The following is a 121,896-nucleotide window of genomic DNA, read 5'->3' on the forward strand; positions in this document are numbered from 1 at the left end:
AGACTCGTTGGTCTTCGAATACAACAACGAGTACCACGACGTCACTCAAGTCACTCTCAATGATTTCGAGCTCTGTGAACCGTCTAACTCGCTAGCCACATACCAAACCGGTTCTGACATGGTCAAACTAACCAAACCGGGAGTCCAAAACTTTATATGCGGAGTTCCTGGTCACTGCGACGTAGGTCAAAAACTTCAAATCCACGTCTTACCAGCCTCGTTGGGTCCCGTTGCAGCTCCCGTTCCTAGACCGGTCCGATCACCAAGCTCCTTCTCGCCTCCTTCACCGTCTCCGTTGGCTTATTCACCGGTTAATAATGCTCCACAGTATCAGATGGGACAATCACCAGCTCCACATAGCTCAGCTTCAAGCTCTCGTATTTGGATAGGATTATGCTCCCTATTTCTTTTGCTTTCTCTTATCGTCTTTAGTTGATAGAGTTACGCACGTTTTGTTTCCTTTTGGTTCCACTTCTTACTTTTATCCTACGTACGTGGTTTGAGACTTTGAGTTGTAGTTTTTTGTTTGCTCCTTTAGAGCTTTTGTACTTCAACATCATAAATGGAGTCAGTTTTATTTTTTTTCTTGTGCTCATTTAATTTATGTACTTTCTTGCACTTTCGCAGCCGAGAAATTAGTCAGCTGTGAGTCCATAGTATATGACTATATTTGAGACATCGGAAAAGTGATTATCATTTGTAAATTGTCAGATGTAAGGTCTTTATTAAAAAAAATTATGGGATCTTAACACCTATCTTATGCCTTATATCCATATATTTATGATTCAAGACTATACTATTAAAGAAGATAGGTGTTATTACTATTAAAGAAGATATGTTTCTATAAAATCATTGAAATAATTTATCCTCAGTTTTATCCAGACCAAAAAAAAGAAGTTTACATAGTCTTATAGATAAGGTCTACGAAGAACGACATTTATCAATGCTTTAGGATTGGTGTGATCAAATCAACGATAATATAGGTTAAAGTGATTTGAACTTTAAATAGTAGTCACACGACGACCATCATTTTTTACCCCCAAAGTGGCAAAGTTGATCATCATTTTCATACGAGTCGTTGAAAGCTAATAATCTTCGTACCAATATTTTGAGGGAGAGTGTTAAGATCTCATATTAATTAACTTAACATGGTATCACTATTCACTAATAGATTACTTAAGTCTCTTAGAAACTTTCACAATCAATGTGAGATTCTAACAACGTGCTTTCTCTAAAGACGTTATGTTATATTTATGTGGAACTAAGAAAAGACAATGTATAAAATAGGGTGGATTTTTTTAGTTATAGATTAGGCAACTTCAACAAAAATCTTCCTAAAAGATTATTCGGAAACTTTTGGTCAGTCGGGAACAAGCCTAGCCTTGATTTGGCCAGTAATGTTAGTTACACCATGACAAGTTTATGAGCTCTCTATCCTCCATCTAGTACGTTACGTAGTGTCTACATAAGACGTAAATACCATTAATGTTTTTTTTTTTTGGGTAAATACCATTGATGTTATTTCTTTTCTTTTTTTGGTCGAATCGTTGATATTATAATTTTGTTCTATTTTTCATTTTATTGACACTCCTAATTTGATGCGTGATTGAGCAGTGATTGTAATAATATGCAAGAGAAAATTAAAAGGAATATAACACGCATTAAAATATATAGAGAAATTTTAGAAATTAGGAAAGGATTGATAACAATATTTTAACTTGTTTAGATTTCAAATTTATCTTTTGATATGGTATTTGGTAAGGACCGATACCGAAATTTACATCAATAAAAGTTATGAAGGTTTATCTAGGTTATTTGATATTAATTAAGTACTAATGTATATCTATTTTATTTACAGCGTTCTAAGGGGGCAATTCTAGTAGGTTAAATAAAGTAAAAAGGAAAATCAACCAAAACACGAGGCAAATCAGGTAAGTATAACCATTAAACAAACAAAAGAAAACAAAAATCAATATGAAAATGAAATATACAAAAAGAAAAAAAAAATAAAAAAAGGAAATCAAAAGTAGACAAGGTCCCTTGTATTATTCTAATTTGTATCTATATGGAAAACGGGAACAAAGGACCTAAACAAATTAACAAAAACATCAGTCGGCTAAAAGAATAAGGAAAATCTTCAAACCCTAATAATGGGAAAAGGATTAAGCTAAAACGATACTTGGGGGTTACATCTTAGTGCCCTCTCAACATCTCACAAATCAAACCTAAAACTTCATAAATCTCTTCCAAACTCGTTTGCTTAATTTGCTGCTGCTCAATTCTCTAGTCCCAGAAACAAAAAGAAGAACAAAACATCAACCATGGCTTTGATCAAAAGCAAATCCTTCTTCACTTTTTTGATGATTCTTGTGGCACTTTTGGGAACTGCCGTGGGAGGAACAGTTCACAAAGTCGGTGACTCAAAAGGATGGACCATGATGGGCGTGGACTACGAGGCTTGGGCTTCTTCAAGAACGTTTAAAGTCGGAGACTCTTTGGTCTTCGAATACAACAACGAGTACCACGACGTCACTCAAGTCACTCCCAACGATTTCGAGCTCTGTGAACCATCTAACCCGTTAGCGACATACCAAACCGGTTCTGACATGATCAAACTAACCAAACCGGGAGTTCAAAACTTCATATGCGGAGTTCCTGGTCACTGCGACGTTGGACAAAAGCTTCAAATCCACGTCTTACCAGCCTCGTTGGGTCCCGTTGCAGCTCCCGTTCCTAGACCGGTCCGATCACCAAGCTCTCTCTCGTCTCCACCGTTGGCTGATTCACCGGTTAATAATGCTCCACAGTATCAGATGGGACCATCACCAGCTCCACATAGCTCAGCTTCAACCTCTCGTGTTTGGATCGGATTCTGCTCCCTATTTCTTTTGCTTTCTCTTATCGTCTTTGTTTGATAGATTCACACACGTTTTGTTTCCTTTTATCAGACGTACGTCGTTTGAAGACTTGGAGTTGTAGTTTTTTTTGTTTCTTTAGTGATTTTGTTTACTTCAACATCATAAATGGAGTCAAATTCTTTTTTTTCCTTTCTTAATTATGCTCATTTAAATTATGTACTTTCTTGCACTTTAGCAGCCGATAAATTAGTCAGCTGAATTGGAGTCCATAGTATACGAGACTTTATTTGTAAATTGTCAAATTCAAAGTTTTTATTAAATAGTGATTACAGCACTAACATACGTACAATCTGCAGTATGTATATGCATGTTTTCATATAAACTATTACAAAAATAAATGATAGGGGAATCAAACAAATTTTTCTTCTCCCGGATAATTTGAGTATTATAATAATAATATGTACGCGACTCAATTTTTGCTACAAACAATGCATACTAGCGTACTCAAGATATGTTTAAAGCGTGCCAAATTGCCTGGCCACTATATATCTGGATGTGGGTTTCATGTCGACCCCAAAACTTGCGTTATATTTTCTCTTTCAATATATGAATAATATGCAGAAACAAACCAAAACCATGATAGGTACCTAAAAACGTGAAACAGATTTCATGTATACTTCTTTTACAGAAAATATCCACATCACCATTGAAACAAAAACAAACGAAAAAAAAAACAAAAAAAGTATCACATCAACTTATATACTTCTTTTACACCAAATATAAAATTTTATAATGTTAGTGTTAGCTATAAAAATAAATCTATTTCTGCTTATAGTTAATTTCTTTTATTTGAGCAATTAATTTATATTCCTAATAGATATATATGTGTGAAAGAATAAAAATGTTAAAAAACAAAAATTCACTAATTATTATTGAATATCCGACATTATTATTATTATCAAACATTATTATTATCAAACATTATTATAATTAATTGAAATTACAATCCTAAAAGGAAAAGGATTATTTGAAGCCTCTATCTAGGTACGTATCTATATAAACAACACAAACAAATCTAAACAATTTCCTCACAAAACTAACCTATATCGATCTCTTTTTCTCATTGTGTTATTCTACCTGATTAAGCTCGATCAAGGGAATAATCAGCATCGATCATGAAGAACACAAACATCATGAGTTTGTTAATTGTGGTATTGTCACTAATCGGATTAGCTAGTGCTTCATCCTTTTACGAAGTTGGAGACGCCAACGGATGGACGTCAACGATGGGCGTTGACTATTACAAGACATGGTGTTCTTCAAAGACTTTCTACGTTGGTGATGCTCTCATCTTTCAGTACGACAAGGATCTCAACAATGTGATGGAAGTGAGCTTCAAAGATTATGAGTCGTGCAACCCTAGTTCCCCTCTGGCTACATATCATTCCGAGTATGAACCGGTTCTCCTTAACCGAACCGGCCACTTTTACTTCTTATGCGGTGTGCCTGGTCACTGCGAATCTGGTCAAAAGCTTCACGTCCTGGTCTTGCCTGCCTCTCTACAGAATACTCCCATAGTTCAACCAAACAACCCTTCTTCATCTTCTAACCCTAAACCTAGTCCTACTAATCCTAACCCTTCTCCTTCGCCTCCATTAGAGGATCCTCTTGAGGTTCTTCCAGTAGATGCTGCAACGATTGCAATGCTTCCTTACAATGCGGTCTCAGGCCCTTGTGTGTGGAGCAGTTTTAGCATGCTCTCCTTCATTCTTCTTCAAACCCTAGTTTTTCTTTAAGGATTTTTTAATTTTTTTTTTTTAGGATTATGTTCGTTTTTTAAGGGTTATTTGGGGGATCTAAAAGTAGATTATTTTTTGTTTATTATTGCTTATACTAGAATGCTTATTGGTGTTTGATTTTATTTTCCATTATGGATTATTTATCTCCTTATAATCTCAAATCTTTTTTTTATTGTTGGCATAATCTCAAACTCCTGATATATTGAAACTCGTGTATATCACTTATAAATTGGGAATACTATAACTCAATAGTCAAGACATGTGTGTCATTAAATAGACACACGGCCACCCACAAAACTTTCTTTATAACGATAAATCCGCTGGTACACAATGATAATATAATATCGGGATGGATCTATCTTCTTTTTGTAATGGAAGAATGCATCTTCTTGCGTATAAGTTATGAATCTATATAATATGAATGTTCCTCGTACATATTCAATAGTTTTCTTTTTGTAAGATTGTGTGACAAGAAAGAGAGCCGGAACCAAACGAGCTTTACTAATAAAAACCGGAAAATTAAGTATGGAAGGTTACTCTTTGGCTCGTTTGCTCAAGGATTTGCGCTTGTTAACGTCTAGACATCTCTTCCTCAACCGAATCGTCTTTGGAGTAACCTGAACACATTAAATCCAGTAAATACAAAAGAAGCCAGAACAAGAGTTTTGTTATGGTTCATGATTGGCCGGATTTGCGATTAGCAATGAGCATTGTACCTCAATTAGTTCATCTGAGGCAACGTATCCTATAGCTTCCTCAAGTGTCATCTGAATCGAAAAGAATTAAAGAAAATATCTCAATACAGGTCAAAACACCAACACAAAGAGCAAGAAAGTTTAGTCATCAAGAAGCGATTTTATTATCTCTATAGATGATGTGAAAAAAGATGGGGTAGAGAAAAGGGTACATACGTGGCGAGGTGGAGATAGCTTCACATTTTCATCATTGTTAGCAGAGCGAATGTTGGTAAGTTGTTTGGCCTTAACCGGGTTAACCTGTAGTATGCAATGCAAGTGAGCCCATGGGATTTAAGTCAATTATTTGTGATTTTTCAAGTATGAAAAGGGGGAGTTGAATCAACTCACATCAAGATCTGTATCTCGTGAGTGCTCACCAATAATCATGCCATCGTATGACTGTTAACAAAGACAGAAAAACAGAAGAAGATGCAGCATTAGCAAGGATCAAACGCACGAGGACCACATAAATGTTATCGTATTTAGAAAGTTCTCACGTCCAGCCCTGGAGCCACAAAAAGGATTCCACGAGCTTCCAAACCCATCAGGGAATGAGCTGTAATAGTGCCAAATCCCATCGATACCTGGTTCATCAAGAAATATGAATTTTAATTATAACTTACGAGTGGAGACACAACTTTTAGGAAAGAAAGACGTCAAGTAAAAAGGGATCTCTCTTATTCAACAACCAGCCATAAGACAACGAGCCTCATAGCTATACATCAGATGGTGATGTATTGAGATACCGAAAGGATATTGACTCCTCAAAGCCATACACTAGAGAAAGGTTAGCCATAAACGTACCAATACTCCTTTCCTAACATTGCCAAGTGGACCTCGGTACTTTTCATACTCTGTAGTAATGAAATACACAATAGTTATTGACTGGAGAAGAGAGTGACAAAAAGAAATTGGATATCGTAGACGTTTCTAATAATCAATTATTGTAGTGGGAAAAGCAGCAATACGTTTGCATATGTGATTAACCCTCTTTCGACAGGAAAACTAATGACATCTGAAGCTGAAGCCTTAAGAAATATATGCAAGAAATATTGTTTTATGTAGATCATCGCTTTATCAAAGATGACTCACCTGAACTGATGCCTAGGAAAGAAGAAGACAACAAAGAAAAGAAAGGAGAAAAAGGGTCTGGAGAGGCAGAGAAAAGAGTAGAGAAGCTGCATACTTAGGAAAGCACGATGCATGAATCCAGTTCCACGGGTGTCGCTGCTAAATACACATCTGTACCCAACCAAACCTCTGTAGAACGCAAGTATCCCTTGGTTAAATTTCTTCAAAGCATATTACTGAATGATTTTAATGAAAGTAGTTTAAGTAACTGAAGTTGCTAAACAAACCTTGAAGGACAAGTTAATGACAGCCTCGTCCTACCATCATTTCCAGGGACAGGACACATATCAATAACTTCAGCCCGCCTATGGGAGAGAGCTTCCATCACTAATCCTACGTGCTCTTCATTAATCTCAATAGTCACCTCTTCAATAGGTTCAAGCCTTTGTCCATTTTCAGTTTTGTACCTGAATCAGATAGTAGAAACGCACAGAAATCAGAAGAAGACCAACATAAAGTTTTTAGAAAGTAATCCCTAGAAGATAAATAATAGACTAGCTTACGTACAAGTGTAGTAGTATCTGCACAGAAATCAAATAACTTGGAAAAAAACAAGAGAACTCTTCTACTGCTTTATGAAACAAATGGTAAGACACTTTTCTTTAAAACCCGCAGAAGAAACATATAGCGTTAGCTTAAAGTAAGAGTAACATGACAGCAACAAGTTAAGCCTCTACAACTACCGACATAAATTATCCACTATAACTATATCCAACTCTAACTATATGGTTGATATAGTATGTGGGCAACTAATGCAACACAAATGAAAAGGATGAAACTCACATGACTTTAGGTGGTGAGACCGAGAGCTCAAAACCTTCCCGTCTCATATTCTCAATCAAGATACCTGTTAGACACGACAGAGATTAATTCACCTGGCACAGAGAAATAGATACAATCAAATGTTCTGACGTAATTATTTCAATCTTTACAGGTGAAGAAACACTGAGCACAAATTGGAAAAGCACAAACCAAGTTGAAGTTCTCCTCTCCCTTGGACTTCAAATGACTCTGACATGCCTGGAATCACGTTTATGGCAAGATTTGTTTCAGCTTCTGCCATTAACCGGTCCCCAATTCTCCCTCCAGTTAACTGCATGCATATTAGCAATAGCTTATCAACATGTGCCAGATCGAGTGATCCAGTGGTCTACAACCGAACGCAACATTTCTTCATATATTGCTTAGGAGGTTCAAATCAACTCATACTGCTAGCAACATATAGGTGAATTCAGATGAAACAATGCAGCAGCACAAAGGTATATCCGAAGCTGCTTCAAGTTTAAACCAGAGTACAGTGGCTAGAGCTACAACTTGTTGATAAAATTTAAAACATTGTTGCTAAAATTAAAACATACGTGGGTGCCATCCCGACCAGCCAGAGGAGAGTCATTGACACCAAACGTCATAGAAATTGTTGGTGGATCCAGCTCAACAGAAGGGAGTGCAGTTGTAACCTGCACGACCCCAAAAATAAGATACCCAATCAAGCTGCTTAATTTTCAAATAGGGCAATATAATTTGAGAGGTGGTGATAAATGTAAAACTCACGTATATATTTTCTAAAAATTAATTAGGGACGTAGTCTACTCGGATATTACCTCTGTACTAGCTACCGTGTGACCTATTGATGGAGCTGTCAAACCAGCCATACAGATTATATCACCAGCTCCTGCGGCGTCAATTGAAACTATGCTCGTTCCTTTCTTTTTCATTAGCTTCACAACCTATGAGAAAGATGTTTGTATCTGCTTAGATGAGGTATCGATGTTTACAAACACGGCCGACCAAGTATTAAGCAATATACAGACAAACCTTTGCTTCCTCTATTTTCTCAGAGCCAGAATCAGTATTCCGTAGTCCATTGACTTTGTCGCCAACACGGACAACTCCAGAAGTTACTCTTCCAGTTAATATTCGTCCGAGATAGGAGTCCTTCTCCATCATTGAAACCTGGAGTTCAGAAACGAAAACACTAGTAAAATTTCATTGCCAGTGGCTTAAGCAGTTCAAATATCTCTTTTCCTCAAAATAAAGGTTACAAACTTATGAATATCTTCCAATCTTGGCATATTACCTACAGAGCAATTTTACATTCATAATAGGAAAGCTGAAGGTCACAAAACACTGAATTATCCAAAAAAAAATCCAGCCGATGTCTTTGTTTTTAAGGGAAAAACTTTTAAAAATACTATCTATATGAAGCATTTAAGTTAAACAGGTGATCTATATGAAACACTACTTTGGGACGCCTAACAAAAATCATGTGAACTGTGTTAGTCTATCTCAGCAATAATTAGGAAACACAACTTAATGATCACCTACTTAACACAATTTAATGATCAGCTACTTGATATAGGACAATAGAAGAAATGAACGAAATTGCATAAACAAAATTTGCCCCCCCATGTTCAAAATTCATTATTCGGAGTTTTAAATTACCAGCATCAGGAATGGGTCATCAAGGTTTGCTTTTGGTGGTTGAACATGTCTTACTACAGCATCAAGTAACTGTGACATATTCCTCGCATCTGCAGGAGGTTCTTTGGTGAAGGTAGAGGATGTCCACCCTTCTTTTGCGGAGGCATAGAGAACAGGAAACTCTAGTTGTTCCTCTAAAAGTGGAGACCGAAATATTGATTTAGTCAACAATGATAGGATACATGTGTAAATGAATTAGAATACATATAAACACTGATATACTAATTACCTGTAGCACCAAGGTTTGCAAAGAGATCAAACACCAAACTCTCCACTTCATCACACCTCTCTTCCGAAACTGACAGCGACGTAGGAAGCATTCCAAATAAAAAAAAACATAAAAGGATAAGAAAATCTTTACAAAATATAACAGACAAACAAGTCTTGACTGATAGAGGAAGTGAATGAAACGCATACCTGAAGGTCGATCTACCTTGTTTAAGAGAAGAATAGGGCGTAGCCCATACTTCAAGGCCTTGGCAAGAACAAACTTTGTCTGTGCAAGAGGGCCTTCTCCAGCATCGACGACTAATATAGCTCCTTCAACCATACCAACAACTCGTTCGACCTACATTTCAAATACAGAATAGTCACAAATATATCGCCTATATTCTACTCCAACGAATGTACTAATGCTCGAGGACAAACTCATGCTTAATTTTTCAGATAGCAAAACTATCACCACGACTATGAGTAGGTATTGAAAATTTCTATTGCATCTATCTCATTGCCACTTAGGAAAAAGTAAGTGAATTGAGATGCCAGCCAGTAACTTACTTCAAGAGTTATAGAAAGAAAGCCTAAACTTTTTAACAACTATCAACTTCTATTGTCAAAGTAAAAACAGTGTTCCTACTGGGATCTATATCGGCTCGTGGAATATATACAGATCCGATATGCCACACTGATGAGTTAAGAGCATGAGAATCACTACTAATACGCTAAAATACGCTAAAAGTAACCATTTATAGGGATGAGCCACATACCTCACCACCAAAATCTGCGTGACCAGGTGTGTCTACCATGTTAAGTTCGTTGTCCTTCCAAAATATGGATGTAACCTGTCGGAAAGTTACACATAAACTTCCAACTGTTACGTTACAAGGTAATAATCAACAAGCAATCAATATACAATAGAAAACGACTCAAAGTCTTCACAGACAAAAGAACCGAACGAAAAAGGAAATAAAAGGAGAAATTAGTCAAATTGGGGAAAAAAAAAATAGAAATTCTTCGGCTTTGTTACAGTCTCGATGAGGATTCAAATTACCACTCTATACACAGAACCATTTTCAAAGTGTGAAGTAACACTTAGCTCTACCAAACAGACGAAATGAGATACCTTAATAAACAAGGAATCAATATACAATAGAAAATGACTCAAAGTCTTCACAGAAAAAAGAACAGAACGACAAAAGAAAGAAAATGAGAAATTGGGCAATCACTCATTTTCAAAGTGTGAAGTAACAATTAGCTCTAATTTCGATCAAAGTAGACTGAAATTCAACAAAATGAGAAACCTTTGAAGAAATAGTGATCCCTCGCTCGCGCTCGAGGTTAATGGAATCCATGGCACGCTCGTGTGGAATATCGGCTCCACACTGACGGAGAAGCCGGTCCATGAGCGTCGTCTTGCCGTGATCGACATGAGCAATCACAGCCACGTTCCGGAGACGATTTGGGTCTAGCGAGCTGCTGGGAGCTCCGGGGACAGCCGTAGAAGCTGTGGCGGAGGAGAAGGCGCGTAAGGACGAAAGAGTGTGTCCGAATTTGAGATAGGAAGATTTGTAAGTTGATGTATGAGAAGAGAGCGATCTTCGAGTGGTGTTTGACCAGAGAGATCGAATCAGAGGACCCGCCATCTCTCTCTCTCTCTCTTCACGAAATGTGTCTGATAGGGTTTTACAAGATCTAAAATCTCTGCCCGAAAGAAGGCAAAGGGTTTTTGTTTTATTGTTATTTTCAAAGTAAGCTACAAACTCTTTTAAATTTCCATTATTCGCCGCTTTATTTTAATTTAGCTCTACTACTCCCATACGATGATAAAAACCAGGCCTTGTGTCTTTGTCAAGATAAATTGGAATTTGGCTCAGCTAGATGTCTCTAATGGTTCTTTTAATGGTTATATAGATGAGAAGATTTTAATGAGTGTATACCAGTTTTTTTTTGGCAGTTCGGCTAAATCAGAATATAGAGCTTTGGCTCTTGGATTTTGTGAACTGGTTTGGACTATTTGTAATCTCGAAGAATTTTAAGCTTTTGTATTCTGATTCTTCTTGTGTGCTCTACCGCGAAAATAATGTAACTCTTTATATTGCTTGAAAACATATTTCTTTCACGGAAGAACTAAGCATAGAGAACATCAATTTTCATGTAATCGTCTTGATTATAGTTTTATGAAGACGTTTCATGTTCGGTGTGAGCATGATCAACTAGCAAATGCTTTGAATTCGACTCTATATATCCATCACAATTTCGGAAGTTACTTTTTAAGATGAGTCTTTCTAACATGTATTTGGACATCCATTTTGAAAAGTGGTTTTAGATTTTGATTCTACCCGTTTGTTCTAGCGTTTATCTATTGGTTTAGTTATTTGGTTTATATATATATATATATATATATATATATATATATGTGTATTAATTTTTGGACTAATGTTTTGGCCAGTACGTGGACGTTTACACTTTACATATTGATTTGCAAAATTATGTCATTGGAGATAAGTGGAGATTTTGAAATTGTAATGATTTTGAGATAAGTCGGCTAAGAATTGATTTAAATAAGTGGAGATTTTAAAATTGTATTGATTTTGAGATAAGTCGGCTAAGAATTGATTTAAATGTGTGGAGATTCTAAAATTGTATTGATTTTGACTCGTTAAAGCGGTTAAGTCTTTCAAATTTCTATCGTGTAGGTTTCTAATTTTTCTTCCATCACATCAAAAATATCCATCACATGCATTCACAAAATTGTAGATAGTTAGTTGTAATTCTTTTGTTGGCCTCTTCCAATAAACCAAGCACAATCCTTGAATAAAAATGCCAAAGTGGTCATTCTCATTTTAGATAAATTTTTATTATATTTAGGCCCTTATATTAATATAAATTGTATTCAAATTTTTCAAAGTACGAACATTCTTAGCTTTCAACGTCTCGTATGAAAATGATGATCAACTTTGGGGGAAAAAAGTGATGGTCGTCATGTGACTACAATTTTAAGTACAAATCACTTTAACCTATATTATCCTTTATTTCATCACACCAATCTTAAAATATCATGTACGGGTGCCAAAACAGTGATAAATGTCGTTCTCTGTAGACCCTATCTATAAGATTATTGATACTTCTTTTTGGTCTGATTAAGACTAAAAATAAATTATTTCAAATATTTTACAGAAATATATCTTCTTTTCAAATAAAAATTAAAAACTAAGTAAACCAAAGCTGAACTATCGAGATCATTTGGTACCTCTGTCACAAAGCATTGAATACTCAATAACAACTTTTGCATAAACATCCTAAATTTTGTAGTAATATTGACTTTTCTATTAAATAGTCACAACTTTTAGCAGCTAAGCTAAAGGTCATCAGAACTCAGAAGCTATGTTTTCGAAAAGAAAAGAAAAGAAAAAAGTGGTTATCTGCACAGATGGTAATGAGCTCTTCTTCTTCAACTACCCTCATTTCTACGACCCCATGTTCTGAAGCTTTCAACTTTTTTTGGAGAACATTATTTAGCAGAAGACATAAAAACCACAAACAAAAAACATAAAATTAAAACTCACTTGAAGAACAAAACTGAGATTACTATATCGCAAAATGAAGGCAGTATTAAAGCGAAAACACATAGAACCCATCTCGTTCATTGTTCAATATGGTAATCTTGATGACCAGTGCAAAATCATAGAACAATTAAGCAAAACTGAATAATAAAAATAGTAAAAGAGAAATAGCTAGTAGTCTTGAATTCATAAATATATGGATAGAAAGGTATAGTAATAAACATATATTGCGTACTTTCCTTCCATCACATTAATTCCTCCTTTTAGCTCAATGTCATGATGAATCAGAACCTCCATTGTTGTTACCCTTTGCGTCTGAAATGAAAAGATCAATGAGATATACACTTATTGGTTTATTAATAAAGATTCAAAGGGTTAAAATTAACCTAATCTAAAGTGTATAGATACATACAAGCAAACCTGTGTTTAGAGGTGTGAGTTTGGAGTAGAAGAAGGAGAGTTTGGTTGAGTAGCTTCTTCTCCATGGATGGGGAAACTAAGGCCTTGCATCATCATCATCCCATGAGAACCAAACTGTGATGGAGAAGCAAACATCACAGAAGAAGAAGCCTGATTGTGATGATGATCCGACGTCGTTTGATGATGATGATGATGATGATCCCAAGAACGAATAGAATGAGGGAATAAACTGGACTGAAGGGTACCCCTTTGTTGTTGTTGGCCACCAAGAAACACTTGTTGCTGCTGACTATTAAGCAATGTCATCATCGATGGTTGATGATGATGGTGATTCACCATGAAACCACCATTACTCCTTTCTTGTTCTTGTTCCGATGGTGATGAAGGTGACGTCATCGCTAAGTCGTGATGATTCCAGCCCGAGATCCTCCCGAATGTCTCAAAAGGAGTCGTGACGAAACTGTTGGTCTCGGGGACTACTGTGTTGTTGTTGTTGTTGTTGTTTCCTTGAAATGTGTGAAGAGAGAGTCCAAGATCTTGGCTAAGGTTCGGTGTTGTTCTTGCTGCTGTTCTTGAGACTATATTGTCGTCACCATGATGAGGGTAGTTTTGAAAATTCATGTTTGTACCACCACCGGTTGTTGTTGTCGTCGTCGTCGCCGGGAAGAACGTTTTCATTGCGTCTTCAGGATCAAGATTCGCCGCCACGAACTGCGTCTGGTTATTAACCAAGTTTGGCTCGGGAGGAGAAGATCCCGTGTTAGTATTATTCTCCGGTTCTTGAGTGACTTCGAGCTTTTCGATGGCGGATTTAGCTTTCTTGATGAGCCAATCCACGGCTTTACTTGGCCGGTCATACCCTAACCGGTCTTGAACATCGTAGAACTGAATCGCCGTGTGAGCTGAGAGTCTCACGCGCCGGTCACGTGGACCTTTAGATGTGAAGACTTTGCTATGACGATCTTTGCGTCCCGTGGCTCGGATTATGTGACCGCCTTGAACTTCAACTATCTCTCCTCCTATGTCTCCCCCGACGCTATAACCTTTAAGTCCCATTTTTTTTTTCTTTTTTTGTTTTACCTCTCACTCAAAATGACATTTTTCTCGGTGGTTTTTATTTGTTTTCAACAGCTTAGGAAGGAAACTTGCGTGCCGTTTTTGTAAAGATCTTCAGAGTGCTTGCCGTTTTTTGTGTTGTAGTTGTGTTTGGTGTGTAGTGAGTTAATAACATCTGATGCAGGCTGGAGACAGCTACCTGAAAGCTGATACAAGAAGCAGCTCCTCTATGCAGATCCCCAAAAGATCTGCCATGGCAGTCACCATATTCAATGAACCAAGATAACCAAATAACCCCAAAAAAAAAAAGAGATGAGGCCTCACAGCAAAAGAATTGATAGGAAAAAAAGAAGAAGAGAAAGACTTTTGTTGATACGTTTATTTGGTCTAAAATTGAAGGGCAAGAAGAAGAAGAAGAGAGAGAATAATAGAGAGAGAGAGAGAGTAGTGTTGGTGGAAAGGATGGCAGAAGTTAAGGGTTCAGAATCGAAAAGCAAACTAAATAAATACCCTTTTGCTTTCAACCTTTTGTTCCTTATTATAAGATTCCCATTTCACATATCACAAACATGTGTCCTTCCTTGAGTTCTTAGCCACATATATAAATATATATATTTATATATTTATTTCAGTATTATTTGTGAATTCATCAATCATTATTCTTCAATCATGCGTGATATATCAAATTCTTGGAACATACATAACAATGTGAAAAAACCTCTCACACATATTATACGGATATGTTGGTTGGCAGAAAATTACATGTTAATCAGAGTGGACAATGGAATAGTTTGACTAAATAGTATTGTTGATGTTGAGTCTCGTTTTTCTATTGTTTTTTTTTATCTTGTTAAGGTCACGATTTTTTTTTAATCTATGTATAATTATATACTATAGACGGAGAGTGACAGAGAATTGATTTTATGTGATTCATGTGGAAAACTATGATTAAAGCCTAATGTTGAATGAGATTGGAATTTCGAGGAGCAAAAGTTGTTTGGAAGTTATGATTAAGGTCATCGTCAGAGAATTTTGCCTTTCCTTTCAATTACAACACTACCATTTACTTCATAAGGAAGAACAGTTTTTTTCAACATTTTTTCTTATTATTGAAGGCGTTGATAATGATACACAACTAGCTTTTTTCTCGCTCCACTAAAAAGAGGGCCAGTGAAATAGACTTACGTACGTTTCAGACTTATTTTTCTTCTTACCACAACCATACGTTATACATTTGAATATTAGTTTGGAGTTTTGGAATAATGTCTAGATATTTTTGTACATATTCGTTGGTTTTAATTATATATAAAATTTATAGTAATATTTTTGTTCCCAAAATTACACGTTCAGTTTTAAACCGTGTTGTATATATGCTTACGTTTTATGTTACAATTACATTTGTTCAATTTATGTTGTTAATTAATATTAATTCTTTTTTTGTCAGCAACTTAAGTTTGATTGATAAGAACATGTAATGTAATAGTTTGTATTAGTCTTATGATTATATCAAATACCAAATTTAAATATGGCATTTGAAGATGAATACTTATTTTTTTCATAAAAGAAGGTGTATATTGTTGATAAATAAATATCTAAAGCTCAATTTAAAACTATGTTTGGAACATTTTTAAAGCATGATTAACTATTCATTTCAACATAGGTCAGTGTGTGTATGGAAACATCAAACAATCAACAGCTTGTATTTCACTTGATCAAAAATTGGATGTCTTTGTTTGTGTTTTTCATAGACCACAAATAAAATATAATAAGAGGAATAACAGAATTGAAAAAGTGGGAAATTTGTCGTCAACTTGAAGACTCCCGAAAGTTAAAGAAAAAAAAAACGAATTGCAGGATTTTAGTTTAGTGTCTTTATAGAAAAAGCATACGCGCATGCAATTTGCCTTCATCCCAAAAGATTCCACATTAATTACACATACTTCCTCCAAGTCGTGAAACTTAAGTTAGCCCTACACCCTTTATATCTTATCCATCATATCTACTTTTATTTTAATAAAGTCATACCCAATTTTAGTTCGGTTTTACTTAAACATTCCTATGGATGACTATTGATCTCGTTGAAAAGAATAAAATAAACAAAGATGACTAATGATCTTGGTCTATGATGATAAGTTTGGCGAATTGGTTATAAGTGTAGTGAACCTTCCAGGTCAATTCGGAGCTGAGATAAACTGAGAGAGAGAGAGAGAGAGAGAGAGAGAGAGAGAGAGAGAGAGAGAGAGACTCTCACATTCATGCAACATCTCGTCTGTGTCCGCATGTGAATTTCTGAGTCTTATATGCTCCACTTGCGGTCTATATGGATACCTACTTTCATCCGATGGTTGGTTTGCTCTTTCACAAAATTCATAAAAATTCTTCATTGACACCATTTCTTGTAACTATTCCCACATGCACCGCTATTTTATCTAGAAATCGAAATATAATACACTTTTCGTGACTCACAGAACTAAGTTGATGTTGTGAAGACCGAGATTGTTACCTCCAAAAATAAGTTCAAAATACTCCTTATATATTAGTTTGAGTTTGGTTTGTAATACACATATTTGCATTCTAATATAACTGGTTTCTTACAAATTTATTGAAATGAGAGCATTAACTGGAAAATAATAATTTGAGTCCTTGACGTTAAAAAAATAATAATAATTTGAGTCCTTTTTCCAACTGGAAAGTAGGCTATATATCTAGATAGGAAGAACTAGGAAGCGTCGAGAATAATGGAATGTGAATGTATGATAACTAAAGTGTTGGGCATCAGGGAACCTAACTGAATTATTGATACTTAGCTTTTTCATTTGTCATATCAACGACCTTTCTCGTATAATTAGCTTTTATATTAGTTGATATTTCAAAATCATCTTTCTTAGATTAATCTTGCGAGTAATACGTTGTATAGCAACTATATGAACTACATGATAACATTTCTAACTCTGAACAATAAGTATTTAAAACTATATGAACCAAAGATTCTCTAATAACATAGAATTGATACTCAGATGTATATAAGGACACTGGTCAGATATGTAGATAGTTAAATATGTTGTCATACACTCATACTATAGACATATATATATATATTAGTTCTAAGTCCGTGTTATATATTTATGTTTTGATTTAAGAAGTTTACTATATGAATAATTGAACAGAGATGCTTGTGATATATTATGAAATAACTGTAATTAATAAGTTTACTACTTTTTTTATCAATAAAAAATAGTGTTGCCATTGGAAAGAAAAATGAGACCTGTTTGTGTAGATGTTGGTGCTATTGATGACAGTCCCGGGCTCGTGGGACGATCCAAACTTGTGAGTGTGCTGCGTATTGTGTTCTGGATGGCTTTGATCAGAATTGTGGGCGGTCTAGATTGAGGTCCATGAAGATGAGCATTTCTTTCTTTCCAAGTAAAACTTAGTTACTTGTAACAATTTGAATCATCAAGTCATAGTTAGAAATTCTAAAAAAAAAATCGGTTATATGAATTTACTCTCATTTATTAAACGGATACCTCTGCAAACAACATTTGTTCTTTAGCCAGAGAGTTAAACTGTCAGTATCAGGACAGAGAGATAGTAATCAATGTGATTTTTTTTCTTCTTCTTTTTTGGCTAAAAGCTTTATGGTACAATATACATTGTGAAGTTGCAAGTTCCATGGATTAAAAAAAAAAAAAGAAGAACGAAACAGTGATTTGTAAATGGTATGCAAAAAAAAGGTGTAGGGCTAAGGCATATACTGTGTTCGCAGACCTTGAAGACGAGAGGACGGTGGCAGAAATGGACCCCTCTCCCATCTTTGCTTCCTTTTTCTTCATGTTTTTGTTAGATTTCCATTGGTTTCTTCTATCAAATTATTAACTTTAGTCAATAATTTGTACGAAGAAAAACAAAAAGTAAACACTCAAGCTAACACTATAATCTACTAAGCTCTAGCTTTCGTACACGAACATTGATGATTGATTCAAAATTCTTATTACATGTTTTTTCATGTAAAAGGAATTCATACGATATATAGTTGATAAATATCCAACAATGTTTGTTCATTAATGAAGTAATATACGATTGACACAAGATACATATCCATGTCAGTGTACGTAGTGCTTGCTAGTAATTAGTAGCCAGTTAGTACAACAACAACTTACCACTTATCAATTAAATCATATTTATATTTTGATAATTTAGCTTGTCGATATTTCTTTCTGAATACTAATTTAAATGAATTTTCCAAGTCTCTGTCACTGAATAGTGAAAATAGAATGAAAAACACTGTTTGAAAAAAGAGCAAAAAATCCTAAAACAAGGGATATTTAAAGGGAAAATAATAATCAATTACATTGATGAAAGTAAAGTAGTAAAACAACAAGGCATCACGAAGATACGGATAGACAGGGGAAGAAGTGAAAGGAACCAATGAGAGATCTCGCGATCCAAGATGATGATTTAATGTCATTTTTCCTGACATTATTAGCTTTTGTTTTTATTTTTGCATTAAATACATAACGCACCTAACAGCCTAACATTTTTGTTTTTTCCTTCACATTATATAAGACAAAATTTCATATATGGAGTAAATTACAATTTCTGAGCAACGCAGCATATCAAATGCTGTAAGCTATCTTTCCCTTTTCTTCCTGAAGATTTAATGAGGAGAGGAAGATGTTAAAAACAAAAAAATATGACGACAGGTTATACAAGGAAAATCTTCAAAAATAAAAGCTGATCAAACCAGATAAAAGAAAAAGAGACATATAATAAATATATAAAATATATGAGCTCAAAACCAACTTATTTTAATATGAATATTCATAGACGTTTACAACTTCGAGAGAATTAAAAGTGAATCCACCAAGATTTGTATTCACTGATCGAAAGAAGGAAAAGATAGAAGATCAAAAGAAGGGAAAGAAAATCTTTAAAGAAAACAAAAAACAAGAGAGCTTAAAAAGGAGTTGTTGAGTCGACAAGTCCCAATCGTGAGTTAATAGATAGATATGTGAGGCTTTTATGGCGCGTGAATATTACGTTTCCATCACCCGACTTCACTTATTTTGTCAAAACAATACGAATCCTTGAACTTTTTTTTTTCTTTACATTTCTTCAAAAAAATTATTGCAGAGTATATATATATTTTTTTTTTTTGAGAAAAAAATATTTGGATTTTGCAGATATGTAGACAATAAATGTCTGATCGGAAAGATGTTAGTCTAGACAGAGCATAACAGATCACAATTCACCATGTGTAGAAGTTTATTGGATACAAACACACCAAGCAAAAAATTGTGGCCAAGCCAGAATTTTTTTTATTAGGGGCATAAATAAACAAATAGGAGCATATATAATTTTATGAGTAGGATAACTAATATTAGGCTATAATAAATTATATCACTTTTAAAAAAAAAATTATTGGGGACTAATGACCCCAAAATAGTACATGTGGCTCTGGCTCTACTACTGAGCAAAACATCTAACCGAAGCCTACCAACTGATCTAACATAAATATATATATTCTTTAATGATATTATCAAAGTACAAACTCTATACGATGTTACGATTAGGATTACTTGTCTTTTCTTGCAAGATCTAGGTAAAAATTGTGGTTTATAAAGTTTCAAGACTAAGATATATCATAGTATTATATTAGTCTCGAAACTATATAAACCTCTTTTTTCTTGCAATTTAAAACATGTATACAAATCAATGTAAAGTTGCATGGAAGATTATTTCTATTTATAAATACCACAATAGTTAGTAATTGTAGGCTGTGTAGCAATATGAACTCTAATCCAATAAAAGAAGAGTGATGCAATTTTTCTAATAGGAAAACCAATGAAGAGTAACTTAATTGCTAAGAGGTAATTTATTAATAAAAAATAGAGAATGAAGAAAAAATAAAAAGTTGATGATGACGAAATGCTGTGAGTAAGAACAGTCGATTTTTAGTAAATTTTAAATTAGCAAATTTATGTTATGAATTATTTAGGACATTAGAAAAAATTAGTTTCAACTAATAATTAATAATAAAACAATATGGTTTGAACATATTGTATTAACAGAAACGTTTGTTTGATTCTAATTAAATTCGAATTTATTGTGATGATAGTAATACGCATCATCATAAAATGTTTCAACAAATCAGTTTTATTACTGTTACTTTACTTCAGTGAAATCAAAACATTTAAATCATAATATTCAGAATCCCATATAGAATATATTTAAATAAAAGGTAAGTATTTGCTATTTATGAAATTAATTTTCGTGCAATATGTAATATGATACTATGTATTAATTGATGTAATTGTTGTTTTTTTTATACTTCTCAGTTCCCAAGATATATATCAGTATTAGAAATTGTTATCTTACACACTAAAGAACTAAACGCTGGATGACGACCTTTATGGGACGGAAGTTTGAAAGCCCAAAATAGGAGGATCCACCAGAAAAGCCCAAATATGATATATACTTGGGTTGGGTGATATATCAGCCTGGCTTAGAATGATAAGATTGCTTGCGGGCCACTAATATTGGTTTCTTGATTTTGAGTCAAATTGTTTCCGTTAGTTTTTTTTTTTTGGCAAAATGTAAAGATTGTACTATCAGTTTTCGAATTTTGACCGAACGAAATAGAAAAGATCGAAAACAACTGAAGCAAAACAACAGACGAGACTAGAAAAAGAAATATAACAAAACAACCTTAATAAAAAACCAATAGAAGAGCTGCACCAGGAACAAAACTGCGGAAAGGTGGCCAAACCAAATAAAGTATTTCAATTTTTTTTTGAACAAAAGTATTTCGATTTTAGTCAAAACAGTTAAAATACGAACCCGTTTGTAGTTAAAATACAGTTGTAGTACTCAATTACAGTTGTCCTTATGAGACCCTAAAATTGGGAGAACAAACACAAATCCGTTTGTAGTAAAAGAACAATTGTTTGATTTCACTGATTCGATGTGTATTTGTTTCCACGTAAATAATATATATATATATATATATATATATGGTTATTTTTTTGCCAAACCCAATTAAGTTGATAAAATGACAAAGCATAATTTTTTTTGGTCGACGACAAAGCATAAATTATATTATAGAGTCGAGATTTTTTTTTGAACGACAGAGTCGAGTTAGTTCCATTAGTTTACGCGAAAAGAGATAGTTTTTTTTTTTATTATTCTTTTATTCTTATAATCGTGAGCTATATATATGTGCCAAAAAGTTCACTAACGAATAATGTAACAAAGTTGGGTCGCTTTGCAACCCATAAAGCTTTCATAGTTTTTTTGGTAGATCGTATATATATATATATATATAACGATTGCAATTTTCTTTCTTTTTATATTATTAAATAGAAAACTGCAACATGTTTATTTAAAATACAAATAGTACCATCATTTTATTGGCAGGTGCGACTCACTTTTTCTTTTTACCGTACGGACTCTTTATTTTTTTTCCTCATCCGAAAAACTTATAAGGATATTTAGAAGATTTATTAAACAACGTATAGTACTATAATGGTTGAATATGTCATATATAATGGCAATTAAAACATGCAATTGACATCAAATCTTAAGGGCCCCTTAAGAAGTGGAGTAGAGTCAATGATAAAAGAATTATAATAGTGATTAAGATGGCAATCCTCGACCATTAATAGAAAAAGGTCCCTACTTATTTTTGGATAAAATGCCGAAAGTTTTTTAAAATATTTTTATCAAATGTTGATAAAGAAATAAACTTTACTTTATACCTTGCCCTCTGCTATAAGATTCTATTCGGCTGCGCCTCATTTTGACCTTAAGTTTACATTATTATTTTCTTAATCTTCGGAAGCTATAATCGAATATTTAATAAAAAACTTATATGAAAGTGAAGTTTTATTTTAATGAAAGCCACACTATATAAAAACAAACGAGTTCTTACGGAGAATTCCGTTAGAAAACCATTAGAAAAGCCATTTTCGACGGGTTATTGTCCCACCCAAATTTTTGTGTTGTTGATTTTACTATACCAACTTACATAAAATTTGTGTAGTTTATTGATGCTATATACCCCTAAAATAAATTATAATTTAGATTTTTAAGAAGTTCAATGGATTATATATACGATCTTCGTCATATCTAACATAAATTTTATGTGATTCGTCGTTGGATTATCATGCCCGCAAATAAAGACAATTAGTAAAAGACAATTTTATGTGATACATTACTAGCTCTCTCATAAAGTAATGCACCAATGTAAGTTTATAAAACGTCACTAGCTCTCTCACTTTCAATAAAGCGGCATTAAATGCTCATGCAATTTGTTTTAAATCGTTTTATATACTTGTTTTCATAGGTCATAGCTTCTTCTTTCGTACTTCAAAATTGGAAGTGGACTTGGCAACCACTAAATCATATAAGTGATTATTATAAAGATCATATAAGGGATTTTATGTAATATAGTTCACTGCGTTATATAATCGTTTAAGGTTATTAGTTGAGCTCGAATTTAGGTTTTGCTCTACCAAATATCACGAAGAAAGCTAGGTCTGTGCTGTCATTTTATACAAGTTATACAACACCCAAAAACCCTAATCGAAGTAGAATATTTAACATTAACATCATAAGAAGTCAATCACAACACTGTAAATATGTGCACGATATTTATCCATGTATCTGCGAATATAAACTCTCTTGTCTTTATTGAAATCAGGCAATCCAATCTCTTCTCTACAACAATCTATACAAGATCACTAAGTGCCCTACGAACTTGAACTCTAAACTATAAATAGTCTGTAGGACTTAAACTATAACTTCTCCATTAAAGCTGAAAACATAATGCGTCATTCTTTAACGTAGTAGATTAAGAGAATAATTACATGGAAAGGTTTTGGTTTTATAATAAGAACTGGTACAAGGGCCTTTCATTGCAACGAACGGCCTTTCAATAGTTCGTATATGGAAAAGGGAATGACATCTTGGGGATCGACTTGTAGGCAATACATGACAAGCCAAACTAGATCTGACTAGATTTCAACTCAAGATTAGAAAAAATAACTTTAATCACTCACATCAATGTTGATAACCACTGCAATATAGTTTTTCTTAAGTTCTTTAATATACACATAAGCAATGGCTTAACTATATAAACCTATAGTTGGAAGCATCTAAGATATTACATTTGATTTGAAACTCCAAAGAGTACGTAGCTCTAAGAGGGATTACCTCAGTAAGCAGGATTAATCACAATAATTTGAATATGGCAAGTTTCAAGTTGTGGGTTTGCCTCATCTTGCTTCTACTCGAGTTTTCTGTGCATCAATGCCGACCACTGGTTGCGGAAGAGAGGTCTTCAGATTCGGGGAACATAAGAAAGATTATGAGAGAACTTCTCAAGAGATCAGAAGAGTTGAAGGTGAGATCTAAAGGCGATGAGACGGTCCTAGGCAAGACCCTTGATTCAAAGCGACTCAGCCCCGGTGGACCAGACCCTAGGCACCACTAAAAAATGTGTAGTCTTATATCCTTTGGTGAGGTTTTCAAACTTGTAACGTTGATAGTGGCTTTTCAAAAGGGTTCTTTGGTGTAACTCTAAGGTTACCATGTTATTAACATTGAGATCAAAATAATCTTGAAATCCGAAGCGTCAGTATTTGTTTGTGTTTACCAAAAAGTCCAAAATTATGAGGAATGGTACTTATCCTTCTTTTCTTCCTTGAATAAGTACGAATGGTAAGTTAAATGACCACCACAAGTCCGGGGTTACACCAGTTAAATTAATTAGTAAGTATTGATTTCTACTGAACGCATTTTAAATCAAATGCTACACTTCTATAATCCATTTTCTGCTGTTCTAATCATGACATTCCGAAGACATCTTTGAAACGAGACTTTGATCAACGTAGAGAAAGTAAAGGGAGACCATATTAAATAATTCTTGTGAGGATATGATCTCTATATAATGTATAATGTATATAGTGGATTACAAATATCAACCTAAACAAATAATCCCACCGTTGCATAAGTCTGTGCCACGACAAAAATCGTAATCAGTTGAAAGTGGATGCTAACACATATGATTACATCAGAAAGTACACATGCACGCATGTATTAGACAACGATCTCTCTCTCTCTCTCTCTCTCTCTATATATATATATATATATGTATATTCTATAGCAAAGAAATTTATCATACCAAATTGTATAACTAAGTCGTGACTTGAATAAAGATTCAAGGGAATTTTCGGAACTTAGCTTCTCTGGCTCGTTGAACTGTCGCATGATTACCTGAAAAAGTGATTAAAAACTCAACTGAAACTGATTCAACTAACCAAATCCTAAATAAATTCAATGCACATACCTAAATGTTTAGTGTAATGTCTAGTGGATTTTTTTTTTTTTTTTTGTATGTGTGTGTTAAAGGTGTATGTCTTGATGGACATATAAAAATCTACCGAGAGTCGTGTAAGTAGCTCAAAGCCTCCAAAGTACAAGTAAGGATTTCTGTAAGATTGATTTAGATATAGCTCAAATCATGAATATTCTTAAGTATAATAGTTATCTCTATTTTACTATTTAATTTCTATTAGGAGCGGAATTGCTAATGGTCTAATTAGTAGTTAATGGACGGTTGCTAACCTCTTTCTTATGTTTTTATCTTTTAGAGATCCCTTCGTCTCTCTCTCTTAACAAGGTTAGAATTATTTATATGCTATATGTGATAGTTTATTTTGAAGATTTTTTTTTATTGGACTTTTCTAAGTCCATGTCCAACTCTTCCAATTAGTATGATATTGTCCGCTTTGGGTTCAATTAGCTAGCCCGTACGGATATAATTTTGGACTCCTTCCCAAAAGACTTCGTACTAATTGGAGTTGGACATTACTTATATACTAGACCATATTGGTCCAAACTTCCGATGTGGGAATTTGGATTGATTCCCAACAATCTCCCCCTCAAGCCAAAAACCACATAACTCTTGATCTCGAACCTACAGCGATACTTAGTACCATCATGTACATCTTAATCGCGAGGTCACTTTGAGGGTTTCTCCTTCCACAACGAACATTCAGCCCAACCCACTTCTCCAGGTCCATTTTTCTTTAACTTGGGTTTTGATACTATTTATTGGGCTTTTCTAAGCCCATGTCCAACTCCCCCAATTAATATGATATTGTCCGCTTTGAATCCAATTGGCAAAGCCCGCACGGATTTAATTTTGGGCTCCTTCCCAACAAGGATACTTAGTACCATCATGTACATCTTAATCGCGAGATCACTTTGAGGGTTTCTCCTTCCACAACGAACATTCAACCCAACCCACTTTTCTAGGTCTATTTTTTTTGTTTTAACTTGGGCTCTGTTACCATTTGTTGAGTTTTTCTAAGCTCATGTCCAACTCTCCCAAGTAGTATGATATTGTTTGCTTTGGGCTCAATTGGCAAAACCCACACGGATTTAATTTTGGACTACTTCCCAAAAAACCTTATACTAATTAGAATTGGATATTACTTATATATTAGATCATATTGATCTAAACTTTCGATGTGTGAATTTGGATTTTGGATTGATTCCCAACATCTTTTTGAAAGATACAAAATCTATTCTCAAAGCTAAGAGACATGTAATGTATCTAAACATCCATAGATGAGCCACGCCACAAGTCCGATCAGTTTAACAAGACAATCACGATGTTATCTACACGTAGATTTGTCCTTGTAATTGAATATGTGTCATATGAACGACATTGTTGTTTAAGCAGCTAATTAATTGTACTTTGGATTGTTAAAAAAAGAGAGTCAAATAGTATAAGATGAATAAACTAACTTTTGTTTTTTTTAAAAAGATGAATAAACTATTATTCATTTTTTATCTCATTGCCAAAACCAAAAGCAAGGGAGCCTTTTTTTTTTGTCACCAAGGTATTTCTTTTCCTTTATCTTAATAGGTCATCTCCTAAACGGCAGAAGAACTCAGTAGGTTAAAAGAGAAATAGCACACAACCTCTGCTGGTTAGTAATCCTTACCAAACGAATGGCATTTCATTGTCGTATTCATTAATTTTTTACCTTCTATTTGGCGTTCATATTTGGTCAATATATCAATTTCTAGGTAACTAAGTTAATGTGATCTAGTAGGTAGAGAATTTGCAATGTGGGTCAGAGACTCAGAGAAGGAGTCTCAATTGTTATCCTAGATTCCATTGAGTCACTGTAGACATCTTATATGGAAAGAGTACCCAACCTTTTACAAGTTTTGGAAGATTAATCTGATGTTCCGAAAAAACAAAAAACAGAAAAACGACCACGTCTGGCTGTCTGCTAATAAACATAAAATAATAAAATGTAATAATTAGCGTTTTTAGTTAAAGGGTTACGGTATTGTAAAACGTAATTTAATAAAAGAATGTATTGTCTTATCAGAAAACTGCAATTTGAACATTAACAGAGATTTGAAATTAAAAGATAGTAGTATAATATGAGTAAAGGGTATATGAACTATTAAATAGAAGTGCATATGAAGTTATGAACATGAACTACTGCCTAAGATGTGTGTGTCTGCTGATGAAATTAGAAACTTGTTTCATATATATCATTAGTACTGGAAAAAATTGTGTGTACGCATACTATTCGAATTAAACTTGAAAGATTAACATTTTTTGTTAATATTTTAGATGCAGGAGGAAGCAGCTCGTTTCCCCAAAAAAAAAAGCAATTTACAGAGTTTTTTTTGTTGAGAATTTGGGAGAGTAAAAACTAGAAGAAAATCGAAAACTTTTGAGAAAACATGAAGTACAGGCAAATACGTGTTTAGTTTTTTTTTATTAATCATGTGAATAATTTGAAACCTTTCCTTTAAATTTAGCGAGATAAAAACATCATCTTCACTATTTCTAAAAGTCAGAAGAATCTATACAAACCTTGCAAGAATACAAAAGTTTGAACACTTTGCTTTAGATAAGTTTGGAGTAGAATATATTGCGCAACACCTCTAAAGGATGTGAAGTATATACTATACATATCTTACAGTTGTATATAAAAGCTTGTAGTTATCACAAAAACTTCCAACCTTTTTTAGATTCTCCGGTGTAATTAGGAACACCATTTTGCATCAGTTTTCTTTTAACTAGCAAACCTATCATCTTTTACTTACGTACGACGGACAAGTATTAATCTAAACGTTTATAATTCTTACTAGCGGTGCAAAAAAAAAAAGTATCGTATAGAACCAACTGAAAGATGAACAGTGTGTAAGAGTACTATGAACTCCGTTCTGGTTAATATATATATATATATATATATATATATATGAAACTTAAGTGAAATATATTATTTATAATTCTATATATAGAAAAAATTAGTATAATAAGAAGGTAAGATATAGTGCATAGTGACTAATTAAGGTACTTCCAAATTAGATAAATAATATATGCAACTCCACCAATTGTTCAGCTATTGACATGGCCACTACTTGGAGTAGAGGGTTTCAACGAAAATCCCACGGTTAAAGGAGCTAGCTATTTAATTAAATTGATTAGTGGAGGAGCTACATATATTATGCATATAATTCGTAGGTATCTTAACGAATAGTGGCCACTAAGCATTATGATGTATCTTATTTACATCCTTTTTATCTATATATAGACTCACTTAAGCTTCCTTTTTAGTCATATCTTCCACAGTTCGAGCTTGGTCTTGATTTCACTTGATCCAAAATCACTCAACATGGCTTGTAAGGCGTTACTGTTAATCTTTGTACTCACATTTCTGTTGGTGATTGGAATAGAAGGGAGGATAGTTCGGGTTTCAAAAAGTAAAGATGGTGATAGCGACGATCTTTTGCAACGCTTAGGATACAATGTTTCTGAACTAAAGCGTCTTGGAGAGATTTCAACGCGAAATGGAATAAATAGGTTTTCTCCAGGAGGGCCAGACCCTCAACATCACTCTTATCATTTGTCTTCAAAGCCTTAATTTGATGAACTTGTGTTGCATTATTTCATGTCGAGTATTATATAACTCGAAAGTCATTGTGATAATTAATATCATCTACGATGTAAGATCGAGGATCTCCTGAAGTGTTATTGTAATTAAGTTTAATGAATTCAACCAATTAACCAATATTTTTCTCTAATCATGCGAACGACCAACATAGACATGCATGCATGCTACCGTATATTTTGAAGTTCAAGATCTTATAGCCAGCTCTTGTATCGTAATTATGATTCTATTACTAAGATAATCGATATTTTTATGAAACAGAAGATTATATATATTAAAACATAAAACATTAATATGTATATATATATTTATTAACCAATATTACAACATTAAACCTGAATATATCACTATTTTATTATTAATTTATATAGTGAAGGAAATATTTTAAAAAGTATTAACATCTTTATTAACTGATATCTTACAAATACATAAAATTTGGTAACTTTACAATATTATGTTTTCTTTCAAGAATATACATAAAATTCTTTTATTTCTAGTTTCACACTTACAACTCTGTCTACAGTAAATAATAATCTATATTTCCATGTCATTGAATTTTATAATCATTGAATATAAGATCGATTTTCCACTTTAGATGAAATTATTTTTTTAGCAATTTCTTTCTTAATGTCGTAGCAAACATGTGATGTTTATATGAACAAATACATTGCTAATTAGCAAAAAAAAAAAAAAATTGATGGGTATGCTTTTTAGCGAGCTAGGCATCATATTTTCCATGGCAATATCTTACAACGGACTAATCCATCCTAAAATTGTGTGGCAAAATATGCAGATTCTTCGAATGACATAAAAACGTAATCCTGAATTACACGAAGGCACGACCATCTATTTTCGAAATATGAGAATGTAGCAGAAATGTGGTGTAGTTTTGGTGGTCCCTTGGTCAACGGTTAGCAGTTAGAGATTTTTGCACCTTATGCATACGATTTCACCATAAATATCCTCTCATAGTCCCTTTGTTAGTATGCCAACTTAGCTTTTGCTAAACTAGAGGGAAACAAATAACCTCATCATCTCAAAGCCTTTCGAACTACAGATAAAATCATTCACAATTGGCTCACCATTTTTTTTGCTTTGGCTCAAGAGTGTTTAGCACCTTTTTTTCACACAAACAATGGAACAACTAAAAGTCCCAATTCATTTATTATTTTCTACATCCTTTTGTACATATCTCATTTTCTTATTGATCAATGTATTTAATTTTTGGCTTTAAAAAGAGACTGAATCAATGCACAACACAACAAAGAAAGTTGCATCATCGAATGTTTTCTTTTCTAAAAGTAAGACCAACTCCTAAATTAGTTTACCTTTTAAGCTCCCTTTAAGCATATACATATTTTCAATTATTAAAAAGTCTCACATGAAAAAAGAATATTGGTAAAGAAATTCAAAAACTGACATTAGAGAAAGCATGTGAATGGGGACGGCGACCTTCGAAATCCTAAATACATGAACCGTGGCGAACTGTTGCGAACTAAAGTGTGATGGTTACCACTTTTTCTGGATAGCTTTTCTTTCCTTTTTTTTGGCTAAGATTAAAATAACTTAGGAAGACAACATTTCGTAAACCGATGCCATTGGTGAACGAATTCTGGATAGCTTTGTTGCTCTTTAATTTCAATTCTATATTTCATCATTATTGTTTAACGTGTACTTAAATAACTATAATAAATTGTACTTATTTCACAGAATTACTAAATCATATATAGTGATTCACCAAAATACATGTTTCTGAAAAATGTTGGCTGGCACAAATATAAAATATTTAGGTTTCTGAAAAATAGTTGTGTGAAACATGAGAAAAAAATTATATATTTAATTGTATACAGATATCCTAAGGTGACTTAAATTGGATAATATACAAGGAAACCTTTTTCGAATGAGCAGTAGAATTGGGTAGAAATGGGTACGGTACACAATAAGGGCTGGCAATGTTTTCTATTTCTTATTCGTACTTGTATCGGGTTTTGGAATTTATAAGGGTTTGTAAACATTATTCTCATAATTAATAATAAAACCCTGAACAAAAAGATATTCACCTACTTCATGCATCTCTTTTTAGTTATTTTTTTGAAGTCAATTCTAGAAAAAACAAGGGTGTTAAGTCAAGAATAATTCTATCAAGAATGTTTTACTAGAAAGTAATTACTATTGGATTTTTAAATGATGATGGAGATAAACGAACTCCATAAAAAAATATATTATTTTTTGCTTCACAAATAATTAACCGTCGGATGAAGATAAGACTTACAATTTACAAATAGATTGATCTGACTATCTGAGGATTGACGTAGTGAGTAAAAGTATTTACTTTTATTGAATATTAGGTGAATACTCGGATGTTACGTGCAGGTTTTTCTTTTCAATTTTTTTAATTTTTTAAAATATTTTTATAAAAATTAATATAATCATCATTTGTTACTTACTTATTTATTAATATTTTATTTTAAAAAATTTAAAATATTAATTTAAAATACATATTGAATATTATTTAATAATTTAAAGTTAATATTAAAATTAATAAAAATTATTTAATATTTTTAATTAGTTATAACATAAATTTTTGTTTAACATTTACACAAATATTAATTAATACTAATTAATAAAATATTAAAATTACTATAATCATCATTTCATTTATTACTTGTTGTTAGTATTTTATTATAAATAATTTTTAAAAATTAATTTAAAATACATCTTGAATATTATCTTGAATATTATTAAGTAATCTACAGTTATATAAAAATTAAATACATATCTATCAATTTTTAATTAATTATAATATAATTTTGTGTTTAACATTAATATAAATGTTAATTAAGAGTCAATTAATAAAATACATTTTTTATATTTTTAAAATATTTTAAATTTAATATTAAAATTTATTAATTAGAATTTAAGTGACAAATGTGAATCTCTCCAATGCTGATGTGTCAAGCATATAGAGAAAGTTGAGCAACTTTTATATATAAAATTATTATATACTCATATTTACAGTCTACAGCTCAAACAAACAAAAATACTTACTATCTGCAGAGAAAATGTTCGCCTTTAGTACATAGGCTTTGAATGGTGCACAGGTCATATAATGCAGATCATTATAAACAGATCAAAAAAATATTAATTAAAAAATAAATAAGCTCTGCATGCAGAACTGGGTGAACAGCTGCTATAAATGAAAAAAAATATTTTTCTTTGAGTTTTAGAGTATTAAAGATCTGCATGCAGATCAATTAATTTTATATTAATATTTTTTGTTCTGCATACAATTTGTGAATGGTAAAAAAAAGCAGATCATCTTACATACAGATTAACTGCATTTTTTTTGTATTTATTCTGTTATCCATTCAAAGCCATAGTATAACAAGAGTGTTAGATTTAAATTCGAGGATATAAATGTATGTTATTTGAAGTAGCTAGATTGCACAACAAACAACGTATTCCAAATAAATACTTGATGACTAGATACTTTTTCAAAAGTAGTTTTTCTTTGTTATGTTTTCCGTTTTAAATTCATTAGGTTTAGCTTTAACTACATGTAGGGTTTGTCGAATAATGACATATCTATAAGAATTTGAATTTAATAAAGACATACAGTAGGACCTCTATAAATTAATACTCGATAAATTAATAATTACTATAAATTAATAAATTTTGTTGGTCCTAAGTCGGGTCAATGTAAAAATCCATCAAATTTGATAAGATAATAAGATCATAACTTTTTTTGAAACCCTTATGTAAATACATGTTCCCAACAAAAACATAAATTAATAATTATATAAATTTATGTAAATATATGTAAATATAATATTATAAATATGATTAATATGTTTGTTTTTACTTAAAGTTAAAATCTCATTGCTTCCAATCTTTCTAATTATTATATTAATAGCTCTTACTGTTATTTACTATATATATATATATATATATATATATTCAAAATTTATGATGATTTTTTATGTTATAATTGATTTGTTTACCTATAAATGTTTTTAAATATATTGTAGTGTTATCTTCAATTTTATCAGCAATAATACTGATAGTAGCTATAATTTTTTTTTATAAATTTTAACTTATGAATATGTATATTTTTACATAGACAATCCAATATGGTGTTAAAAACTATTTTATTGTGATAATTATAATATTTAAGCATAATTTATATTATGAGATTTGTTAAAATTTTAAAATATAACATTATTTCAAAGAAAGTTTTAGAAAATTATATGTAGAAAGCAAATTTTCTTTATAAATTAATATCACGATAAATTAATAAAATATCATGGTCTCAACTTTATTAATGTATAGAGATTTTACTGTAATTATTTTATCGATATCCTATATAGACTCTTAATAATGCGTATATTTTATTTAATTTTATATAAATGTAAATTCTTGTTATTGACAAAGAAATAAATTATAAAAAAAAAAACTGAATCTTCAATATGGTATCAAAATGGTTGTCCCATGTTAGGCTCAAAGAGTCGATTTAGAAATATATAGAATATACACATCCATGTGATAATTAATAATAATAACGAGCTATATGAATTCTAATTGCTTCTTTTTGTCGAAGTCTTATTATTCTTTTGGAGTGTATCACACCTATGCAGATATATTCTGTTACTATTTGAATCTCGACTATATTTTGTTGATTGGATCACCAAGATCGTGAATATATAATATTCTGTAACAGAAACTTGAAATGTTATGTAAATGAATTTGTATAAATTAAACTGGCTGTTACTTAATTGGGAATTATGAACTAAGCATCATTTTAAAGGTCTGCCAGTTTGAGCCCATAAGTCTACTGTAATTTGGCCCATATATATATATATATATATATATATATATATCGCCCATACACTTGACAAATTTTCTTTTCTAAATCAAGCATACCTTTCTTACAAATATTCCTCCTTTTTTAAAAAAAAAAAATCTCTCTTCAAAGCGTCATACATTGTTTGTTAAAAAAAAACAACGTTTTGCCAATACGTACTTTATGGATTTGAATGTATTAGTTACATGTCATAAACTACCTATATAAAAAATTTATTGAAACTTTTCCAAATAATATATATATATTATTTTTTTACTTTCCTGGTAAAAAACTAAAAAAAAAAAAAAAACAATTAGTGCCATTGTCGGAAATATAAGAAAACGTTGGAAACCCGTGTCATTGTCCCAACAAGAGAAACGGCCTGGTCGCATTGGTATGTGTTGCACAATGTACTATCAAAAGTTTCAACTCGTGATGTCTATCACATAAAATCAAAACCTTCATCGAATTACATTTTATGTTAGAAAGTCTCTCTCTTTTTGTCGGCTCAAAGTCGTGACAATGAATAAGAAGAGACCAAAAGTGGCTCCATAAGTGTTTTAGATTCAATAATTTCTCCCACAACAATGAATATGCACAGTGGGTTGGCCTGGTCGCTTATGTTTGTAGGGGCCAAAAATAAAGAACGTTTCAGATATTGACACTCAATTGTGAATAAGGTTTACGATTGTTTCAGATTTTATGTCAATATATTATATTTAAGTTAATTATACCATTTTGTGAAAGAACTATATATATAATAGCTAGAATATATTTATCGTATATCTATATTGGTTCCGGGAAACATTCAACAAGTATTGTATGTAATTTGTACTTTCATGTGTGTGTATGTCAGTATGTGTCCAAATGAACTCCAAACCAGCTCACTTTGTACTGTTTTACTGGATAGTACTCTAATAACAAAACAATAGTTACGGAGATAAATCAAACTAAATAAATCCAATTATTTATTTGAAAATTGTAATTGGTGCTCTTGAAGGTAAGTGTGAATCCCTTTTCATTGTATTTGTTCTATAATGGGAAATTTTAAGGTCGCTCTTGATTACTAATTCACGACCTAAGTCTGTACTTATTTATAGATAGGTAGATTGGAAGATATACAATATTTGTACAAGCTAGCTACTACGTACATATAACTTTTTGATTATTTGACTGCATAAAATCATATATGTTGTAGTGTTTTATGTCGATCGTATGCATGCATACATTTTACAAGTTTAACATGATCTTGTTTAACTCTAAATTCCAGCGTTTTGATTAGTACGTAGCTCTATAAAATCCACCACTTTAATATTAATGACGAATCTAATCTGTTTAATTTATTCTATTTAATCTAGGATTAAATTTAAGTGTTATGTAATATAGATGAGGAATCCGAAATCGAAATCCAAACTACATGTATATACTGACAACCAAAGTTACAAAATAAAAATCCTATGTATTCTGTTTTTTGCTATATAATATAAGATATTTATACTAATGAAACATAATTGTATTGTTTAGCAAAACAATAAATAATAATAGTAATCGCAGTGGAAAAATTCAACTTTAGTCCCCAAATTCAATCTTGGGTTTCAACTATTTGTTAAAATGTTACTTGTCTACATATACTATCACGAATATGCACAAACGGTCTAATCAGTCGTGCAACCTTATCTTTTACAATTCAACTATCTTATCAAATAACGATATTTTAACAAATTTGAGACACCGAACAACTCTAGACTTAAATGTATCCGGTGGAGACACATCACCGGCCTGGGTCCCGTTTAATCGTCAGGTTTAAACTTTAAAGATAGAATTTTTAAAAACGAAAAAGAAAATGTAAAATGCGCACGTGGCCACTAGAGTTTGCCTCCTGAATCTGTCGTCTTCAAGTCTTATGATCATTACTTAAAGAGAGTTTAACTGTTACTTTTAACGCCGTATGAATTGGCTTTACGTGTGTATCCACCCAACAACAACAAGCTCCAATCTATGATCCATCAATAAACTACGTACCTTCGCTTTTCTATTTTTTTTTGTCAACTAATTCGCTTTTTTATTCTTTTTTTTTGTCATCAATTCGCTTTTTTATTCATAAAGCATTTATATTAGTTAAGAATTAGAAAAAGAAATATGTGAGTATATTTAGCGCCGTCTTTGCACGATGTAACGTATCTTCTTACTTTATTATACATTTATTTTCTTGATATTTTAAAAAATCTATTTAGGATTCAAATGGTGATAGCATATTAATATTGTGCGGAAATAGCGATTTTAAAGTTTGATACAGTTTAAATGCGGTACATACGGGAGAATTCAACTGCGGTACGTGCAGAAGAAATTCAATTGCGGTATGTGCAAAAAAAAATTCAATATACATACAAATAAGAACTATTTATACGTTTAATACAAAAATAAGTGGTGTAAAATATTATTTAATTAGTGAAAAAACAACATATATGCAGTATCATAAATGTTTCAGAAACAAATATAGTAAAAGTATTAGTAAAATTATAAATTAGAGATGGTCTAAATATATTTTTCAAAAAAAATCTGTATTGATTCATTAAATTAATTTCATAAATTTCTCCATAATTTTTATATTTTTTGTTATTTCTAAAATTTTAACATAATTTTTATAAATACAATTAGTATATTAGTCTTTATAAAAAATTTCAGTTGTAATATAGAAACCGCATATGAAAACAAAACCGCATCAAAAATCTAGCGTAATTACTATTCCATGCAAATTTCATTTTTCTTTACAAAACTAAAACCGTATTTCTACTATTCATTTTTTATTTAAAATAAAAAATATACCGCAGTTGCAATAATTTTTGATGGTTGATAACATAAAAACGGATTTACAAAAACCATAACGTGTCGCGGTTACCATTCATTGCCTTAATGATAAGATCCAAATTTTCATTTATATGATATTTGCAAGTTAGCAAAAATAGAAGTGATAATCTAGACTGCATGAAAACTCTAGATATCATGTTTTCATTCAAAATGAGATGTTTTTTACCGTATTTTCTAAAAATTTCAATTTAAAAGTTTAACGAAAACACCACAAATTTTTTTTTAAGAAAGTAGTTAAAAACATAAGATAATATTAAATGATCAAAATAATTTATTTGAGTAAGTGTATAAATATTAAATTCATTAGATGAAATTAATTTTGAAGATAATTTACTGGAAAAATTAGAGTTGGAGGCAATTTAGTACGATTTAGATGCTTAATATTAATATATTATATATGCTAGATGAATATCCGCACGTTACGTGCAGGTTTTTCTTTTCAAAATTTTCAAACTTTTTTTATATTTTTATAAAAATTAATATAATCATCACTTGTTACTTACTTACTTGTTAATATTTTATTCTAAAAAATTATAAAATATTAATACATATTAAATATTATTTAATAATTTAAAGTTATATTAAGATTAATAAATATCATTCAATATTTTTAATTAGTTATAACATAAATTTTTGTTTAACATTTACAGAAATATTAATTGATAGTCAATTAATTAAACAAATAAAATTAATATCATCATCATTTCATTTGTTACTTGTCATTATTTTATTATAAATAATTTTAAAAAATTAATTTAAAATACATCTTAAATATTATTAAGTAATCTAAATATTATTAAGTAATCTACAATTATATAAAAATTAAATACATATCTATCAATATTTTTAATTAGTTATAACATAAATTTTTGTTTAACATTAATATAAATTTTAATTAAGAGTTAATTAATAAAATAAACTTTTCATATTCTTTAAGTGTTTTAAAATTTAATATTAAAATTTATTAGTTAAAATTTAAGGACAGGTGTCAACCTATCCAATACTGATGTATCAATCATATGGAGAAAGTTGAATAACTTTTATATATAAGATTTATATTGTGTTTGTCATCAAACAAATAAATTTCCCCATACTTGTTTCCATTTCCATGCAATTTAGGCTATAATCAGTTAATCACTAAGCAAAATATAAAAAAGACAGTTAACCGCTGAAAACCAATCCAGTCAGATTGATTATTAATTTATTATCATAAAAGATAGGCCAGACGGTACATATTCAACTAGTTGGAATTGTTTTGGACCGATATGTTCTGTTTATTGCTCTCATCGACTTTTGTTAAAACAACTTGATTGGTTGTTGATCTTACGGTCTTGACAACTAGATCACAAAATAAAAATGCAGCCTGTTTTTGTTGACCTATATCTAATATATACTGCTAAGAGCTTTACTTTGAGTGAGCGGAGATATGTCAGGATTTGGGGGCGTATAATGAAAACAGAAATATTTTTACATTTTTCTATCTATTTTGGCATCAAGTTTTAGAGCTTATATCTATAATATGTGTAATTTATTATACAAAAACTCTAAACTAAAGAAATTTTGCCTCAATTCTTCTTCTTCTTCCCTCTATGCCCTACAGTTTATCCGAGTTTTCATCCAAATCCATAACAAGCTCATAATTTTGGCGCACTAAAACCAAATGATCAAAACAATCGTATAATATATATATATATATATATATATATAACTCACCAAATTTTCCTTGTTTAACGCCTATATGCATTTCAAATAATTTTATATGTAAATACGTAAAAAATAAATTAATTTTTATTGACAAAATGGCTAATTAGAATTGAATCATTGGAATATATTTAGTACTTAGGTGTCTTCTTAGGTTTTGGAAGGGATAGATAAGGTTTTTGAAGGGACATTGTCACTTTCATGCATATGCTTTCCTATTCATCAAAAATTATTCTTATGACAATAAACTATATATATTATTGTATAAAATTATAGAAAGAAACATCTTCAAGAAAATGTAGCACTTTGTTTCATCAGCAGACGTAACTCAAAAGAGAGATGGGACCTGAATTAACATTTGACTCCCACAAATATCAATTTCCTCCAACAGTAGCCTTCTTTGATAATCACTTTGATTTTAGCTCACCATTTCGTCCAATTTTGGCAATGATACAATCCGTATATAACACAAAGATATATCTTTCAGTTTCCGCTTGTAGCAAGGAGGAACCGACGACATGTCAATGTCATACATACCACAAAAGTTATATTTGTTCACCAGATCATTACATTTCTCATATTTTCTTTAATATATATATATATATACACATAGATGTTATGAATTTATTAAACGAAAGATCACACATATTTTCAGGGTAATGTTAAATGGATTTGTGATGAAGAGGTTTACTACAAATTATCTTTTGAACAAACATGAATTGTGGCAATCACTATGTGACATTAATTGTGTTGATACTGAACAAGTAAAGGTCTCATTAAAAAGTTGCAGACTGTTCCCCAGCAATGGTTCAAGCTTATCAACAGCACGGTTAACAACTCTATCTCAGCCAGAAGACATCGACGGCAGTTCACGAACCTTATGCCTCTTTGGCTAAATTGAAGGAAGTAACTCTCCTAACTTCTTGTTTCTTGTGTTTTATTCTTTTTTACCAAGATAGCAAGTGTATAGGTCTAACTTTTTGTAAAGCCTCAATATTCATTCCTTAGTGATACAAGATTTCTAGCCTGTGCGTTGCGCGGGATTTTATTCTTAAACAGATGTTATTACTATTCATCATAATAATTCATCATATATATGTTTCTTTTTTCTTTTTATATTTCTTAATTTTTTTGACTCCTTTATTATTTTCATATTCTCTTAATTTGTTATTTTTATTATTTAGTCTCATTCTTCATTTTCCGGTCTCTTTTTCTTCATCTTTATCTTCAACATTTTTATCTTTGTATTTTCTGAATATTTCTCCTCTTATTTATTTTTTATTTTTTCAATCTTCATTTTCATCATCTTCGATTTCTACTTTTTCTTCTTATTTTTTGTTCGATTTTTTTCATCTTCTTTTGCTGATTTTGTTTCGTTTCTTATTTTACTTATCTGATATATGTATTATTCTTCTTTTACTTCATCTTTTTTTTGTGTTATTTTCTTTATATTTTGATTTTTTTTTCTTCGTACTACCTTGCTCTAAACTTTTATTTTTTTCCAGTTTTACTTTTATTCTGTATAAAAAATAATAAATATAAAAGTGTGTAATGAACTAAATCATTACTTTTAGTGTTAATGTTTTTTTTCTTTTCTGTAAATAAAAAAAGAATTATTATTTCAAATATATAAATTAATTGAGTTATTAACTTTAGTATCATATTCTAAATTTTTAATCGGGATAAGTTTTAAATTTCAATAGTATAAATTTGAGAGATAGTAATAAATATAAGTATATAATAAATAAATATTTAGAATTTATATTTTTTAAATGATGCTGATGTGAACACTTTAAAAATATACAAAATATAATGTATAGAAACCACAGTTTTTTTATATTATTATAATATTCTCTATTGTTCTTTGATTTTTCCATAAATACAAATTCAGAAAAATGTTATAAAAAATCAGAAAATATTAATTTTAATAGTTTTCCGGAAATTATTTTTCGGTTTTGTTATTATTTTTTTTGCTGTGTGGTAGATAACTGAATTTCACCAATATCCTTAAGGATATTATTTGTTTGAAAAACATAAAGTGTGAAAAAATGCACTTATGTAAACAAATGTTTTTGTTATTTGTTGATGGATATCAGTTTGTAAGAACCTTTTAATCTCTACCTCTAGTAGTACCTAAGAGAATAACCGAATATAAGAGTATCAAATTTACTGACTTGTAATCTAGTCACGCAGCTACACAGGTGGCTTTTCTCCAGCCACCATCTTAAACTATGTTATGATTATTGATATAATTCTTCTCGGATTATTCTATTATGTCACATTACCCTTAAAATAATCCAGACATACTTTTGTCGCCGTTGGTTACTTTTTCTTTGTCAGTTATATAATTTTATAACCGAATAAAAGTGGCAATATATAAAAACTGTTGGGACCTAATGAGCATGTGGATATATCTAAGTCGGTCCGACATGTGGGCAATACGTAAATTTGTCGACCTTATGACCTACAATTATTATTTAGTATAACATTACTAACCAAAGAATTGCGATAATTCTTTCTATAGTTTCACCGTAAATTTTAAGTTAGGGAACGTATTAGGGAACGTATTTTCTCATACATTACATATTTCGACCAGCGATGATTATATCGGAGGTAGTGAGTTAAAAGGGGGTCACATGCCCCCTACTCTTTTTATTTTTTTCTTAATTATAATTATGTAAATAAATTCAATTAAATATTTTTAATTTAATGGTAAAATATAATTTTACTCCCAACTAATTTTTTTTCCTATTGTTTATATATTTATGCCCCCAACTAAATTTGTGTCTAAATCCGTCACGGTGAGGTTGCATCGTCCAATTTTGTTGTGTCTTTTAACAGATTAGGTTGTATCGTCCAATTTTTTATATAACAAATTACCCCTTTAATATTTTGTCACATGCTCGTTTATAGGATTAAGCCTTCATACTCGTTTGGTAGCATTTGGTTTCTTCCAGAATCCGTTATTGTAAACTTTTGAAAACTCTGTGATATCTATATAATCTTTCAGATGAAAAAAAAAAAAATATTTTGTCACATTGATGGAACATGAAAAAAAAGTTTAACTAAAAACAAAAAAAGGAAAACAATACCGCCCCCATTTTGTCACTTGTGTTCCTTTTCGACGTGGTCCGACAGAACAAATGTTTCTTCGTGTCCTATTTATATAACTTTTCTTTTCCACGTTTCTCCATTATGAGAACTTATCAGCAACTTCAAATATTCATATCAACATTTTTTTTCCGTTAAATAAAGAGTGCGTTACCGTTTCCGTTAAATTCGAATTCACACACATATATATATATATATATATAGTGAAAACTTAATTATTACGGAAGGAAATCTATATGAAATGCAACCTTATGCAATAACGTAACTAGCGCTAAACGTAACTGCTTACCCCCATTTTTTCTCACTTTCTGAAAAAATTAAAGCCATGCATAAACTAACATCTTGAATAATTTCAATATCTTAGGCAATGAAAACAAAAACAGGAAATTAAATGATTTGAAATTAACAAATACCCTAAGTACAGAAAATTTTGAAATCTCGGAAATGTCGTAATCTGCTATGTTTAAAAAAATCTGCAACTTAACCCAATGAAGATATTAGTGAAAGTATTTTTGACTTATTCGGAAATGTTTATAGTTTCTTTTTTCTGCCAGCATATATGACCCATCACATAGTTTTAAGAATATGAATTGTTTAATAATCTAATTAACAAATAACTTATTCGCCTTTGTTTTGAACATTACAGTATATAACTTGCACAGCTATAAATATGGTTCTTCTAGATTGATGGTTTGACACTATAAAACATTACTATAAATGCATGAAGAACATTACTATATACAGTATATGGCAAACTAAAACCAAATAAAATGTACCGTTTTGTTTTCTTTTTTTGGAAAATAAATGGTTTCCTTTTTATTAAACTAAAATAAAATAAAATAGGTTGCGTTTCTTATATAAATTTGAATCCTAGTAGACCTACGATAATAAATTCGATTGTTGTGAAACAGATTAAAGAAAATCCATAATAAATAAAATTAATAAACATATCCACACACTAGCCTATAACTATATGGCTACAACCTTGGAGTAGTCTCGCATGAGAATCTGGGTTAGTTGAAAATTATATATTATCCTAGTAAACCTTATGTCGAACTTTTAAAATTCTTAATCAACTATATATGCATGTAAAGTAAATTCTTGATGGTCCCTAAAATATAGATTTCCACCTGAGAATTTCGATCGTTAGATCAGTTGAATAACCAATATATATCGTAATTAACGGTTTTTTGTGTTCGTGCATGAGTTTTATAATCCAAATACATGAGTTGGTTTTGGCTTTAATCTTTGTTGTGGATCCCATCATGTTCTCTCCACTGACCCAAACTACTCAATCCTAAAACATGTTCCTCATAGTTCGTGTCTCTAATTATCTATAAATAGAAAAATCTCAATGCACAGAATTATACTCGCTCTCTCAACTTCATCGCATTTTGCATATCTCCCTCTCTCTCTTTCAATCTCTTACAAACCCCACAATTTACCTTTCTTCTCCTTAATCACCTTTTATGGCGAATATAGTTCTTAAGCAAGCTCTTATCATACTTCTAATCATATTTACATCACCAATCATGAGCACTCAAGCTCGAATCCTCCATGCAGATCGTGTCGCAAACATGGGCAATATGAATAGTCAGGTTCTCCTACGTGAGCTTGGGTTCGATCTCTCCAAGTTCAAAGGTCATAATGAGAGGCGGTTTTTAGTGGACTCAGCGAGGGTTTCACCGGGAGGACCTGACCCGCAACATCATTGACTGATCGCTACGGATATACGTATTTTACCGGAGATCCAAGCACAAATAATTGTGACTACCGATGATCCATGCAAGTCATTTGAACATCGCTATTTATATGCTTTTCTTTTCTTTTTCGTTTTTTTCGGTTGTTTTCCTTCATGAATCTTACGTACAATTTTGTTGTACAAAGGTTTTGGTATTCTTGTACCTCCTTATATGCATCAAACTCTTTGTCTCTGTATGTTTTCGTGCGTCTCCAATGAGTTACCTTTTATGTAACAGCAATTGGCTAATAATAAGATGTTCCCCGGTCTTTTTTTCGTTTGATTTTTACTTTATCATTTATAGGGAAAAAATAAAGGTACATGAGTTTTAGAATAAAAAGATTGAATTGAAGGCCCTTTAACAAAAAAAAAAGAATAAAAAGATTGAAATTAGCACTTCAAAATACACAAACGAAGTGCAGACTATTCATTTAAAATAATAATAATAATAATAATAATAAAATGTAAGAACCAGTGAACTCGAATATTTTTGTAAACTTACTTGACAGATATGTGATATTCAAGATTCAAAATATACTCCGAAAAAAAATATCTATCAAATTCACTTTATTTATGTCACTTTCGAAGAGAATAATTAAGAGCATTTTTTTTTGGCTGAGAATAAGAGCATATTGCAACCAACTGCATGTGTGTGTTCTATTAGTATCATCCTAGTATTTAATCATGAAGAGATTCGATGTTTACGTGCGGGATCGCCGGGATGTTTATTTATTTAGCTAATGAGCTATTTATTTGGTGACAACAGATTTTAAGGTTCGTGGATTTAATGTTTGCTTAAGAAATAAGAAGTGTTGTCATCAACTATGTAATTGTAGAAACAATTTGGTGCTCTTTTTTATGTTAAGGAAACACTTTGTTGCACTCTTACAAAATACAGTTTCGCCGACATCAACTACAGTGTTGGAAATTTTGGGAGATTCAAATCGTAAAACCTATATATATATATATATATACACACATATATATAAAGTTATAAACTTGATAAATTAACATAATATATATGTATATTATATATATATATATATATTCTCCACAATAAGATTCTTCTCGACGCGCGCACATTCTCTGTATACGTATTCTCTTGACTTCATTTGAATGTACTTATTAATTCAGTAATAAAATTCTTTCTAGCCTTGACATTCTTATATTAGTCGTATAGGAACTTACTGTCGTTTGAACCATAGAATATTAGAGTTTGATGACCTGTGACGACAAGATTGCAAGAATATACCCTTTGTTTCAATCAAATTGTATTTGGACCTGTAACTTTCAGTTTACCTACAGATCATCGAATGCATGGTATTGACCAAAATAAAAACTATCCGACTTGCAATAATATTCGCTTTGGTGCTTTGTTGCCGGCACCAGAATTAAAACTCTTTGTGGATTTGGATATAAAACATGAAGTGGTTGTTTAAATTCTTTATTTTTTGATGACATAATTTATTGGAAAATATCCATTCATTCAGAAAATGGGCCTGACACTATTTGTCATTCCTGAGACTCAGAAGCAATTGAGAATATAAACGGGCCTTGTTCACTCATCTTCAAGGGAAACATGACTGGTTATCCAATTAGTAAACCTACTGAAGTGTGTAGACATGATCATCAAGCGATCTTCACAAGTTTATGTGGAATCGAGTAAAGAACACTTATTTTAGCTAATATAGCTTAAGTGTGGGAAAGACTCTAGTGAAAAGAGAGAGTCTTAAGTTAGATCCACTTAGACAGGTGTCGATCTCTGATACGTCGTTTGTATTATGAGCTGGATATAAAGCTCGTCTTCCTTCTTGGGTGTTGACGAAAAGTTTTGTTTAGTCAACTAGCCGTTACAGAGAGAGAGAGGGAAGAGAGAGAGAGACGATCTGTAAATGACTCCGGCGAGTTTGCCGTATTGATAGTGGATTCCGGTGGATCTTCACCGGGGAGACGTAGCGTTCCGGTTAAAGACGTGAACTCCTAAAATCTCGTGTTCTTTCTTTCTTAAGTTCTTTACATCTCTTTCTCGTTAAATCGATTCTCAAAGGATTGAGTTCTTAATCGGAACATAAGAAGAAGATTAAGCCGATAATCTTCACAAATTGGTATCAGAGCGCCAGGTTATTGGTGTATCGTCGTATCCGGTGAAAAATGGCGACCACGACGACTCAGAGAATCGAGGTCAGTATGTTCGACGGATCGGGCGATTTCACGATCTGGAAGAAGCGAATGTTAGCAAACCTCACGGTCCAAGGACTAAAGGATGTTCTAACGGAGAAACAAGTGCCAGTCATCGAGATAGATGAAGATCTGGATCAAGATGCGAAGAAAAGAAAAGACAAGGAAGAAGCCGAGTGGTTGGCTCGAGATGAGAAGGCACTGAATCTGATCTTCATGTGTGTTGGAGATCACGTGTTGAGGAAGCTCGATAAGTGTACGTCGTCGGCTCAAGCCTGGGAGACTCTTGATAAGTTGTATATGGCAAAGACTTTGCCAAACAGAGTTCACTCGCAGCTCAAGGTCTACTCATTCAAGATGCAAGATACAAGAACCATCGACCAGAACGTGGACGACTTCCTGAAGCTGATTGCGGACCTGAACAATCTCAGCATCGAGATACCAGAGGAAGTTCAGGCGATTCTTCTTCTCAATTCTCTGCCAAACAGGTATGATTCTCTAAAGGAAACTCTAAAATATAGTAGAGATGCTATAGGTTTAGAGGATGTTGCTAGTGCGGCTAGGTCTAAGGAGATGGAATTTAGAGATGCCCCTAGCTCTAAGAATGTTGGAGAAGGTCATTATGTCAGAGGCAGATCGGAAACTAGGTCTGGATACAATGGTCAACCAGGAAAAGGAAGAAGCCGGTCAAGATCTAAGTCTAAAGAAGGAAAGAGAGTGTGTTGGATCTGTGGGAAAGAAGGCCATTTCAAGAAACAGTGTTATAAATGGTTGGAAAGGAATAAAGATAAAGCTCAAGGTTCAGGTGAATCAGCAATGGTCAGGGATGATGCTAAAGACTTGGTTGGTCTTCTAGTATCAGAGGTAAATCTCAGCTCAAGTGAATCGGACCAGGAAGAATGGATAATGGATACTGGTTGTTCATTCCATATGTCTCCAAGAAGGGATCTCTTTATCGACATGAAGGAGCTGGACAATGGAAGAGTTAGAATGGCAAACAACTCTACCTCAGAAGTTAAAGGCATCGGCTCAATGAGATTTCAGAATCCAGATGGTACAACATTTATACTCCATGATGTCAGATATATGCCTGGTATCTCAAGGAACTTGATGTCATTGGGCTCTCTTGAAGAGAAAGGATGTCAGTTTAGGGGGGAAAATGGAGTATTAAAGTTTGTATTGGGCTGTGTGGTGTTCATGAAAGGAGTCAGGAGACATTCTCTGTATATTCTTCAAGGCAAAGCTCTAGTGGCTTCAAATTCTGAAGCTATGTCTAGCACCAGGGTCACCTCAACAAAAGATGAAGATATAGCTCAACTTTGGCACAGTCGTATGGGACACATTGGACAGAAAGGCTTTGAAGTTCTGTCTAAGAAAGGATGTTTCGAAAATAACAAAGTAACAGAAGTAAAGTTCTGCGAGGATTGTGTCATTGGGAAGTCACACAAAGTGAGTTTTGGCTCTGCGAAACATGTAACAAAGGATAAACTGGATTACATTCATTCGGACTTATGGGGTTCACCAAATGTTCCCATGAGCTTAAGTAGAAGACAGTATTTCATCTCATTCACAGATGACTATACTAGGAAGGCTTGGATATACTTTCTAAGATCAAAAGATGAAGCATTCAGAAGCTTCGTTGAATGGAAAAAGATGGTAGAAACTCAAACCGAAAGAAAGGTCAAGAAGCTTCGAACGGATAATGGCTTGGAGTTTTACAATCAGGTCTTTGATCAGTTCTGTAAAGATGAGGGCATAGTGAGGCACCGCACCTGTACCTATACACCGCAACAGAACGGTGTTGCAGAGAGGCTGAATAGGAGTATCATGAATAAGGTGCGCAGTATGCTTAGTGAAAGTGGCTTGAGTCAGCGTTTTTGGGCTGAGGCTGCAGCCACTGCAGTATACTTGATAAACCGTTCTCCCTCATCAGCTTTGGAGTTCAAAGTTCCTGAGGAGATGTGGACTTCTGTCATGCCAAGCTTAGAGGGACTTAGAAGATTCGGGTGTCTGGCATATGTTCACTCAGATGATGGGAAACTGAACCCTCGGGCAAAGAAGGGAGTCTTTACTGGTTATCCTGAAGGGGTAAAAGGCTTCAAAGTCTGGTTATTGGATGACCAAAAGGTGGTAATCAGTCGGAATGTTGTCTTTAGAGAGGATCAGGTTTATAAGGATATTAAACTAGCTCCTGTAAATGACGAAGATTCAAGTGGATCCAGAACGGGAACAGTTGAGGTATCTGAGATACCCGAAGCTATTAAGGATACTTCTCAAGGTGGAGCTAGTGAAGTCATGGATCAAATGATTACTCCTCAAGGTGGAGCTGAACCAATACTAAATGATCAAAGTTTGAGTGACTATCAGCTTGCTAGAGATCGCACAAGAAGACAGGTAGTGAGACCAGCTCGGTATGAAGACTATCAGTGTGATGAAACAGATGGAGAAGATGAATTTGCAGGGTTTATTTGTGCCATGTCCGAAGATGGGAGTTCAGAACCGTCTTCTTTCCAAGAAGCTATGAATGATTCTGATAGTGACAAGTGGAAGGAAGCAGCTGATGAAGAGATGCTTTCATTAACGAAAAATCATACATGGGATTTGGTGGACAGACCAGAGAAACAAAAGGCTATAGGATGTAAATGGATTTTTAAGAGGAAACCGGGAATTGCAGGTGTTGAAGCTCCAAGGTTTAAAGCAAGGTTGGTTGCTAAGGGCTTGTCTCAGAAAGAAGGCATAGACTACAAAGAGATATTCGCACCCGTAGTTAAACATGTATCAATCTGATACTTGTTATCTGCAGTTGTGCATTACGACATGGAACTTCAACAGCTAGACGTCAAGACGGCATTCCTTCATGGTTACTTAGATGAGTTTATAGTGATGGAACAGCCAGAAGGGTATGTGGACAAGAGGTTTCCGAATAAGGTGTGTCAATTAAAAAGGTCTTTGTACGGCCTCAAGCAATCTCCAAGACAATGGAATCTACGGTTCGATGATTTCATGACTAAGAATGGGTACAACCGAAGTGAGCACGACCAGTGTGTCTATTTCAAACGGTTTGAGAATGGAATCTACATATACCTTCTTTTGTATGTAGATGATATTCTTGTGGCATCTGTGGATAAGGATCAGGTCACCAAACTCAAGGTGTTGTTAAATACAGAGTTTGAGATGAAGGATTTGGGGGATGCTAAAAAGATTCTAGGAATGGAGATTGTGAGAGATCGAGTGCAAGGAGGTCTTTGGATATCGCAAGAAGGGTATTTGATGAAAGTGTTGTCGAGCTATAACATGGACCAGGCAAAACCGGTCTCTACTCCAATGGGAGTACACTTCAAGCTGCGATCAGCACCCGAAGAAGAGTTCCAAGATCAGGAGGAATACATGCAGAAAGTCCCTTATCAGAATGCTGTGGGAAGCATCATGTATTCTATGGTTGGCACCAGGCCAGACTTGGCTTATCCAGTGGGATTAGTAAGCCGCTTTATGAGTAAAGCTATCAAGAATCATTGGCAAGCAGTGAAATGGGTCTTAAGATACATCAGAGGTACAGTCGAAACTAGGTTGTGCTACAAGAACAAGGGTGAATTTGTGATAAAGGGTTTTGTGGATTCAGACTACGCTGCAGATCAAGATCACAGAAGATCCATTACTGGTATGGTATTTACCGCAGGTGGAAATACTATTAGCTGGAGATCTTCTCTCCAAAAGGTTGTGGCCCTATCTACGACGGAAGCCGAGTATGTAGCGTTGTCAAAAGCTGTGAGAGAAGGAGTATGGCTAAAGAGATTTGCAGAAGAACTTGGATTTCCTCAGGACTCAGTGCAGATTTACTGTGATTCACAAAGCGCAATTGCTTTGTCTAAAAATGCTGTCTTCCATGAGAGGACTAAGCATGTTGCCACAAAGTACCACTTCATCAGAGACTTAATCAATTGTGGAGAGGTTCAAGTGCTGAAGATTGGAACTGAGTACAACCCTGCGGATATGCTTACCAAAGTTCTTCCGGTTTACAAACTAAAGGAAGCATTGCAGATGCTTCGAGTGGGAAAGAATTAAAGTTGCATCCGGTCCAGGATGCAGTGGTGCTCGGTCAAGAGTGCAAGATGATGCCACCAAGCAAGCTCTGATGATCGTGTCTAAGGTGGAGATTTGAAGTGTGTAGACATGATCATCAAGCGATCTTCACAAGTTTATGTGGAATCGAGTAAAGAACACTTAGTTTAGCTAATATAGCTTAAGTGTGGAAAAGACTCTAGTGAAAAGAGAGAGTCTTAAGTTAGGTCCACTTAGACAGGTGTCGATCTCTGATACGTCGTTTGTATTATGAGCTAGATATAAAGCTCGTCTTCCTTCTTGGGTGTTGACGAGAAGTTTTGTTTAGTCAACTAGCCGTTACAGAGAGAGAGAGGGAAGAGAGAGAGACGATCTGTAAACGACTCCGGCGAGTTTGCCGTATTGATAGTGGATTCCGGTGGATCTTCACCGGGGAGACGTAGCGTTCCGGTTAAGGACGTGAACTCCTAAAATCTCGTGTTCTTTCTTTTTTAAGTTCTTTACATCTCTTTCTCGTTAAATCAATTCTCAAAGGATTGAGTTCTTAATCGGAACATAAGAAGAAGATTAAGCCGATAATCTTCACACCTACATTAACAATAGTCCATAATAACAATACTTACTACTTTTAGTCTCTGCATAACACAAGCTTGTTATCAACAGTTCTAGCTCAGGCTGTGATGCACAGCATTGTGTTTGTGGAAACATTTCCAACAGTCACCTTCCTTTCTTATAAATGTATTTTTAGCTCACTTAGTTACACAGAGTATTTATTATTTTCAAATATAGTAATTTATCTGTGTTTTTGTTGAGAATTTTACTTGTTGTGAGGTTGGAGACTTTACCACTCTTTAAAGGTGTGTGTGAGTCAGTGAGTCCATGGATGGTCATAGGAGAAAGATAAACCAATGTTTGTTAGTAAATAATTAAAATAAATGTGGTCTAGCCGTCTAGGAGACTGCTACGTCGTCGCACAGATACATCCACCCATCCCCTCTACTTTATTTCCATTTTAGTATAAGCGTCAGAACAAAGCAAACTCTTGCTTGCCTAAGATTCGATCTACTCAAGTTAAACATCTCTTAATTGTTCTACATTATTTAATTAATAAAATCTGTCTTAATAAGTGATGGAGAGGTGGAAGCGAGATAACGAATATGCACAAGATTCTTAGAGGATTCGTGTATAATCGATTTGAAATAAACGATTTGAAATAAACGAAGAAGATCTTTGTTTAAATCGATAAGGGTTGGGAATACTCTTCCCCGTGCTACAAAAGCTCGTTTAGCTATGAAAGCTCAAAGTTTGTTCAATATCAAAAGTTGTCATTTACAAAGCTGTAGAACATCCTATTTATACAACACTAAGGAGATCTAAATCGTATCTCTTCATCCTAATTTACAAGTATTTATAATTATCCTTTTAAATAAAGAAAACCTATATGATTATATCTAAACAAGACGAACACGTAAGGCCCAACAGACGTGTTCGTCGTTAAAGGCCCAAATCCTTAATATGCGCTGCATCGATAAGAGAAAAAGATCATTAATTTTTTTTATGAAAAGGATATTATTTTTAGATCGATTATAATATATATTTAAAAGGACACTGTTTTAAAATCCAAAAAAAAACAAAAAATACACTTGTCGTATATGTTGATTATGCACAACGACTATTCTACGGGTTTGACCTGAACACACATATCATTACGGCATTACCTAATGCTTAAATCACTGAAAAAGGAAGACGTTTCGTGAGGATAGGAAAATAACCAGGTTGATATGCTCTTTTAAGACAATGTTGAATGTAATTTTGTAAATTTTTCGTTTGAAAGTTTTTTTTTTCTTTTTTATAAAATCCTGAGATATTATGGATGCTTAAGATAGACTAAACATAGTCGTTACCAAAGTAATATTATATTTTTTACTTATATGCTATATTTTTACTTCTGGGAATGCACTAAATCAATAAAGACTACTTATGTTTCTTTTAGTGTTTTGACTTTGATTTTTTTATAGTAAATATTAAAAACCTTCAGGTACAGAACAAATCTTGTTTGTATTAAAAAATAAATCATGTAATAGCTGTCAAAAATGAAAATTTAGTATGTAATATATCGAAAATAGGATGTCGAATTTTACTACGGTAGAACCTCGATAAATTAATACTCGATAAATTAATAATCACTATAAATTAATAAATTTTGCTGGTTCTAAATTGGGGCAATGTAAAATTCTATCAAATTCGATAAGATAATAAGATAATAATTTTTTTGAAACTCCTATATTAATATATGGTCCCAACAAAACAAAACATTAATAGTTATATAAAATTATGCAAATATATGTAAATATAATATTCTAAAATATGACTAATGTCTTTGCTTTGACTTAAGGTTGAAATCTCATTGGATCTTATCTTTATAATTATTATATAAGTTGTTCTTATTAGTGTTTTACTATATATATTCAAAATTTATGATGATTTTTGATATGATAATTGATTTTCTTACATATAAAAGTTTTTGTATGTATTGTAGTGTTATCTTCAACGTTATCATCAATAATACGAATAGTAATCATAGTTTTTTTATAAATTTTAAACTTATGAACATGTATATTTTTACATGGACAATCCAATATGATATTAAAAACTATTTTATTGCAATAGTTATGATTGTTAATCATAATTTATATTATAAAATTTGTTATAATTTTAAAATATAACACTATTCCAAAAACGTTTTTAAAAATTATAAATAGAAAGTAAATTTTCTCTATAAATTAATAATTATTAATTTATAGATAAATTAATATCACGATAAATTAATAAAATATTATGGTTCTGACATTATTAATTTATAGAGGTTTTACTGTATCTACTATTTTCGGATGGTCAAATTCTTACAAAGAAATAATTGATTAAATTATATTTATGACTATTTTATCATGGAAATTAATTAAAAGAGAGAAAAAGGTACGCGTTAGTTGCAGCAACCACCGCGTCGCTCTCAAATACCAGAAATTTCAGAAGACGACTCATTACGACTGTAGAATAATACTAAGCCGAAAAACTCGCCGGAGAGCCACCATGTGCTGCGACGATGACTGCCGTCCTCTCGGTTTCCTCTTAGGCCTCCCTTTCGCCTTCCTCTCTCTCCTTCTCTCCATCGTCGGCGTCGTCATCTGGATCGTCGGGTCAGTTCTCTCCTCCCCCGATATATTTCCTCTTCTCCTACTTTCGATTTCTCCTCCTATTACTAATTTCGTCCTTGATCCTTTAAGTAACAATGCTGTTAATTACCGAGATTTCGTGTTTCGGAATCTCTTATCTCACTGATTTCACATCTTGGTGCTAATCTTAGATTTTACAATTTTGAAATTCGAAATTTGGTTTCCGTTGAGTCGATTAATTAGAAATTTGGGATCATCAAATTCGTCACTTAGCTTCTGATTCTGGCGAATTTGTTTTTTTTTTTTTCTGGCAGATTGTTGTTATCATGCATATGTCCTTGTTGCTTATGCGTGACTATACTGGTGGAGATGGCTTTAGGGTTGATCAAAGCCCCAATTCATGTTATGGAATGGTTCACATCCACTATACCTTGTTGATCTTCTTCTAGATTTGTTCTTCTTCTTCTTCCATGTAAATAAATAATCCACTTTCTATTGTTACAGATTTTATCTTGTTATTGGATTTGATTTTCATGTACTGGTGAATAAAAAAACTGAGCTTTGCTGCCTCTGATTTTATTGTTCTTGTGTGCATAAATAACAACATTTTTCTTCTTCTTTTACTGCTTCAAAAGGGTTTGCCAGATTCTTACATGTATTGTTGCTATATTCATGGTAATTCGTATTCGTCTTCTTCAACTTCTTCACCTTCCTTTTCCCTATCTCCATTAAGCATCCATGTCCCGTCATCTCTTTGAACCATCCCTTTGTTCTCAAGAACCCACCAATGATCAGGCACTAAGTACTTATCTTCAAGAGCATCTAAACCCTTATTGACCAGCGCTATATCCCGGTTTATCTCCAGCTTAAACTCCCCTTGATTTTGCTGTGTCCCTGCCACTCCGTGCAGGTAAGCCTCCAGGTTATGAAAATGCTTTATGTTCAGAGACCGTTTCAGGTACTCTGATTTCAACGTGTTGATCTGAAGCTCCTCGCCGATATCTGCGAACCTGAATACCGGATAACGCGGGATGAGATCCGGTACGTTTGATATTCTTAAGATGTTGAGTTTTTTCAAAGACTCGACGAGTCTTTTGAAGTTGAGATCGCCGATTCGTGGACTCCCGAAAGCGAAAACTGTAACGCAAGAAAGCCTGTCTTGAAGACTTGTTGTGGTCTTAGGCCATTCGTTATGGAGAAAGTCTGTGGCTGATAGAATCGAGAGAACTGCTCCCAAGCTATGGCCTGTTAAGGTGATGGTAACTTCTTCATCTTTGTATAACTCTAATAACCTTTTGAGCTCTCCTTGAACCTGAAACCCAAAACAGAGCCAAACCAATGGAACGAGAAGTAATAAACCGAATCATGTTACATATAGGAATGTTATGTCCGGCCAAAACTCTGCAGTGACCCTTGTGGTTGGCTCTTTTTTTAGTTTCGGAATGTAATGGCTCGAGCCTAAGCTAGTGATGAGTTTGGGCAGAACCCGTCAAGCCTTAAGTCAGATATGAAGTTAGTTAAGGGAACAAGGGTTTTTTGAGAGACCTGTTCTTGTGCACTGGTCTTGTCGAAACGCGACCGTGGATCAGCGGTTGTGTAAAGAGAAAGCCAACCATTGGCAATGCGAGGGGGATCACTCGGGTCATTAGGGTCAGTTTTAGGAAAAACCGAGATAGCTGGTTCGAGTGGGAAATCAAAATCATTAGCCCACTCGTACAGCTGAATGGTCCCTCGCCAAGCTACAACAATGTCTCTCCTCCCTAACAGTTCTTTGCCTTGGTCTGTAGCCACCGCTATGTAACCTAACCAGTTAGACTCTTTGTTCCATGCCTCTCTTGACAATGAGTTGATTATGAAACATTCCGGTAACCTTATCGACGACGTTCCATATATGTACTTAGTCACCTCGTACCTGGATGATGATACCATTTCATAATCTGTAAAACCGAAACCGTATAATGCAAGTAAGTGGATACGTTGTTTACCTGAAAGGGTTGGCTTTAAGGTAGCCGGTTCGAGCAAAGAGCTCTTCCTTGGTGTAGCAGCTATCTCCTACATATTTTGATCGGCGGTCACTGTTAAAGGCAACGTAACCGACTTCAGCCATGTCGCCGTAGTGTAGGATGTAACGACGTAGGTCCAAGTCAAGAGGATCAAGCAAGTCTTTCCATTTGCTATTTCCGCTCAATTCCTTCCATCTCTTAGCGATGTCTCCCACCATTTTCACTTTTCTTTTGATCCAAACCTCTTCCTCCTCCACTTTGTGGCCTCGTCAAATTTGTTGGAGTTTTCAAATGTTTGGATAATGCGTGAAGTATTGGTCCTTAATACATGCCGTTCACATAAGTTTTGCCTTCTGTTAAATGACTTTAAAGTGAACGCACGTTATAATGGGTTGGAGAAGAAATGAAAATAATGTAACAAATATATGGAGAAATTAATTACATTGAAACTCTCAATCACAATCACAATCACAAGAATCCCACAAATTATTCATAAAATGGTAGAACAATCAAAATATGTAAAACGAGAACTATGAAGTAAGAGATGCGTAGAGAAGTAGATTCCAAGTGTCAGGTAGGCCAGGGAGACACCAATGGCTACAATCTAGAGCCTTTGTGATACCATTGTAGAGACTTGGATGAGCGTCCTTGCGATACTCCGAGAGAATAGTGAGATCAAGAAGACGGACCGGTTTCTTGATTCGGCTCAACACTTTGTTAACCACGACCCAACCTAAGGGCAATCCTCCTGGATATCTTTGTCCCATGAACGGCTGAGTTTGGCCCTTGCATGACTTCAATGGCTCGTTCCATTCTCTTCCGCTATTTCAAGACACAGTTAATGTTTTGAAAATGTAAATGTCAAAATTCATCGGCTTACCATACAAAATGTAAATGTATATTTCAAGACAGTTAATGTTTAGATTAAATTTTCTGATGTGAGCTTCCATTATTTTAGATGAAGTGAGAGGGGGAGAGAATAAAAGAAAACTTACTCAAAGTGGACAGGAGAAACACCTTGAAAGAAGACTTGAGTGCGTGAAGGGTCAATGTTGTGGTTGATCCAACGAGCCCATGTGTTTAGTCCTTTGTAATAAGCCACAAGCCTGTTCATGTCTTTGTACAACTTGTTTCCTTCTCTCATATAATCCCACCTACCAACCATTATCAAAAACATATACAAAAAGAAAATTGTCAAAAGAGAAAGAAATTAAGAGGAGGTTTATTCATTAATGTGATCATACGGCTGGATTCCGGCGGTGTGAGTCCACCAGTGCCACGAGTTGAAGATCAGAACGTCCATGCCAAGCCATGCGTTGGCTTGTTTGATGGAGTCGAGCACAAGCACTCTTCCTGCCTTTTCTTGAACCACGTCTACTAGAAACTGTGTTCTGTACAGAAGTATTGTCACTCCATAATCCTGCCAATATTACATCTGGATTACATTATATATTTCTAGATATATAATTATTATTATTGACAATACAATGGCATATAATCAATCAATTAACTAGCATATAAAAAATAAACAAGATAGATACATTCATACATCAAATGAAATAAATTGATTTTAATCCTTTTTTAAATGAATATTTGGATATTTATTTTCTTTACACGTTTGGAACAAGAATTCATTATGTCAAATTGTGTTTGTGTAGCTAAAATTTACATCTGGCACATAACTGTTATCCAAACAATTCATACTACCAGGACTTCCGGTAACATTTCAAATAATTAGAGTGAGACATTCGTAGGAAAAGAACTTAATATTCGTGTGTATGATGTAAAATTAATCTTCAAAGATAGTGAAATGATGTAAAACGGAAATACTACTTTTAATTTTTAAAATATACTCTTATCATGCCGTCGAATGAATTTTCTTAAGCCAAAAGAGAGAAAGACACGTAAGCCAAGGTCCTAAAGAAGAACCTAGAGATTGAAGTCAGCCTCCCTTAACGAAGACAGACTTGTCACTGTTTCGTCACTGTGGAGATGTCAAAATACGGAAGAGATCCCCAAAAACATTTAATATTAAGTAAAATAATTAATAAAATTCGTGACGGCCCACTTATTAATTTACTATTATACAGTGTGGTGATTAGAAAACGACAATGAAGAAGGAGACATTGACCTAAGTGGTTATCAAAATCATTTTGTACATGGTGTCTTAATTGATGATCCAATCTGTCGTTTATGATTGGTTCTATTGAGAAGTCTCTTAGAAAGCTCAATTAATAACTACGTACGACTTATGTCAGAATGATCCATATAGTAATTCTCATTACCTTTGTCTTGACCACAAGTTTAATATCCTCACACATTGCGAAAGTATTTAGTAGGATTATCTTAAGCAAACTAAATTTAAAAAGAGAATTATTTTCAAAAGAAAAATTAGATGGTGACGTTGTAGGAACTCTTTTTCAACATCAATGTGGAATATTTCGCAGTCAAATCTCATATATTATATAGGGTATCCTTTTTTCTTTTCCAAATGTCATTATATGACAAGTGTTTCATCTATCGAACCCCAAACTCAAAGGAAACTAACATAGCTACGTATCTGATCTTCGTTTGACATAGCATTATCATGCATGCTGGCACTTTGCAGGAATTTTTTTTATGTAATATTAAATGCCTAAAACCAAAAGAGAGCCAATCGAAAAGAATTGAAAATGGATACAACATTACTATTTAAAAGTCCTAGATTGGAGTCAAGTTTTATATGGTTAATACCTATTAGATTCATTGGTAAATGATGTTTACTTCAATCCAAATAGTTCATCTTAAATTTATTCTCCTTGCCGTTTATCTAGCAATCTCATTTTCTAAAATAAATTTACTCTAGGAGACGTCAAAACTCATAAGACCCTTTCTATCATTGACTTTAGTTAATGTGAAATTTTAAACAAATGATTCAATATGTAATTATTATCATTAATTAACTTAGAAAATGTGTTATTTGCGCTAATTTCTGACTAGATTGAAGATAAATCATTAAGCTCTATAAAGGCAGGACACTTGGCGATGACTGTACAAATCAACAAATTCTTTTCTACAAATTAATAATTTAAGTAGGTTCTACTTTCTTCTGTTCTTCGGCGTTCACTTGATAAAGCTAGAATCTTTTGTAAAATCAAGAAAGAATGACCAAAAATATCAACGAATCAAAAGTAGTTCTATGAAACGCTTACTTTTAAGTGAAGTTATTAAAAGAGAAAACAAAAAAAAACAGAGAAAATAAGAGAAAACAAAAATGAACAAAAAGAAAACCTGGAAAGTGAGGGAAGTGAGAGGTTGGCTTCGACGTAGAGAGTACTTAGCATTAGGGAGAGAGGCGTGGAGCAAACATGCCAACGATTCGAACATGTTAAGACTCAGTGAGTCACCAACCATCATTATCTTCTTCCCTCTCATTCTCCTCATAAAATTCGCCCCATCGAATCTGTAAATTCATTTCATTTACTAATGTATTTGTTAATTTCTCATATGAGAAAATTTTCTCTTATAAACTTCAATTACGTTTTGTTTAGACAAATACAAGACATATATTAGTTTTGTTCGAAATCTTGATTTTTACTATACATATATTAGTTGACATGGTTCCAAATGAACTTATAATCTATACCGTCTTAAACTAAACCCATTTGTTGATTATGAAAGTAGTTAAAACAACAATAAACGTTTGTCTTTATAACAATAATGAAATATGTTTTTATATATGAAACGCAAACACAAAAAACAAGCGTTTGAAACACTCGAAACCTTAGTTTTTCTTATAACTAGTTAAAAAGTTTAGTAGTTAAGTACCGTGGAAGAGAACATGAGAAAGGTTGCCATCTGAAGTGTTGATAGTTAGTGTCAGGTCGACCAGCTTTCTGGCAATTGAATTCGGAGTCGATGAAGGGACAAGAAAAAGGACTATAGAGAGGATATGAGGAATCATAGACCCATTTGCCTCTAAACCAATTGCATGATCTCTCTTCACTCAACAAAGTTTTGTTGTTTTGTCCCAAGAAATGTTCTTGAGATTGTGCTAATATTTTAGAAAATGAAGAGAAGAGTATGAGAAACAGAGAGGCTAAGATGGGTTGGAAGCAGAGTCCCATTTTCTTTTTGGGTCGCCAAGAAAGAATGATCAGCTTATTCTTCAAGCCGCAAGCTTTTTATAGATAACAAGTATTTTATATCTATCTACAGTGAGTTTTCTTGTTTACCTTTCTTGTTTCATTCTGGGTACACATATACATATTTATTTCAGTTGTGACAATCTTTAGGCTTAAGATATACTTTAAGAGATTGGTAAAAAAAACGATATACTTTAAGAGCTGATAAAGGTAGTTTAAAATTAAATTGAACCGAAATAGATTCATTGAAATTGAACCATACTTTTTTTGCTAGCCAGTTAGTTCTACATATCCAAATCAAGATTTAATAATTAACCAGAAAATAATTTAATATTAATTTTTATAATATTCCCGCACAATATTTTTAATATTACACTGAATAAAAAGTGGGTTTCTTACAGAAATGAAACCTGACAAACCGAATAAAACTATATTTTAATCAGATCAAAATTTCATTATTATCAGACGATAGCTTCTTTTATAATCAAGGTTATTTCATAATAGACTAAAAAGGATACATTTGAAGTAAATCAAAGTAAAACACTAAAAATTTCAACTCCTATAAGATATCCAGCTAGTATAAAATAAGTCGAAAACATTAATGTCACTACAAGATTCACGTATCAGACCTATCGGTTATTGAAGGAATATTAGTTTCATACTTCGAGATTCGTTTATTTTACATCAATCATATCTCTCTCATTTTCATAAACCTATTTTAATCTTTTTTTTTAACGGTATATATTTGATCTGCGCAGCCATTGGTTAAAACGCATGTTGTAAGACAATGAAAAGACAAGGATGATGTATATATATAGTTTCAATTTGCACATGTTATGATGGGTTTTAGGGTGGCTTGCTTTTGCCAACTCGACCACCACTTACTCCCAAAACTTGATCAAATTTTTATTTTCATTTTCTTACAAGTAACCTTATTAACCCTACACCTAACAATGCTTTTATCTGATGACTCTGATTTAGGTAATTCATTGAATCTAACTGTTTCAATTTTAATTACTTATACAAATTAATATGGAAACAAATATAACTACTTCTGTAAGCATCAATTCCACACTCATTGGGCTCATCTTCTAATTCAAATTGTTAATGATTATACATACCTTCATTAACAAGCTGTGATTATTCATTTATTCGAAAACAAAATCCCAGTAGCAAGTATTCATTCATCAACAAATTCATAATTACTTCAACCGCCGAGTTATTCGTTTTTAAAAAAAGATTAAAAGTATTGTTTTTGTCTCTTGCCAACATATAAAAAACAAGAAACTAAGAAAAAAAAATTTGCACAATAATAAGTCGAGGCCGAAGATACTTTTATAGGGGTTTGCCGGATACTGAATTCTTCGAAAATTATCTGCGAAAATGACTAGAGTTTCCTTTTTGAAGAGATAAGGAAAATGAAGTGGAGTGGTCCTTCTTATGGAACAAATTGGAAATGTGAAATAGACGAAACGAGAAAACAATTATTACACAACCACCATGGGAAAGACTTTTTTTGCCACAAGTCTTCACAAGTGCAAACAGTTTATAATGTACTTGAAATCATAAAAGAGTTTGATAAATTAACACAAGGGCCTTATTTATTATCGGAGCCAGAGGAAGCCTTTTAAGCTGCTTCTTATGTTTTGCTTATACATTCTTTAATTACAAAGCCAGTGCTTACTTTTGCTTATATTATGTGTAACTAGTGCCATTAACATTTTACAGAAGCTCCCATTCAGATTCTTCTGATGATCGGTTTTCCTCTACCGGTTTCGGATTTTCGCTGCATTCTCTGCCATTTTCGACATCTTCTGCGTACCATTGACGTGCAAGCCGTTTGTATTCTTTCTCTCTGTTTTGCTTCATTCTTGAGGATATAGCGTCTCTGATCTTCTGTATAAACAGTTTATTTATAAGGCAATTGTTACTTTCCGCGTGATGATCAAATGCAAACGTGAAACAAAGAAAAGAGAGAAAAGGAAGAGACATGAACCTTGTAAGGTTTGTGTTTGTCATTCTCCTTCCTGTCAGGAAAAACACAATGGAGTTCGTCTCTATCCACAATGATGCAGCTTTCTTCAAGTGATCTTCCCTCACTAAGCTCTTGAAGAATCTCTGATTTCTGCTCTGAGACAGAACTCGAACTTGTTTCCATCGAATTCTCATTGGTTTCCTTTCTGCAATCTGAAAAGAAGAAACCATAACCAAGATTTAAGTGATTCAAAGCTTGAGCAATTTTCATCCTTTTGCATTCCATTCTCAATGCAAGCAACAAACAATGATAAGGGATCACATGATCACTAAGTTCCTAAATGATACACAACCTATGTGTTGTGTATGATTGTACAAAGACCTATTTTCAGATTCCATAGTTCAAAAGAGACGATAGAGAAGGAAAAGAGAAACAAAAAGCAGAAACTTTACCATCAGATCCTGCAGGTGAGCTAGTGGAAACAGATGTTTGAATCTCTGAATCTTGACATCTACCAGAATTAACCACAGTAAGACCGTGCTCATTCTCGATTCCAATCTCTGAATCTTCACTTCTAACAGAATTAACCATAGTAAGACCGTGCTCATTTTTGGTTCTAGTCTCTGAGTCTTGACTTCGAACAGAATCAACCATCGTAAGACCATGCTCCTTCTTGGTTCTAGTCTCTGAGTCTTGACTTCTAACAGAATTAACCACTGTAAGACCGTGTTGATTTTCGGTTCTATCGTCTTTCTGACATTCCTCTTTAGAGATGAGTCTTTCTACTTCAACTGGAGGAGAATCACTTGACTTTACAGCTCCAACATCATTGTTGACACGAGATCTATGAACCATGGATAAGCTACTTGAGTCTTTCTGTATATAAGAAGGCCTGGTGACTTGAAAAACCTCCTCATTTTTATAGATTTGTTTGCGACCTAGTCTTGTTCTTCTATATGGACCTCCATAACTATACTGCCTTGGAGAAGTACAGATATCGTAATCATCTGCATCAAGACCACGGAATTTCATTTCACATCCATCCTTCTTCCCCTCAGATACCTCTTGTTCTTGCTTCACATCTCTGGTTTTTCGGTTCAAGCTCTCTCTTTTCTTTTTAAAGGAACAAACAGGAGCGTATTCATGTAACATAGAAACCGGTAACGGTTTTTCCGAACCTACAGATTCATCGGGAAGAAAATCTCCAACCACATCCGAACAGAATTTCTTCATAGAGTTTCCAACTGTCTGAACTTGGTTCTCCACGTATTTTGCTGTGTCCTAAAGACCATAAAGAAGCAAACCAAGAGTCAAACAAACTAAAATCATCGTGGTAAACAATCACAACAAAGCAAATTACCTGCACGATGATTTCTTCAACCTCCAAGCACATTGCTTCAAACTTCTGGTACACATTCCCAACCCATGTTATACCTTTAAAAGCCATTTATTTCTCTCAATCCAAGAACGTTCTTGTGTGGTTCCTGTCACGGAAAAAGAGTTCCAACGAAAAGAAAATTCAGAGATATTAAAAGCATATACAGTATCGTACACACAACATCGGTTCTTTAATCAGAGAAAACAGGATTGCAAAAGAGAAGAAAGAGCTACATGTCAACTTAAGTTGATGTCCATATAAGAGAAAAAAAAAAAGACAATTGCTTTGGCCATTATATCAAAGAGATTATCCAAGCTAACATGGCTAATGCAACTTCTAAGCTAACCCTTGCATAGGCGTATCCACTAATGATCGATTTTCCCCCAAATCCTAGGAGCCTTTTAGAAGTTTTCTTCCAACCTAAACAAGTTCCTTAGGAGATAATATAAACATACCCTGTATCCTATGTAGTATGATCTTTTTTACTGCAGCAACAAGCTATCTCTCTGTATCACATGTTTCTATTGCTCTAGGTTTATAATTAACAAAAATTTGAAAACCCAGAAATAGAAAGTTTCAAGTTTTCAACACCAAATTGAACATGGAGAAATCAAGGATCATGTGACAAAAGCTCCAGAGAGTCCAGATCATTAAACTAACAGCTCGTTGCTTCTAAAAATCAACTAAGTCTTCAATCAACAAACGAACAAAAGAAATTAACATGTAAGCGAAGTTGAAATTGAGGGATTTTAAAAATTCAAGCTTGCTACAAAAATCTGGAAAAAAAAACATTAAAAATAGTTACGAAAATCAACCAATTTTCTCGGCGAGAGAAGCTTACTTTGTGAACTTCGCAACCTAAAACGTGGAAAAGGAGAAAATTCGCGACGAGGGAAGAAAAACGTGATCAGATAGAAGAAGAAGAGAAGAAAAACCCTAAAACCCGGAAAAACCTCTTTTGCAATCAATCAGGAATTGAAAAAAATAAAAATAAACAAAAGAATAACCTTTAGGATAAGATAAAGAGAGAAGAGAGAGAGACGGATCATTAACCTCAAAGCAACGTACAAGGGGATCAAAACGAATTCTGGTTTCTCACTCGATTGAGATTATTTTTTGTTGTTGTGGGTTTTCGTGAAAGATTAGAGAGATAGAGTAAGTTGTAGCGATGAAGCAAGCAATGGCAAAAGAAAACTTTTAAAGCAGGCTCTCTCTCTTTCTCTTTTACAGGAAACTCCGGGTTCGGGTTAAAAATACCCACCCGGTTTCGTCTTTTTCGGGGCCCAGAGATTGCGTTGACAATTATTTTTCCCGATTATTTATGGACCCATTCATTATTTTATAAAGAAAATAGTGAAACATCTGCTTTTTGTAATCTCAACACGTGGCACGCAAGTGGGATTTATGTTGATTCCTTTCCACGGTTGGATTCATATGCAATCACAAACGTTTCATATTTATTATAGGAAATAGGTATAACACATACATGATATACATGTCAAGCATAATTGTGAGTTTCGTTAGATTTCTTGTGTGTCCAATTTTTTATATATATATCTTGGATACTAATCATTCGATGTAAGATAGCTACATAAAAAAATATCCAGATTATTACTCAAAAATCTCAATACGTTCTCGGTTTTACTCATTCGTAGGGACTAATTAACGAAATTGTATAATACTGAATGGGATCATTCTGAATTTATTATTCTAAAAAATATTGGGTTCAATTTTTGTTACAACGTGTCATAATTTTTTTATGAAATATAGAATTAATTTTAGTTTTGTTAGATTATTTCAATGACCATTCCTTTTGGAAACAAACTATCCTAGGGCTTCTGTCAGGACTTTGTTAATGTTTCTAATTCAACGTTTTCTTCACAAAAATAAATATTAATAACATATTTTGTCACTTGTGATATTTTGGTGAAACAAATATTTTGAGGATAAAAGAATTTCATTTATGTTCTTCATTAAATAAAAAATACATTAACGAAGTAATCTAAACAAAAAAAAGAATTATACTAGCAAGCGAAACCTAATTAGTTAGAGTAGCCCAAAAAAAAAAAGTAGAAAGCTAAATTTTAATTCTTAATAACAATATGCGAAGATTAAAGCCAATAAGCTAAAGCCGATCCAAGAAGCTGACTTTGTGGCACCGCTTTGGAGAGGCGATGGAGCCATCTGATGATGAGCCGATAAGGAGCTTGGTGATTGGACCGGTCCAGGAACTGGAGCAGCCACTGAACCCAACGAAGCCGGTAAGACGAGGATGTCAATCTTTTGTCCTATGTCGCAGTGACCAGGAACACCGCATATAAAGTGGTGGAATCCCGGTTTGGTTAGAGTGACCGTGTCAGAACCGGTTTGGTATCTCGTTAGCGGTTTAGACGGATCGCACAACTCGAAATCATGGGGAGTGACTTGAGTGACGTCGTGGTACTCGTTGTTGTATTTGAAGACCAAAGAGTCTCCGACTTTAAAAGTTCTTGACGAAGCCCAAGCCTTGTAATCGACGTCCATCATGGTCCATCCTTTTGAGTCGCCAACTTTGTGAACGGTTCCTCCAACGGTAACTCCAAAGAGTGCCACAAGAATCAGCAAAAAAGTGAAGAAGAAGGATTTGCTTTTGTTCAAAGCCATGATTGATGTTTGGTCGTTCTTGTTTCTTGGAATAGAGAGAAACTGGTTTGAGAGAGATTATGTAAGAGTATTGAGTATGTTTGGTGAGAAATTAATTAATGAGCCCCTAAGAGTGTTTATATAGAACCGAGGGTTCGATAAGAAGTACTCTTTTTTCCTTTTGGAGATTTGGATAATTCGTAGTGATGTTCAGCTTTTTGGTACTTTCTTTCCTTTTTTCTGTATGAAAGAGATGTAAACCATGATCGTTTACAATTTCCCTATTTAAATTTCCCTTTTTCTTTCTTTTGTCAACAATCTCCCTATTGAAATTATACAATTTCCCTTTTTTAAAAACCTTACCTACCTACTAATATTGAACCCCTGAAATCTGTGGAAAATAAATGGATTTTAAGTAATTCTATGAATATGAAATTAGTTAATGAGGAATACACATACAACTAAGTTCAAATAGCTATTCTAACAAAACTACACATAATAACATTTAATTTGCAAGTACAGTTAAAAACAATATCATCAATAACCAACAAACATGATATCGTAAATTAAGATTGTGGCAGACTCTTATATATGGTTTGCTCATCACTAGCTCAGCTACTTGTTGCTCATAGTTCCATCCTTGGTTTTTTTAACTTTTTTTTAGCGAATGAAATTCCGTTCTTTAAACGCTTTTGTAACTAACTCTAATTAACCTCGTTCCAAAGTTGGTAATATAAATTCAATTTTTTTCAAAAGAACAATAAACCTACACACCATACGTTAGCATTAAATATTGTATATATCAAATTGTTCTTCAAAAAAACAATTTGGCTAATCATCATTCATAGATTACAAAACGAAAATACAAAATTATTACATAAACAGAAATATGCTTCATATACTAAAGATGATAAAACCAAAAAATTGAATTTAATGATTCTTTCACTAGTAAAGCTTTACATTAATTTTTTTATAAATCTGTTATGTTCCTTCTTTGTGTGATATGAGAATGTTTGTTTAGTCTTCTTTTCTTTATAAAGATCAATACCTTTATACTATCACTAATCCATTCTGAAAAGAAATTTACGTCTGTTTTCAATAAATTCAAAAACTGATCGCATTAACGTATAAGCCAATTAACCAAATAGAATTGTAAAGAAACACAACCTAATTTATAGAGTAACGCAAGAAAACATCCGGTGTTCATTGTTCAACAATAAAAATCGTCACCCGCTAACAAAAGAAGAAAAAAAAAAGAAAGAAGCAAGACCTCAATAACTAAAGAAGAAATTAGAAAGCCAAAATCAAAGCCAACAAGCTGAAGCCGATCCAAGAAACTAACTTCGAGGCACCGCTTTGAAGAGGTGATGGAGCAATCTGATGTTGATACTGTGGAGCATTGGCCCGCGAAGGAGACGAAGAGGAACTTGGTGATTGGACCGGTCTAGTAACCGGAGCTGCAACGGGAACCAACGAGGCTGAAGGAGACGAAGAAGAACTTGGTGATCGGACCGGTCTAGGAACGGGAGCTGCAACGGGACCCAACGAGGCTGGTAAGACGTGGATTTGAAGTTTTTGACCTGCGTCGCAGTGACCAGGAACTCCGCATATAAAGTTTTGAACTCCCGGTTTGGTTAGTTTAACCGTGTCAGAACCGGTTTGGTATGTGGTTAACGGGTTAGACGGTTCACAGAGCTCGAAATTGTTGGGAGTGACTTGAGTGACGTCGTGGTACTCGTTGTTGTATTCGAAGACTAAAGAGTCTCCGACTTTAAAAGTTCTTGAAGAGGCCCAAGCTTCGTAGTCCACGCCCATCATGGTCCATCCGTTCGAGTCACCGACTTTGTGAACGGTTCCTCCCACGGCAACTCCCAAAAGTGCCACAAGAACCAACAGAGAAGCCAAGAAGGATTTGCACTTGATCAAAGCCATCGTTGATGTTTTGGTTCTTCTTTTTCTGGAACGAGAGAAATAATAAAAGCAGCAAAAGAAAACAAAAACTTTGGAAGAGGTTGATGAAAGTATTGAGTTTGATTTGTGAGAAGTTGAGAGGGCACTTCGATGTTTATATAATAGAGCCTGAGGTGTCGGTCGAGAGCTAATTCCTTTTCCTATTAGAGATTTGTATATTTGGATAATTCCTAGCGTCTATTGATATTCCTAATGACCGTGTCTAATCTGAATTTCCTTATTTTTCCTTTTGCTGTTTTTTGTTTTCAACAATATATTTCCATTTTTTTATCTTTTGAATATTTCGTAAATCATAGGTTTAGTTTTCATCAGTTTTTTCCTTTATTCTTCTACTTATCTGATTTGCTTCGTCTGCAAAGTTTAATTCATTTTCTTGTTTTTATCGTTACTTACTAGGATTTTTCCTTTTTAAGTATAAGTATATTATGACAGACTTACGGATATATCTTCTTAATGACACAATATATATAGTTTCGATCAAAAACAAAAGAAGATGGTTAAATGTATATCTGACAATAAAAAAGGTTTATCAATAAGGGAAATATTAAACATACAATAGTACCTTCTTGTTCAAGGAACTAATCGATGGAATAAACTGAAGTTAGCAAAACTATGTGAGCCATCTGATATCCCGTTGATTAAATTAATTAAGCCGTTTCTATCTAGAGCAATGGATGATATCAGCTGAATACATACATCTCATGGAGGATATTCAGTCAAGTCGGGCTACAATCTCCTAAGAAATACTCGAGGGCAGTCATCTAATATACCTACACATTTGTACCGATTCCTTTGGAAGCAGAATGTTCCTCCGAAAGTAAAGAATTTCTGGTGGAGGTCTTTTCATCACGCTCTCCCTGTGGCAAAGCAACTTACACAAAAAAAGATTCTTGCCGATAGTACATGTCAGATGTGTGGAGAAAAAGAGGAAACAGTCAATCATCTTCTGTTCCAATGTCGTGTTAGCAGAGAGGTTTGGGATCTCACACCATTGAATTCTCCTACCTCTGGGCATTTGAATTCTCATGACATTTATGAAAACTATAATACCTTTAAGGATTTAAATGCTCATGATCCTGCTGCAATGATGCTATTTCATATGATGGGGTGGAGAATCTGGAAAAATCGGAATGAGCTTATTTTCAATGCTCGAAGATGGCTCATACCTGATATAATTAACAAGGCGTTGCTTGATTTTAAACTATGGCAGGATGCAATGGAAGCTACAAAGGTTGAGTTAGCAATGATTTCAAGTACGAGGTATGAAAATTCTCAACAACTTTTCCAAGACAATGTGCAATTATGTTGTTTTACTGATGCATCCTGGATTTCAAGATCACAAGCAACCGGAATAGCATGGATCCTATATGATCAAAATGGTAAACAGCTTCTCACAGGATCTGGAGCTATCCCTCCAACTCTCTCGCCGCACGATGCAGAGGCTGAAGCTCTTCGCATTGCTATTTTTGATCTGCGACGACTTGGTTATAAAGATGTTAAATTTGTTGGTGACTCAGGCATTATTTATGGCCCTCTCATTAATTATCAAGAGTCAGCAAATCCAACATGCATTCGACATCTTCCTTGTGCAATGGCATTACAAGATATTAGAAGAATAGCGCAGGAAAATGGTTTTACTTTCAAGCAGATCAAACGCAATCTTAATAACGATGCGGATAGTTTAGCAAAAAGGCTAGAACTATTTTGCAAAATTATGTAATCAAATGGCCTATGTAACAGATGTTTGTTTTAATGAAATCCTGTGACGACAAAAAAAAAAAACATACAATAGTACAAAAAAGAGTTTGTTCAGATAGGTTGACTAGAAGAAATTTGGTTTTAAAACAAAACCGGCTTCGGTTCTTAATTATGGGCATTGAATACAGAAATTCGTTAAGAGGGATTGTAACCGGTTCATTAATTCGGAAGAGGGATGTAATGCTCCTAAGTAAAACATAGCGAGAACACCTAAAATATATAATAAAACGGGGGTCATTTTGCAATTATTCTTCTAAAATATTTTGGCTTCCGATTTCGTTTCAACGCACGCATCATATTAGATGGTTTTCTTATGAAAACGGTAAGTCATCATTACTCATTAGCCTCATAGGGTTGTTGTTGTTGTTCTATCGACCACGGCGGCGACGAGGCTGACGCGGCGGCAAATTCGCGGCGGAGAAGCCATATTTGAAAAATCTTAGCATTCACTTTTGAAAACTAAGTTTCGGTGATGGCCTCAATCTCGACTTGGTTCAGATACATGGCTCACAAGCTTGAGTATTCCCTCACCCTCAGTCTCAAGGTTCCTCTCTCTCTCACTCGCTCCTCTGCGTGTTTAGCTTTCGATTTTCTTTTTGTAATTGAGGGAAATTGGTTTTAGGAACCGATTAAAATGCTCTTAGAATTCTGCTTTTGTTTTTCTTTGTTCCTCCCAATTGGCATTTCTTAGTTTCTGCAATTGAATCAATATGTTCATAATTGAAGACAGGAATATCTGTTTTTTGATGGAAAAGGTACAACTTTGATGTTGAAATGTTACAAAAGGGATTACTTTGTTTTGGGATTTGCTCTATTTCGTTGCAATTTTATGTTGATAGGTTTTGATTCTTGAATGCTTCTATAGAACTATATTCAAATAGATCGAACTCACAGTTACTACCAAAGTTCACATCTTTTTTTAAGAAGCAGATCACTATTACTCTGAAGACAATATGTTTGATGTGGTATAGTAGTATTATAACTTTTCAGAGTTAAGATTTGAATGGTCATTCTATCAGAATTATATTAAAAAAAAAAGACTATTTATCTTGACTCCAATTTTCATAACATTCGTATTTCGTTATCTCCCATGTCGTTTTCTGCTGCATATTCTAACTTTGGTTCTTGAATGCGTCTATAGAAATATATTCACATGGATCGAACTCACAGTTTCCAAAGTTCACATCTTTGTTCTGAAGCAGATCACTTTACTCTGAAGACAATATGTTTGATGTAGTACACTTCAGAGTTAAGATTTGAATGGTCATTATATCAGAATTATATTTAAAAAAAGACTATATTCCTTGACTCCAGTTTTCAAAATAACCTTCGTAATTCGTTTTTTCCCATGTCGTTTTCTGCTGCATATTCTAACTTTGGTTTCCATTTTTAGCTGACTTTGTTTGTGGAGACTTATGATTTGTGGTTTTACTCAATGTTTGTAGAGTCATAGGAGAGAAAAACTGAGTGACCGAGAACTCATTCAAATAATCTTCAAGAATCTATTCCATGGAAAAATAACCTACTTACACTCGGATAAAGGACGAGAAATGTCCCCAACCATGGGAGCACACGAAAACACACTTCTTATCCGTAAGATACCTATCGCTAATACGAGGTATGTTCATATAAGCTTTACCCTTTTTTGTTGGTTTAAATTTTTAATCTTTGGTGTTCCACTTCTCGTATCTGTTACACAGTCTGTTTCATCTCATAACCTATAGACACAGTGTCACTTGTATTAAGGATTCTTCTTATCTGTCTACTTAATTTGACACAGACTCAATGATATGGACTTGCTTTAAATTAGTTTGACACAGACAAGTGTTTGTGTGAACTATAGATCTTTGTTCTCTCTCTACATGATCTATGCTTAGTCATTGGAATTCTGTGCTTAGGTATCTATTCATTGGAGATGCTGTAGTCTTAAAGGACCCGAACAATTCAGATAAGTATCTGGTACGAAGATTAGCAGCTGTAGAAGGATTCGAAATGGTATCGGGTAATGAAAAAGAGGAGCCTTTTGTTCTCGAAAAGGATCAGTGTTGGGTAATAGCCGAAAACCAGGAGCTCAAAGCTAAGGTACATACATACAACACTTTCTTCTTCCTTTTCTGGAAATTTTTGGGATGATCTAAAGCGAGACCAAAGTGTAGTCTATAGTCTCGTTATGTAGACTTTATCTCACTTGTGTGTGTTTAAACAGGAAGCATATGATAGTCGAACATTTGGTCCAGTTTCAACAGCAGACATTGTTGGAAGAGCTATATATTGTCTGAGAACAGCCGTCGATCATGGTCCTGTTCGAAACAGGTAATAACAGACTTTTCTTGTCCCTTAATCAGACATTGAAATTTGAGCTCTCTCTTTTGTTGCTTATACTCTTAAAAATTGATTTGAATCAGTCACACCGCAATGGGACAAGATTCTCCAATCCTGGCAGTAGAATTGGACGTGGACGAGATGGCTAAAAATCACAAGGCACAATAAAGAGACACTATTCTGTGTTGTCTGTGTCAAAGCGAAATCCCGTTATTTGATTGAGATATGAGAAAACAAATAAATCATACAATGATGAAAAATCCAAAATTTACTTTCCGAATATATCTGAGTTTTGTTTGTAGCCTGAAATATATATTCGCTGCAAGTGCATGCTCTTTAAGCAGGCTGTGTAGCTTGTCGTTCTCTTCCTTGTAGATTAAAACTGATTTCTCCGTTGTTTAAGTTATTATTGGGAATAAAAAGACGTTTTCTTTTACAGAAAGAGTAACAGTGTGCATAAAGACCAAAAGATAAAAACTTCTTCAACCGTCAAATCGAATGATGGAAAATGAAATATTGGTTTAACTGGAATCAGAAGTGGATTCAAATCTGGTACAGTTAAACCAAGTAATCCAATTTCGTTTAAAAAGAAGAAAACCAAAAAAATGATGGTCCAACCGAGGACGAACCAGCAGGCCATAGTGGAACTGGGAGGCGCCGAGCCGTGATCCGTCCACTGCTGAGAGCGGGAAGTAGTCGCTGCTCTGTGAAACCAGCCTCACGCATTACCCTCCGACTTTAGAATCCGCCTGACTCAAGCTTTCGCTCGAGCCACACGAACTACTCTCAGCTTGGACTGGGCAGCTCAGAATCTTGCCAAAGCCAGACCCGACCCGTGGACCCGAACCAGTGTCCCATCATCTTATTGTCCCCACTCGGGCCACAAGCTCTCGTTACTTAGCTCGACGATAAGAAGTTGTCATTGTGATGTATATATACAAACACAACATAAGAAGAACTACCGATGTGGGACAAAAGACTTGATTTCTGAATTGTTTTAAATTGGGCTATATTCTTTTATTTGAAGGTCCAAAATAAAAACTAAGTTCACAACCCATTTACTACACTGCAATTATCAGAATGATTTTTTTTACGTCGGCCCATGATACTAAATGGCTTACGCAAAGAGCTGTGAAAAAAGTTAAAGAGAGAGATTTTGAGATAGCACAAAAGAGGGAAAAAGCCAATGCAAGAGGAAGAAGAAGAAGAAGCTAAATCTCTTTCTCGTTTCTTTGAATCTGTATATGGCGCTTTCTGGAACTTTGCAGCTTACTTCTGATTACGTTCCTGGTATTTTCATATTCTCTCTCTCGCTCTTTCCTTTGAAATTGCGTTATTAGTATCTTTATTCTTCTTCTTCTTCTTCCTCGGAGATTTTGTTTAGTCGAACCCATACTAATTCCTCAGTGAGTTTATGCTTCTTTCATTGAAACTAGAAACGTTTTGCAGAAAAATGTTTGTTTTCGAAAGTAAACAAAAAAAACTCGTTGTTCGTATTAAAGATTATTTGGATAAGCTTTTTGTTCGCTGTTTCAAATAAGCTTTTTTTTTTCTTCTCGCCGTTCTTTTTCCACCGTTATGTCCACCACTTGTTCGATGAAATGACTGTGTGAAGGTGGTATTTGTAAACGTTGGTTTATTCGTTTTTTTTCTTGCACGGTGTTACTTCCTTTACTCGTCGTCTCTATGGATAACGAAATTGCATTTCTTATCAAATTCAACCCAAATAAAATGAAGAATTGTGTTACTTTTGCTTAAAATTCAGAACCAAATTTCTACTTTGCAAATTTCATTAGGATTTTTAGCCACCAAGATTATGTTAGTTAGTGGTATATACGAAGTATTATAATATGAAGGGTCTAATCTTAAGCATAATTTGCTGTTTTAGGCACTTAGTCAGGTTACTTGTGTGTCATGGTTGTCTTATGAATCAATGTGTTGATTTATGTTACAAGCTGGAACCAATGTAAGCACTGGTTTTTGCTTTTAGTTCATTACATTAATTTGCTAATCTACATTGTACCAAATAGTAAATTGTTAACGTAAAGGTTCAGCTTTTCGATTTCACATCTTTTCAGTACGAAATGAAGAGACTTTTGTACCTTTTCTGTTATGTTAAAGCCTTCATTTCGATCGTAGTTGTATCAAAATATTCAAAATCTCTTTATCTGGTAACAAAATTGGATTATAAACTCTCCTTAGTTAATATGTTATTGGTTTTGTAAACCCAGGTTATGGAGTTTCAGATAGCAGGAGCTTCTCTAACTCTGCTGTGTCTAGAAGAACACTTGCCATATTACCTTGCTCTTCCTGTCTGGTTCACAAACTTCACATCAAGAATAAACATCTAAAATCAGCCCCTAACAAAATTTCATTTGTGTGCCGAGCAAGTTCTTCTGGCCATAGGAGAAATAATCCTGATTTCTCAAGAAACAATAAGCATGGATTCCGAGGAGGCAGAAACAGGCGAAACGAAGATAGAGACGGTTTGGACGGTGGTGGTGGTCTTGAAGACTCTGAAATGTTGTCTTCCAAAAACGGTCCTATGTTCTCTCTATCCAATTCCCCGAAATTCCAGGCTACTTCATCGCCTGGACCAAGAGAGAAAGAGATTGTGGATCTTTTCAGGAAAGTCCAAGCTCAGCTCCGAGCTCGAGCTGCTGCTAAGAAAGAAGAGAAGAAAACTGAAGAAGCTTCTAAAGGACAAGGGGGAAAAGAGAGCGAGACAGTAGACTCTCTACTTAAGTTACTGAGAAAGCACTCAGGAGAACAAAGCAAGAAGAAAGTTAGCAATTTTACTTCTGAGAAGCAGCTACAGGAAGATGATGATGCTGCAGAAAGACAAGATCACAGTTCCAATCATTTCGATTCGCGAAATAAAGATCGCAATGCAACTCCCTTTACCAGGCCAGCGTCGAGTTTCAGACGCAACTCGCCTGTACCGAGACATAAATCTCCGTCAAGTTATTCTGGTGAGGCCATGTTTGACGAGGCATCAAGTTACAGCGTGACTTGGACTCAGAAAAAGGATCAAGTAGAGTCGCGTGATGAACCTGAATATGAGCCTGAGTATGAACCTGAAGAATCTGAACCAAGACTCACCCTTTTTGGACCTGAAGAATCTGAAGAACCTGAAGAATCTGAACCAAGACTCACCCTTTTCGAATCAGAGCCAAAGCTGAAACCAGAGTCATTTTTTCTAGAGGAAGATGAATTATCAGATGATGATGATGATGATGATGAGCCTATCAATGCCGAGGAAGAAACTGCGAAAGACGAGGATTTGAGTGCACTGAAGTTGATAGAACTTAGAGCCATAGCAAAATCAAGGGGTCTTAAAGGGATTTCAAAGATGAAGAAAGCTGACCTTGTGAATTTGCTGGCAAATAAAGCCTGATGATCGGAATGAACATGAACATTGCTTTAGTTTTTTTTGATACAGCCGATGAATCTCAAGTATTTGCTTCATTAATAATCTTGAATCTTGATGCATTCTACTAATTTAGTTGATGAGTTTCCCTTTTGCTCTTAGCAGCAATGTTGAAATGGCTTTCTTTCTTTTCATTGGTTCTTAATGAATTTGAAGCCACTGTCCTCACTCTTCATTTAGTATGCTAATTTATCTAAGCATAATCAACTTGATTAGCGGTAGTTTAAAATCAGAGTTGAAATTAATCATTTTTAGATGATAGAAAATTAAATAGACATGGAAAAAGAAAGGGTCTAACTTTATAAGAAAAAGACAGGAGATGACGACAAAGAAAGGGAGAAGATTGTAGTTTAGTTCCCTGCCCGTCTGCCCGAACTATCATTTTTAAGATTCTGCCCTGAATCCTGATTAGGCAATCAATGGGTTTTCCCTTTTTTGTCGGCGATTAGAAAATTAATGAACTTCTAGAATTCACCACCATATCCTAATAAGTATTTTCTATTAAATTAAAGTTTTGATGCGTCTTAATTAAGCAGAATGATTAAAAAGCGGAATGATATTTGTCTACTATTTGCAAGTGTCATTATATTTGTCAAAACAATCACGTGAGAATAATCTCAACAGTGTGCTTATCCTTTTATAGTTTAACCTGCTCCATCAATATTTCTTACTACTTTCACAAAATTCTTTAATTATGTTTAACAGATTATGTTTTGTAGTAATCTTTGTGTTGGTTGTTGTGCTTTTATCCGAAATAATGTGCAGTAACTCAAACTCTATTTATCATGCTGTTTTAGATAACTGTACCCCATCGTGGTTAAGTCCACTGGTGGAAAGGGGGAAACAACTTTCTTCATCCAGTATTTAATTAAATGAAGTATGTTATGAGTTAGAAAAAAAAACTTGGTATATAAATGTTTTCATATAATGAAAATTAAGGTGGAATTGGTGCATGTTTGTCTTCAGAAACAATATAAAGAGTGACACAAAAAAAAAAAAAAAAAAAAAAAAAAGAGTGACACAAGAGGTCGGTGTAAAAAATTGTGTGTGTTGTAAAATTGAAGTTACTGTCCTCATTTAGTATATGACACTGACTGATGTCAGGTCCCATCTCTAGTTTTCTCCCTTTTATTGTGAGTCTCTTGCCACTTTCAGTACATTTAAATGTTTTTTTTTCCTAAAAATTATTCTCTTTTCTGTTGAGATGATTACTATTCATAACCTTTATATAATTCGAAATGCGCCCTATAAACTAAAATATTAGAATAAGTGGATCTCACCTTATATTTAAAGAGATCAGTATTTTGATATTCGTATTCGATCAAATACATTTATTATAAAAAAATAAACAATTTTAATATTTTCAGGTGAAAAATTAAAATTAATTTATTAATTTTCACTTTTTTATCATTTCATGCTAATTATTGTGGATGGTATGTATGTACTCCATGAAAATATATTATTAAAATATAAAAACGTGAAAAAGTCACATTATATTCAAGCCTAATATATATTTAAGTCAGATATGAATATCCATTTCCAAAATTTTAAATCCCGTAATATTCATCACCATTATTCATATTCAAATCTGAGATACGAATAAAGTTTTGGAAAAAAGCAACGAACAGAACGAACGACATAATTGTCGTTAATGGCTGGACTTTTCTGTTGTTGAAGAGATGGCTATAAGTAACTTACATGTACATATAGATATTTCGTACGCTCTCAACACATGTATTTTGTGCATGTGCACGCAAAACATTGACGTCCTAAAAACGTATTGAGAATATGCAATTTCTGTTCGACCAAAAAAAAAGAGAAGAATATACAATTTATAGTTGATGGTACTTAATAATTGTATAATAGTTTGATAACTTGTAAGGCAATTGAGACAGACAGTGGTTACTTAAAATATTCGTTGATATATACAAAAGGAGTACTGCTACGAGGTTCGAGCCACTGCTAGTACCTAGCTAATTGCAATATGTGTCGTGTTTAATGATAAATAGTTGAGGAAAGTTATGTAAACGAGGATTGATTTGTAGGTTAGTATGATCTAGCCAGAATTTTTGTCGTCTTGTGAAGAGATATATATAAAAAAAGAAGAGATTTATGGAGCAACTCGAAAATGTTAAACCTAATGCTACATTGTTCAATTTTGAGCATATATCTTTTTCCGAGCTTGAAAATCCGAGTTGTTATTTTTTATTTGTTGAAAAATCCGAGTTGTTATTAAAGAAAATGAATTTACATTTCTCTATAGTTTATTAAGAAAACTTACTTTTCGATCTAGAATACACAATAGACCAAACAAAATGTCAACATTTTCTATTTTGTTATTTTAATATGCGATGTTAATGTTAACTATCGCCATAAGATTACCCAATATATAGTTGTAATTTATTGAATTAGTGTGTCGAGTTTTTAGTTTAACATTCAAGCTCTTATTATGTGGAATTTAATTTGGTGTCGATTACTCAGTTTATGTACTCTTAACTTCTCACTCTGAAACCCTAGTTCTTAATTTCTTCGTCCCGATTCTATGACTTCTATATACTTATGGCAATTGAACATAATTGCTTTTCTCAACCGAAAATCTGGTTCGATTCAAATCAAGTTCTAAAATACATCGTTTAACTATGGTTTTCTATTATTGAGTTTCCAGTAAGGGTCTTTTCTATTATATTAAAAACAACCTACGCTTAGACTAAACTTTATGATATTTAAGAATTTTTCCTGTTTTCAATAGAATAATTTTAATTTTGTAGTCAAATAAAAGTTTAACCGGCGTCTAAGCTTACCATTCAAAGAAGAAAGAATCTTTAAGTTCTTAATTTGAGTACTAGTGATCGAAAGAAAACTAAATTTCTGTTTAACATATTTGATTTTTGGTTTGGCGAGACTATGTATCTATTTTTATTTTATTTTGTGCAGATTTTTTTATTTAAACTTACAAATTACAAGGAAGGAAAGGAGCTTTCCAAATTCTTCAGATTACTACAATAAAACTTGAATGCATGCAATAAAGATTAAAACAGAGTAATCTCCATGATAGAATGACAATGAATCTACGATTGGATACGTCGATAGCATATTGCCGACAAAGCCGGAAAGCTGAGAATTACTCATTTTAACTTATGACGTTAAATAATCCTTATTGGCGAGGCTATGTATCTAGACCCGAGATATTCATTGGTTAAAAACAAGTAAGACTCTTTCCGATGGCATTGCATGGGAATGTAAATTAACGAATGACTAAGCTATTTCCATCGATTATTAAAGCTTTAGTATTGATCAATGGGTTTAGATGACTGTAAAACAATTTAGAAATATTTTTTGAGATGATAAGAAAAAAGGTTAATAATCAATGTCTAAAAAGTTTAGACGCTAGATAAATAATTTCTGATTATCGCTTAGCTGTAATTTGAACCTTGGATCGAATTTTAGAGTGTATATACTATACAGTGAATGAGTGAACTATTTATTGGTCGAGAATTTCTAGTTATGTTTGTTAATGATGTCAGAAAGAGTAAGATAGAAAAGTGGATATCTGCAAAAACTAGATACGAATTGAAATTAGCACGATACAGTAATATAACTTAAGATACTTTTGGCAAAAAACAAAGGTGAATTTAATGAAAGAGGAGACCAGGCTATGGTCTAAATAATTTTTTTGTTGTCTCTAATAAAAATATTATAGATAAAATATACTTTGTACAATGGTCCGAAGAAAAGTCCTTTTCATATGTGTCCAAGGGAGAAGAATTGAGGGCTATTTTGGTAAACTAACAAGGAACTGTCAATCAGTTCTACAGTAGGAGATAGAAATATATTATAAAATATTCATATTTGTTCTAAAACTATTTCAATCTTTTTCAAACTTTTGGCTGCCTTTGTCCACACCTAAATGCCCAACTCCTTTTCTGCCTTTTTCTAGCGACAGAAAATTATTTCAGTGAGGGAAAAAAAGAAGAGAGGAACGAAACAGCCAAGCTCACAAGTCTTTATCAATAATGAAGCCAAGAATGAAAAGAGTTTTTTTTTTATCTATAGTCGACAAGTTACAACCATTCTCTCCTTCATGTAGCAAGTGATGAGAGTTTTTTTTTTTTTTTGGGTCAGAGAGAATTTTTTTAAAGTATACAGGTCTTATAAGTTAAAACGATAATACTACTCCGATACTCTAAAGATCATTCCTCAGTTCTAATTCTGAGTCTTTTAACTTCTAATTTCACTAGCTTTTAAAATAGGTATTTATATAGTGGGACAAACGATAACAACAAAATAGGAAATTCAAATGTAAATTATGCGGGAACCGCTTTTTCTCGTCAAGTATTTTCAAAAAAAAAAAAAAAAAATCAAAGCAAAACAGAGTTAAAAAAAAAAAACTTCTCTTAAAAACAACTTTAAAAGACCCTTAACGTTAAACCTAATTTAAATAGGATAACTACCTTTTGTTTTTTCACCTTAAAAATAGCTACAAAAAGCAGACCGAAGTTTGATACAAAACAAGAAGAAATATTTCTAGATAAGGAAAATGTTTATCAATTATTATCCATATTATTAGCAAATCATGTTTATATATTATATGGATAACCGAACGTTCGTTTAGTATTGTCCCAAAAAGGCTATTTAGTTCCTCCGACATTATTTCGAAATATTACATGAAAAAACACCAAACCCGGTATATGAAATAGAGACAAAACAAACAATAGATACAAAAGTGTAAAGATCTGGAAACTGTAGTCCACTTATCTCAACTAATACAAAAAAACCCCAAAAATGTTTATAATAATATTTCTTATAATTAATATTATTGTAAAAAAAAAGTTAATCAATACACATGATATATATCTTCATTCTTCACAAAGTAACCTTATATCTCCCAACCGCACAAACAAAATTTTCAGCTCCATATCCACCAAAAGAAAGATCAAGAATCAAGAATCAAGAAAAATCGGTGCAAGAACCTAAGTAACTAACATCGATCGATCCGTAAAAAGATGGATATGATTCCTCAACTGATGGAAGGATCTTCGGCTTACGCAGGAGCCACAAACCTCAGCATCATCGCAAACATCTCATCAAACTCCTCCGTCACCGGAGCCACCGCAACGCAACCACCCTCCTCCTCCTCATCTCCATCGGCGAACTCAAGCCGTTACGAGAACCAAAAGAGAAGAGACTGGAACACGTTCGGACAATACCTAAGGAACCATCGTCCACCGCTTTCCCTTTCTCGATGCAGCGGAGCTCACGTCCTCGAGTTCCTCCGTTACTTGGACCAATTCGGCAAGACAAAAGTCCACACGACCGTGTGTCACTTCTATGGCCATCCTAATCCTCCAGCACCATGTCCTTGTCCTCTTAGACAAGCTTGGGGAAGCCTTGACGCTCTCATCGGTCGTCTTAGAGCCGCCTTTGAAGAAAACGGAGGGAAGCCTGAGACTAATCCATTTGGAGCTCGAGCCGTAAGGCTTTATCTAAGGGAAGTTAGAGATATGCAGAGCAAAGCTAGAGGTGTTAGTTACGAGAAGAAGAAGCGAAAGCGTCCTCTTCCTCCTTCGTCGGCTTCTTCTTCCTCCGCCGTAGCTAGCCACCACCAATTTCAAATGTTACCGGGTACTAGTTCTACTACTCAAATATCAAAGTTTGAGAAGTAATTATATATAGTTTAAGAGAAGAAAACTTGAGTATTTTATGTAATATAAAATGTGAATTGCTCTCTTTCTTATATGTTGATTTTAATTTAGGTTAGTTTTAGAATGTGGTGGAGGAAGAACTAAGGTTCTTTTGTTACTAGTGTATGTTGGGGGTAAGGAAGGTAGGGTTTCAATTTTTATTTATCTAATAAAAGAGCTTTTCACATTAATATAAATATATATATAGTCACATGTATATAATATCTTATGTATGTGAGTATCTATCTATCTATTATCAATTATTTGGTCTTCTTCTTCATCATCTTTAAGCTTGATGTGTTTCTAAAACAGAGAGGTCTTAGGTTTAATATAGATCGATTTATGGAGTATGATGATACTAGAATAGATTTATTGATTTTTCTTCTTTTGATGCAAAACAGTGGTCGTTGAAAAGTGACAGTGAACTATTAGTGGTCTTTATAAACTTATAGTAGTTGACAGTGATTGCACTATCTATTTTATATCCATCAAATTAGCTCAGTAATTTAACTCCACGCCTATATTCCCTCAAAGATTTACTAAATTTGTACTCAGTTTCAAACATTCAAATGCAAATGTGGCATGCATCAGTATATACGCTGTCTTATTATTGTTTCATTGAAAACTCATTTTCTCGTTCAAGCTCATCATAGGTTTGCTAGTAAGTGATACATTTCTTACTCACACTTTCACTTTTTAATAAGCAGCATAAAAGAAAAAAAAAATTAAAATCTCCATTTTTAAGAGTTTATCTACAGTTCTACTCAAGAAGAACATCGTGCATGTCTAGGCTTGGGTATAAACCCTAGATTTTTTAGATATGGTGAATGATAGTGTTGTATTTTTGTGGTTATTATTCTCTGTTATTTTGGTTATTGTAATTCCACCCCTAAGTGTAGCATTCCAATAGCCAGATATATGCGATTTACTTGATGTAATAACTAAGGTTCCAAGTAACATGTCATATGATACACTTGTGATGGCCAAAAGAAAGGAAAGAACTTAATTTCGTATGTGCATGTATATGTATGATCTTAATTACATCTCATATATTAAAAGTGTAATTTCTTTTTGAATGACGTAATTGTATTGTTGCACGAATACCATATACATACTTATTCAAAGTGTATTTTTCAATTTTATATTAGAGTATCCCAATTACAAAATAATTACAACAAAGTGCATAATATTAGACAAACGAATTGCTCAATTGTTCACAAAACAGTTACATAATACAGCACCTCGAAAAAGTAGAATAGAATGGGTAATATATATAGAACTCAACATTCTATATAGAAAGACATATAGAGAATGATTGTTTTCGTTATAGACGTTTATACATTAAAGTTTATTCATCGGTGCGAGAAATTTGTCTCCGTTCAAAAAATTTAAACTATGGTATGTGCAGAAAAATATACCTTTTCCAATCGGATAGAAATACTGAATAAGTGTTTTTGAAGAGATACAGATCAAAGATGAGTTTGGGTAAGAAAATAATTAAAAAAAAAAAAGAGGATAAAACTCATGTACATATGTGTTATGTGTGTCACAAAGGTAGATTGGTATATATGATACATTATACAAAGAATATCATAATCCATTTTTAATCATGTATTCATTATAATTTTGTTTGGCTGCTAATTTTCCTTAAGTTTTTTTGCTGTTTTAAAAATTTTTTCTTGTAATGGATTTCTGATTTTTCGGAGTCATTTTCATAAATAAATGTATGTATTTAATCTTTAGATATTAAAAAATAGAAAACGACAAATATAACATGGAAAAGTATTGATTGGACAGATTTTTAACCACACTTATTATAAGATTTAATCAATATTATAGTTTAGATAGCGTCACTAGTAATACCAAAAGTATCACAACAATAGGTCAGGCGGATGAAACAATCTTTTGTCAAATTTGAAAACCAAACAACATATGTTATAGTATTTTTATAGTACCTTAAACCATATATGTGATACTTTTGGTATTGTGATATCCTCATTTTGTGTATATAAATGAAACACTAAAATAATAAGATGTAACAAAAATAAAATAATAATTATGTTGGTACATTATGTAGTGTTGTATCATTCATGAGTGTTAGAGGTAGAGCCAGAGTTCTGTCTCTCACCTGTCTTGTCTCTGTAAGTTGTTCCTCGCAGAGCACTCAAGGACCCCAACCCCTCAACTTTTATTGATTCTTGTCCATGTCTGAATTTCCAAATTTTGTAAAATCCATTTCAAAGATAAAACAATTCTTTACTTCTACATTTCAATCTGCTAAAGTTTTGAAACCCACAGTTAGGACTTATGAATCACGAATTGAAAAGGACTTGAGTATTTTTTTTTTTTTTTACAATTAAACTTCACATTCCATTAAATTTGCCGAAAGGGATCATCTTGAAGAAAACTCAACCCTTGACCAACAAACTTACATGAAAAAAATAATTGTGTTTTTATTTCTTTTGCAAGTCGACCCTCAAGGATATCAGTACAATAGAAGTTAATAAATAATAAATATGGAAATGATTATTTAATAGTTCTAAAATCGCCATGCTCATATGCAAAAATAGACCGTAAGTACGTCTAAATTATTGTGTTTTATATCTATTCTATTAAAACAGAAGCACATTGCATCTAAATACTTCCAAAGTTTTTTTATAATATTTTATTTAATTTTTATATTTAATTTCCGAAAATTAGTTATTAATTTAGATATTTTTAGATTTCCTAAAATCTAGGTCATCTTTAATTTAAATTTCAAATTATTAGAAATTTAACTAAATTTAATTACAAAAATTTGCATTCAATTTAATTTAAATTCAAAAATTTCAAAAAAAAATTATAATTAAATTTTATTACGAAAATTTAGATAATAATTTTAATACTTTAGAATTTCTTAAATACAAGAACGATTTAATTTAAAATTTTAAATTTAAATAATATTTTTATAAAAATACATAGTAAATAAATATTTTATCGTATTTTATCATAAACAATCGGTCTAAAATATCAAATATTTGAGATTAATAAATATTTATATTATACAATAATATGATCGAGCTGATAAGAGTTATATATATATATGTATATATATAAGGTCTATGAGTTAATTCATTAAAACATATAAGATATTAAAATGATTTCAGACAATTAAACTAACAGATTAGCCCGTTTATATATATATACATTTTTTAATAGCACAAATAGTAAATAAATATCTTATTATATTTTTTCATAATCAATTGGTCCAAATATTCCATATTAGTAAATATTTATAGGGTTATACAATTATAATTATAGTCTTATACGTGTTAGTTTGTCAAAACATGTAAGATATTAAAAATGATTTAAGACAACTAAACGGATGGATTAGCAAATTCATAGATATATAGATTGTTTATGTGTAAATCTAAATTCACATAATAACAAAGTTTATAATTAACATTAGATCAATGTATACTTAATTAACGTATACTCTTAGTCTACTAATATACAAATTTTACTGTTTTAAATTAATATGATAACAATTTTTTGATTTAAAAAAATAAATAACAAAAATAAATTATATCTAAACAAAAAAGATAAATGTAATTTATATTAGAAATAAAAAATAAAACATTCCTATGCGAACGCACGGGGTTAAAATCTAGTACGACATTATGTCTTATGTATCCAAAATAATTTTTTTATATCTCATATATATGGCATAATGTTTAATATCCAAAATCTCTCTTGTAAAATTTGTAATGAAAATTTTCACAAATACAATATTAAACTTTATGAGGTATTTAATGTTTACAAAAAAAAAATCATCAATTTTCAGTGACGAAAACAAAATTCATGTCTTTATGTAGTAGATAAATTTCTCACACTCTTAAATGTGAAAATTGCAGATATACTTTAGTTTTTGCACTATCAACAATGTGTATAATATGTATAAAAAAAAACAATGCGTATGATAGAAAATTTAGATTTATGTGCCACGCAATGATAATTATTACTAATACACTCTAATTGTATGCTACATCTCGTATATGGTCAACATATATTGGTTTGTTAATTTCAATGATTTTGGAAAATACTCAACAACCATCGCTTTGTCCAATCCGCTTATCTTATCCTTCATATGATTGGAAGCGTAAGTTTCATCTTTTATTTTCATATCAAATTTGTATCTTTTTTTTTTCAAGAAAGCTGCAGACATTCTGCTCACTTGTTAAAATTTAAAACCAACGGTCAATAAATACGTATAAACATACTCCAAATAGAAATAATTTATTTTATACGGTGTCATATTGATATTCGGTTCAAAACACCTAATCATCATAATTGTTTTTGGTCAGTATTCCCTTTAGAGCTGACCGACAATATTATCGAAATTATGATAGTCTATACAAGGTTTCTACTTTGAGCTATAACAATGTTCTTGCACATATTTTGATGCATGACGTCGAATATAACACAATCCATTAATTCTACTTGTGGTTGCATTCTAGTTTCCAACATCTTCGTTCCAATTACATAGCTTACTTAAATGGCTCTAATGTGATCGACAAAAACAAGCATCAGTAATCAAAAATAATAACATAAACTTCATCACAACTCAACTTAGGGGAATTTTCACCGACAAATAATACTCAATTATGAGAATATCTATTTAGATTTGATGTGGGTTGGAAGTGAGCATTAAGAGTTGGCCTTTCGACTTAGATATGGAATCATGGCCTTTCCATATATGGTTAGAACAAAAAAAGACTTTCAAGAATCAACACACCCATGTATTATCACCATTACACATAAGTTCCATCATAATTATTCACGTTTTTGGATTGATACGAATATTTCATTTAAAAAAAAAAATGAGGAGACAATCAGCATTGAAATGAGGGACCCCGAATTTTCCACATGATTCTCTTTTTTCATCATTACCCACCCAAACCTATATTTAGTGAAACCCCTGTGAGACTCCACCACATGCATACTCCAAAAATTAGCATATCTTCCTTCTTTAAGTCAAAGTTTAGATTTGTTTCCAACACACACAAAAAATAAAAAATCAAAAAAATTCAAGATTTCTATTTTCCTTTCTTTTTAAAGTTGGAATAAATAGTCCGAACTGAGTCGAAATCAAATGAACCAAATTGAATCTTAGTTCGGTTCAGTTTAGTTCCATTCCATATGCTCATAATTGTACGAAAAAGAGAATTATTATTTGAAACAGGTGATCCTATACGTTTTTACATTTACATATATACACATGTTGACGTCAAAAAAAGAAGAAGAAAAAGATACACGTAGTTTCATAGATATGGTAATTTAAACAGATATCCAATCACAAAATTCAACAAAGAGAAAAAAAAATACAAATTTTAAATGTATTTTTAAAAATAAAATAGACAATTAACTTCCTTTTTTCTGTTAACATCAGACAATCAACTTCATATGATTAATGAAAGTAGCCATCGCTGAATAATTCCACCACAAAAATGAATAAAACAAGTATCCAATGTCACTCTTTAGACTTTACGAAATCAACAAAAATGGATACAAAAAAATACATAGAATCCACTAAAAACAAAAAGAGTAGAGACTATAGTATAAAGTTTTTTAAAACTCAAATTTTGGTTGCAGTTTCTTGAAGCGCAAGGGGAATGGCTGGTCTCCAAGTTGTTCCCTCAGGACTATCCATTAAAGCAATCCCAACATTAGCCAAATCTTTCCTAATTGCATCAGATCTTTCGTATTCTTTATTGTTCCTTGCCTCTGTTCTCTCTTGCACTCTCTGCAACACATGTTCCTCTTTCAGTCCAGCGCGCTTTAGCGCCTTCTCTTTTAGCTGCTCAAGAACCTGTGGACAGAAGGAAACAGAACAGTTCAATACAAAACATAAAGGAAGGAGAAAAACCAGGGATTTGGCAAGTTTGGTCATGGCCGCAACATCTCTAGCTTTGCAGTAGTGGAAGCCATACCTCTGAGTAACTTGTGGGCATAAGCCCTAATAAAGCAAGAACGTCTCTGATTGTTGTCTCTAGAGCCTTAAGTGACTCTTCTCTTCTTGGTTGTTTTTTCCCCTGGATATCAAAATCATCACTTGTTAACTATACCATTAATTGGTTTCCAAAAACATGTGAAGGTATATGATTCGTAAAAGACGACTCTTATTACAGTAGGTTATATTTACCTTTCGGGTGTGAATGAGATCGTTGATGGTTTTCAATGGTTCTGACATTGCAGCCAGAGTTACGGGCGTGTGAAGATCATCAGACATCGAGGCTATAAATTCACTACGGAATGTGTTGATGATTGTCAAAGTGTCTGAAGGAACCGAACCATTGTCAAATGTCGAATCCTTCTCGCGTAAAACGGTTTCACAGTCGTGTAATGTCTGTCAATAAACAAAGGAGGAATATAACATCGAATTACAATGTTGAGCACGTAAAACTTTTGTCAACAGCCACATTAAGCATCTCAAACTTAAGAACAAGAGAGGTTTTCCAAAAATGCAATCTTTCTACAGAGAAAAGAAAGTTTGTAACCAGGGATTACCTGATAAATATAAAAAATGCGTTCAGAAGCACTCTCGAGGAGGAAAGCAGAGTAATTGATAGGAGACCGATAATGAGTTCCCATTAGAAAAAGTCTCAGAGCTAAAGGATGATAAAGATCTATAACCTGCAGTTGTCAAAGAAACTGTTTTGCACATTAACGTTGGATTTGAAAGGAAATGGGAAAAAATTCTAAAATGTTTACCTGTCTGATAGTGAAGAAATTCCCCAAAGATTTGGACATCTTCTCAGAGTCAACAGTAACAAAACCATTATGGATCCAATAGCTGATGTTGCTGCTATCACAAGCAGCACAGCTCTGAGCAATTTCATTTTCATGGTGAGGGAACACAAGATCCATTCCTCCACCATGTATGTCAAAACTATAACCGAGATAAGCCGCACTCATCGCACTGCATTCAATGTGCCAACCAGGTCTTCCTCTTCCCCACGGGCTCTCCCAAAAGGGTTCCCCTTCTTTTGCAGCCTACCAAATAATGCAAAAGTCTTTTATAACAGTAAAATGAGACAAATCAGTCTTAAATGTAGCGGTAATAAAAAAATGCGTACTTTCCACAGAGCAAAATCTGCAGGATGTCTCTTCCTTGTGTCAACTACAACTCTCTCACCTGCACGGTTATCTTCTAATTTTCTCCCAGACAATTGTCCGTATGTTGGAAACTTGTCGACTGAGAAGTATACATCTCCATCAACTTTGTAGGCATAGCCATTATCAAGAATCTGATTAGAATAACATCGCAAATGAGAATGTGAGCAAACATGATCAATTGGTCCAACAAGATACGGAACTAGAGTAAGTAAAGATGGTTAAAAACCTGCTTGATCAGGTCGATGATCTGAGGTATATGATCAGAGACGCGTGGTTGGACTGAAGGATCTAAACATTGAAGCTGTTCCATATCTCGATTAAATTCCTCACAGAAACGTCTGCTCAAACTGATTGGATCTTCCCCTAATTCATTCGCTCGGGCGATTATCTACAAGATTTGAAAGTTGATTAGTCAGTTGCATACGAAGCAACAAAAAACTAGACATTGACTACTTCTCCTATTGATCTAATGGTACCACAAAACTCAAGCTTAAGAAGTTCTCACTGAAACTTTCCTCAAGGGACTCGGGAACTTGCTCTAAAACTTCTACACAGAGCTTAAGCTGTATAAGAGACTTAAACCAAGAAGAGATAGCTCTCATTTGCATTGTAAGAACTAGTTTCATGACATCAGTATCTCACCTTGTCATCCACATCGGTGAAGTTTCGAACATAAGACACTTCATATCCTAGATGCTTAAGGTACCTGCCTAATTCTCAATCAAAATCAAAAACAGAACAAACTTCAAAAATCAAAACTTTCCATAAACCCACAAAACTTTAAAGCTTCTTTCTCCAAGTCAATACCTCAAGAGAACATCGAACGTGACGTAGACGCGTGCGTGTCCAATGTGGCTGAGATCGTAAGCAGTAACGCCGCAAACGTACATTCCAACTTTACCTTCGACCTTGGGCTTGAACAGTTCCTTCTTCCGGCTCATTGTGTTGTGCAACCAAAGCTCCTTTTCCCCAGAAATCGAATCTCCGCCGTCCGTTGTTGGGTTTGTCGACGGATGGGATGATGATGATGATGATGATGATGAGAGAGCCGTGAAACATCGACGGGAAAGAGTTAACTTTCCGGGTCTAAAGGGATGTTGGATTCTGAGATGGGAAGTGAAATGAGACCTTGGAAAGTAAGGGAATCGAATTGGAGTAAAGGGTTTACATGATTTGAAGAGATTGAGAAGAGAAGCCATTGGTGGAAACGATAAGCTCGTCGCAAAGAAGATGAAGAAATTCGGATATAGCAAAAAGCGGCGAGAGATAAGCCAAAAACCTCTGAAACTAAATAACGGTTTGGGTAAACCGCTTTTCTTTTCCGGTTCGGTTTAAGCAAGACTTGGAGAGGTTGAAGAGAAACAAACTCAGACGATCAAAAAACCCTTACTTTGTATGTCGTCCGTCAAAAATTGGGGGTTTTGATAAAAAGGCGAGTCAATTGGAAACTTTGAATTGTGTTTCAAAAACCCTAAAAACGATTTCTTTCTGTCACTATCTCACTTCTCGTTTGAGTTCTTCAAGCCTTTTGTTGTTAAAAAAAAAACCCTTTGTTGTTACCTCGTCCACTTAGATATGGTGTTTGGACAAGTAGTTATAGGTCCTCCTGGATCGGGCAAGACCACTTACTGCAATGGCATGTCTCAGTTCCTCTCTCTTATCGGCAGGTGACATCTTCTTTCTCTCTTGCTCGAATTTTTGTTTCTTCTTGTTTTGTAGGTGTAATTCTGTTTATCTATTGGTTTGGTTCCCGGTCTCTAGCTTTGTAGAATTCATAAAGTCCCAAACTTTAGTTTACGCGAGTGTTAAATTCCGGAATTTTTTTATTTTCCAACTTCTGAGCTAACTCATATGTGGAATTTTATTGCATTGTCTTTCAATTGCAAGAGATTCTTCGGATTCCTGAGGACTTTTCTGAGACTATATTCTCTTCTTCTTCTTTTTTTCTTTTGCAGGAAGGTCGCTGTTGTGAATCTGGATCCTGCAAACGATGCATTACCGTATCCTTTTTGACTGCTAGAATTGTTAAATTGTCGAAATTGATGAATAGTCATGGGAAATTTTTCAAGAAGTGAATTGTTTCTTGACATTGATCTTTAGGTATGAGTGTGCTGTGAATATAGAAGAATTGATTAAGTTAGAAGATGTTATGTCTCAACATTCGCTTGGTCCTAATGGAGGTGAATTTCTCCATCTTTGTAGTCCTTTTTCTCTTCTTCTTAATCTTATCTTTGATTAAACTAACAACAACTTACAGGTCTTATGTATTGTATGGAATACTTGGAGAAAAACATTGACTGGCTGGAATCTAAATTAAAGCCTCTTTCGAAGGGTTAGCAACAATAAATTCTCTTTCGATTAAGTACCTTTTATTTCGGGGTATATCTACTAAAAAAGATATTGATAACATTTGCAGACCATTACTTTCTCTTTGATTTTCCTGGCCAAGTGGAACTCTTCTTCAATCATGACAGTACCAAGAAATTTCTCACGAAGCTAATAAAATCCTTGAACCTTAGAGTATGTGCTTTTCTTTGTTGTTGTTATCGAAATTGCTAAATGAGCCGTAAGAGTCTATGTATCTGACTAATTCTTTCTCTTTTCTTTCTTGGTTTTGCAGTTAACTGCTGTGCAACTAATTGATTGCCATCTATGTAGTGACCCTGGTAACTATGTAAGCTCGTTGCTTCTCTCCTTGTCCACAATGCTTCATATGGAACTCCCACATGTCAATGTCTTGTCTAAAATCGATCTGATTGGTAGCTACGGGAAGCTAGGTACTAAACGGTTTAAAGATCTCTTATGTTCTCTCACCATCGATTTCACTTTGGAAACTCACTAACTATCTTCTCTGTCTGTCATGTAGCTTTCACTTTAGATTTCTATACCGATGTTCAAGACTTGTCATACTTACAGCATCATCTTAATCAAGATCCTCGCTCTGCTAAGTACAGGTTGCTGTAAACACTAATATCTACACATGGACGGTCAATAAATTCCCACATAGATTCATTCTCAGTATCTTATGAATTCGATGTTCTTGTTTGCAGGAAACTAACAAGTGAGCTATGTAGTGTCGTTGAAGATTACGGTCTTGTTAATTTTACAACTTTGGATATTCAGGTCTATTGTCTCCTCTGCAACTCTCTCTATCTCTCTGCAAGCATCTTGTATCTCTCTTTCACTATTTTGAGCTTTTTGTTTTCAGGATAAAGAAAGTGTTGGGAATCTTGTAAAGCTCATTGATAAGGCCAATGGATATATATTTTCCGGGATTGATGCAAGCGTGGTTGAATATAGCAAGATTGCAGTTGGTCAAGCTGATTGGGATTATAACAGATATCCTTTTTTCTTTCTAAAATTTTAATTTATAAAATTCTTGATCTCAATTGCTCTGAGTTTACAAAGAAAGTGTTGTATCTTTAACGACAGTCTTCACAGTCGCAGCTGTGCAAGAGAAGTATATGAAAGACGAGGAAACTATAGACTGATGAATAGAGACAGAGCTTGAAACTTCCAAAGAAGAAGAAGAAACAATGATGAGCCTGGTTTAAAATCTCTCTGAACCAAACCATGTACCGGTTTGCATGAACCATTTTTTAATTTTGGGGTGCGTTTTACGTCCAAACAACATTGATTACGTAAAGTTCCTGGTTAGGTTCACGGAATTATGCTAATTTTGAGACGGCTTGTAGTAATTATAATCATAAGAAAAATAATTACATTTCATGGCTCATGGGAAGTGACGGTGGATTTGATAGCACACTAGTTAGTCTTTTTTATGTAAACCTTTTATGTATTAAAAGTCTGTCCTTAGGTTTGTCCCACATCGACGACATGGGATAATGTAGAGGGGAAGCTGCATGGAAGAGTCTTCATCTTCATTTTTCTCTGCCATGTAGTGGGCCAGCAGAAAATTTTGTTATTGGGCCCAATAAATTTTAATTGGTCTCGGATTTTAAAAAAAATCAGTTATACCGCTGGTTGAGATTGAATTATTTTGCAAACCAACAAAACCGAATATACAATCTTGAAGATATCTGGTTCTGTTCAATGCCTAGTCTCTCTATTTGAAACACTCCTCGAGCTAAATAAGAAAGAAGCCATGTTTCTTCGGCCTTTGTCCTCTTCATTCATCATCCTTCATGTTGTTCCTCATAAGCTCAAGACCAGAAATGTCCTTCATGTAAACGTTTTCATATCATTTTCTTAAAGAAACTTCCACATTGAAATGCCATTGCTGTACACTGTCTTAATATTTTTATTTGTGTGTGTTTAATTCTTCTCTTTTTTTTTTTGTAGAAATTTTGCGAGATCAGAAGAATTACACCAATCTCCGGTTTCCGAACTACATGTGCTGCTATATCTCTTCCTCTCTCTGATGATGAATCCTACCAAGAAAACAAAACGCCTTTAAAGAGAATCCGACCTAATCATCAAACTTTTATATGGCTTCTAGTGGGATGTTTGAAGAAAAACGAGTCTTTGGATGAAGTGAGAAAGCTACATGCCCAGATTTTGAAGCTGGGTTTTGGTAACAATGCCTCCCTGTGTGAAAAGCTTCTTGATTTTTACTTATTCAAAGGAGACTTAGATGTTTCTTTCAAGATGTTTGATGAAATGCCTGAGAGAACAGTTTTTACATGGAATAAGATGATAAAGGAGCTAGCTTCTAGAAACTTGAGTGACAGAATATTGTGTCTCGTTTCGAGAATGGTTAATGAAAATGTTACGCCTGATGAAGGCACCTTCACGGGTGTTCTAGAGGCGTGTCGTTGTTGTACAGTTGCTTTTGATGTAGTTGAGCAGATTCATGCGAGGATGATACATCAGGGTTTGGAGGATAGTACAATTCTGTGTAATCTTTTGATTGATTTGTACTCCAGAAACGGGTTTGTGGATGTAGCTAGAAACGTTTTTGACAGATTGGACAAGAAGGATCACAGTTCTTGGGTTGCAATGATATCTGGGCTATCGAAAAATGATCTTGAAGCAGACGCCATTAGATTATTCTGCGATATGTATAATTTAGGTATCATGCCAACACCTTACGCGTTTTCAAGTGTTTTAAGTGCGTGTAAGAAGATAGAGTCTCTTGAGATTGGCGAGCAGCTTCATGGGCTCGTATTGAAGTTGGGGTTTTCCTCTGACACTTATGTTTGCAATGCGCTTGTGTCCTTGTATTTTCACTTGGGAAATCTGATATCAGCAGAACACATCTTCAGCAACATGGCACATAGAGATGCGGTTACTTATAACACTCTTATCAACGGGCTTTCTCAGTGTGGTTTCGGTGAGAAAGCTATGGAATTGTTCAAAAGAATGCAGCTTGATGGACTTGAACCAGACTGCAATACTCTTGCAAGTCTTGTGATTGCTTGTTCAGCTGATGGAAGTCTTTTTAGGGGACAACAGGTACATGCATACACAACGAAAATTGGTTTTGCTTCAAATAACAAGATTGAAGGTGCGCTTCTAAATCTGTATGCAAAATGCTCCGATATTGAAACCGCCCTTGATTATTTTCTTGAGACTGAGGTTGAAAATGTAGTTCTGTGGAATGTTATGCTAGTTGCTTATGGGCTATTAGACGATTTAAGAAACTCTTTTAGGATATTCAGGCAAATGCAGATGGAGGAAATTGTTCCAAATCAATATACCTACCCGAGTATTTTGAAAACTTGCATCCGTCTTGGTGATCTTGAGCTTGGGGAACAAATCCATTGTCAAATAGTGAAAACAAACTTTCAGCTCAATGGCTATGTTTGTAGTGTGCTCATAGATATGTACTCAAAATTAGGAAAGTTAGATACTGCCAGGGATATCCTTGTAAGGTTTGCTGGGAAAGATGTTGTGTCTTGGACGACAATGATTGCAGGTTACACGCAATACAATTTCAACGACAAGGCTTTAACAACTTTCAGGCAGATGTTGGATCTAGGGATCCAGTCCGATGAAGTTGGATTAACAAATGCAATTAGTGCATGTGCTGGTCTTCAATCGCTAAAGGAAGGACAGCAAATTCAGGCTAAATCTTGTGTATCTGGTTTTTCATCTGACCTGCCTCTTCAAAATGCACTTGTTACACTTTATTCTAGATGTGGAAAAACAGAGGAAGCATATTTAGCGTTTGAACAAACTGAAGCTGGAGACAATGTAGCATGGAATGCTCTGGTATCGGGATTTCAGCAGAGCGGAAACAATGAGGAAGCATTTCGTGTCTTTGCTCGAATGACCAGAGAAGGGATTGACAGTAATAATTTCACGTTTGGGTCTGCTGTAAAAGCTGCTTCTGAGACAGCAAACATGAAACAAGGGAAGCAGGTTCATGCCGTGATCACCAAAACCGGATATGATTCAGAAACCGAAGTTGGTAATGCTTTAATCTCTATGTATGCCAAATGTGGATGCATTTCTGATGCAAAGAAGCGGTTCCTTGAACTCCCCACGAAAAACGAAGTTTCTTGGAATGCGATAATTAATGCTTATTCTAAACATGGGTTTGGTTCTGAAGCACTAGATCTTTTTGACCAAATGATACATTCTAATATAAGACCTAATCATGTGACACTTGTGGGAGTTCTATCAGCATGCAGCCACATAGGACTTGTGGGCAAGGGGATTGAATACTTTGAATCCATGAACACAAAATATGGATTAGTTCCTAAGCCGGAACACTATGTGTGCGTAGTGGATATACTAACCCGAGCTGGTCTTTTGAGCCGTGCAAAGGAATTTATTCAGGAGATGCCTATTGAGCCTGATGCGTTAGTCTGGAGAACGCTTTTGAGTGCTTGTGTGGTGCATAAGAACTTGGAAATCGGAGAGTTTGCTGCACGTCATCTCGTAGAGTTAGAGCCTGAAGACTCGGCAACATATGTACTTCTGTCAAATCTGTATGCAGTGTGCAGGAAATGGGATGCTAGGGATCAAACAAGACAGAAGATGAAAGAAAAGGGTGTGAAGAAAGAGCCTGGACAAAGTTGGATTGAAGTTAAAAACTCAATCCACTCTTTCTATGTTGGTGACCAGAATCACCCGTTGGCAGATGAAATACATGAATATTTCCAAGATCTTACCAAACGAGCATCTGAGATCGGGTATGTGCAAGACTGTTTCAGCCTCCTCAACGAGGCGCAGCAAGAGCAAAAAGATCCGACAATTTTCATTCACAGCGAGAAACTAGCAATTTCGTTTGGACTCCTTAGCTTGCCTGGAACAATTCCTATAAATGTAATGAAGAACCTACGAGTTTGCAACGATTGTCATGATTGGATAAAGTTTGTATCCAAGGTATCCAATCGAGAAATCATAGTGAGAGATGCATACAGGTTTCATCATTTTGAAGGTGGTGCTTGTTCATGTAAAGATTACTGGTAAGAGCTAAAATCTTGTAGCTCACTCGCCTCTGTCAGGACGATTCAAGTCTCTGTTTCCTAAGTTGCGCCGAAGTTAAGGAGAAGACTAATCTATATTCTTTGTGGTCATCGTCTTGAGGAAGGAAGACTGAAGATTACATGTAATTCATTGTAAAGCCTCACTTTGTTCATGCTTCTATTGCTAAGTGATTTCAACAATCCTTCAAGGCCCATCTTTTTTTTTTTTTTTCTTTTGGCTTATACATGTGTATAAATGTGCATCTATGGCTTCAGATTGATGAATTGTAAATTTTGCAAAAGTGTATGAAATATTTGTAAAGCCTCTCTGCTGCCATGAAACAGAGTCTCTTCATTCAGATGATTGAATGATGTGATTCTGATAAGTGATAACTATATTTTTAATGCAAACTGAATCTGGTTTTCAACTGCAATTAAACAAATTGGCCAGTCAAAAACAAGTTTTATTGTTAGTATGCTATGCTAAGCATGAAGGGCGTCGAGCTAATTTTACTGACAACTAAAAAACAAGAGCTTTGATGTTTTCTTTGGGAAAGATTAATGAATTGAGTTGTAACGAATGGCTTGTGGCCTAGTGGCTTGTTCGATGATGAGTTGATTATTACGATGATCTACCTTTCTAGATGCATTGGATTAAAACCATTTCAAACTCGTTTATGGCCTCTTTTAAGCATGCTTGTAGTTTCCTTGAAGTTTTTTTGTTATGCAATGTTACCTTCGGTAATATTGTCTTTCTACAATATCTAAACTCGAAAAAAAGTTTCAATTGATGAAGATTATTTGGGTTTTTTACTTTTAAAAAAAAAACTACGAAAACAAAATATTTTGAGACTGAGACAATCACGGGTAGGAATCTCCTCAGCCCCACGGTGTTAAACTATTTTGCAACTTGGAAAAGAAAAAACATTTCTAATTTTAGATGGAAAAGAAAAAAATTGGAAAAGTCTACTCACAGTAATCAAAAGCGAACGAAATTTGCAAAATGGAAAGAGTATAGTTGACGTAAAAGAAAAACAAAATTGACGACACAAACCATTTCATTTCTTAATCATCCTTCAAGAAATCGTTGAACAGATTTTGAGACGGCTTGTGGTAATTAATCATAAGAAAAATAGTTCATCTCATGGCAAGTGACGGTGTATTTGAAAACACTCTAGTTACTCTTTTTTATGTAAACTATATATGTTTTGTAAACTCTCGAATGGGTATAAAAGGAGTTTTTCGAACTAAAACGTACAAAGCAAAATCAATTCTAAAAGCAAGAAATGTTCATTACCTTAATTATATTAAAAGATATATATTTATCTCTAATGGTATAATTGTTGGTTAAAGGTGTCATTGGGAAGAACAAATTGTTTTCTTCAACTCGTTATTGTATACGTCAGGCAATTTGTTCATGAGATCTTTTTAAGAAATTGTCTAGCTTTTCAAATAACATATATGATATGTGAGTATATGACAATGTGCATCCACAACTTCCAAAATAAAAATTTTATCTAGATTTTAAAAATGAACTAGTAGCCACTAACATAAAAAAGAAAAACAAAGAATAATTAGTGATGATGAGGTAATGTCAAAAAAAAATAGTGATGATGAGGTCGAAAATCAAATTGTTTATGTTTTTCGTAGATTTTAAAGGTCTACAAAAAACGAACATATATTTATATACTTTTTTTTTTCTATATCATCACTCGCTTAAAAAGGTCTCAAATATATTGTTATATTTATAACATTTTAAAAAGCCAGCCCATTTCTATTTTCGTTTGATGACTTCGGTTGAGGTTCATATCTACATGCAAACACGAAAGAGATAACTCAAACTCAAAAGACGTATATATATAGAGGAAACAAAAACGACTTAAAAATTTATTCATTTGGATTACAAACAAAAACTCTTTCATATGACAAAAACACCACAAAAATCAAACTCAAACCTCTGGTATGTCGGAAAATTCCTCAATTCTATGACTACTAGTGAATAGCTCAAACCAAAACTCCATGTCATCATTATACAACTTCGAGTTATTATAACAATATCTCTTACTATTCCTATCTTGCAATCCCTCCCAATCCTCTATCTTTTTCTGATGATCATTCGAATTATCAACCGATAGTATGTCCGACCAAAAACTCTCATCAACCAATGCAGAAATATCCTCGTACGAGGACATCATATCTTCCATGTTGCTATTTGAAATATCAAATGTTGAATCACTATTAGAAAATTGTTGCAGAGAGTTTGTGTCGACAATCACAGAGTTTTTGTCTTCGTGTGTGGTCTCGTTAATTCCGTTAATGTCTTTGGTGTCTCCGCCAATATTGTTTTGATTTTTGTTGAGTCTTTTCTTCAAATGAGTGTGCCAAACGTTTTTTATTTCGTTGTCGGTTCGTCCTGGCAACTTTGCAGCAATCGCAGACCATCTAAATTAAGAACAAACAAAACATTATTAGAAAAAGTGTCTTACATATAATATAGTATGGATTTCATCAATTTATTAGTTTAATATTGCTTTTGAAAGCAGAAAACATGGAGATAGAGAATAAGACAACAAACCAAAAGCTAATATATGGCATATGTTTTTGCATTGATTAAGGTGCATTTCTTGTCTAATAGTAATGATGGAGATTTTTTGGGGTTTTTTACTATAAAAAAAATCTATGAAAAAACAAATTATTTTGAGACTGAGGCAATCACGGGTAGGAATCTCCTCAGCCCCACGGTGTTAAACTATTTTGAAAAAAAAAAAAAACGTTTCTAATTTTAGATGAGGTAAAGTCTATACTCACAGTAATCAAAAGTGAACAAAATTTGCAAAATGGAAAAAGTATAAGGAGGTTGACGTAAAAGCAAAACAAAATTGTCGACTCAAAAACATTTCTTTTCTTAATCATCCTTCAAGAAATCGTTGAACAGAAGGATGATTAATTTTTCTTTAAACAAAAAAAGACAAACCTGTTGCCCAAGACTTCATGTAGATTGATGATAGTTTGTTCTTCTTGAGGAGTGAAATTGCCACGTTTGATGTCTGGTCTCAGATAATTGATCCAACGAAGTCTGCAGCTTTTCCCACATCTAAGTAAACCTAAAACAAATTCCACAAAATTAAGCACCAAAAAAGTTCCATTATTCCATATCAAGAAAATTCCCAAAAAAAGGTATTGCCTACAGAATACAGATCAAGAGTTATTGATAGAAAGTCAATATAAAATAAGAATAAGATACAGAACAATGAAAATCACCTGCGTGTTTGGGAAGAGCTCGCCAATTAGAATGGCCGTAAAGATGAATATAATTGATCAGGATTTGATCTTCTTCAGGAGTCCATGGTCCTCTTTTCATCCCCATTTTCTCACAACATGGGGCTCTTCCCATTTTTTCGTTTTTTGTTTTTTCTTTTGAACTCTCAAGAAAACAAACTTAAGTTTATGCTCTTCAACTGAGTGAAATGATTAGAAGACCATGTGTTGGATGGGTATGGAGTTTTATGAGAGCTAAAGAAGCCAAATGTTTGAAGGAAGCATGCGATGTAGACGTTTAGTGTTATTATATATATATATAGTTACAATGCAACCGTGGGACAACTTCAAGTTGAAATTTTCACATACTTTTGGTTCACACAGTCCAAAGTTTTCAACTGTTGTTTCCTTTATATTCATTTTTTTTTATGTGTTTAAATTTAATCTATTTCGACGATGTCGATACAATGTAATGGTTAGAAACTACATAAGGTTTTTACTATTATAATAATTATTTCTTAGAATATTTTTTTTTTGTTATGTAAAAGGTTAAAAACAGTGAATTGTGTTTTCGTATGACATTAATAAACAAAAATTTGCAAAGTGTCTTAACATTCAAGAAGAGAAGAAACTGTTATATGAATTTCAGTAACTATATTTAAGAAAATTCATCATTGGCTTAAGACGGCAGGACTCATAGCAGGATTTGAACATTCTGTAAGAACTGGCATAATGATCTAATAATAAGATTTACAACATTTATGTATGTATTACTTTGGTGGGTAAACTTATATGCATATATGTTTGTACACGTTATTCTGTTTACACATGGAAAAAACTACTTCGTCGAGTCGAGTGAGAAAAAAATAGTTATGAAGCAAGTAAAAGCTATATGATTAATGTACTAATAATATACGAGGAAGGAAAGGTTCAAATTAAATACACATAAAAATGTCAAAGAAAGAGGCTCATAGTGCTCAATTACATCAGATCATGGCCCAAATTTAATCAAAAATTTAATTTCAAAATCAAGCTTTTTGGATGACCTATAAGTCAATAAGTACATTAAAAATTTAATATTCTTTCTATGCGCATATCATATAGTTTTTTGATAAATTAAAAAAAAAAGTACATAGAGGCCTAAACAATGGTGGTGTCAAGATGGAAGGATTATCTATATCGAAGTAGGTGTATAAAGGGGTTCCTCTTTTGTTATATCATTTGAGATAATGTTAACAGAAAAAACAAAATTTTGAAATGATTTAGTATGATTTGGTGACTCCTTTTTGTTCCTTGTTTTCCTTTTGTTATTGTATTTACTTTGTCGATATAAATTTAATTACATGAAACAAAGTAAGTTCATAGCATAAATATGATACAGTATAATGAGTTTCTAACTCGAGTATTAACTGACAATGAATCGAATACTCCATATGTTAAATATCCTAGTGTTGATATGATGTAAGATATTTTAATATAACTTGAAATGAAAGCTGTTATGACTCATTCATCTCAAACACCGAACCATGTGTTTCCTACGGTACGTCATTAATTATGTAAATATCTAGTGATATGGATCCAATAATTATATGGTTCTTACAGGTTTCCTCACCATGACACCTTTTACTTTAAACTATTCATTTGTCTCTGTCAAAAGCAACTTTGTATGGTGTTTCCCTTCAATTAGATGTATTTAGACCAAATTTATAACATTAAAAAAGAAGACTAAAACAAAACAAAGATCATCGACATCTATTACCCATCATTACTAAGATCTTGCCCCTTTTTCACAATTTTTGTATTCTCCTTTCCTTTTCCTTTTTGGTTTTGTTTTTCTAATACAATGCGGATTATCTTCTCTAGTAACACTACTCCAATCTTGAAGTTCCCATGTTTTCAATGCAAGTGTTGTTTGATAATTTGACAAGTTCTTATCAATGTACAAATGGATCGTGACCTAACGAAATTTAGATTTTAGTGGGTCCAATTTAATATATCAAATACTAGTTTTGTCGCTTCTTTTTTGTAATTATCCGGGGTCGGCTGAGTCACATTATTATTGTTTATATACCGCATGTCAAAAAAATAAAGTAGCCTTAACATTTACCCTTTAATATTTTAGACCGTTAGTAATTATCCTCTTGAAACCGATCCAACAAAGCTATTTTAAGGTTCCTTTAATCTACAAAACTGCAATTATAGTGTTGATGACGCAATTGATGAAGCATTACCCATATCCCTTTAGAGAATTAAAACGGTGAATGGGAAAGTGAACATTGATACAAGAATAAAAATCCACTAAAGAGTCTAAAACGGTGAATGGGAAAGTGAACATTGATACAAGGTGATTTCAAGAACAGTTATACACTAGATATGTAGTTATGGTGTGTGACCACGATATTTTGACCACTCTACGGCAAAATTTCATCTACGCAGTCGTAGAGGTCCAAGAGTAGATGATAAACTCATAATGTCACATGCATTAAAAGCTGAATTACATTTTTTTTTTGTCCCTGCTGTATCTTGAATTTATCCTTTGTGCAACATTTAGAAATCTACACATAAGAAACTTTAGTTTGGTTTCAACGTGAATCAAAACAACATTCTTGTACCTCTCGTGCTCTCATATACTCGTTAAAACCCCAAAATCTATGGACCAATGTGTCCAGTAGCTTGGTTTAACCAGCTGATATTGTTTAATTTCCAAATACTACAGAGTCCTTTTGGACACAAAAAAAGAAGAAGCTACAGAGTCCAGGTCTAAAGAAAAAAGAAGAGCCAGTACACATTATTTGACCCCTGAAATTAAAAAATTAAACCACAGAAATATCTACTTTTTCACTTAAATAAAATATTTCCACAAAAAGCATAATCAGATTCCACTTTCACTGATTTATATAATATAATAATGTATGTAGACCTACAACGGCAAAGACAAAAGTACACACGAGGACCAGAACCGTACCTTCAAACTTTCTATCTACTTTGGTTTCACCAAACAATCTGACACTAGTCTTCAAGCACTAGATTGTGGATTCATGATATGGACAAAGACTTCTCATGCCTACCATTCCTTGTTCACACTTGAAAACAAAAAATATTACCAGAAACTCAAAGCTACCAAGCGAATCTTGTTCCCGTGCCACCATCGAGAAATCTATCGGTATACCATCCTTTAGCCTGTACTTGAGATAAAAATGGATTGAAGACATCGTTCATTTTCTCATATGCGTCTTGCAATATTATATCATCAGGGTCATTGTAAATCTTTGTCATTGACTTGGCATATGCTGCAACTAACCACCCTCGCAATGCATCTTCACCAGTAGCATCGTGCTCTAAGACCATATCGGTCCATGATTTACCTTGACTCAATAGGAACTTCTCTTCTACAAACACTTCTTTTAGTTTCTGCACCTGAGAAGGCTTCACAGCTTTATGCAGAGCCCTGCCCACTTTCACATTTCCTGCATCTTGGATTGGCCTCTCGGGGAACAATAGGTCTTCTTGGAATCTTAGATCAGGAGGGCTTGGGACTTGACCAGTCTGAAATAGATTCCAAAATAATACATTTGGTGTAAATAGAGAAATCAACAAGATGGTTTTAAGAGTATTGAAGTAAATCTGATGTTATTTACCTTCAGAAAATTAGCCACGATCAAAGCGGTTCTCTGTGGATTCAGTGTGTTGATCGGTACTCCTCGCATCTGCTCTACGACACTATACACATGTACAGCCGAAAGAATCGATCCAACCACCAACTGCAGATAGTTGCAACTTAAACAAATATAAACAGCATTCTCAAAGAGAGAGTAACGGATGAGCAGAAGGAGATTACCTTTCCCTCCATTGATGAACAAATTGTGGAAGCCAGTTGAATCCCGACCCCAATCCCAGCAACATTAAAAAGAGTAGAGATAGCTTCTCCTTTGGCAAAAATGTCACTGAGATTTCCTTCTTTGGCGAAAGATGAATAGATCGGTAATCTTGTTGCCCTTGCTGCAACCGTAGCCATTCCCTATTTGAATCAAACAATGCATGAAGAATGTGAAACACAGAGATACCTACAACCAACCAGTGAAGGTGATTGATATACGATAAGATGGTCTCTCTCTAGAAGGCTAATATATCTCATGACTCTGCTGTTAAGGAAGGCAGACAGTGATGTCCTAAGAACAGTTTCACTTCAATCCACTTTGTACAAAAGATTCAATGCATAAGAGCTGATAGATTCTCCCCCTATTTTTTAAAAAAGAAGGATATATATACCTTCGCAAAATTCCCAAGACCAGCCATTTCAAGAAACAGATGTGGGCACAAAGGAGAAACGAGTTCCAGACCAGTACCAATATCGTAGAGCACGTCAGCTGTAAATATTAATAACGTGTTATGGTTAGACACGGTGAAGACATCAGCAGAGACATTTAGCTAAAGAATAGATCATACCTAGAATTCTCCACCGTTTTGGCTCAGAGTCCATTCTTGCACCCAAATTACTACAAATCAGCTTTCCCACATGCTGCATCCCATCCTTCAAAATCTATTAAACCAATGGAGTTGACAAGAATTTCACTTAAGGGTAGGCCCGGAACAAGTAAACGAACAAACAAAACTGAAGTGGTAACATACCCAACTAACAACGGTTGCTTGAGCCGGTGTAGGCCGCAAGCCTGCAGCAAATAGCAGTGACTGCACAGGAGTAAGACAAAAGCTATATATCCATGTTAAACAACTTTCCCGACAAGCTCAATGTAATTTTGGCTAATAAATAATCAAGCTGAAAACAAACGTAGTGGAAACTGGACTAGACTTTAGAACTACATTGCTAGAGTCATGAAGCTGACCTGAGTCGATAACACGGATAATGCTGCACTCGAGAGATGCTGAAGTGCTCGAAACTGTGTGTACCTAAGATATCCTTCGTTCACACTGTAGAGACGAAGAAAGAAAGCTTCAATGGTTAAATCACTTAAGCTACACAAAGAAGTCTTTCTCTTGCTTAACAGCTTCAATTTTTCACTAACCTGTATGGATATCCCGAAGGAAAGAACTTGTTAAGGAAAGATTCAACCATCTTCTGAGGAACAGGTCTTGCATCATCGACAACTTTCATCTACAACACACACACACAATTCGCATACGATTCTCCAAAAATGAGAGCAACATCAAATGGAACAGGAAGAACACGAACAATGTTTCTCACAAAAGGATAAATTGATTTCTAATATCGGGATAAAGTAATGGCAAAGCAGCAGAATCAGAGAGAAGCTTACAGACAGGTGGCCGTCGGATTCGAACTGAAAACGGTGAGAGACAGTATCGGAAGTCTCGAACCAGTAAACAGGAACATCTTCTGGATTCTTCGCCATTACTGGCTCTTCCTTCTTTATCATCTTCACCTTCTCCTGTTTCGTTCACCAATTTACCAAAATCACTCGATTAATTTAGAGAATTGTATAAATGATTACTTACAGAAAAGGGTGAAATATGGAATCCGACCAGAAATTGCATCTTTGAGAGAGACGACTGCACAGGCAAGTATCGAACGTCGGAGTCGCCGGAGCTCGAGTGAACCGCCGCAACTGTGTTAGCGTTAGAGCCGTCAAAACAAAATTAAAGAGATGATCCTTAGAACGCCGTCGTTTTAAATAATTCGGATTCATAAAGGATTTTGCTTGCTAGATAATATTGGGCTTATAACAGGCCCAAAAAATAATAGATACGCGGCGACCAGTTATGGGTCGAAGAATAACAACAAATACGTCCAAAAATGAAATGGGGTCAAGTGACTCGCGTTGCTCTAACGCCACCGTCCACTTCTTTTCCTTTCTTCCATAATACACCCCAAAAATATTTTCAAAACTAATTAGTAAACAAAAGTGTGCACGAAGAGCGAAGCGACGCATCCAATCTCCTTTTATATAAGTTTTCTTTTATATTTATAAATTCGTGTCGTCTACGTCTCTCACGCTCTAAATCTCTTCAAAAAAAAAAAAATCAATTCTTGTCTGAAGAAAGCAGAATCAATCCATGGCTTTCAGAGGACTTAGCAAGGTAAATACAAAAAAAAGGTCCCTTTTACTCCTCTATCTCTGCATTATACCCATGATTTTTCCCTATAAAATTCTCCGTAGATTTTGTTTTAGTTTGGGGAGATTCTAAGTCGCATGCGCTCTTTGGATCTTTGATTTCGTTTGTGAGAAATGTCAAAGTTTTGTTTTGTTGGAGTCGATGTGTAAAAAACCCTAGCGGATTGCGATTTTCCCTCCTTTTTGGTCTTGGATCATCATATATAATTGAAGAACCTAAGTAACACTGAATCTCGATGATTATATACTTAAAAATCGAATCTTTGGTATGGATTGTAAATTTTTTTTTTTGTTTTTAATCTATCTCAATAGCCAAATGCAACATCCGGAATGGGTGTTGCAGATCAGAGCAAAACCACATATCATGAGCTGCAGAGGAAGAAGACTCATCGATACGTCGTCTTCAAGATCGATGAAGCCAAAAAAGAAGTGGTGGTTGAGAAAACCGGGAATCCTGCAGAGAGCTACGACGATTTCTTAGCTTCTCTCCCCGACAATGACTGCAGATACGCTGTTTATGACTTTGATTTCGTTACATCTGAGAATTGCCAAAAGAGCAAAATCTTCTTCGTCGCTTGGTTAGTTTAGTTGAAACAGTTTGATCTTTTCCATAAGCAAAAGTTTAAAGCTTGATGAAAACATTCTGAATCGGGACTAATGTTTTGTAGGTCTCCTTCGACATCTAGAATAAGGGCAAAGATGCTTTACGCGACTTCAAAAGACAGGTTTAGGAGGGAGCTTCAAGGGATTCACTATGAGATTCAAGCTACTGATCCTACAGAGGTTGATCTTGAAGTCCTACGCGAACGAGCAAACTGAGAGGAAAAAAGTTGTCCCTACCTGGAAACTTATGGTAAATGTAATGAATAATCAATCATTTCGGTGACATTGGATTTTTCGTATTCTCGTTGATGGATTTGTGTAAACACAGTTTCATGTTTCATGACAACTGTATAAATCTCAGTTGATGTTTCAGATTGCACATCTAAAAAGTCAAAACCTCAGGCTTAACTTAAACTGCAAAAGCTTAAGATTGTCTTTAGGTTGATGCAGGCTTGTAGTGATGTTATTTCCGGACCGGGTCCAACCGGGAACCGAAAGTGTTTCGACCGGATAAATAAACTCCCGTTAAATCCACCGAAAATCCCCATGAATCAGATACCGGTTGATCCTAGCACAACAGGTTTTGCCGAATTTTGTCAACATTAGTCAACTATCTATTCCATTTTTTTTAATCATCTTACGATCCAGCTGGTTTAAGTTGAACCGCAATCCTACAATGTATCCGGTTAGGCGTTCAATTATTTTGGTATAGGTTTTTATACATATGAATGCTACAGTGTGGAAGTGAAAAATAAAAAGAGGAATAATCAAAATGACATAACTACCCTTGACGGTCTTAGAAGAAAAAATTAAGGAAAAAGGAGATTCCGAGTGGGGTCCATTGCCGTTGTGGCTAAAAAGGGAGATTGCATGACCCAACTGATCTCTCTGATTAATATGTTCATTAATTTTAATTATTCTATGTTTATCGTCAAATGCTTTTTTTTTTTTTTAATATGTACTCCTACAATTTACAATTACCACACTATCATCATTTATTCATTATTTGTTTGACATCGGGGAACAGTATGTATCAGTGGCACAAATTCCTTAACCAAACTTGTTTTTTTCTTAATCCATCTTACAGTGCAAAAGAAATAAATTTACTTTCGTGTCATAAATCGGAGATAAATTTAAAAGCGTGTTTGTGTTGAAGATTATAAAACACACACCAGATGTTTTTTTTACTGTTCTCCAATGTTTTCTTATCTTAATAAATTTTGTAAGTTATAATAAGGTTGGAGCTTTATTTGTAAAATAAAGATTGGAACCTTAGTTTTTGCTCATTTGATAATTTTGTTTATGTTAAAAGGAAAACAAAAAAAAGAGCTGAAAAAATGTTTCCTCTGTCTTCAAAGTATATAGTCTAAAGCTGTCTAAAACAATACGAACACGTCCAAAAAACTCACTCTTCTGGGAACAAGAAAGACTCCAAAAGATACAAACACATCCTAACCCCATCAAACAGAAATAAAGCTAACCAAAAAGAAAAATTTATTTTAGTTCCAAATCTTAAAAGAATCTTAGAAGGTGTGAAGCAGAAATTTATGGAATAGTCCGTGAAATCTTAAGGTTTTCAAGGACGACGAAGAAGGAAAAGATCATCATCTTCTAACTCTGGTAATGAAGAATATTTCATTCTCTAATACATTTTGAATGTGTATGTATGTGTCAACTCTGAGATTGAGTCAAAAAGAAAAATGTGAGATAAGAGAAGATATCAAACACAAAAGCAAGAAGAGAACTTTATTTTTACAATCAGAACCAAAGATCAATAGAAACCCAAATGAAGAAAAAAACACCTAAAAGAAGTGAAACAGAGTGTGAAGGGAATTAGTTTGAGATTAGGTATGGAGGTTATGCAAATTTCTTTCTTTTATAGGTCTTAATTAATGATAATTTGAGAAATTCATTGGCTTTTGTCTTGAAGATCAGTGTAGTGGAAATTAATTACCTTTTTGGGGATTTTTTTGTTTGCTGCAGAAAAATCGGTTGAGAATGTATCAGGAAAGTTCATGTTTTGATCATAATCCAACGGTGGAATCAATCGTCGACAACAACGGCGATTTCTGCGAGTCTCCGGCGATGGAAACAGCTTTTCCGGTTAGCCACCAGTTCCAACAACCGCTCTTAGTCGCCGGAAGCTCAACAAACAGCTTCAACGACGACCTTAAGCTCCCAACAATGGAGGAATTCTCTGTTTTCCCTTCTGTTGTCTCTTTTCCAAACTCAGAAACTCATAACCAAATCAGCAACAACAACGACAACAACAACCATCTGATCCACCAAATGATTCACGAGTCAAATTGGGCTGTCTCTGGAGACAACTCTGGATTCTTCATGAACACATCAGATCCAAACACAACAACAACTCCAATCCCTGATCTTCTAAGCCTCTTGCATTTGCCTAGATGCTCAGTTTCATTACCAAGCTCGAACCTTTCTGATATAATGTCCGGTTCTTGCTTCACATATGACCCTCTCTTCCACTTAAACCTTCCTCCACAGCCTCCATTGATGCCTGTTAATGACTACTCAGGGTTCTTGCTTGGCACTGATCTTACCAATACTAGTCAAAGAGATCAGGTAAATGTTGGAGATGAGAATGATAATGCTGGATTCGATAGCGGAATCATTGAGTTTAGCAAAGAGATTAGGCGTAAAAGAAGAGGGAAACAAAAGAACAAACCTTTTACCACTGAGCGTGAGCGAAGATGTCACTTGAATGAGAGGTATGAGGCCTTGAAGATGCTTATTCCTAGCCCGAGTAAGGTTAGTTATTATGACTTATGGCAAATATCTTTTCTTGATTAATTTATTCTCCCCAATGCCCTCTCTTGCTTAAGTATTCATATAATCTGTTATTAGGGAGATAGAGCATCCATTCTTCAAGATGGAATCGATTACATTAACGAGTTACGCAGAAGAGTAAGCGAGCTTAAGTATTTGGTTGAGAGGAAAAGATGTGGTGGGAGACGCAAGAACAATAATGCAGTAGACAACAATAACAATTTGGATGATCGTATTAATGAGGATGATGATGATGATGAAAACATGGAGAAGAAGCCAGAGAGTGATGTAATAGACCAATGTTCAAGCAACAACTCGCTGAGATGTTCATGGCTGCAGATGAAATCAAAAGTAACAGAAGTTGACGTTAGGATTGTTGATGATGAAGTAACAATCAAAGTTGTTCAGAAAATGAAGATCAATTGCTTGTTGGTTGTCTCCAAAGTGCTTGATCAGCTTCATCTTGATCTTCACCATGTCGCTGGAGGACAGATTGGTGAACACTACAGTTTCTTGCTCAACACCAAGGTTAGTGATCGATGAATATATACCAATCCTGATTATACTGGTTTTGAAATATATACTGGACTATAATGATTGAGCAAAATGCAGATATATGAAGGATCAACAATATACGCAAGTGCAATTGCAAACAGAGTGATTGAAGTTGTGGATAAACACTACATGGCTGCTCTTCCCATCAATAACTATTAATTAGGACAATCTCAACTATTCTCTGACCTTTTTAGTCCATGTTTACTTTTTTTTTTTTTTGAAGATTACCATGGTTACTTATTTGCAAGACTAAATTAAAAAAAAAAAAAAAAACTTGTTTTGGAGCCAAGTTTAGGTTATATAGTTTGGATATTCTCTAAAACCATTCTTATTACTCGAAAACTGAATGATTTAGAGAAAAGAAGTATTGATGATGAAGTTGATCGTCATGCTCTATCTTTTTATAGGTCTTAACAATCCCAAATAGTTGATATGTTTTCATTCTTGTTGTAATGGTTTGGTCGGGTTTTTGCAGAACTGATTCTGGTTCGAATTAGATTTGACTTCTCAGAGTATTATGTACGGTATAGTCCCGTGTATCTACAAAACCATTTAGCATGTTAACTGTTAAACATGATATGAATGATATAATTTAATTTAAATGTAAATTCCTTCCTAAATGTAATTTAATTTAAATGTTATTTGGTTCCTATATGGACCGAACCGGCATTAAAATTGTCAGTTTTTAGCTCGCCGCACAACATTTTAACCGTTGTGTTTTAAATAGAAATGGCCTCTAGTTTTTAGAAAATTTAAGCAAATCCGATTTTAAAATAATCAAATTTTGTACGGTTAGGATTTGGGATGAGGACTGTGGCAGTGTACGAGAGAGGTAGGTGACCAGAAATTTTTCAGATTACGATAGTACCCCTAATTATTTTACAAATATCAAATATATTTTCAGGATGTGGGATCTACCACTTTACCATGCTCTTTCAAGACCATGGTCAGTAATCGATGAACATATATATAAATATATATCAAGGTACATATTATGTATATTCAGATATGTGAAGGATAAACAAGATAAGTACAATACCAATCAGAGTATATATGTTCTACTCATTTGCAAGACTAAATAAAACTTACTTGGAGCCAAATATATATGTTAATATGGTCTGATTCGGTTAAAGCAATAAAACCTATGTGTGATTCATCAATATAACTTTTTTTTTGTTGTTAAAGATCCATATACATAAATATAAGAAAAAAAACTCAAAAAGATGTGGTAGACAATATATATGACGATAAATCGTTGGAAAATTTCTGTTAAAACAAGCATAACATGGAAATGCCATATATGGATCGAACCGACATTAGAGTTTTCAAAATCCGGCATGCTCTTAACAAAAACTAAACCAGATCGTCTGGCAAACTAATGGTCTGGCTCTGGCACAACATTTTTGAAGTAGTCAAAGGTCGTATAGTTAGGATTTAGGAATGTAGGACAGTGCTAGTGTACGAGAGAGGTAGTTGACCAAAAATATTCAATTACTGTGAAATGAACACTATAATCAAATAAATATGGAAAGATAGTTATCAGTACCTTCTTGGATGTGGGACCCACCTCTGCTTCTTCTCAAACAACCATACTCTCTTTGCTACAAACAGATATGGCATGACTTAACCGCAAGAGGAAACTTATGATATTTTGTCAATTATAAAATTAATCGATCAAAATGCTTTTTTTTTTTTAATAGAAAATGGTTAATTGATCAGAATAGTTGGTTAGCCTCGGAAAACAATTTTTTGGCAGTAATTAATATCATAGGCTTCAAAGCTTACAGCAATTTTTATTCAAAAGAAAAGTTTACACCAATAAAATAGATTGAAAATTATACAGACAAGATATTGATCAAATTAAAGCTGAATTAATTATCTTCAAAACAGTCCATATTATTTCACTAGATTCTCTATTATACTTCCTTCAAGTATCTGTTTGTATTAAAAAAAGGGTTTCTGATGGCATCTGATGCCTAATTTAATTTGTTTGATTTTATGTTATTGATTACATACTATAAAGAGAAGTGGATTAATTTGGTCGATATGAGAAGCAACCTATCTTTATTGGAAGTGTTTTATAAGTATATAAATCAAACTATTGGTTGAATGGTTTTTACATATAATTTAAATAATCAAGGTTGAGTATTCTCATTACAACTTTTATGATGATCACTCACTGATCAGCTACTGTAGCAAGGTTATTCATGACTTATGGCAAATATCTTAACAAGAAAATGCTTTGCTATTTTTTTTTACAGCTGTTTAAGCTTAATCACATTAGTAAGTTATTCGATTTCAAAAGGTTATTCGAATCCAAAAGATTAAGAATGACAGAAATATCACATTAGTCGTTGCAAATATTTTTTTTGATAAACTAAGTTATCTTAGTTCAGTGGTAACTTCTAAGTGGAAGATTCTTGGGTTTGAGTTCTCTTAACCACCTAACTATGCTTTAAATTTAGAATATTTTCAAACATGTACCCAAATACAAGGTTTCATGGGATTAGTCTTTGAGCTTAGACAGTTTTTGGGATGCCCACAGTTAACAAAAAAAATTATATATTTTGTTTGATTTTATATTATTGATCCTTGTAACCAACATTCATGTTTGGTCAAAACGGTAAAAAAAAAAAACATTGCTATTTTTTTTTACAGCTGTTTAAGCTTAAGCATTAACAAGTGAACAACTATGCAATTTAGAGATATTTAACAACTTATCCATCAAATTCTGGGATTAGAATCATAGCTATATATGACGTTCCAAAAAAAAAAAAAGAATCATAGCTACATACAACATTTTATTTTTCCCTTCTTATTATTCCAATAGTTAAAAAAAATATATATCCTTTTTATCCGTCTTTCCATTAATTGTCTCGTATATTTGAAACACAGCGAGGGAGAGTCTAAGAGAGAGACCTGTATTTGAAATTATCAAGAAGAGCTAATCGTTGCGAGGTTCAAAATTTCGAGCTCAGATTACTCTTTTATCTTTTCTCTCTTTCTGTTTATTGTAGATTACAACTTCTCTGTTTACTGTCAAACTCAAACCCTAAACCCATTTCTTAATCTTTTGGATTCTAATAACTTTTTCATAAAGCAAACTTCCCTCCTTAAGAGAATCTAAAACTTAGGTTTTTGTTTTTAAGATTATAAAAATGCAAACTCTTTTGAAATTAGGTTCGTATTTATGGGTTTTCCAAATTTTATTCTTTTTTTTTTTACTTTTCTCTCTAAATGTGGTTGAATGTTACTGTTGATTTGCAGGTGTTAAAGAATCACACCTAGAGTCGTTGAACCATCTTCATGGAGGGTTTTCCTAACTTTCTTATGAAATTTGCTTCCTTTTTTACTGACCATCGAAGATCCAAAACACACAATGCTCAACTGGATAGCGGGATCATCGACTTTAGCCAAGAGATTAGGCGTGGAGGAAGAGGGAAACAAAGTTACAAATCTTTTACCACAGAGCGTGAGAAAGGATCTCACTTGATTGAGAGGTTCCATGCCTTGAAAATGCTCATTCCTAGCCCGAGTAAGGTTAGTTATGACTAATGGCAAATAACTTTCTTGATTTATTTTGCTTTCGTTCATTCTCTCCAATGCCTCTTGCTTAATTTATATAATCTGTTATTAGGGAGATAGAGTATCCATTCTTCAAAATGGAATCGATTACATCATCGAGTTGCGGAGACTAGTAAGCGAGCTTAAGTATTTGGTTGAGAGGAAAAGATGTAGTGGGAGACACATAAACAATAATGCATTAGACAACAACAACAACAACAACTCGAATGATCATCTTAATGACGATGATGGTAATGAAAACATGGAGAAGAAGCCAGAGAGTGATGTAATAGACCAGTGTTCAAGCCACAACTCGCTGAGATGTTCATGGCTACAGAGGAAATCAGAAGTAACAGAAGTTGACGTTATGATTCTTGATGATGAAGCAACAATCAAAGTTGTTCAGAAAAAGAAGATCAATTGTTTGTTGGTTGTCTCCAAAGTGCTTGATCAGCTTCATCTCGATCTTCTTTATGTCGCTGGAGGACAGATTGGTGAGCATTACAGTTTCTTGCTCAAAACCAAGGTTAGTGATCGATGAATATATACCAATCCTGATTATACTGGTTTGAAATATATAGTCGACAATAATTATTAAGCAAAATGCAGATACATGAAGGATCAACAATTTCCGCAAGTGCTATTGCAAACAGAGTGATTGAAGCTGTGGATAAACACTATATGGTTGCTCTTCCTAATAAATATTAGGCTAACTTCTTATATGTTATGTTGTTAATCCATGTTTACTCATTTGCAAGACTAGATAAAACTTACTTAGAGCGGAAATAATATATAGTTTAATTATGGTCTCTTCCGGTTAAAACATATGTGAGATTCATCAATATCTTCGTTAAGCATGTGATCTTCATATATATATATATATATATATGAAAAAAAATGATGAGGTAAACAGTACGTTTCTTTATTTCTTTTTTTTTTTTTTTTTTTGGCTAAGGACAATAAATCTTTGGGTATTTTTCTGTTGAAACAAGCACAATATGTAAATACCATTTCTTCTCCTAAACCTTCTAATTATTGGAAAAAAAGGAATACTTATACATTCAAAGAAAAGAAGAATATGGTGATGAAGCAGGTAGTCATGCTCCATAATTTTTATAGGTTGTCTAATCAAGTAATGCTAAAAAACCAAAATAGATATGCCTCATTCTTTTTCTTTTGCGGGATATCGTAATGGTTTGGTCTGGTTTTGGCAGAACCAGTTATGGTTCAAATTTGATTTGACTTCTTAGAGTTATGGTTCAATCTTGTTGTACTCAACAGAAAATTACAAATCATCTAGCTGTTAACCGTAAAAAATGATATGATTTGATTAATTGACTATAATCCCTTCAAAAAAAAATTTTTTGGTCGTATATGGATCGAACCGACTTTAGAGTTTTCAAAATCCGACATGCTCTTAAACATAAACTAAACCAGATCGTCTGGCAAATTTATGGTCTGGCACAACACTTTTAGGATAGGGACAGTGGTAGACTGGTAGTGTACGAGAGAGAAAGGTAGTTGACCTAAAACATTCAGTTTCTGTCAAATTACGAGATTAACTCTAAAATCAAGTAAATATGGAAATATAATTATCACCTTCTTGGATGTGGGACCTACCTGTGCATCTTCCCAAACAACCATACTCTCTTTGCTACAAACAGATATCGCATGACCTAACCGCAAGAGGAGGAAACTTATAATATTTTGTCAAATATAAAATTAATCTATCAAATTTGTGTTTTTTTTTTTTTTTGGGAAAGGGTTAATTGATCAAAATTGTTTTGCTCAAAATAGTTAGTTAGCCTCGGAAAACAATTTTAATCATGATTAGCTACTGTAAATTGCCCTAGTTTGTTAGCGTTTTCTTTTGATATCCAAGTTTATACAATTATATAAATAAAAGACAGAAAAAGGGTAAAAAGGGAAAGGACAAACTGGGCTAAGAGGATAGTTGCTAGTTGGTGAAGTCTCCCATAGGCAAAAATGTGGGGCCGTCTTTCCTCAGAGAAGATCACATTTTGATGACAATAACGGAAATGCCCCTTCAGCTCAGTCGTTGCAAAGACTGAGAGATTCCGCACATGGGACCCATCTGTTTGATCCTTGTAACCCAACAACATTCATGTTTGGTCACAATGAGAAATCACATGCTCCAACCAAAACACCCCCCAAAAAAAACAAAACAATACTATTTAGTTATTTACTAAATGGAACTTTTATGACGGTAAAAAATTGCAATGCTATATAATTTTTTTTTTCACAGCTGTGGAAGCTTAATCGCATTAACAATATACGATTTAGAGATATTAAACAATTAAAGTATTCATCTATCCTTGAAATGTTATTTATATAAACTCAATATTACTAGTTTGATTAGTTGAATTGTTCTAGATATTTATACAGTCGAAAAAAATATTCAACAAGTTTTTGTTTTCCATAAAATATTCAACAACTTATGCATCAAATTTTGGGTTTAGAATCATATCTATATACTATATAGAGTACAACATTTTGTTGAATATTTTTTTCGACAAAATATTCAACAACTTATGCATCAAATTTTGGGTTTAGAATCATAACTAGATACAGTGCAACATTTTTAATCCAATAGTTAAAAAAAATTATCCTTTTTTACCCTTCTTTCTATTGGTTGTCTCCGTCTGCAAATGTCCGTCTATTTGAAACACAGTGAGGAAGAGTCTTGTATTTGAAAAATTATACAGAAAAACTTATCGTTGCGAGGTTTTAAAATTTCGAGCTCTGATTACTCTTTTTTATCTTTTCTCTCTTTCTGTTTATTATCGTTTACAGCTTCTCTGTTTATTTTCAAACTCAAACCCCAAACCCATTTCTTAATCTTTTGGATTCAGATAACTTTTTCATAGTCCTCCTTAAGAGAATCTAAAACTTAGATTTTTGTTTCTAAGATTACAAAAGAGCCAATTTGTTTGAAATTAGGTTCAAATTTCTGGGTTTTCCAACATTTTCTCTCTTTATCTTTTTGTTTATCTAAATGGTTGAATGTTATTGTTGATTTGCAGGTGTTAAAAGGAATCATCCAAAGTCGTTGAACCATCTTCATGGAAGGTTTTTTCTAATTTTCTCATAGAAAATTTGCTTCCTTTTCTTTTTGGTACTTAAAGATCAAAACTTTTGTTTGCTATAAACCAAGTAGAAAGAGGAAGCATTTACGAGGAGATGGGTTGTTTCGATCCCAACACTCCGGCAGAAGTTACGGCGGAGAACGGCTTCTCTCATGCCGGACCACCACCACCACCACCGTCACAAATTCTTGTCGCCGGAAGTACGAGCAACAGCAACTGCAGCGTGGAAGTGGAAGATCTCTCTGAATTCCATCTCAGCCCACAAGACTGTCCTCAAGCTTCTTCAACACCTCTCCAGTTTCCTCCTCCTCCTGATCACCAGTTCCAAATCAACATCAATTTGATTAACCAAATGGCTCATGATCAACAACAACAACAACAACACTCTAATTGGGATAATAATGGTTATCAAGATTTCGTCAATATGGGTCCAAACTCTGCAACAACTCCTGATTTGCTAAGTCTCTTGCACTTGCCTAGATGTTCATTGCCTCCTCCTTCTCACTCTATGCTTCCTAACTCATCAATCTCGTTTCCGGACATTATGTCTTCTTCCTCTGCTGCTGCTGTCATGTACGACCCGCTCTTCCATCTGAATTTTCCTCTGCAGCCTCGAGACCAGAGCCAGCAAAGAAACGGTTCTTGTCTACTAGGAGCTGAAGATCATATTCACATGGATGCTAATGGAGAAGGGATCAATATGATGTATTACAACAACAATGACGACAACAACAACAACAACAATCATGGAGGATTTGACAATGGGGTTTTCGAGTTTAACAGTGGAGGTAACCGTAAAGGAAGAGGATCAGGAAAGTCGAGAACTTTCCCTACAGAACGTGAAAGAAGAGTTCACTTCAATGATCGCTTCTTCGACCTCAAGAATCTCATTCCAAACCCAACAAAGGTTTTACTTTCTTGACTTTACTTTACTATACTACATTGTTCATGTGTATGACACTATGAGAGAGACATTGTTTGCTTTTTCCTTTGGTTTGATAGAATGATAGAGCATCGATTGTTGGAGAGGCAATAGATTACATCAAAGAGCTGTTGAGGACAATAGAGGAGTTTAAGATGCTTGTTGAGAAGAAAAAAATTGGGAAATTCAGGAGCAAGAAGAAAGCTAGAACTGGTGGAGAAGAAGATCAAGAACAAGAAGAAGATACTGTGAGTTACAGACCACAGAGCGAAGTGGACCAATCTTGCTTCAACAAGAAGAGCAACAACAACTCACTGAGATGTTCTTGGCTGAAGAGGAAATCGAAAGTCACAGAGGTCGATGTACGCATAATCGACGACGAAGTAACCATCAAGCTTGTCCAGAAGAAGAAAGTTAACTGTTTGTTGTTCACAACCAGAGTTCTTGATCAGCTTCAGCTTGATCTCCACCATGTTGCAGGAGGACAGATTGGTGAGCATTACAGCTTCTTGTTCAACACTAAGGTAATAGAAAAGCTCAGTACCTCAATCCTGTTTAAGCTACCAAATCCAAATCAAACTTATCTTTTGTCAATTTGATTTGGAGCAGATTTGTGAAGGATCTTGTGTGTATGCAAGTGGAATTGCAGACACAGTGATGGAGGTTGTGGAGAAACAGTACATGGAAGCTGTTCCCATCAACGGCTACTGAGCAACAAGTCTTTTTAATAACTTTGTTTTATCCCCCTAAATGACTGATTAGTTATTAATCACTTTGGTAATTTTTCAAGTTATGTAGCTAGAGTTAGAGCTAGAGCTGAGGCTTTTTCGTCTTGATTTTGTCTTACTCTATATATTTCTAGCTTTATGGATTTCAGCTTTTCTGGATCATTTAATCTGTTTTGAGTTTTCGTCGACTTCTCTTGCTATTATGTTGAAACTCTCGATCCGGGAAAACGCAAATGAATATTAAAATCTGCAAAACAGACCTAAACCTTGAAACATAGGTTAATATTGCCGTTATGGACATAATGAGATGATAGTGTCCTGAGCCGAAGCTAATACTACTAAGATGGCATTATCTGTGTGTTTGCAAGGGAATTATGAAGGGACGCTGTTTTGGACTCATTAGCATTTGTATGATATTGGGCCTGGGCTTTAAGTATTAACCACGAGAAAAGAAAATGTTCCTTTGACCAAAAAAAAAAAAAAGAGAAAGAAAATGTTGCTTACAGTGGTAAGCTTTAGAGTGAAATTGTCTCTTTGACTTGGGGCTTTTTGTATCTTGCAAGTTGCAACTCTTAAACCAAGGCCGCGTAAGCGGAGATTTTTGGATTGCTGTTCAACTTTATCGGACCGGTTCAAACCGGATTCACTAAAACTCTTGTATTTTGATTGTAAGTAAGTTATAAATTATCAATTGGTCACGCTTTCTTTTAGATCTTTGGGTATGTTTTTGTTCCCAGCTCCCTTTGTCTTTTTCTCGTTGTCAAGTATTCGTTCAGCCATTACTTATTTCAAACAGATTCACATATATTTTTTGTTTGAATAAAAAATAATTGTTTGTATATATTTTTAAATTGTACCATTCCAAAAGAAAATGTATATAGTACAGTATATGGTGTGCCAGTGCAAATGTACAGTATATATTTCAATCCTATTGTGTGCTTTCTCCATTTCTTATTTTTAAATATTTTACAGAATGGAAAAAAATTTTTTTAAAAGAAAAATGATATTTCTATTGTATATCATTTTGTGTTGTATTCCTATTAGTTACTTTTTATTTTAACTTTTATTATAGGTGATACGAGAAAAAATAGTTGTGCGAAAATGTTAAACATCTTATTTTATGAAACAAATAAAATATATTATCGTCTCACCGGCCGTTCAAAACATAAAACAATTTCAAATATTAATTTATTTTTTTCCGTCAGTTGGATGAAATATAGTAAACTTAAACAATTTTCAATAAAAAAAAAACTATTTGATTTTATTATCAATTTAGATTTGGCTAGCTGATTTGAACTACAATTTGTTAAACCGAGTTTGACACTCTTTTCGAGATCATATGAACGATCAATATATTTAAAGCCTTAATTTGGCTTATGTAGTTATGTCTTGTAGGCCTAATGTCTTGTATCGAAGGTCATAAGGTGGATATTGTCACATCTTTCAAATGAATTGTGGGAGTTGATCGTACGTGATAAAGAATTAGTCTGAAAACATGCTGATCTTCTCCATTCTTCTAGATAAATTAATGACTTACAAAGTTTATTTCAATGGGTTATATCTCTCATTGTATCTCTCATCCGTTATGAATATTTTCGAACTTGCTCGGATTCCATTATTGGGTTAGTAGGTAAGCTATGTAAGATTGTAAATAGTAGTAGTAGTAGATAGTATCCCCTGGTTTTTGGTATAAAATCTTAACATTTAACCCCAAAAAAATGTTTATTTCAATGGTTTTTCATTATCATTCATTCCACGTTGTTTTAAGTTTAAAAGGCTGACTGTTTTAAAAAAATTTCACTCCAATATTTCACTCTAAACGAAGATTAAGCTTTAAAAGATACTGGTTCATATATATTGGCTAGCCAAAAAAAGCCGCATCAAAAAGAAATCGTTTCCAATCAGTTTGGTTCACTTTCATATTTTCATTTTTTTTTTTAAGTTTAGTTTTTCGTCTTCTAACAAAATAATAAGAACTAAATCCCTAAAAAGACATTAAATTTCTAATTCATATCATTTTCATTGTAGTTTTGGTTCATATGAATATAGAAAACCTTAAAAAGTACAATGTTGAATATCTCAATTTTGTTTGGTGATACAAATTGCTTAACCGAGTGTCACACCCATTTTCGGAATGACATTGCACGATCAATACTTGATTCAATACATACACAGTTAACGTGAAATTCAAAACTATGATATTCGTTTACTCAGTCAAACTCGTTTCATCTGATGCATATCTTTTGAAAAACATTTATGTCATCTAACAAAATCTCAATCTTTTATCTAGATTTTTAACGTTCCTGGTGAATCTTTGCTTTGTTGGGTTAATAAAAATGTTTCAACAAGAAACATTACCAAAGGAAGTCAAACAACCAATTAATAATGAGATTAACAGTAATGATAACGAAACCATCATCAACGATGTTTTCAGACGATATAATATGAACGTCATAATGTATTAGAGCATATATATTATGATACAGCTTTTACACAATATAATAGGATGTACCTTTATAGATCTAATCGAATTACCCTACAAATAAAAAAAAACTTTATAGTTATCTTATCAACTTTTTTTTGGTTGAATTTTGTTATATACTCTAATATATGGCTTTACCTTTATAGCTTGGGTCAACTTGATACATTTTAAGATTTAGACTAATAGGAATGATTCATTTGATATAAATATTTTTATACTCTAATATCTTTTATCCAAGTAAATATTTTTGTTTTTGTTTTATTAAAGTACAAAAAAAAAACATTAAAGCAATTAGGGTGGACACAGACACTTTCCAGCGATATAACGCAATAATAGAGTTTGTTTTATACATTTCAACATCACCATAGCATCTCTTCCAATAATTTCATTTGGATACAACAAAGAAAAAAATAAGAGAACCAAAGAAATTGCACAATGAAAGAACAAATTCCAGAACTATCACAAAATTAAAGTTTAATTAATAGCTATATCTGAAATCAATTACAAGATCAACATGAGCTCATAAGAAGTTGTTCTAAATATTCCGCACCTAAATCTTCAAAAACCACAAGTGTACCACTTTCTTGCTTCACAACACTCTGCTTATTACTTCTTGATGTTGAAGAAGAAGACGACGAAGATGAAGATGAAGATGAATAATTAGAAGAAGTTGAGGAAGATGAAGAAGAAGAAGAAGAAGAAGCTCGCTTTTTCCCTCTAGGCCGGTTTCGAAGTGAATGTTTTCTCTTCAAGGCCATAACCGGAGATCCTCCATCATGAAGATTCACATTATCCATTTGCTTTAGCGATTCTCTTACCACTTCCACGGGAAAATTGAGTACAGCGAGAGCTCCTTTTGTGGCAAAAGCTGCTTGATCGTAAGCAAGAGCAGCTTCCTCGGCTTTGTCAAACGTCCCTAGCCAAACCCTAATCCCATTCCTAGTCGAATCTCTTATCTCTGCTGCAAACTTTCCCCATGGCCTTTTCCTCACTCCTCTGTATGACTTCTCTTCATCAATAAAACCTACCTTTTCTTCCTCCTCGGAATTAGAAACGTCGCCGTTTTGAGTCTCTTCTTTGATCAACATTTCCGATGACTCAAAGGAGAAAAAGTCGTCGGAGTAATTATAACTAGGGTAAAAGGACTGATGATCAAATGATTGATCTAAGATTGAACTCTCGTTCCATAAGAATGATTCTTGTGATGAGCTCCAAGAACTCGGAGAAGAATACATGGTAGATTGGGAATATTCCATGTTTTTTTTTTTTACAATTTTTCTCTTTTTTTTTTCCTTCTTTGTTATCGCTTTTTGTTGGGGCAATAACTTAATTCAAACCCGAATCCTATATATATAAGGGACACGGAATTTATTAGATATTTGAAAGTGGGATATATTTTATTGTTCTATTCATAGGTCCAATAGACAAATATGGCTGCCTTAAAAAACTAATAAATTTTATTTTATACAACCGAATGGAGACCAACAAAAAAACTGGTGTCTTTCTCAAATGTATTAAAGGAAAAAAACAAGATTTCGTTACAATCTATCGCTAGACGAAAAAAAAAAGAAGTGGGTGATTTTTATTTCCACGTGGCGCAATAACCTATTTGGGGAGTGACGTTAGGCGGCGAGAAAACGACAAAATAGATTAGATCAGCATATCGTGATGTGGCAGTTCTCTGCCACATAAGCTTTGATAGACTCGACAGTGGGACCCATTTCTTGTCCGTCGAGGCAATGGTAAGTTAACTATAGATATTAGATAGTAGTGAAAGTCTGCGAGTGTTGACTGAAATGAAAGCCCTTGCGTTTCTCATCTTACGTGGATATTATTAAAAATACGATAATTCTCATTTTGCATGCTAAAAACTTTTTAATAAAATGACGACAACAAAAAACTTTACTACAAACTTTAAACTATACATAAAAATAACAGTAAAAGTTTCATTACATTGTTCTGAACTATATCTGAAACAATAGATACGATAAATTCTCATAGCAATATTATTAGATATATTTTTTTATTGAACAAGAATACATATATCATATTTGCCTGCAAGAAAACTTTATAATATATTGACGACATCAAAACATTATAAGAAATTTAAAAGATACATAATCATAACAGTAATTTTTTCATAACATTGTTCTGAACCATAACCTGGATCAACTGATGCATATGTTTAAGTTTAACACACTATATCACCAAATTGTTAATTCTCACCGAACTTATTAGCTGAAGTATAAAGGTCCAATAAATTTAACAACCACTAATCAAGGTATACAACAACAATTTATGAGTTATATACTTGTATGAAACTTGTTACTGTCTTACTGATATATATATATATATATATACACACACAAAATGCTCTCATATACTTCGATATTTTTGTTTTAAAGATTGATAAATATTTGTAATTGTTTGTTACAAAAAAAAGTATCTGTAATTGTTGATATAGAACTTTAAAATTGAATAAATAAAATTATAACTAGATGAATTAAAATTTTCATCCTCAAACACAATCGATCGGAATTTTAGTTTTTCTTCTTGAGTGCATTAACCAATTTTACGTTTTAATTAAAATCATTAGCCTAGTGTTTTTTTTATGAATATTTTGAAAGAGAGCAATATATATATATATATATATATATATATATATATATATCGAACTGTGGCCCCTGGAGAGTGGTCTCCTCTTGATGTGCCGACAGCCATTACTCTATATATCCATCAAAATTGGCACAAGGACAAAATAGATATTTATCAGATTCAACCCTAAACAGTAAAACGAAAATTATTGGTCCTTTTATATATATGGTTGGAGAATAGGGTTGTGTAATAAAGATCGATTGTAACGTGGCTGTTTTAGCTTAATAAAATTGACTTTCTTGTTTTGTTCTTAAAAGACCAAGAACTGAGGTTTCCTCGACACGACCATTATAATCGGAGACTTTTATTTTTTTGGTCAACATAATTGGAGACTTTAATTAGTCTGGTTACTAGATTCTAGAACATGTATATGTTTACAAAGCCTGAAACCTGTGTTCACTGAGGCTAAATGGCTAAATTATTATGGCTCTAAATGGTATAGCAGCGATCTTTGAAGGATTAACACATGACATCCTATATTCCTATGGTTTCTATAGAAATACAACACAATCGGCAAAACAAGAAGATCATTAAATATAATGGTTTGTTGAAGATATTCCATTTTTTTTTAACAACAAATTGAAGACGTATCTGAGTTATCTTGTTAATTACACTTAGCTTAAATGACTTAAGAAAATTTTGAAATCAATATTGTTGTTAAACACTTACAACAATAGGGAAGTTGGCAATATTTCATACTATTTCAGCAACAAAATCGAGTTCGTTCAAATATAATGATATGAACGTAATGACGTTTTGCTTGTTCAGCATCGGGTACCACTTGATGCTTAGAGAGTTTTTTTTTGTCCTCTCTTGAGATTTTATTAATATGCGTCATATGACAAGTCTCTTTATTGTTTGTTGTCCACACAAAACTCTTGCAAACAAAAAAAAATTATATATACGGTTGCAAATTTACTCTAATTTTATTATCCATGAATTAATGGATCGTACTTGTTTGTTATAAAGTCTTGTCCAGTGTCAACTCTATATAAGTACGTATACTCAACCAATAATAGCAAAAATGTTTGATTCATAAATTAGAGTGGATGTCCTTAACATTTCTATCTAAGTTCATTTTTTTCACAATTTTCCAAAAAAAACATCATATACTTTAGTTCTAATTAGAGAAATAAAAGTCATTTCCATTTACTACGACATTAAATATTAAACTGAATTGGTGACTTGGTGTAATATTGGTTAGTCTTTGCCCAAAATTAAGAAAAATAACACCCACACAAAATTCATAAAATGGTGAACCGTAAAAATGGAATAGTCCATCGATGGTTTTTTTTTTGTATTTGATGTCAAATCTTTGAGAAGGGACTCAATCCTTGTATTTGATGGTTTTTTTACTACTTTTTTCTGTTTCAATTTCATTTCTTTCACATGTTTTTCATTAACTGACTCATTATAATTTTTCGG

General features: G+C 33.6%; 27 protein-coding genes across 32 annotated transcripts in view; 16 read left to right on the forward strand and 11 right to left on the reverse strand.

Annotated features, from left to right (window-relative positions):
• Window positions 1-436, forward strand: part of LOC18027122 (mavicyanin) — a 603-nt gene extending 167 nt beyond the window's left edge. The window contains exon 1 of the mRNA XM_006410163.1: window positions 1-436. This exon is cut by the window's left edge and continues 167 nt beyond it. Coding sequence (XP_006410226.1) covers window positions 1-436 — 436 coding nt within the window.
• Window positions 437-2,321: 1,885 nt separating this feature from the next.
• On the forward strand, window positions 2,322-2,915 carry LOC18027123 (mavicyanin). Its single transcript, XM_006410164.1, has one exon. The coding sequence runs from the start codon at window positions 2,322-2,324 to the stop codon at window positions 2,913-2,915; it is 594 nt and encodes a 197-aa protein (XP_006410227.1).
• A 1,118-nt stretch (window positions 2,916-4,033) lies between these two features.
• Window positions 4,034-4,654, forward strand: LOC18027124 (mavicyanin). Its single transcript, XM_006410165.1, has one exon. It carries the CDS (start codon window positions 4,034-4,036, stop codon window positions 4,652-4,654), a length of 621 nt encoding a protein of 206 aa, XP_006410228.1.
• A 290-nt stretch (window positions 4,655-4,944) lies between these two features.
• LOC18027125 (GTP-binding protein TypA/BipA homolog) lies at window positions 4,945-10,920 on the reverse strand. Its single transcript, XM_024148057.1, has 18 exons — window positions 10,527-10,920; window positions 9,993-10,067; window positions 9,424-9,574; window positions 9,236-9,304; window positions 8,968-9,140; window positions 8,341-8,478; window positions 8,127-8,252; window positions 7,884-7,982; window positions 7,498-7,618; window positions 7,309-7,372; window positions 6,753-6,932; window positions 6,581-6,654; window positions 6,199-6,248; window positions 5,892-5,978; window positions 5,743-5,793; window positions 5,569-5,652; window positions 5,374-5,424; window positions 4,945-5,274 (listed from the first exon to the last, which is right to left on the reverse strand). The coding sequence occupies exons 1-18, from the start codon at window positions 10,866-10,868 to the stop codon at window positions 5,191-5,193; spliced, it is 2,019 nt and encodes a 672-aa protein (XP_024003825.1). The 5' UTR covers window positions 10,869-10,920; the 3' UTR covers window positions 4,945-5,190.
• Window positions 10,921-12,849: 1,929 nt separating this feature from the next.
• Window positions 12,850-17,611, reverse strand: LOC18027126 (transcription factor TCP10). 3 transcript variants are annotated; one of them, XM_024147894.1, is made up of 3 exons: window positions 17,530-17,611; window positions 13,201-14,512; window positions 12,850-13,103 (listed from the first exon to the last, which is right to left on the reverse strand). In XM_024147894.1, the coding sequence occupies exon 2, from the start codon at window positions 14,262-14,264 to the stop codon at window positions 13,215-13,217; it is 1,050 nt and encodes a 349-aa protein (XP_024003662.1). In that variant the 5' UTR covers window positions 14,265-14,512; window positions 17,530-17,611; the 3' UTR covers window positions 12,850-13,103; window positions 13,201-13,214. The 3 variants fall into 3 exon arrangements, with proteins under 3 accessions (XP_024003662.1, XP_006410230.1, XP_006410231.1); XM_006410167.2 differs by lacking the exon at window positions 17,530-17,611 and adding an exon at window positions 16,516-16,639; XM_006410168.2 differs by lacking the exon at window positions 17,530-17,611 and having other exon boundaries at window positions 12,852-13,103; window positions 13,209-14,747.
• Window positions 17,612-23,511: 5,900 nt separating this feature from the next.
• LOC18027127 (CLAVATA3/ESR (CLE)-related protein 4) lies at window positions 23,512-23,757 on the forward strand. Its single transcript, XM_006410169.1, has one exon. It carries the CDS (start codon window positions 23,512-23,514, stop codon window positions 23,755-23,757), a length of 246 nt encoding a protein of 81 aa, XP_006410232.1.
• Window positions 23,758-27,976: 4,219 nt separating this feature from the next.
• On the forward strand, window positions 27,977-28,225 carry LOC18027128 (CLAVATA3/ESR (CLE)-related protein 7). Its single transcript, XM_006410170.1, has one exon. It carries the CDS (start codon window positions 27,977-27,979, stop codon window positions 28,223-28,225), a length of 249 nt encoding a protein of 82 aa, XP_006410233.1.
• Window positions 28,226-42,183: 13,958 nt separating this feature from the next.
• On the forward strand, window positions 42,184-42,607 carry LOC18027129 (CLAVATA3/ESR (CLE)-related protein 6). Its single transcript, XM_006410171.2, has one exon. The coding sequence runs from the start codon at window positions 42,242-42,244 to the stop codon at window positions 42,485-42,487; it is 246 nt and encodes an 81-aa protein (XP_006410234.1). The 5' UTR covers window positions 42,184-42,241; the 3' UTR covers window positions 42,488-42,607.
• Window positions 42,608-51,734: 9,127 nt separating this feature from the next.
• On the forward strand, window positions 51,735-52,502 carry LOC18027130. Its single transcript, XM_024148156.1, has 2 exons — window positions 51,735-51,947; window positions 52,238-52,502. Exons 1-2 carry the CDS (start codon window positions 51,841-51,843, stop codon window positions 52,359-52,361), a joined length of 231 nt encoding a protein of 76 aa, XP_024003924.1. The 5' UTR covers window positions 51,735-51,840; the 3' UTR covers window positions 52,362-52,502.
• A 57-nt stretch (window positions 52,503-52,559) lies between these two features.
• LOC18027131 (phospholipase A1-IIbeta) lies at window positions 52,560-54,144 on the reverse strand. Its single transcript, XM_006410173.2, has 3 exons — window positions 53,909-54,144; window positions 53,469-53,835; window positions 52,560-53,235 (listed from the first exon to the last, which is right to left on the reverse strand). The coding sequence occupies exons 1-3, from the start codon at window positions 54,142-54,144 to the stop codon at window positions 52,594-52,596; spliced, it is 1,245 nt and encodes a 414-aa protein (XP_006410236.1). The 3' UTR covers window positions 52,560-52,593.
• A 183-nt stretch (window positions 54,145-54,327) lies between these two features.
• LOC18027132 (protein trichome birefringence-like 40) lies at window positions 54,328-58,076 on the reverse strand. The gene is made up of 5 exons (XM_006410174.2): window positions 57,734-58,076; window positions 57,197-57,368; window positions 55,171-55,346; window positions 54,922-55,080; window positions 54,328-54,748 (listed from the first exon to the last, which is right to left on the reverse strand). Exons 1-5 carry the CDS (start codon window positions 58,030-58,032, stop codon window positions 54,457-54,459), a joined length of 1,098 nt encoding a protein of 365 aa, XP_006410237.1. The 5' UTR covers window positions 58,033-58,076; the 3' UTR covers window positions 54,328-54,456.
• A 1,553-nt stretch (window positions 58,077-59,629) lies between these two features.
• Window positions 59,630-62,593, reverse strand: LOC18027133. 2 transcript variants are annotated; one of them, XM_006410176.2, is made up of 5 exons: window positions 62,457-62,593; window positions 61,386-61,509; window positions 60,478-61,306; window positions 60,047-60,237; window positions 59,630-59,946 (listed from the first exon to the last, which is right to left on the reverse strand). In XM_006410176.2, the coding sequence occupies exons 2-5, from the start codon at window positions 61,470-61,472 to the stop codon at window positions 59,773-59,775; spliced, it is 1,281 nt and encodes a 426-aa protein (XP_006410239.1). In that variant the 5' UTR covers window positions 61,473-61,509; window positions 62,457-62,593; the 3' UTR covers window positions 59,630-59,772. The 2 variants fall into 2 exon arrangements, with proteins under 2 accessions (XP_006410239.1, XP_024016799.1); XM_024161031.1 differs by having other exon boundaries at window positions 62,472-62,569.
• A 901-nt stretch (window positions 62,594-63,494) lies between these two features.
• LOC18027134 (mavicyanin) lies at window positions 63,495-64,098 on the reverse strand. The gene has a single exon (XM_006410177.2). It carries the CDS (start codon window positions 64,044-64,046, stop codon window positions 63,495-63,497), a length of 552 nt encoding a protein of 183 aa, XP_006410240.1. The 5' UTR covers window positions 64,047-64,098.
• Window positions 64,099-65,315: 1,217 nt separating this feature from the next.
• On the reverse strand, window positions 65,316-66,041 carry LOC18027135 (blue copper protein). The gene has a single exon (XM_006410178.2). The coding sequence runs from the start codon at window positions 65,955-65,957 to the stop codon at window positions 65,316-65,318; it is 642 nt and encodes a 213-aa protein (XP_006410241.1). The 5' UTR covers window positions 65,958-66,041.
• A 2,001-nt stretch (window positions 66,042-68,042) lies between these two features.
• Window positions 68,043-70,510, forward strand: LOC18027136 (mitochondrial inner membrane protease subunit 2). Its single transcript, XM_006410179.2, has 5 exons — window positions 68,043-68,298; window positions 69,200-69,372; window positions 69,653-69,836; window positions 69,961-70,067; window positions 70,160-70,510. The coding sequence occupies exons 1-5, from the start codon at window positions 68,227-68,229 to the stop codon at window positions 70,242-70,244; spliced, it is 621 nt and encodes a 206-aa protein (XP_006410242.1). The 5' UTR covers window positions 68,043-68,226; the 3' UTR covers window positions 70,245-70,510.
• Window positions 70,511-71,219: 709 nt separating this feature from the next.
• LOC18027137 (rho-N domain-containing protein 1, chloroplastic) lies at window positions 71,220-73,561 on the forward strand. The gene is made up of 2 exons (XM_006410180.2): window positions 71,220-71,366; window positions 72,308-73,561. The coding sequence occupies exons 1-2, from the start codon at window positions 71,321-71,323 to the stop codon at window positions 73,471-73,473; spliced, it is 1,212 nt and encodes a 403-aa protein (XP_006410243.1). The 5' UTR covers window positions 71,220-71,320; the 3' UTR covers window positions 73,474-73,561.
• A 4,831-nt stretch (window positions 73,562-78,392) lies between these two features.
• On the forward strand, window positions 78,393-79,359 carry LOC18027138 (protein LIGHT-DEPENDENT SHORT HYPOCOTYLS 3). The gene has a single exon (XM_006410181.2). It carries the CDS (start codon window positions 78,510-78,512, stop codon window positions 79,167-79,169), a length of 660 nt encoding a protein of 219 aa, XP_006410244.1. The 5' UTR covers window positions 78,393-78,509; the 3' UTR covers window positions 79,170-79,359.
• A 5,274-nt stretch (window positions 79,360-84,633) lies between these two features.
• On the reverse strand, window positions 84,634-87,579 carry LOC18027139 (cysteine--tRNA ligase, chloroplastic/mitochondrial). 2 transcript variants are annotated; one of them, XM_006410183.2, is made up of 9 exons: window positions 87,150-87,579; window positions 86,985-87,048; window positions 86,569-86,730; window positions 86,303-86,473; window positions 85,938-86,219; window positions 85,734-85,859; window positions 85,369-85,572; window positions 85,157-85,258; window positions 84,634-85,035 (listed from the first exon to the last, which is right to left on the reverse strand). In XM_006410183.2, the coding sequence occupies exons 1-9, from the start codon at window positions 87,539-87,541 to the stop codon at window positions 84,802-84,804; spliced, it is 1,737 nt and encodes a 578-aa protein (XP_006410246.1). In that variant the 5' UTR covers window positions 87,542-87,579; the 3' UTR covers window positions 84,634-84,801. The 2 variants fall into 2 exon arrangements, with proteins under 2 accessions (XP_006410246.1, XP_024003812.1); XM_024148044.1 differs by having other exon boundaries at window positions 86,985-87,052; window positions 87,150-87,270.
• Window positions 87,580-87,738: 159 nt separating this feature from the next.
• On the forward strand, window positions 87,739-90,050 carry LOC18027140 (GPN-loop GTPase 2). Its single transcript, XM_006410184.2, has 10 exons — window positions 87,739-88,009; window positions 88,298-88,342; window positions 88,443-88,522; window positions 88,600-88,674; window positions 88,759-88,862; window positions 88,963-89,119; window positions 89,209-89,296; window positions 89,393-89,465; window positions 89,551-89,681; window positions 89,782-90,050. The coding sequence occupies exons 1-10, from the start codon at window positions 87,918-87,920 to the stop codon at window positions 89,831-89,833; spliced, it is 897 nt and encodes a 298-aa protein (XP_006410247.1). The 5' UTR covers window positions 87,739-87,917; the 3' UTR covers window positions 89,834-90,050.
• Window positions 90,051-90,435: 385 nt separating this feature from the next.
• Window positions 90,436-93,856, forward strand: LOC18027141 (pentatricopeptide repeat-containing protein At4g13650). Its single transcript, XM_024148127.1, has 2 exons — window positions 90,436-90,528; window positions 90,645-93,856. The coding sequence occupies exons 1-2, from the start codon at window positions 90,448-90,450 to the stop codon at window positions 93,720-93,722; spliced, it is 3,159 nt and encodes a 1,052-aa protein (XP_024003895.1). The 5' UTR covers window positions 90,436-90,447; the 3' UTR covers window positions 93,723-93,856.
• A 1,811-nt stretch (window positions 93,857-95,667) lies between these two features.
• Window positions 95,668-97,261, reverse strand: LOC18027142 (transcription factor MYB14). The gene is made up of 3 exons (XM_006410186.2): window positions 96,980-97,261; window positions 96,693-96,822; window positions 95,668-96,160 (listed from the first exon to the last, which is right to left on the reverse strand). Exons 1-3 carry the CDS (start codon window positions 97,110-97,112, stop codon window positions 95,668-95,670), a joined length of 756 nt encoding a protein of 251 aa, XP_006410249.1. The 5' UTR covers window positions 97,113-97,261.
• A 2,535-nt stretch (window positions 97,262-99,796) lies between these two features.
• LOC18027143 (protein root UVB sensitive 2, chloroplastic) lies at window positions 99,797-102,584 on the reverse strand. 2 transcript variants are annotated; one of them, XM_024148498.1, is made up of 10 exons: window positions 102,449-102,572; window positions 102,250-102,381; window positions 102,001-102,089; window positions 101,821-101,905; window positions 101,606-101,665; window positions 101,423-101,516; window positions 101,246-101,343; window positions 100,815-100,994; window positions 100,615-100,737; window positions 99,797-100,522 (listed from the first exon to the last, which is right to left on the reverse strand). In XM_024148498.1, the coding sequence occupies exons 1-10, from the start codon at window positions 102,485-102,487 to the stop codon at window positions 100,094-100,096; spliced, it is 1,329 nt and encodes a 442-aa protein (XP_024004266.1). In that variant the 5' UTR covers window positions 102,488-102,572; the 3' UTR covers window positions 99,797-100,093. The 2 variants fall into 2 exon arrangements, with proteins under 2 accessions (XP_024004266.1, XP_006410250.1); XM_006410187.2 differs by having other exon boundaries at window positions 100,094-100,522; window positions 102,476-102,584.
• Window positions 102,585-102,790: 206 nt separating this feature from the next.
• LOC18027144 (actin-depolymerizing factor 6) lies at window positions 102,791-104,090 on the forward strand. Its single transcript, XM_006410188.2, has 3 exons — window positions 102,791-103,030; window positions 103,378-103,643; window positions 103,734-104,090. Exons 1-3 carry the CDS (start codon window positions 103,007-103,009, stop codon window positions 103,882-103,884), a joined length of 441 nt encoding a protein of 146 aa, XP_006410251.1. The 5' UTR covers window positions 102,791-103,006; the 3' UTR covers window positions 103,885-104,090.
• Window positions 104,091-105,666: 1,576 nt separating this feature from the next.
• On the forward strand, window positions 105,667-107,172 carry LOC18027145 (transcription factor bHLH91). Its single transcript, XM_006410189.1, has 3 exons — window positions 105,667-106,440; window positions 106,537-106,986; window positions 107,071-107,172. Exons 1-3 carry the CDS (start codon window positions 105,667-105,669, stop codon window positions 107,170-107,172), a joined length of 1,326 nt encoding a protein of 441 aa, XP_006410252.1.
• Window positions 107,173-110,319: 3,147 nt separating this feature from the next.
• LOC18027146 (transcription factor bHLH91) lies at window positions 110,320-111,285 on the forward strand. Its single transcript, XM_006410190.2, has 3 exons — window positions 110,320-110,553; window positions 110,651-111,103; window positions 111,187-111,285. The coding sequence occupies exons 1-3, from the start codon at window positions 110,320-110,322 to the stop codon at window positions 111,283-111,285; spliced, it is 786 nt and encodes a 261-aa protein (XP_006410253.2).
• A 2,276-nt stretch (window positions 111,286-113,561) lies between these two features.
• LOC18027147 (transcription factor bHLH10) lies at window positions 113,562-115,485 on the forward strand. The gene is made up of 4 exons (XM_024148145.1): window positions 113,562-113,667; window positions 113,756-114,591; window positions 114,687-115,130; window positions 115,216-115,485. The coding sequence occupies exons 1-4, from the start codon at window positions 113,661-113,663 to the stop codon at window positions 115,315-115,317; spliced, it is 1,389 nt and encodes a 462-aa protein (XP_024003913.1). The 5' UTR covers window positions 113,562-113,660; the 3' UTR covers window positions 115,318-115,485.
• Window positions 115,486-118,144: 2,659 nt separating this feature from the next.
• Window positions 118,145-119,133, reverse strand: LOC18027148 (ethylene-responsive transcription factor 15). The gene has a single exon (XM_006410192.2). It carries the CDS (start codon window positions 119,070-119,072, stop codon window positions 118,326-118,328), a length of 747 nt encoding a protein of 248 aa, XP_006410255.1. The 5' UTR covers window positions 119,073-119,133; the 3' UTR covers window positions 118,145-118,325.
• Between the last annotated feature and the right edge of the window lie 2,763 nt (window positions 119,134-121,896).

The sequence above is a fragment of the Eutrema salsugineum genome, unplaced genomic scaffold, assembly GCF_000478725.1.
Source record: "Eutrema salsugineum unplaced genomic scaffold, Eutsalg1_0 scaffold_10, whole genome shotgun sequence".
Taxonomy (NCBI): Eukaryota; Viridiplantae; Streptophyta; class Magnoliopsida; order Brassicales; family Brassicaceae; genus Eutrema; species Eutrema salsugineum.

Bases quoted from the DNA above. Each gene is read 5' to 3' on its own strand.
- LOC18027141 (XM_024148127.1), top strand. From the start codon at position 90,448: ATGTTTCTTCGGCCTTTGTCCTCTTCATTCATCATCCTTCATGTTGTT. The intron at 90,529-90,644 runs GTAAACGTTTTC...TTTTTTTTGTAG, and splicing joins AGACCAGAAATGTCCTTCAT to AAATTTTGCGAGATCAGAAG.
- LOC18027125 (XM_024148057.1), bottom strand. From the start codon at position 10,868: ATGGCGGGTCCTCTGATTCGATCTCTCTGGTCAAACACCACTCGAAGA. The intron at 5,653-5,742 runs GTGAGTTGATTC...TGCATACTACAG, and splicing joins CACGAGATACAGATCTTGAT to GTTAACCCGGTTAAGGCCAA. The intron at 5,275-5,373 runs GTACAATGCTCA...TAATGTGTTCAG, and splicing joins CCTCAGATGAACTAATTGAG to GTTACTCCAAAGACGATTCG.
- LOC18027147 (XM_024148145.1), top strand. The intron at 114,592-114,686 runs GTTTTACTTTCT...TTGGTTTGATAG, and splicing joins TCATTCCAAACCCAACAAAG to AATGATAGAGCATCGATTGT. The intron at 115,131-115,215 runs GTAATAGAAAAG...GATTTGGAGCAG, and splicing joins GCTTCTTGTTCAACACTAAG to ATTTGTGAAGGATCTTGTGT.
- LOC18027127 (XM_006410169.1), top strand. From the start codon at position 23,512: ATGGCAAGTTTCAAGTTGTGGGTTTGCCTCATCTTGCTTCTACTCGAG.
- LOC18027129 (XM_006410171.2), top strand. From the start codon at position 42,242: ATGGCGAATATAGTTCTTAAGCAAGCTCTTATCATACTTCTAATCATA.
- LOC18027130 (XM_024148156.1), top strand. From the start codon at position 51,841: ATGTGCTGCGACGATGACTGCCGTCCTCTCGGTTTCCTCTTAGGCCTC. The intron at 51,948-52,237 runs GTCAGTTCTCTC...TTTTTCTGGCAG, and splicing joins GTCGTCATCTGGATCGTCGG to ATTGTTGTTATCATGCATAT.
- LOC18027126 (XM_024147894.1), bottom strand. From the start codon at position 14,264: ATGGGACTTAAAGGTTATAGCGTCGGGGGAGACATAGGAGGAGAGATA.
- LOC18027146 (XM_006410190.2), top strand. From the start codon at position 110,320: ATGGAGGGTTTTCCTAACTTTCTTATGAAATTTGCTTCCTTTTTTACT. The intron at 110,554-110,650 runs GTTAGTTATGAC...ATCTGTTATTAG, and splicing joins TCATTCCTAGCCCGAGTAAG to GGAGATAGAGTATCCATTCT. The intron at 111,104-111,186 runs GTTAGTGATCGA...AGCAAAATGCAG, and splicing joins GTTTCTTGCTCAAAACCAAG to ATACATGAAGGATCAACAAT.
- LOC18027139 (XM_006410183.2), bottom strand. From the start codon at position 87,541: ATGGCTTCTCTTCTCAATCTCTTCAAATCATGTAAACCCTTTACTCCA. The intron at 85,860-85,937 runs GTAAACATTTTA...TGACAACTGCAG, and splicing joins ATTTCTTCACTATCAGACAG to GTTATAGATCTTTATCATCC. The intron at 85,036-85,156 runs GTATGGCTTCCA...TTCTGTCCACAG, and splicing joins TGCCCACAAGTTACTCAGAG to GTTCTTGAGCAGCTAAAAGA.
- LOC18027132 (XM_006410174.2), bottom strand. From the start codon at position 58,032: ATGGGACTCTGCTTCCAACCCATCTTAGCCTCTCTGTTTCTCATACTC. The intron at 55,347-57,196 runs GTTTTCTTTTTG...TAATATTGGCAG, and splicing joins TCACTTCCCTCACTTTCCAG to GATTATGGAGTGACAATACT. The intron at 55,081-55,170 runs GTATGATCACAT...AATGGTTGGTAG, and splicing joins CACACCGCCGGAATCCAGCC to GTGGGATTATATGAGAGAAG.
- LOC18027144 (XM_006410188.2), top strand. From the start codon at position 103,007: ATGGCTTTCAGAGGACTTAGCAAG. The intron at 103,031-103,377 runs GTAAATACAAAA...CTATCTCAATAG, and splicing joins CTTTCAGAGGACTTAGCAAG to CCAAATGCAACATCCGGAAT. The intron at 103,644-103,733 runs GTTAGTTTAGTT...AATGTTTTGTAG, and splicing joins AAAATCTTCTTCGTCGCTTG to GTCTCCTTCGACATCTAGAA.
- LOC18027124 (XM_006410165.1), top strand. From the start codon at position 4,034: ATGAAGAACACAAACATCATGAGTTTGTTAATTGTGGTATTGTCACTA.
- LOC18027128 (XM_006410170.1), top strand. From the start codon at position 27,977: ATGGCTTGTAAGGCGTTACTGTTAATCTTTGTACTCACATTTCTGTTG.
- LOC18027140 (XM_006410184.2), top strand. From the start codon at position 87,918: ATGGTGTTTGGACAAGTAGTTATAGGTCCTCCTGGATCGGGCAAGACC. The intron at 88,343-88,442 runs GTATCCTTTTTG...ATTGATCTTTAG, and splicing joins CCTGCAAACGATGCATTACC to GTATGAGTGTGCTGTGAATA. The intron at 88,523-88,599 runs GTGAATTTCTCC...AACAACTTACAG, and splicing joins TTCGCTTGGTCCTAATGGAG to GTCTTATGTATTGTATGGAA.
- LOC18027133 (XM_006410176.2), bottom strand. From the start codon at position 61,472: ATGGCTTTTAAAGGTATAACATGGGTTGGGAATGTGTACCAGAAGTTT. The intron at 61,307-61,385 runs GTAATTTGCTTT...TATGGTCTTTAG, and splicing joins TTGAAGAAATCATCGTGCAG to GACACAGCAAAATACGTGGA. The intron at 60,238-60,477 runs GTAAAGTTTCTG...TCTTCTTTTCAG, and splicing joins CTCACCTGCAGGATCTGATG to ATTGCAGAAAGGAAACCAAT.
- LOC18027123 (XM_006410164.1), top strand. From the start codon at position 2,322: ATGGCTTTGATCAAAAGCAAATCCTTCTTCACTTTTTTGATGATTCTT.
- LOC18027143 (XM_024148498.1), bottom strand. From the start codon at position 102,487: ATGCAATTTCTGGTCGGATTCCATATTTCACCCTTTTCT. The intron at 101,906-102,000 runs GTTAGTGAAAAA...TCGTCTCTACAG, and splicing joins CCTTCGGGATATCCATACAG to TGTGAACGAAGGATATCTTA. The intron at 100,738-100,814 runs GTAATCTCCTTC...AACTATCTGCAG, and splicing joins GTTCATCAATGGAGGGAAAG to TTGGTGGTTGGATCGATTCT.
- LOC18027138 (XM_006410181.2), top strand. From the start codon at position 78,510: ATGGATATGATTCCTCAACTGATGGAAGGATCTTCGGCTTACGCAGGA.
- LOC18027145 (XM_006410189.1), top strand. From the start codon at position 105,667: ATGTATCAGGAAAGTTCATGTTTTGATCATAATCCAACGGTGGAATCA. The intron at 106,441-106,536 runs GTTAGTTATTAT...ATCTGTTATTAG, and splicing joins TTATTCCTAGCCCGAGTAAG to GGAGATAGAGCATCCATTCT. The intron at 106,987-107,070 runs GTTAGTGATCGA...AGCAAAATGCAG, and splicing joins GTTTCTTGCTCAACACCAAG to ATATATGAAGGATCAACAAT.
- LOC18027136 (XM_006410179.2), top strand. From the start codon at position 68,227: ATGGCCTCAATCTCGACTTGGTTCAGATACATGGCTCACAAGCTTGAG. The intron at 69,837-69,960 runs GTACATACATAC...GTGTTTAAACAG, and splicing joins ACCAGGAGCTCAAAGCTAAG to GAAGCATATGATAGTCGAAC. The intron at 70,068-70,159 runs GTAATAACAGAC...GATTTGAATCAG, and splicing joins CATGGTCCTGTTCGAAACAG to TCACACCGCAATGGGACAAG.
- LOC18027142 (XM_006410186.2), bottom strand. From the start codon at position 97,112: ATGGGAAGAGCCCCATGTTGTGAGAAAATGGGGATGAAAAGAGGACCA. The intron at 96,823-96,979 runs GTGATTTTCATT...AATTTGTTTTAG, and splicing joins AGCTCTTCCCAAACACGCAG to GTTTACTTAGATGTGGGAAA. The intron at 96,161-96,692 runs GTTTGTCTTTTT...TTCTTAATTTAG, and splicing joins CATGAAGTCTTGGGCAACAG to ATGGTCTGCGATTGCTGCAA.
- LOC18027137 (XM_006410180.2), top strand. From the start codon at position 71,321: ATGGCGCTTTCTGGAACTTTGCAGCTTACTTCTGATTACGTTCCTG. The intron at 71,367-72,307 runs GTATTTTCATAT...TTGTAAACCCAG, and splicing joins TACTTCTGATTACGTTCCTG to GTTATGGAGTTTCAGATAGC.
- LOC18027134 (XM_006410177.2), bottom strand. From the start codon at position 64,046: ATGGCTTTGAACAAAAGCAAATCCTTCTTCTTCACTTTTTTGCTGATT.
- LOC18027148 (XM_006410192.2), bottom strand. From the start codon at position 119,072: ATGGAATATTCCCAATCTACCATGTATTCTTCTCCGAGTTCTTGGAGC.
- LOC18027131 (XM_006410173.2), bottom strand. From the start codon at position 54,144: ATGGTGGGAGACATCGCTAAGAGATGGAAGGAATTGAGCGGAAATAGC. The intron at 53,836-53,908 runs GTAAACAACGTA...ATCATCATCCAG, and splicing joins CTTAAAGCCAACCCTTTCAG to GTACGAGGTGACTAAGTACA. The intron at 53,236-53,468 runs GTCTCTCAAAAA...TTTGGGTTTCAG, and splicing joins AGACCAGTGCACAAGAACAG to GTTCAAGGAGAGCTCAAAAG.
- LOC18027135 (XM_006410178.2), bottom strand. From the start codon at position 65,957: ATGGCTTTGATCAAGTGCAAATCCTTCTTGGCTTCTCTGTTGGTTCTT.